Raw genomic sequence first — 127,299 nt, forward strand, 5'->3', positions numbered from 1 at the left:
AAATATTATGTTTTGTATTAAAATTATTAAATGCCTATTTCAGATATAAAAAAATTGATGTATCCTATGCATCGGTAGTAATTGCAGAGCAAGTCTGTCATCAAGCATCGAAAAAGAATCCATTTACAAACCATGAGATTTTGTTAAGCGAGAGTTCATTATTATTGTCTCCGCTTTCAGAATCTTGTGAAATGTTATGGAATAACCAACTGTGACTAATTTAATTGCTGTGTTTATTGAAGAAGGATCAATGTGCTTCTTTATATGATTGCAGAAGACATAAAACATTTATGTTTTTAACTACTTATATATATAAGTGTACTTGCTTGCATGTGTTTGCGTATACGCGAGCTGTAAAATAGTCAAAAGATTTATGTACAGAATGCAGTAATGTATCATCTGCATTGCGATATTACTTTAATTAATTTTACACTGATGTATATATTATGTACTATCTTACATATCCAGATATATCAGTAATTCCAATATAATTTAAATTTATATTATAATTTATATTAAAATTTATATTTACATTTACATTATGATTTATATTTATATTTTTTTAAATTATATGTTACAACTTGCGTAAAGCTGATTAATTATTGTTATATAAACTTTATTTAAACTGTCACAAATGTACATATACAAATAATTTATATATAATAGTGTTTTCGAGGACATTTACATATAAACGGTCTATTTCTCTAATATTCAATCCTATGTAGTACCACGTTACAATAAGATACTTTTTCTCGCAGTGTGCTTAATATTTGCGCAGAGATCGGCGATAATACTTAGCAGTGTCTCTTATTATAATATTGAGCTGTTCGATAATTCATCTCATTAGTCATATACAAGAAGAGTGAGTAAATAGAAAAAAGTAATCTAATATTAGAAAAATAGACCGTTTATATGTAAATGTCCTCGAAAACACTATTATATATAAATTATTTGTATATACATTTGCGAAGTCCTCGAAAGCAATAATTTGATAAGTAGACCGTTTATATATAAATGTCCTCGAACACACCATTATATATAAATTATTTGTATATACATTTGCGAAGTCCTCGAAAGCAATAATTTGTTGTACAATAGCTAAAAATCAAAGTAATGAAAAAACAAATTGTAATGTATACATCAGAAAGCGATGCTGCTTATACGTATGCAGAGAAATCGTTAGGTTTTTCAATGTCCTCAAAAACGTCAATTGACAAACATATATATATATTTATATATGTGTGTGTGTGTGTGTGTGTGTGTGTGTGTAAATTTTTTAAAATAATTTTTACAAATACTTATTTTAGCGATACATATTTATTCCTCTACAAAGTGTAAAAAACGCGTCTATTCACACGAGCACACGTCCCGGTAGCGCACCTCGTGCGCTATCGGGAAAAAAACGCGTCTTTTCTCTTTAGCACACGTCCATGTAGCGCACCTCGTGCGCTATCGGGAAATAAACACGTCTCTTCTCTTTAGCACACGTCCCATTAGCGCACCTCGTGCGCTATCGGGAAAAAAACGCGTCTTTTCTCTTTAGCACACGTCCATGTAGCGCACCTCGTGCGCTATCGAGAAATAAACGCGTCATTTCTCGTTAGCACACGTCCCAGTAGCGCACCTCGTGCGCTATCGGGAAAGAAACGTGCGTGCGCTATCGGGAAATAAACGTGTCATTTCTCTTTAGCACACGTCCCATTAGCGCACCTCGTGCGCTATCGGGAAAGAAACGTGCGTGCGCTATTGGGAAAAAAACGCGTCTTTTCTCTTTAGCACACGTCCATGTAGCGCACCTCGTGCGCTATCGGGAAAGAAACGTGCGTGCGCTATCGGGAAAAAAACGCGTCTTTTCTCGTTAGCACACGTCTCTTTAGCGCTCCTCGTGCGCTATCGGGAAAGAAACGTGCGTGCGTTATCGGGATAATGCTTCGAACATTTCGTGCGCTATCGGGACTATGTTTCATTTTCTTGTGTGCTATCGGGCAAATGTGCATATTAATTGGTGCGCTATCGGGATAGTGCGCCATTTATTTGGTGTGCTATCGGGACGTGTGCTAAAGGGATGTGGGCTATCGGGAATTATTTTAATTTCGACGTGTGCTATCGGGCTGTGCGCTATCGCACCGTGCGCTAACGGGACCCTCCCCATATTTTTATTGAGTTGAATAGAGAACTAGAATTTTGATAAATTTTCATATACAAACCATATATGTATATATGTTATTTTTACTGTATTACTGATATAATAATTACTCGAAATATAAAAATTCATGTGGATTCAATGTAAAATGCGTTTTTGTATAAACATCCGAAATCTAATAATTATAAAATAATTTTTTATTGGGATATCTCTACATTAAATTATCAATATATACAGGGTGTCCCAAAAGTCCCGGACCGATAAAATATTTCGAAAATAAAGCATTTTTGAGAAAAACGTTTCAAATAAAACTTGTAGGGTTTAAAAAGTTCTATTTATTAGCCTTATCTGTTTGACCATGGGTGGCGTCTTTCAAGGCCATTTCAGACTAACTTCTTTCGTGTCTAACTAATGTAAATTGACTTAATTTTTCAAAATATAATTGTCTGTGTTTGAAATAGTTGGATAAGGTATTGATATTTTATTTGGATTTACTAATATGGTTTTTTAACGTTTAATGAAGGAACACATTAAATTTAAAAACTTTTATCAATATAAAAATATTAAGAATTAATTTTTTTATTTTTAATTTTAGATACAGAAATAGAACAATCAACTTTACTGAATATTAATGAAAATTTTGTCGCAGAAGAAAGTAATATGTTATAACCGATAACTTTTAATCAATTATAATTATCGTTATTTTCGCGGAACTTCCTTCGGCACGATCTCTCGGAGTAGTCGGGCGCTCGAGCGTGCGGGTTAAATTATTGAATTCTATATAACCGGAATGGGCGCCAGGCACGGGGAGCCGTGCCGCTACTCACTGGGACTCCGCGACGCGGTAGCCGCGTCCGTCTCGAATCCGGCACGCCCGATCCAATACCCGCCAAGAGATCGCGACGATCAAAGGCGCGGCAACTCGGCCGACAGCAGGGGTTCGGTTTGCGACAGCGAAAGAAGGAGAATAACGGGGCGACTTTGATGGGTTTTCCTGAGTATATTTACGTAAGCAAAAGAAAGTAATAAATAAGAAAGCGTATTAAGGACATAAGTACGAGTAAAAACCAGAACAATATAAATTCAATACATGGTATAAAGACAGACGGACATTCGGTCGACAGAGGAGACCGTTGAATATAATTTGACAGAGTACTATTATCCGAGTCACATCGGAATATTCGCATACGGATGTCGTCGTATTAGAAATATGCGTAAGCCGCTCGCGCCGCCCGAAATTCGATACTATAAAACGTACGGTCGCGCGCCGGGACATCAACGTACACGCGCCGCGCACGTGATCCGCTCCTTCGTTCTTGCTACCCGCGTGAGTATCGAATCCGGGACTTCTCGCTCGCGCCGATTACAACCGAACGGAGGGTCAGGTCCTTTTCGTATACCGCCCTTCGTTCATTATAAGATAAACAAGTAACAAAATACCCGCGCTAAATACGACTTTACGAGCTCACCGATTTTACGAATTATACACGACAGTTAACGAGAAACATGTAATCGCGATACACAAAATGAATCGGACAAATTTTTCTATCGCAGAGCTCGGACTGTCGGCTCGCCGAAAAGAGAGATTTTCGCGAAATAAGGGGTTCGAGCGAGTCGTCACTCCGGTGGCCGTCACACAAGGCATCCCGAGAATCTATGACGTGGCGTCGGCCGCCATTTCGGCAACTATCTCGGCAACTACTTCGAATAGGCTCTATTTCGCCGGTGCGACTCGCTCGAACAATCTACCTTCTGAATGGGTCGGGGATGGCGACAACGTCTCACCAGCTTCGTCCTCCGCGACGTCACTCTCGCTTTGATCTCTATTTGCGCGTTTCTTTCTCGTCGACAGGACCTCTGCTCACTCGCGCGTCTTGCCCGACAGTGACGAGCGGAAGTCTCGCCGGAGACACGCTGGCGCCGTATCGCCGAACTAGGCCGCTCGGGGCGCTCCCGTAATCAGGGCCGTGAGGCGGCCCGGAGGATCCCCGCGGTCGTTGTGGCGGCTCTTCGCTTCCGCGCTCTTTTTCTTTCCGGGGTCGTTCCTCCATTCCCGTAGGATACGGGCGGGAAAATCTTGCGGCAGCTTACGGGGGCCCGATTCCGGCCGCCTCGGACACCGGATGTCGTCCGCCGCGAGTCCTCAATCGATCGTGGATCGCATCCGGGTCCGGGCGCCGGGCATGCCATCGGGTCCCTTGCCGTAACTCCGTGGCGGGGCTCCTGCGCACTTCTCGCGCGGAGTGGCCTTCCCCTTTTCCTCAGCTCTCGATCGCTAGGGAAGAGGAGATGGATATCAATTTTACGCGGCATCTACTGTCCCGAAAAGTATTTACGGTCATGATAGTTTAATAGCGGTCTCACCGAGCGTGTTCCGTAAGGCGTGGCCTCCCCTCGTCCTGTTTCTTTCCTTTTGCCGCTTTTCCTCCGGATGAGATGTCGTCGCTTCTCCCTCGACCTTCGCTACTTTCGCCAACAGCTGCCGCAGCAATCGCAACAGCTACGGCAGCACGCAATCGAAACGCGCAGCGGCGGAATCGCGTCCGATTCCGCGCTCGAATCGCTTTCTCTCTTTCTTATTTTAGAGAGAGCAGAGGTCCCAAAATCACCCCCCCGGTCGGGTCTCGCGACCCTTGTGACGGACAATTTCACCAAATGAAAACTGTCACGTCACAATGTATAATGAATGTATTACCACAACTGAGAGTGTTACAATATTAACAGGTATATTATAATATTTATTTTGTAAAAAATAGGATACTCATAACAATTAATAATATAATTTTGTCTAAATTTTGTATATCTTAAAATTTTTCCACTAATTGCTTATATGTACATCGTAATACTTCATAAAATATTTTATATAAATATATAGAATTATAATACAACTTATTTACATATAAATATCTTATCGCATAATACATTATGTATAAATAATATTTACTTCCATATAAGTAATTTTGTTTACATATTTATAGATAGATAGATAGATCTTTATTGTTTCTCCTCAGAGTTACAAAAATTTTACACTTATACCTCCTCTTCCTCTTCCTAGCGTCTATGCTTTACATATATATCGAAAACAAAAAAAATACAGTAAAATAAACATACAATAATCCTAACATACAAAAAGAAAAATAAAAAATTCAGTACTTAACAAAATTCGCCATCGCAAAAAATTACAAAAAAAAAAAAAATTATTAAAATTATACTTTGCGAGAGAGAAAGATATCGCTCGCTCGCTCGCTCGCTATTATCGTATACGCATACGCACGCTATTTCCCCCCTTCCCTTCCTGGACTCCCGTTTCCGTTCACAAACTTTCTCCTATCTCACATTCTCTCCCTCTTTCAATCTCTCCTTCACACTCTCCCTATTTATAAGCCTCTCCACTTCCCTCAACCAATCCTCTCCTTCCCCTTCCTCCCCCAAAATTTTCCCAACTTTTTCCTGCCATGTACATCCTACCTCCCACACCACACATTCCTCCCATAGATGTTCCCACGTCTCCGTTGCCCACTCACACACCCTACATTTCCTTTCTTCTTCTTCTTTCCAATATTCTCCCTCTCTTATCCCATCTCTTAGCCTAAACTTCGCTAGCCTCTGCCACCTACTTTCTCCCCACCCCTTTTTCAAATATCCTGGAACTCCTTCCTCTCCCTTAATCCACTGATACCATTTGTTACATTTCGACGCCTTTATCTTCCCCCATCTTTCTTCCCTTTGCATTCTTCTCTCCCTTTCCCATAATTCCTCTCCCTTTACACCTCCTTCTTCTCTTGCTTCCTCTACCTCCTTTATATTCCAACCTCCTTTTTCCCAATAACCTTTCCTTTCCTCTTCCCATTATAATCCTCCCTTCCTTCGCCCTTCTTTTTATCTCTTCCCAGCATGCCCTTGCTAATTCTCCTCCTTTTCCTTCCTCTAACCTCCTTTCATATCCCCATGCCCTTACACCGGCCCTTCCCCTCATCCTCTCTCTTTGCACTTCCTCTCTTACTAAATATCCTGCTGTACTTCTTCTCACCCCTAATATCCATCTTAAATATCTATCATGAATTCTCTCTATTTCTTCCCTTTCTTTCCATCCCCATATTTCCACTCCATAACTAATTACCGTCCACACTAATCTGTCAAATAACCAAATCCTCTTTCCCCAATCTTTTGCGAATTTCCTTTTCCCAATTCCCCACCTGTCCCATTATCGCCGCTCCTTTTTTCACTCTATCTCTTATTTGCGCTTCCTGCCTGCCGTTATATTTTATTACATATCCCAGATATTTAAACTCACCTACTTCTTCTATTTCCTTTCCTTTCCACCTCCATTGTACTCTCTTCCATCTTCCTCCCCCTTTCCTACATCTCATGACTTTCGTCTTTCCCACATTTAATTCCATCCCCTTCTCTTCTAAGTACCTCTCTAATTTTCCTATTATTCCCTTCATCCCCTCCTCATCCTCCGCCAATACTGCAATGTCATCCGCATATGCCAAGGTATATATCTTTCTCCTAACCTTACTCCTCCCCATCCCCCTTTTCATAGAAAATCGTCTATGTCTGCTAACAGCAACGTTTACATCTTTATAAATATTTTGATATTTTCTTATAGACGATGAAGAAATTTACAGAATACCAGAGGATGATTACTCCTTTTTGGATGAGAGTCTTACATCACCTGAAATAACATATCATAAAATAGATGATATACAAAAAATTATTGACGACAATAATGAGCCACGACCAGAAGGTAACTGCATTATATGCTTAAGTCAAAAAGCATTATATATATTTGTACCATGCGGACATTTATGTGCGTGTAGCACCTGCAGCAATAATTTAATACATAAAAGATGTCCAATGTGCAATCTACCCTATGATAACTGCATAAAAGCAATTTCATTTTAAAGAAAAGCAAGTAAAAAACATGAGACTTATATGCGCACATTTTAAAACAAACACCCCTAATTAGATTATCCAAATATAAATCCAATTCTACTTAATTAAGCAATTTGATTTATCAATTATTTCAAACGGCACTTACCTAGAGATATCTCGTATACAAGGTGCCCCACTTTAAATGCAACAGTAGAAAATTAATCTCGAAAACTAATCAATATCGAAAAAATCAACGTTTTAGGTTTCGGAGGTTTAGGAGAAGGAAGTACATATAATGGTGATATTAGTATGACCTTGAAAATGTAAAAAAGTTATAAAAATTCCACTGCAACTTGCAATTACAATCTAACTATATGCAAATATTAGTATTAACAATTGATTTTTCCCGCCAATCTATGTATAAAAGTATTATCGTAAAATGAATACTTTACAAGATATTTCACGCTGATATTTCATTTTAAGCCGAAAAGTATTAGAATAAACTAAAATAACTCGTAAAGTATTTATTTTACGATGATCACACCTCAACATTTTTATACGCAGAATGATGAGTGAAATTAATATATGTAATAAAAAATAGTTCTATTTAAAAAATTCTAGTTTACCTTATTAATTTGACTTTCAAAAGATTATCCAAGATCAAACCAATAGCACTATTTAATATCCTTCATAAAATCTTAGAACTTTTGTCTGAAACATTTTTATTAAGAACATGTAGTTTGTGAAATATTTAAGGTAGAGAAAATACCCTGTATAATAGGTTATGCAACTTTCTCTATATATTTATAATATTTTGTCTAACATTAAATAATAAAATTATTTTTGTTATTTCAGAAACATCTATATAACAGAATTCATAATTCTGTAAATACAAAAATTCTTTAAAAAAAGAGTTCCAAAACTACCAACAAAGCCAAAATTGTCGAAACCGAAGGACCTGCAGAAATAAGCGTAAATAATATAGTTAAATGTATATCTCCACTAAGCGTATGCATAGTGCAAAAAGAAAAAGGAAAAAAAGTAGAGCTTTGCGGCGCGATCCGAGTATATAATAACGCGTGATCGCGGAGAGAGAGATGTAAGGCGAAATATAATCTTTCGGGAAATATAAGCAGTCGGGATTTTGTTTCTGAAAAATGAGAGTTGGCTCGTCCAAGTTGAACGACCGTAGATGTACGATCGATTCCCGAAGATTGATTTGTAGCAAAATATATTTGGTATAGCATCAACGTGTAATTTTCAGTTCTCTTTTACGCTATTCATTTTTTTCGGTCTTATTTTATCTCTGTCTCCGACACATGGCTGTGCATTTGAGCATGTGATACTTATTCATATCTATAATATATCATATCAATATTAAAAATAATAGTTAAGACAATTTGTAATAAAAATGGAATGCTTTTTTATTGTAATTATAACTACCGAATGTATTTGTGACAGCGTTTCGACTCTGATTCGTTTTATAAGTAGCGACGTAGATTTTAGTTAACTCGACAGAAACAGTTTGGTTCTATTTAATTTCTTGCTTCATATTCTCGTTGTCTAAGGTATGAGCACAAGGGCGACGTAAAAGACATAAGTCAATATTACAATATTTCCGAAAAATGTTATTAAATTCCATAATAACTATATAGCATGTTAAACTTACGACATACGCCGAAGCTTATGCGCTGTTTACATCTACGATTTACGCTGTTACGTCGCCTTTGTGCTCACACTCTTATGCAAAAAAGTATTTTGTAGATTTCATAGGTGCAACAAAATTAGATGTTGTGTGTTAGGGCCACCGCACAAGCTTTTTTGTAACGCGTTATATTACATTAAGCACTGACCGTTAACTTAAACTCGTACGTAACTTCAGTCAACGCACAAAGAAAATCGTAACGTTGAAAGTAACGCGTTATAAAAAAAACTTGTGCGGTGGCCCTTAATATAAAGCGAGTGTAATGTAATAATTTTTTACGTGCAATAACTCCTGCAATAAATATATTACTATTTACGTGTAATAAATATACTATTCTTTAGGTCATTATCTTTTAATTGTTTAAAAAATTCCTCTTCATCATTGCTCTTTATTGTAAAAGATTAAAGAATAATTTATAAATAAAGAATAATTATCCAAAATAAAATTTTGCAACCTTAGGAAATACGTTATCTGTGCTTTAGAATAGAGAATTGTTTTAATTATATGCAATGAACGATATATAATTTCGCAGTCTTATATACAGCGTTTATGTTTTATTACGTTATTCTCTAAATCATTCTTCTTATAAAACACTCTTAATCATTATCTATTCATCAGATATATTAAAATACACTTTGTTCCGTTTTAACATTAAGGTTTTGCGAGAAATGAAGTTTACATATACATGCCAACGCGAAACAAATACAGACTTATCGTAGTGCAATTAAAGCGTTAAATTTGTATTTTTTTTAAGAGAGGGAAAAATACATAGAGAATACCTTCAATACGATTTACCAGCATGCAATACTACATTGTGCGCGCTCTTGAGAAAATTTGATCCATGTTTCAGCACCGTGTTAGGCCGCGCCGCGCAATCTGCAGGGCGAGCAAGTGAGAATACACAGAAATCTCTTGACGAGAAGATTCACAAACGTTAACGTCCCCGGTGCGCTTCGCAAAGGCTGACGATATCGTTGAAACCTGTCGTCGCACTCTTCGTCCTCTTCGTATTCATAATTGTAATTGTACGATGTTGAAAGATAACGCGGATAATAATAAAAGTAATATTGACGATGACGTTGATGACGCTGATGCTGTTGTTGATAAGGATGCTGGATACGATGCATGCACCTCCTAGTCTCCAAGTCGCTGCGTCCTGGCAGTGAAGGGCGTGCGAGTGTACGCGCCGACGCTGTATTATATTATATTAATTAAAATAGAGAAAAATTTCTGTCAAGTTTCAAACTTAATGATATTCACATATTTCAATGCTCACAAAATATGGTTAAATTAATCGTTTCAATAATATAGATGCAATGAGAGAGATGATTATACATATAATTAAATATCGCTGACACATTTCCTAACCTCGAAAGACCTATATCTTTCCTTATTTGCTACTAAGATTTAAGGTTCACAATCATATGCACAATCACTGCAATACATAAGATACAGCAAACCTAAAAAAGAAAAAATATCTCACGTACCACAGTAGACTGCGTCAACTAATTGGTTCACATAAGATAAAAAATTTTATTAATCGCAGCATTAAATAGATCACGTTCAATAAGATCAATTTCAACGCGTGTCGTGTGTGATGAATCGGGACCGTGATCAATATTAATGTGGTCAATCGGGACCGTGGTCAATTGTAACGTGGTCAATCGCAACGTGGTCAATCGCAACGTGGTCAATCGCAACGTGGTCAATCGCAACGTGGTCAATCGCAACGTCGTCAATCGCAACGTGGTCAATCGCAACGTGGTCAATCGCAACGTGGTCAATCGCAACGTGGTCAATCGCAACGTGGTCAATCGCAACGTGGTCAATCGTAACGTGGTCAATCGTAACGTGGTCAATCGGGACCGTGGTCAATCGGGACCGTGGTCAATATCAATGTGGTCAATCGGGAATGTGGTCAATATCAACGTGGTAAATCGAGACCGTGGTCAATATCAACGTGGTCAATTGCAATGTGGTTAATATCAACGTGGTCAATCGGGACCGTGGTCAATCAGGACAGTGGTCAATCGGGATCGTGGTCAATCGGAAGCGTGGCCTATCGGGACGGTAGTCAATCGGGACGGTGGTCAATCGGGACCGTGGTCAATCGGGACGGTGGTCAATCGGGATCGTGGTTAATCGCAACGTGGTCAATATTAACGTGGTCAATTTCAACGTGGTCAATCTCAACGTTGTCAATCGGGACTGTTGTCAATATTAACGTGGTCAAACGGGACGCTCCCATCTAAAATATTTTCCAATATCGACAAAGAACTTTTTATTATTTATTGTCAATTTTCAGATTGTTATGTATATAGGATACGTTGTAATTACACAGTTGGAAAATTTGTGTTTTCTTGTTAAAAACGGTACCCGTTAAAATTTTTGTGTTAAATATTTAACACATTCGTGTGCTAAATTAACATATTGCTGTTGTGTTAATTGAACTCAAATGTAAATTATTAAAATAACTGAAAAAAGTGTAAAAATAACACAATGTGTATTTAGTTTTAATTTTACACAATAAATATGTTCGATATTATTAGTGACAAGATTTATCTGTTAAAATTTACAGAAAAAAATGTTAATTTTACTTTATAATATAAGTAGGGATGATAAAATGTAAAATTAACAATTTTTTTAGTTAATTTTTACATTAAAACTATGTTAATTTAACACAAAATTTATTTTAAGTTTACTTGAAGTTTGCATTTATTTTATGTTAAAATATTAACACAATATTCGTGTTATCATTTAATATATCCGTATTATGTTAAATTAACACAAAAATTTCTGTGGACCGTTTGGGACGTGATATTTGTTAAATTTAACACAAATTTTTCAACTGTGTAGTTACGTTTGCACGTATGTATTGACCTTAATGGTAGAAATACCGTATATTTTATTCATGCGAATTTTTCTTCCATCTCGTGGAAAAGGCTAAGAAAAATATATATGGCGTGTAATTAGAATGTGCTTTTGAAGAACTTATTTCACATAAACCCTTTTGCGTAATTTATGCAATATTTACAGAGAGCTTAATGATTTTTATATTAATTTCTGCAGAATAATTAAAATAATAAAACAATGAATGTACATAATGTATGAATGAACATAGCTAGATGTATTAATAATTATTGTTATATATGTAAGTATTAAATAATTATATAATATACCATGTATTAATGTTTTAATAAACTGAAATTGTTTTTACAAATTTCCAGAACATTTCCATCAACATATCTATATTTTTTTCACACGATATGCGCAATTACAAAAAGAAAAATGTTAATAAAATAATTTAATATATGTAAGATTAAGATTTTCTTAAAAACTTCTTGATTGTATAAGATCGATCCGATTGTGTTACATAAAAGCATATAGCTAGCGTAATGTTAAACAATATTTTATCGCGTATGCCAGCCTTTGAATAAAGAGAAAGCTCTTAAATCAAGTTTTTGAAATTACTTCAAATTATGTATACCTATGCATCCTTGCGTGCTTCAATTTAAATTTCTGAAACAGTTTGCTAGTCTTCTTGTAGAAACGGAGGTAATTGGTTTGTGCTGAATAATTGTTTTAATAATGGAACTTTGTGGAAATGTATCTAAATCGAATATAAATCCTTTAATTTCTTGAAATTTATTTTTTGAGCACATTTAGTCAATGCTAAAAATGTGTTACATTATCTTTCTCAAATTTTTTGTTTTATAAATAGTATTTTAAATGTAAATTTCTACACACAAAAAAAGTTTTTAAACATTTATTTTATAAATAATTTAAATAAAAAATATATTTCTATTTTGAGAGTAAAAAAAAATTATTTCAGAAAACTAAAATTTAGAAACTTACATATTTAATACATATGCGATATATATATTGTTACGTCCTGTGGACTGCACGATTCTTTTCTCCTCCCCGATTTACGCAGATTCGCGTTCCGCGAACATATTAATTATAAGACCGAAATTAGTTATAAGAATTAAACGGAGAAAGACAGTGATTGTGAAACAACTCGACCGGTGAGATTACGAAACCTACACTTTGATCAATAAGTCATAAGTAATGTTGAAATATCACGATCGACACACGCTATCAGCGGACCAAAGATCAGAATTAGGAAAGAACCCTTCATACAAGAGAGCAATACGTTGCGCAAAAGGGATTAAACACCGAACGTATGACTATGAGTCACAAGAAAAGAAGACGCCCTTTGCTCTATAAGAAGGGCAGACGAATAGTATAAAAGCAGCGAATCTTCCAAGAACGCCCTCTCATTAATTCCACCTACGTCGTGGCAGTTACGCACTTCATACTGGATCCTCGCATTAAGCATATATTGTGACCATCGGGGCTCAACAACCAGCTACTAGTCAACCTACACCTTCGCCCACACCACTCGAAGGAACCATCGATCCTGAGGATCAACCTATAGCTGCCAGCCCGCTCACCAAATAATATACAGCCAACAGTGAGGACTCTCATTCTTCTACGATCACGGAAGTGAATAAATCCCCGGAATCGCGACTAAACCTAATAATCCGTAGTGGAAATCGCTGCCCGTCGAGCATTGAAACGCGCTCTCCGATTGTGCAGTTTAAGTGCGCGAATTGCGGGGTAGTGCGCGGACGCGAGTGCGAGAGAGACAGTACGAGAGAGACAGAACGAGAGAGACAGAATCGAACGACACAAAAGGATATTTGAAACGGCACTATATTTACAGTTAATGTACAGAGATTGATACACGGCGATTGCGAGAAGTGCAATCGTAGCGCGATGCTTATTTATCAGCCGGAAGTGCGATAAGACAAAAGAAACTTTGTGGCGAACTGCGATCTATCAGCGCGAACGACTGGAAGACGAGAGAGAGATCGGGCGCCGAACGAACGGTTTTATCCCGCCGACCTTCGAGAAGGTTCCGAAAGCAACATCACCGAATTTGTGATTTTGTTTCTAAATAAATGGAATCTTCTCGAGAGTCGGAGGACGAAACCGTTTGTTTTCGACAATTTGTTTGTCACGGGACGGTTGCCCGTGACCGTTCAAACGGCGGGATACGTTCCGCGCGAGACGCGCGCAGCGGGGCGAGGTAGCGGGAGTACGCGCGTACGATTGGCGCACGAGCGAATGGCGCGGATAATCGCGGGTTATCTCTATCTTTCTCAGATCCGCAACATCCCGCCCGCCTCGTCGAGGTACTAGCGACGAAAAGTCTAGTATTTAATAGCTAGTGACTTATTGCTCCCGCGAACCGGGGTGTCGCACGCTGTCGCGAAATTGACAGCTGAGGTTAGGAGCCTCATGTGCAGTGTGGTGAGAGCGAGTCGATACAACGAGAGACCGAGATTTCACGACAAACAGTAAGTACGAACAGTTAACTATATTTACAATATCGGACGGAATAATTATGTACTCTAATTATTGAATTAATTTTACAGCTTATTTACAAGTGCGCGCGGAATCGCGACACGTGGGTTACGCGAGTGGCTCCGAATCCGCGGCGGCTGCCGTCGGCAGTGGTACAAGTTTAACCACTGGCCGGGTCAGCTCGCCGACGGAGGTGCGGACGTCCACCACGCGTACTCGTCCGTCCTCTCCCGGGTGGAGGCGCGTGACGCGAGCGAGTGGCCACCGACACGGTGGTGTGTTCTCGCCCTTTATGAGGCACAGCTGGCCTTCGAGCAGGGCCCCGCGAGTGGCCCACCACTTTGGCCGCGGGGTGAGACCCTGCAGATATTCGCGGGTCCATCGCTGCCAAAGGTGGTCCCGCATCTGCTGGAGGAGACGCCACCGACTCAGCCGATTGGACGCGGCGTCCAAGAGTGACGGCTCCGGGATGGCGAGAAGAGGGCCCCCCACCAAGAAGTGCCCTGGTGTCAGAGCGTCGAGGTCGTCCGGGTCGTCAGACAAGGCCTCGAGCGGCCTTGAATTGAGGCAAGCCTCAACCTCAGCGAGGAACGTGGAGAGTTCCTCGAAGGTTAATTTGGCCTCGCCGATGGTGCGACGCAAGTGGTGCTTGACGGCCTTTACGCCCGCCTCCCACAAGCCGCCGAAGTGAGGAGCCGACGGTGGATTGAAGCTCCACCGAACTCCGTCGTCTGCGAGGCGCCCGATGATGGCGTTGACCTCGCGACCAGCTGCCCTGAAGAGGTCCCTGAGTTGCCGGTCAGCGCCCACGAAGTTCGTGCCGCAGTCGCTATAAACGACCGAGCACAGTCCTCGACGCGACACGAACCGGCGGAAGGCAGCTAGGAAGGCCTCGGCGGAGTAGTCACTGACGACTTCCAGGTGTATAGCGCGGGAGCTGAAACAGATGAAGACTACCAAAAAACCTTTGTAGGCTTTGTGTCCGCGCCCTTTCGTCGTCCTGAGCCAGACAGGGCCGGCGAGGTCCACGCCAGTGTGCAAGAATGGACGACTCGGGGTGACACGTGTCCTCGGTAGGTCACCCATCCTCGGCTGTGGAGTGGCCGCCCGCCATCGCACGCAGGGAAGACAGCGATGAATGTGGCCGCGAACCAACTGGCGGGCTCGCGGTATCCAAAAGCGCCGCCGGATGTCACCCAGGGTGGCCTGGACGCCTCCATGTAGTGTGCGCCTGTGGGCGGCGTCGATCACCAGGTGAGTGATATGAGATTCCGGCGGTAGAATCATTGGGTGTCGTTGATCAGCGTCCAAAACCGAATGTTTCAGCCGCCCGCCAACCCGCAGGATGTCCTCGTGGTCGAGCGTGGGAGCCAGCTTGCGGAGCGGACTTCTGGCAGCTAGTGGTCTCTCGGCACGGATATCCCGCAGCTCCGGATGGAAGCTCAAGGCCTGAGCCACCCGGATCCAGCGAGACAGTGCGGCTTCTAGCTCGTCAGGCCTCAGAAACGTGGACGCGGCCTCAACGTCGGCAGGGCGGAGCTGTCGAGCCCGCCAGCGCCAAATCCAGGCTGACACGCGGAGTAGGCGGCGAAGGCTGGAGAATCGGCAAAGCTCCTCCGGTTCCCGTGCCTCGGTGATCACATGGCATCGTGGTGGCCGCTGTTCTGGCATTTCGGTCGCTTCCGAGAGCCCGACGTCCTTCGGCCAGGTGTCTGCAGGGTTGACGAGGTAGCCAGGCCCAGACCACCACAACGGGTGATGCAGCATTTCCCTAGGCGACAATCCCCGGGAGGCGCAGTCTGCGGGGTTCTCCTTGCCAGGTACGTGTCGCCATCTTGCATCCGGATTTTCTCGGTGGATTTCAGCGACACGATTGGCTACGTAGGTTGTCCATTTTGCAGGGTGCCCTCGTATCCAGCCGAGCGTGACCGTGGAGTCCGTCCAAAGGTGCACGGCAGACGTTTCCAAGCCCAAGACGAGTCGGACGTGTTCGGCCAGTTTGGCCAAGAGGGCCGCCCCGCAGAGTTCCAGGCGCGGAAGCGAGACACGCTTCAATGGCGCGACCTTGCTCTTGGCGACCACCAGGTTCACGGTCGATTGGTCGTCAGCCTCAGCCCTGAGGTAGACCACTGCGGCGTAGGCGCGTTCGGAGGCGTCGGAGAATCCGTGGAGTTCCAAGGAGCTGGATGGAGCGTCGCAGTGCAACCAACGTGGCACCCGGATGTCCTCGAGCAGGGGTAGCTCATTTTCAAGGCTAGTCCATACTGCGGTATCCTCTCTGGTCAACGGTGCGTCCCAATCCAGCTGCTGCAGCCAGGCGGATTGGATCAGCAGCTTAGCACGCACGAGGATCGGCGCCAGCCAGCCCAGTGGATCGAAGAGGCGTGCCGTCTGGGAGAGGACTGACCTTTTCGTTGGTGGAGCCGTTGGGCTCAGTCGTACCGACAGGGAGAAGACATCATCCCTTGGGTTCCAGCGGAGACCCAGTACCGAGTGTTCATGCGACGGCAGCCTGGCGCCCGTCGTGGTGCCCAATCGGTGTTCGAGCGGGATCCTCTTCAGGAGATGAGTGTCGTTGGCGGCCCACTTCCTGAGCGGAAAGCCGCCCGCCCCGCAGAGCGAGACTACCTGGTCCAATAGACGGCATGCTGCGTCCAGGTTGACTGCCCCGGTGAGAATGTCGTCCATGTATATATTATGGTAAAGCACGTCGGCGCCTAGCGGGAAGCGGTCGGCTTCGTCGCTCGCGAGTTGTCGTAACACGCGGATGGCGAGGTACGGAGCGCTCGCAAGGCCGTACGTGACCGTGTTCAGCTGATACTCTCTAACTTGACCCCCTTCTTCCCACAGGACCCGTTGCAAGTCTCGGTCGTCTGGATGGAGCAGTATCTGCCGATACATCATCTGCACGTCGGCGACGAAGACGTATTGGTGCCGCCGCCATCGAGTCAAGGTGTCGGCGAGCGGCGGCAACAGATTGGGTCCGGTGTGCAGGACGCTGTTGAGTGACGCTCCGGAGGCCGTGCGTGTGGAGCCGTTGAAGACAACGCGGATCTTAGTCTCAGTACCCGAACTTCGCAGCACCCCGTGATGCGGCAGAAAGCTGGTTCGATCACTTAACGAGGACGGCGTGACCTTGAACGGCGACATGTGGCCGAGCGTAATGTACTCGCTCATGAAGGCCCGGTACAGCAACCCGAAGTCGCGATCGCGGTCGAAACGGCGTCTCATCACGTCGAGGAGACGAGACGCGGCGCGGCGCGTGGAGCTGAGATCCGGAGGCTCCGAGCGAAGCGGGAGTCGCACTTGATAGCGACCGTCGGCAAGTCTTTCGTGAGTGCGCACGAAATGATCTTCGCACTCTTGTTCTTCGGTGGTCAGCGGCAGAACGGCGCGGGGAGGCTCTTCAGTCTCCCAGAAGCGGCGTACGAGTTCAGCGAGGTCCTCCATTGTGGAACACTGAAGTGACGACACGGGAGTCGCGGCGTGTCCGGACCCGACTACTCCTAGCAGTACCCAGCCGAAGCGAGTTAGCTGGGCACCGGGTTCAAGCGGTCTACCTCGGCGAAGACCCTCTGGCATGGCGAGGTCTAGGTCGTCAGCCCCGAGCAATAACTCCACGGAATCCTGGCCGTGATATTCCGGATCCGCGAGATCGAGGCCGTCTAGATGAGGCCACGAGTGAGCTCCGCCCTCTGAAGGTCCACTATACACAGAGAGACGCGGTAACACGAGCGGCGAGGCGGCGAGCGCGAAGTGCCCGTCGCGCGAGAAGACGGTGACACCGATCCGACCGCGAGAGACGCCCGTCTGAATGCCACCCACTCCGAAGATGGCCACGGAAGAAGGTGTTCGCGGTAAACGGAGCCGCTGAGCCAGTGATTCCGCGACCAACGAGGTCTCCGAACCCGGATCGATCAGAGCGCGCACGGCGTGGCGAGTACCCGCGCGATCAGCCACTAGGACGCGAGCGGTCGCTAGAAGAGCGGGTCCGCACTCCACGGGCGGTCGTTTCGCGACGTGGACCGCCACTGATGAAGCTGGTCCGGCTGTCAAGGCCGCGACCGTGAAGGCGTCGTGCAGCGTCGTGTGATGCTTTCCCGAGCACGTGCCACATACCTTTGATGACTTGCACTCAGCGAGCAGGTGGCGACCCAGGCAGTTCCAGCACCGCTGGTGAGTATTGATGACCTCTCGTTTTTCATGTACCGTCTTTTTCTTATATTGATCGCAATAGGCTATAAAGTGGTCCTTTTTACACAGGGGACAGCTGCGACTCGGATCGGACCCCTTGCTCCCCACGTGGCTGGTGCGAGCGGTGCGGCTGGATTTGTCCGGAGACTTGCTCGACGACCCTCCGGATGACCCCGTCTTTACTGTCTGCAGGACCTCCCACGTCATAAGCTGCTCCTGCAGGAACTCTCGGAGTTTGTCGTAGGATGGCGGTTCAGAAGACTTTCCGAGGGAGCTCTCCCACTCACGACGAGTCTCGGCATCCAGGAGCTCGACGACCAAATGCACGAAGAGGTCGGTGCAGTCGGAGATCGGACGCCCAATGCCCTTCAAAGCTCCAACGGTCGAGAGCACGCCATGGAAAAGCCGGCGGAACCCGTCGGTTGAAGGAGTCTTCATCCTTGGCAACGAGGTGAAGGCCGTCAGGTAAGATCTGACTAGGAGACGCTTGTTCTCAAAGTAGGAAGTTAACATATCCCATGCTTGCTCCAGGTTGTCCTCCATGGAAGGCAGGTTCCGGATCAGCTGTTCAGCATCGCCCTTGACGCTCGTTTTGAGATAGTGGAGCTGCTCTATCTTCGTCAAGGATGAATCTCCGAGGACCATCGAGTGAAACAGGTCTCGGTAAGCTGGCCAGTCCTCGAATTTGCCGCTGAACTGAGGCAAATTGATCCGCGGTAAGGTTCTGCGCGACGGCGCGGTTTCGCGGGACCGGTCGCACAGTTCGGCTTCCGTCGGCTTGGTAAGCCTTCCTTCAAGCTCAGCAAGCTCGGAGCGCTGCGTGTAATATGCCGTTTCGACCTTGCTGAGGAGATCGTCGGTCGTGTAGTCATCTTTCTTGATCTCCTTCCAGAAGGTGGCGCGAATCTCCTCATGCTGTTCCATGAATTTCGCCCACTTGTCGTCCAAGAGGCGAATCGCGGCGTGGATGGTGTGGACGTTCAGCTTGGCCGTCCCGATCTTCTTCAGGTTGTCCACGCTGCGCAGTATGCGCGCGTGCAACTCATGCTGAGCGTCGATCATCTGATCCAGCTCCATTTTCTGGCACAGGTCACGGCACGCACTCGGACACGAAGAACACTCACCTCGACGGCGAAAACTCACAGCTGCCGGACGCGACGAAGACGCGAGTATCCGGCTCGAAGGACCAGAAAATGTGCAGTTTAAGTGCGCGAATTGCGGGGTAGTGCGCGGACGCGAGTGCGAGAGAGACAGTACGAGAGAGACAGAACGAGAGAGACAGAATCGAACGACACAAAAGGATATTTGAAACGGCACTATATTTACAGTTAATGTACAGAGATTGATACACGGCGATTGCGAGAAGTGCAATCGTAGCGCGATGCTTATTTATCAGCCGGAAGTGCGATAAGACAAAAGAAACTTTGTGGCGAACTGCGATCTATCAGCGCGAACGACTGGAAGACGAGAGAGAGATCGGGCGCCGAACGAACGGTTTTATCCCGCCGACCTTCGAGAAGGTTCCGAAAGCAACATCACCGAATTTGTGATTTTGTTTCTAAATAAATGGAATCTTCTCGAGAGTCGGAGGACGAAACCGTTTGTTTTCGACAATTTGTTTGTCACGGGACGGTTGCCCGTGACCGTTCAAACGGCGGGATACGTTCCGCGCGAGACGCGCGCAGCGGGGCGAGGTAGCGGGAGTACGCGCGTGCGATTGGCGCACGAGCGAATGGCGCGGATAATCGCGGGTTATCTCTATCTTTCTCAGATCCGCAACACCGATTGAAACGGGACGATCAAAAGCCAACGCGAATCCTCAACCGCCTCATAGCACAGCACTACGACCTGCACGATTCGCAGGAGTTCCGAGAGCGCTTTCTATCGTCAGGTCCTAAACGAAACCGCTCCTCCTTCTTCTCCTCTCCGTCCCGAGGTCATCGACCTCACTGACGAGTCGAATTTCATATCAACGTTACACACACACTCATATATAATTGTTTATACATGTCCACAAATTCAAATGTCTAATTCTCCGAATATTATTAAGATTTTATTTTTTGAATAAATGATAATTATTTACATTACGCGAATTTAAAGTCTTATTTAAACCCCTGTGTTCCTTCCTATATCCCCCGAGATCGCACAAGGTCCTATCCCGTGTAAAAGGGATTTAATTCCCTTACCGAAAAGGACCGACGAACGGATCCCTGAGATAAGCCAGGTAAAAGCGACTATCCAGTCGTTGACCTGCAAAGGGGCTAGACAGTCCGTTCGACCCGAAATCACTCCGATTTCGGGAAAACGCTGTTACGACCTTCGAGCGGCCTTTCCTTCGTGCAGGCCAGGACGTAACAATATATTCATGCTATTTATTAATATAGGTATACTTAATTTTGCAAAAAAATCAAATTTAAGCAGTAAAATATATATATATATGTATATACAGGGTGTCCCATTTTAATCTCCTCATGCAAATATCTCGAAATATTTGGAAGATATGGAAAAATGTGTCAGACAAAAGTTGTAGGACTTGAAGGGGGACAGATGATGAAAATATGGACTTGACCTTGAGTGACCTATTGAAGGTCAGGTCAAGGTCATCGATGGGGTGGACTTCCGAATATGACCCACGCCCGATTGCTATGAATTTTTGTAGAAACATTGTAGTTAAAATACTTTAATCTTAATTCTCGGATCTTTATGTAATTTTCAATTTATCATTTCATTTATTTTAACTTCTATTTCTGCGAAAGTCGTGCATCGGCTCGGCTTCCCGAGCGAATATGTTTACGTTTTTTCCGCATCTCGAGCGTCTTGCCGCGCGTCTCGCAGCACCTCGCAACTGTAAATCAGCAGTTCGGCATTATAACGTTCGCGTCCTTGACATACATATTTTTCGCCGAAATCCTGTTCAGTTCGCTATCGACAGCTGTCTAGCAAACATCTCGTTTACGATAACTTTTTGTGCTCTGTTTTTCTCGCGATTATTCATTGTAATCGATTCTATCTCAAATAAAAGATTTGTTGTCTATTACAAATAGTCGATCTCTTCATCTCAGTGCATTTCATCAACGATATCACCGATAATTTCGAACACGTAATAACATTTTTGGTCCTTCGAGCCGGATACTATTTCGATCTCTCGGACAATTCGTGGCGTTCGGCAATACTCTCGCTGGAGTCTCGCTTTCGCAAGACTCTTCCTCTCTTATTGTCAGTGCTCTACATCGCATTATCACGGTGAAGTGATATATCTCACAACTGCATTCGCGGTTCTCAAACTCATTCGATCTGTGTAACCGTTAAACTTTCAAGTTCAACAACAAGTGCTTGTGACCTTTCGTGAACTCACCTTCAAAATGGCAACATTCGGAGCAGTCATCGAGAAACAAAACCATTTCTACGGTCTAATCGCTCGTGCCTTTGAAAACACGAAAAAACTTGGAGCGGAGAAAATCAACCGATTTTCCCTTGAAACTCGATTGCAAACTCTCGAAGGAAATTGGGAGAAATTTCAAGGTAACCACGACAAACTCATAGGCAGCCTCACCGACGAAATGCGTAAGCATCCATATTTTGCTGACGACCTTTATGCGAAATGTGAGGACTCGTATTATGACTCAAAGTCCTGTCTATTACAAGCTCGTGAACCTTTTCTCGAAAAACCTAAAGACGCGAACGACTCTATTAAGTCTCACGACCCGCATTCCGGATCGTGTCGTTCATTGCCAAAAATCAGCCTACCAAAATTCTCCGGTGATTACCATGATTGGCCGTCGATTGGCGATTTATTTCACTCGATGATCGGGTCGAATCGAGATATATCGTGCGTCGAGAAGCTGCATTATCTGAAGGCTCAAACGAGCGGAGAAGCAGCTCGATATCTCGCTAACATACCGGTGACCGCAGAAAACTTTTCGCGCGCCTGGCAAGCGGTCACTTCGCGTTACGAAAATCGTCGCATCCTCGTCACTACCTATCTCGATCGTATCTTCGACTTAAAACCGCTGACTCAGAAATCAAGCTCAGATCTCAAGATCTTGCTATCAACCGTTAAAGAATCTCTTGGCGCCTTGCAAGCACTCGGTGCGCCTACGGAATATTGGGACATCCTTATCGTCTATGTCGTCACTCGGCGTCTCGATTCACACACCTTGGAAGCTTGGGAGCTCGAACACGGAACCTCCAACGAACTCGCTTCATTCGCAGAGCTCGAACTTTTCCTCGAAGGACGTATTCGAGCTTTGGAAACCGTGCAGTCGCTCCTCGAAATCAGTGAACGCCTCATCGAAGTCGAACACCAAGGTCAAATCTGCCGCTCGCACTCATGCCACCGCTGTCAATAATTCGAAGTGTTCGTTCTGTAGCGCTGCTCATTACATCGCTTCATGTTCAGATTTCGCGTCCAAACCTCTCAGTGACCGACAGGAATTCGTCAACCGCAAGAATCTGTGTTTTAACTGTCTTGGAGCTCATCGTCTCAGTGAATGCCGCACATTAAAACGATGTCGGCACTGCAAAGCACAACATCATACGCTGCTCCACCGCGAAGTCGTATCTTCACCCGTTGCAGCGACTTCTACGAGCACTTCAGGGACATCGAGCGCGTCAACAACGGTACCATCCAACGCTCCAGTGATTCAGTCGCATCACGCAGCAGTTTCGTTCGAGCGTCCGCAAGTATTACTTGCAACAGCAAGCATGACGCTAGTCGCTGCGCATGGCGAAAACGTCAAACGTTCGCGCACTGTTGGATCAAGGATCCGAAGTTTCACTAATCCGAGAGTCACTGGTTCAATTACTCCGACTTCCACGCGGTCGTGCCTCGGTGCCCATTATCAGCGTCGGCGCTCAGCACGTCGGCTCCACTCGAGGTGTCGTCTCGCTACGACTTCGATCGCACATTGATTCATCCATCGAAGTCAACGTCTCCGCGTTCATCCTGCCTCGTGTCACCGGACGAATTCCAGCACAGGCCGTGGTAACGACATCGTGGACTCATCTAGCCGACTTGCCGTTAGCCGATCCAGACTTTGCTGTACCCGGCTCAATCGACATCATCCTGGGCGCAGATGTCTATGGATCTCTGTTGTGCGGATCTATTAAGCGCGGACCTTCAACCGTCCCCGTCGCTCAAGAGACATTCGGATGGATCGTTTCCGGACCTGCAAACTCGTCTTCCTCTTCTTCTCGCCCGGTCTCGTTCTCCATTCAATCTACCACAGACATCGATCTCCACAACGAACTTCAGAGATTCTGGCTGCAAGAAGAAGTCGCGTCAACAGCCTCCACTCATTTGAGTCCAGACGAGCTCGAATGCGAGAAACACTTTCGCGAAACGCACTCTCGAGACAGCACCGGGAGATATATCGTTCGTCTGCCATTCCGCTCAACTCACAAGACCTTGGGAGAACCTCGATACGCAGCGAATCGTTTGCTCGAAAGGGTCCGCCATAGGATACAGCAAAATCCATCCTTCGGCAAGCTCTACGTTGACTTCATGACGGAATACGAAGACTTAAGACACATGCAGCTGACAGAAAATCATCAAGGTCATATTACTCCAGTTTATCTGCCTCATCATGGGGTTCTTCGCGAATCCAGTTCCACGACGAAGCTAAGAGTCGTCTTCAATGGCTCATCGCGCACTACCACCGGCGTGTCATTTAATGATTGCCTTCACGCAGGACCGAAGCTGCAACAAGATCTCGATGCCGTTCTTCTTCGCTGGCGAACTTACGCTTTCGTCTTCGCTGCCGATATTCAGAAGATGTATCGGCAGATTGTAATTCACCACGAGGATCGAGATCATCAACGAATACTCTGGAGTGAAGTCGGAGCTCCTCGAGATTATCAATTGTGTACCGTGACCTACGGCCTCACCTGTGCTCCGTACCTCGCGCTTCGAGTAATTCATCAGCTTGCCTCCGATGAAGAACACGATTATCCGCAAGCGGCCAAGATCTTACGCAGGGAAACTTATGTGGATGACATCCTTTCCGGTGCTGATTCTCCGCAAGAAGCTCAAGCCAAAGCCGCTCAACTAATCCGACTTCTCATGGCGGGCGGCTTCAGCTTGCAAAAATGGGCATCAAACGACGACGCCATTCTCTCGGACATCTCACCGTTCTCTGAGCTACCTTCCACTCGGGAACTCCCGACCGAAGCTCGCACTCTCGGGCTCGCTTGGCATCCTACGAACGACACCTTTAGATTTCACGTGAGTCAATCTGATCTTCCAGTTACACTCACAAAACGATCCGCATTGTCTCGAGTCGCGCAACTCTTCGACCCTCTTGGATGGATCGCTCCAATCACCATTGTAGGCAAGATATTTATTCAACGGCTCTGAAAATCGCAAGTCGGATGGGACCCATTGCCTGCCTCTCTAGCTCAAGAATGGTTCACCTTTGACGAGGGCTTGAAAGGCCTGGCAGAGCTTTCAATTCCTCGCTGGATCGGTACTTCTTCGTCTGTAAAAGGGATCGAACTCCATGGATTCTCCGACGCTTCCCAGGACGCACTCGGTGCTGCTCTATACATCCGAACGTTCCACGATTACGCAAACGCCAAGGTCGAACTCCTCGCAGCCAAGAGCAAAGTCGCTCCCGTCAAGCGACAAACTATTCCTAGATTGGAACTCTCAGCTGCTGTTTTGTTAGCTCGCCTACTTGCTCGAGTTCGAGATCTCCTCGAATATCAGCGGGTGTCTGTCCATCTCTGGACCGACTCCAGTGTCAGTCTCGCATGGATCAAAGGTCATCCGTCAAGGTGGAAGGAATTCGTTTCCAATAGAGTGGCCGCTATTCAGGAGCTAGCTCCCGATGCTCGCTGGCATCATGTCGCAGGAGTGGACAATCCCGCCGACTGCTTATCGCGAGGTCTCTCTCCGCATCAACTTCATCATCATCACCTTTGGTGGCACGGCCCATCGTGGCTTCAAGGTCCCTCGGTTGGATGGCCGGCCGGAACTCCTTCTATCGAGTCATCCATCGACCTTGAAGAGCGCCCGAAGAATTCGATCCACGTCTCAATGGTAAGAGCAACACCTGACTATTGGGACTTACTAGATCGATATTCGCAGCTCAACCGTCTACTTCGCATTACGGCATGGATCATGCGCGCGACGTCTCGCTTCAAGGGCCTCAAGCTCCCGTCCACCTTGGGATTGACAGCGGACGAACTCCTCAACGCCCGATCATTCTGGTTAAAGGAAACACAGAGGATGTACTTTGGCCAGGAATTGGACCTCTGCTCTCGGAAATCTGTTCTTTGTCGCTCCCATCCACTTCTCAAGCTAACGCCATTCGTCGACTCAGACGGCATTCTTCGCGTCGGCGGACGCCTCAAAAATTCATTATTGGATTTAGACAGCAAGCATCCAGCCATATTGCCTCGCGACTCTTCCTTCTCACGTCTTATAATTTCAGACATCCATCAGCAGACACTTCATGGCGGAGTGCAAGTCGTGCTGGCAACGTTGAGGCAACAATACTGGATCATCGGCGGTCGCATCCCCGTCAGCGCTTTCATTCGTCGATGCATCCGATGCACTCGACATCGCGCCGCCACCGCCAGAGAGATGATGGGATCGCTGCCAAAGTCTCGCGTGACACCAACGCGCCCATTTTTTCATTCCGGCGTGGATTATGCCGGTCCTTTCACTCTTCGCACCTGGACGCGCCTCTCGGAATTACAAGGGCTATCTGATCGTGTTCGTCTGCTTCGCCACATCATCAGTCCACCTCGAACTTGCTTCAGACTACTCAACTCAAGGATTCATCGCTGCTTACCGACGATTCATCAGCAGACGCGGCCGATGTAGTATAATCACGAGCGATTGCGGAACGAATCTTGTCGGCGCCGATGCGGAACTCCGACGGTTATTCCATTCCGCGTCTAAGGAGACTGCCGAACTATCTCATCTTCTAGCGGTCGACGGCACTACGTGGAAGTTCAATCCTCCCTCAGCTCCACACTTCGGTGGTAAATGGGAAGCAGCGGTGAAATCTACCAAGTTTCACCTTCGACGCGTCATTGGCGACTCCGTCCTCACGTACGAGGAATTCAGTACACTTCTTGTACAGATCGAGGCAGTTTTGAATTCGCGACCACTTTCCGCGCTTTCTGACGATCCAGCCGATGTCTCCGCGTTAACTCCCGCTCACTTTCTCGTGGGCGAATCTCTCATTGTCATTCCGGAACCATCATTAACCGAAACGCCGATCTCACGCTTATCACGGTGGCAACTACTCCGTCAGATGCTCGAACGATTTTGGATTCGCTGGTCGACCGAGTATCTTCAGCGTCTACAGACTCGAAATAAGTGGCAGCAGTCCTCTAATTCAATCGCGATCGGTTCTCTCGTCTTAATTCTCGATGAGCGATATCCACCGTCGAAGTGACCGTTAGCGCGAGTAACCGCTGTACATCCTGGTTCAGATGGTCGAATTCGCGTCGTCACCGTTCGTACTGCAACTTCGGAGTTTAAACGACCCGTCGTTAAATTGTGTCCGCTTCCGATCGACTCTCCAGCCGCATAAATGTAAATCTGTGTTTTTTTTAATATTCAATCTCTATCCGTAATTACCTTCTGTTACTCGCGTTGAGTTATTTTCGTAGGTTGCATCTACCGGTCTGTATGCTTAGTATTAATAGCGCTAACTGTCATCAATTTCTTTGAACTATTTCTTTCAGCCTTTATTTATTGTATCGTATCCTTTTTATTATTTGCTTCAGCGGCGTTTATCACGCCCCTGAGGCGGGCGGTAATGTTAAAATACTTTAATCTTAATTCTCGGATCTCTATGTAATTTTCAATTTATCATTTCATTAATTTTAACTTCCATTTCTGCGAAAGTCGTGCATCGGCTCGGCTTCTCGAGCGAATATGTTTACGTTTTTTCCGCGTCTCGAGCGTCTTGCCGCGCGTCTCGCAGCACCTCGCAACTGTAAATCAGCAGTTCGGCATTATAACGTTCGCGTCCTTGACATACATATTTTTCGCCGAAATCCTGTTCAGTTCGCTATCGACAGCTGTCTAGCAAACATCTCGTTTACGATAACTTTCTGTGCTCTGTTTTTCTCGCGATTATTCATTGTAATCGATTCTATCTCAAATAAAAGATTTGTTCTCTATTACAAATAGTCGATCTCTTCATCTCAGTGCATTTCATCAACGATATCACCGATAATTTCGAACACGTAATAACAATTGTAAATGATGTCAAATGAATGTCCTTAAGTGGATTTTCACCAATACAAACATTTAATGCTAAAAATATCCAAATAATGTTCTGTATAAATTATTGTCTATTTACGATTTACGAATTACGAAAGACAATATGGCTAATCATTTGTGTGAGTTTCTGTGGAGGCGAGATGTAAAAAAACATAAATTAGATCCATTTAAAAAATTAATTGAAGACATTAAAGATGTATATTCTGGCTAAAAAAAGAATAATATAAATTGTTTCTTGTTGATGTTTTCGTTCTGATATTCTATTTTTGTGTTTCTTAGGATTCTTTATATATGTATATTGTATATCTTAGGACGCTTTATATACCGGGTGTTCCATTTTAAAGGACCCACTCAAATATCTCAGAAACACTGCGTTAAATAAAAAAATGTTTCCTACAAAAGTTGTAGGGTTTCGAGGGGGACATAACATAGTAATATTAACATAGTAACATATGACCTTGGGCGGCGTCTCCAAGGTCAAGTGAAGGTGAGAATAAATTTTTTAAATGGAAACCTATATTTTTTATTATAACATCTTTTTCTACTAATTAATTTGAACAACTTTTATCTGAAGCATTTTTTTATTTTCTTCAAAATTCATTCTCACCTTCACTTAAGGTTAACCTTCACTAACCTTGGAGACGCCGCCCAAGGTCAAATGAATATTACTATGTTATGTCCCCCTCGAAACCCTACAACTTTTGTAGGAAACATTTTTCGATTTAACGCAGTGTTTCTGACAATGAGATATTTGAGTGGGTCTTTTAAAACGGGACACCTGGTATATTTGGTATTAAATGTGTTATGTTATTTGAATATATCTTTCTTGATTGTCTATTGGAATTCACTGTGTTTAGGCATATACTTTACAACGTGAAGCGAGGTCCACCCTGGCTACCGGCGGGGAGGGTGCGGGAGGGGAGCCGAAGGCCCCCTTGCACCTCCCCACTGTGTGTGTGTATCCATGTGAAAAGGCCCTATTCTATATAATTATCGACAATAATTTATATGGAAAGTTATTTTAATATTTTTAGCATTAAATGTTTGTATCGGTGAAAATCCGCTTAAGGACAATCATTTGACATCATTTACAGTGTGTCTACAAAAATTTATGGCAATCGGGCGTGGGTCGTATTCGTAAGTTTATCCCATCGATGTTTTCTTAAATGGAATCCCCTACTTTCTATTGCATATTCTTGTAGGCCTTGTCGAGACGTTTTCAAAACACTACCTATTGATGTCTCTTACGCAAGCCGTTCCCAAGATACGAAGCTTCAAAGTTGACATATTATCGGCATTCGCATTATCCAATGTACACCGCGGGGAGGTTGTTCAGTCAAATTTGTACATCAAGAGTGGCCCTAAAAAGGGCAGACTTTGTGTGTATGTGTGTGTGTGTGTGGGTGTGTGCTTCTTTAGTAAAACTTTTCTCTAATTATTTTTCTTCTGGTTATTTTAATGTAAGGGAAAGGATAAGAAAATGGTAGAGAAAGAGAAATAAAATTTTTATTAAAAAAGCACACACACAGACGCACGCACGCACGCACGCTCGCACGCACGCACACACACACACACACACACACACACACACACACACACACACACACACACAAAGTCTGCCTTTTTTATAGCCAATTGATATACAAATTAGATATACATAAAACCCAGTCTTACATGGTTACTAAGTACGCAGCGAAAAGAAACAGTCTAATGTTATGCGGTTGCTAAGCGCGGGGTGGAGCGATCTACAAAAGACAATAGCATGTATGAGCAGCGGATAACGCTGGACCCCCGAGTGGGCTGTCTCTTCTCGCCGCGTGCTTGTAGGCGCGCAAATTGGCCGATCTATTTTAATTAATTTCTTATTAATTATTACGAATTTCGCAAAATGGTACAGGCCTTTTCTACTTGGTTTAACCCACTCTACCTGCTCACGAGAGGTGAAACGCGACCACCAAACACCCTGTATTTATACATATAGTATAACAGCTCTGACCTTTCGAAAGTAGAGATTTCAAGCTTTGAAACCTTTTTTTAAAGTTTAAATTCTCATTTTTTGAAACAAAGTTACAGCTATTTAAAATTTGGCCATTTTTTAGACAATTTTTTTTCCTTAATTATTGTGTATGTTGCATTTTTTTCATATTTTTCTTTTTTTGCAATTTACCATGTTTACACTTTTTCATTTTCTTTGCACCATCCTGATCTTTTTTTTTTTTATTCTCATTTTTGTTACTGCCTGACTCATCATCATCGCTCTCTATCCAATTTTGATATTTTCAATTCCTTTTCTTTCTTACTTGGCCAAAAGTTAGAAGAATATAAATGATTCGTAAACATTTATTTTCTATGTTATTGATTGCTTTAATCGCAAGACATCAAATGTGTATGTATATATTGTGACGTGACGCCTTTTGAGCGCCGTCACAAGGGCAATAGCTCGACCGGGGAGGGAAGGGGAGAGCCGTCCTGGGGTTGCTTCTCACACCCTGAGAGATAGCGACCTTAAAGCGAAAAGATTATATTTTATTGTTATTTTTGTTTGTATAATATTTCCTGCGTTACCGTATTGAGCGAATGTGAGTTGAAATAACCGTGACACGACTAACTGAGTGGAGGATTCCTCAACGAAATGTGCAGCAAGATTCCGGAGATCCAAGGAGGAAACTACCGTAAATGGATACCGTGCCAAAGGTCATGTATCGAGTTCCCGTCGCTACCGCCATCCCGAGATATTATCTAAACTATAAACTGTTCTAGAGATCTGATGGAAGCGCTAAAGGATACCGAGAGGCCCCCTCATGCTGCAGAGTGAGGAGAGGGCCCTATATCAGCCCATAAACACCTGCGGGAAGGATTGGATGACGGCCCGGCCAGCCTGCCAATTCAAACCCCGGAAATCAAGAATTATGAGGTGATACCGCCACGATACCGGAAAGAGCGGGAAGCGAGTCTCCGAAAATCACGGGTACAAGGACGAGGGCGCCGAGGGATCGATGGGCGGATCCCGGCGGCCCCACGGCGACCGAATATCGATAGGATGCGCGGGAAATCGGCGCGGAGCTCGAGGGACCTAAGGACTCTCTCTCGGAGAGTCACTTCTGTCTGGCGTACGGAACAAGTGAGAGGGACTCCAGGACGACAATCGATCAGCCTTGCGAACCTATTGTAAGCCGCCACTCGGGTAGTTCGTGAGTAGAAATTGTTCCCGGTCCAGCTAGTGTCGTGTATTACCGTGCCGTGGGTTAAAGTCTGTCGAGTAAAATCGACAGCTTTATACTGAATTACCGTTTCCGTTTAGCGGAGCATAGTTGCTCCAGAAAATTGTTACCGCGATACTGGCTCATACCGGGTACCGCGAAAGTGTCTCTCTCAGGGAAGTTGCCGCCGACAGTCGTCATAAGTTAAGACTCGAGAATTATATTGTATTGTATCGTATCGTATCGTATCGTTGGTTTTGATGGAATTATAAGATCGCGTTAAATAACCTCGGAATTTGTGCGTGGTCGCTCTCTGCGAGTTACCGTTACCGTATCTATTGCGAGGAACTCGGCGAGAGTCGTACATATAGCGCGAAATTACCGTTTGTTTCATTTCGTAAAGATTCCGTAAATATCGTCTCGTCCCGTCTGTTCGAGTGACCTTCGTGGCAAATAACGTTATATATCCTCGTGGTGAGCCATTGGGGGACGCCTCGTTAATACCGTAATTACCGTAATTACCGTTCCTTAATATTCCGACATTTCGAGATATCGATTGTGAAGATTGTAGTCTCGCGCGCGTGAGGAATGCTGCGACCACATTCCGGAGTTTTTGTATACCGCGCTTACCTTCTCGCACCTATTGTTCGCTACCGGAGCTAGTTTCGATTCGAATACGTTTATATACCGCGTGTACCGATTACATCGAGCGTGAATTCCCACCGTAAGGTAATCGTTTCCTGTAATTTCGAGATTATTACTGTATCAATTGTATATGTGCTTCTAATGTTATGTGTTAAATATATTTGTTAATTAATTATTGAATATTGAGTGTCAAATAATTTCCCTCCTCTCCTCCAGAATCTCTCTCTAGCGTTACCAAAGAATCGCGCCCCTCTGCCATACACTGAGCTAGGCGCAGCCGGACCTTTATATCAAGTTTCTTAAGAGATTCGCGTTACCGTGGCGCGAGAAATCGCGCCTGGCGCCCATTTATTAGCATAGAGTTTATACTGTAAAGTACCGCATTACCGTTGACTACCTATCTCGTTACCGTATCACCTACCTACGTTTAGATAGATATCGCTCCCGATTTACATTGCACGTCGCTTTCTCGAGAGCGGCGTTCTCGAGAGAGGCAAAGACGTCGCAAATTTTGGCGCCCAACGTGGGGCCCGACGCCGTTGGAGACTTTACCGAAGTAGAAAATTTTTTTTGAATAATCAATTATATTGTAGCGAAAGATAGATCTGGAAAGGGAGTGTTGTCCGATTGTCAATTTTTTTTTTGTCCATCTAGTGACTACGTATAATCATTGTGTCTTTGTGTCGTATATTAATCCTTCAATTACAGTGAAAATTTTTTGGTGTTCTGTGAGTCCGGTAAAAGGTTAGAGTTGAGATACTGTATCAGTAAGTAAAGTATCTGTCCAATTTCAAAAACTTTGTGGTTTGAAAATTTATCGGGTAACCTTGGAATTTGTGTGCCACAAAAATTGGTTTGCCGTGCGTTGTGTTGACGCTTGCCGGATCGCTACGCGGTGTGTTCTTTTTCTTTTTTTTCTTTCTCTTTCGCGCACGCTGCCGACCTCGGCGCGATATAGAAACGTAGATAAATCTTTAATACCGCCGAAACGTTACCTTTAGACCAGCTATTCGAATGACCGCTATTATTTATATATTATTATACCTATTGTAGTCTTATATATTATCATTTTTTTTTGCGCTCTTTCGCTCTACCGATACCGTTTGGTCGTTTATCATTTCTGTTTGCTGTTCCATCAATAGACGCTTGACTTTCCTTTTGTTACGACTAATACCGATTATATTGAAAGTTTTCGTTCTTTTCTTTTTCAAGTTCACAGCCACTATTGTATTTTCGATCGCGTTTTTTTTCCGTGTCTTTCTATTATCCTCTCAAACTACCGGCAACCATTGTTTTCGAGTTAACATCAAGGTTGCTCAACATTTTGGTTAACGTGCCGGTCGGTTAGCTCAGGTTCACATTGTTTCGAATTTTGTTTTGATCTCGGGTTTGTTTGACCTCTTATATTTCGGGTTTGTATTTTCGTAAGTCATTGGGTCGTGTTATTATTTTTTTTTTGTGTCCTCTTTGCCTTTCTAACTTTAACTTGTCGACACCACATAACCGTTTTTTTTTCTTCTCTCAATATTTTGATACCGCTACCGAATTCGAATTTTTTTTTTCTTGATACCGTTACCGAATTCGCCCGTGTTCGTCGAGATACCGCTTGTACCGCCGAAGAAAGTTATTAACGGGTTATTGAACTACTCTTGGCAGAGATTGGTGGAGATTCGGAATACCTTGCCGTGACTTGATACCGAACGAATTTTTGTTCTCCCGGTCGGCTCTACCGTTCCAAATGAGAAAAGATACCGACATCCACCAGTGGATACACAGTCTAACTGTAGAACAGGCAAGACAACATTTGGAGGATCGGGGATTAAGCACCCAAGGAATCTTGCCGGTTTTACGCGCGCGGCTCCTACGACACGAGGAAGAGACCCACGGTAATTCTATCAACACCGCGGGCACGATGTCGACCGATGAGGGCGCCACCCCGAGTCAAACCACCCTCTTGGAGGGAGATACCTCGGCGGATCCAAGGTCCCCTATGTTTTTCTCATATGGGGAGGTAAAATTAGACGAACCCCGCGTGGAACGAGCCAGTCACCCGGGACCTACGCTACACTATCCTCCGTACCGGCCACCAGACCCTCGCCCTTCGCGCGCCTCTACCGCGGAAGCCTACAACCTAATGAGAAAATGGAACTTGCACTTTTCGGGGAAACGGGGCAGCGACGCGGAAGCTTTCTTGCTAAGAATTAAGGAAGCCCGAGCGATAGTACCGATATCAGATGCCGATCTTTTCAAGTGTTTACCGTTATTCCTATCGGATATGGCCTTGTATTGGGTCCGGTTAGAAAGCGAAAACTGGCGGAACTGGGGTGACTTTGAGGCGGCATGGAGGGGACGATTCGGGGACCCCGACTATCAGTACGCACTCCGCGACGAAATTTTTAGACGAACGCAGGGGGAGCACGAATCGGCAGCCGATTACCTTACATGCCTTCGCGCGTTGCTCAATCGCATGATACCCCGCTGGCCGATGGCGGAACAGTTAAATTTCGCGCATCGGAATATGCTACCGCGATTGCAGATAAGCATCCGACGTCAAGAGTTCGTCGACTTTGCTACCTTAGAGTATCTCGCCACGAGAGTCGAGAGATCCTTTCTTGCCGAAAAAAATTACCGACCCCCGCTACCGCCGGAACAATCCATTTTCCCGGATTTGGCGTACCATGCGCCGAAAGGCAAAGTGAAGAACCCCGCTACCGTTGCTACAGCTACCGCTACTAGAAAGGAAAAGAAAAAGCCCGCCAAAAACGCGAACGCGCATACCGAAAAGAACGAGACCGCGACAGTTACCGCTACGGCTACCGCTTCCGATACGACATCCCGTGATACCGTGAATCCTACCGTGACTACCATGCACTCCATAAAATGTTGGAACTGCGATAAAACCGGACATCGCGCGCGCGGGTGCACCGAACCGCGCAGAAAATATTGTTACCGCTGCGGTAAGCGTGATGTTACCGTACAAACTTGTCCCACGTGTGCGGGAAACGCCAGCCGGAGCCAGTAGAAAGGGTCCCTACGACTCCGAGCCATGAAGACGAGGCCCGCACAACCGTGACACATACCGGGGAGGAGGATACGTTACTACAGTCATATGTCACCTTAGAGTCAGATACCTTACCGTCTTTACGATACTTTTCCATTAAAATACGCGGATATCCTCTCGCGGCTCTCGTGGACTCGGGGTCGAACCGAACGCTGCTAGGTCGCGAAGGGATCAAGATTATCCGCGCATTAGGTATCCTCACTCATAGAAACAGGGGCATGCAAATCCGCACCGCGAATGGTCAACTCGCGGATATTAGCGAGGAAGCTCGAATACCCATAGAATTAAAAGACCGATGTCATGAAGTTACCGTAGCCTTATTACCGAACTTAGCCGTACCGTGCATCCTCGGAATTGATTTTCTAATGAAATTCGGCATAGGAGTAGATTTCGCTACGGGCGAATGGTACTTCGCAGAAACGCCACATCTTCGCTACCGTCTCGCTACCGAAGAAACCCCACGCGGAACCTCGTGCTACGGATTATCGGAATTAACCCCCGAACAGGAGAAGGAATTAGAATTTTTTTTACGAACGTTACCGGAACCCTCAGAAAACCCAGGCGTTACCGCATTAACCGAACATAAAATAGACGTAGGTTCGAATCCGCCAATACGACAGCGCTGCTACCTAGTATCACCGAAAGTGCAAGAAGCCATACGAGCCGAAACGGATAAGATGCTAGCGGCGGGGATAATAGAACCATCATTTAGTGAATGGTCGAATCCAATTGTCATGGTGAAGAAGCCCAATGGCAAATACCGTTTCTGCTTAGATTTCCGGAAAGTTAATGGCGTATCGAAAAAAGACGCATATCCGCTACCGAATATGAACGGGATTCTTGATAAACTACGTTCCGCCCGCTATATTTCGACAATTGACTTAAGTCAAGCCTACTTTCAGATACCGTTAGCTAAGGATAGCCGTGAGATTACCGCATTTAGTGTTCCCGGAAAAGGATTATACCATTTTACGCGAATGCCGTACGGTCTCACCGGGGCACCGGCAACCTTCCAAAGACTGTTAGATCGCCTGATAGGCCCAGAAATGGAACCACACGCGTTCGCGTATTTAGACGACATTGTTATAGTCACGCCAACTTTCGAAGAACACATGAGTTGGTTAGGAAAAGTTCTTGATAAAATTGTTACCGCCGGCCTTACCGTAAACCGGGATAAGTGCGAATTTTGTCGTTCTCAAGTGCGATACTTGGGATTTATAGTGCAACAAGAAGGGCTAACGGTAGATCCCGAAAAGACGCGACCGATCCTGGAATATCCCGCTCCGCGAAATATTAAACAATTGCGTCGATTTTTAGGAATGTCCTCTTGGTACCGTCGATTTATCCAACAGTTCGCGACCCTAAGCGAGCCTTTAACCCGGCTTTTGAAAAAAGGCAAGCGCTGGGAGTGGGGGGATGATCAGGTTCGCGCCTTTGAGCAGATAAGAGAGCAGTTGGTTACCGCACCGACGCTGGCATGCCCGAATTTTGAGATACCGTTCGTGTTACAGACCGATGCCAGTTCCGTAGGGTTAGGCGCAGTATTAACTCAAACTATCGACAACGAAGAAAGAGTAATAGCGTTTGCGAGTCGTGCACTATCAGATCCCGAAAAGAGATATTCCGTTACCGAACAAGAATGTTTAGCTGTCGTTTGGGCTATACAGAAATTTAGGCCATATCTCGAAGGATACCGATTTACAGTGATTACCGACCATAGTAGCTTACGCTGGCTACATAACCTAAAAAATCCGACGGGCAGACTCGCGAGGTGGGCACTAGAATTATTGGAATATGATTACGAGATCATCCACCGTAAGGGTGCTCTACACCACGTACCGGACGCTCTTTCCCGAATGTTTGAAACAGACGATACCGACGAAACACTGACCGCCGCGATAACCCCAATTCCAATAATCGCCGCCCTAGAGACCGTAGACTTAACAAACACTAACGATGAATGGTACCGTAAGAGATATAAAGACGTCGTATCAAATCCAAATAAATTCACGCAATGGAAGGTTATCGACGGGCGATTATACTTTTTAAGACCCAAACGCGTAATTTCCGAGATAGTAGAAGACCTAGATCGATGGAAGCTAGTGATACCGAAGGAATACCGTACAGAAGTTTTAAGAGAATCTCACGACATGCCACAGGCAGGCCATCTAGGCACAGAAAAAACGTATCAACGCGTCGCCGTTACGTACTTCTGGCCGAACTTATTCCGCGATGTTACCGAATACCTTAAAAGATGCGATCTCTGTCAGCGAACCAAGGTCGAGCAAGCGAGCCCCGCAGGCCTTATGGGACGTCGGATTGCAGACGGACCGTGGACCGCTATAGCTACCGATATAATAGGCCCGCTACCGCGCAGTAAAGCTGGATTCCAGTATATTTTAGTGGTGCAGGATCTGTTCACGAAATGGGTAGAATGTAGGGCCTTAAGAGCCGCCACCGGCAATAAAATTAGCGAAGCCCTAGGTGACTTGGTGATCTCTCGATGGGGCGCTCCGAGGTTCCTCTTAACCGACAACGGTACCGAATTCATAAATAAAGTGATTAAGACATTTACCGAAGATCATAATATCACACACACTACCGTGCCTCCATACCATCCTCAAGCCAACCCCGTCGAGCGCGTGAATCGAATACTGAAAACGATGATTATTGCCTTTATCGAGAAGGATCACCGCGAATGGGACGAACACCTTTCCGAGTTCCGCTTCGCCTATAATACCGCCTTACACTCATCTCTGGGAGCGTCTCCCGCATTCTTAAATCTCGGTCGAGAATTGGAGCCGATATATTCACTACATCGACGTAGTCAAGAAGTTACCGAAATTGAGACAGGAGATACCGCGAATTGGGCGACGCGTATGAAACAGCTACAATCATTACGCGAATGGGTTACCGAAAATTTAAATAAAGCTTACGAGAAACAGGCCTCCCACTATAATTTGCGTCGGCGCAATCGAACGTTTCGGGTAGGCGATCTGATATTAAAGCGTCAACACATATTATCGTCCGCTGCTCAGAATGTAGCCGCAAAATTGGCACACAAGTTCCAGGGACCTTTTAAGATAGCGCGAGTGATCTCTCCAGTGGTTTACGAATTGGCGCAACTGGACGGATCACCCGCAGGAAAAACCCACGTGCAGGATATAAAACCCTACACACCTCCTGACCTCGACGTGTAGATGCCGCGCACGCTTATGGACCACCGGGCGATTAGGAAGCTTTGGAGAGACTTCTGGTCCCGACACCGTCCGGTATGGGAATTCATTCATTTTAATGATGAAGGATTTTGGATGGATCTCGAGGAAGTAGCCGGAGAAGTCCGGGCCGCCCGATGGACCACCGAGGGAGCGGTAGTGCGGGAATACCCGCACACCCGGGACGTCCTCGTTCAGACCTCACCAGCGGAGGTTATTAACAGGGCTACCCAGACCGCAACCCCTGACCCCATCCAGGGGGCCAGGCAAACGCCTCGCTCTCCGGAACGGAGCACGCCAAGCCGGAATGGGACGGGAACCGGGCCTCACCGCCGAGTCCGGGAGCGCTCCCCCAGGAGTCCAGCGAGGAGAGGACGATATCCCGGCGGGTGTTGGAATTGCGGGTCCGACCAACACCCATACGCGGGGTGTCCCCTCCCACGCCTGGGGGACTTTTGTTACGGGTGCGGGCGGCGGGGGGTGACCCTCCGCGGTTGTGGGCGCTGCGGTACCACCTACCAAAACACGGCCCCATATACCGCTGGGAGAGGTCCCCGAGCACCCCGTTCCCCGGTGCCAGCCGAGCGGGACGATGATCCACTCCGGGACGGATGGCCCTGGCAGAGGGACGTCGACCGGGACCACTCGCGGGAGAGACGGCCACAGTAACACCGTCTCGGGATTTCTTCTTTTTGTTGTTTTTCGCCCCGACTTTTCTTTAGGTACCGCTCAGACAAAAGTTTTTTTTTGTACCGCTTATCCAAAATTTTATTTTGTTTTTTTTTTTGTTCAGCTCTTGTTTCTTTTTCCTTTTTCTTAGGTACCGCTATCATAGTAGTTTTGTTCTTTTTGTTTTTTTTGTTTTTTTTTGTTCTCTTTTTGTTTTTCCCGGTATATATATTTTTTTTCTTTTGGGGATTCCTTCAAAAATTTTAGGTACCGCCATAATCAGTTTTTTTTTCTCTCGGTCCCTCCTACCTTGCTATTTCTGTTATACCGGACAATAAACCATCGTAACCAACATGCTCTCGCCTGTTTTCTCACCTACCCTCTTAAAACTCCGAACTTTCCTTTTCGCGGTCGCGAGTGCGCGAGAGAGCGCACCCGATCGCTGAGCGGTCCACGCCGATACCGAACGGCGAATGAGGGGGGGGGATAATAGAAGGGAATTCGCGCTACATACTGTCGGATCAATAGAACTAGAGAGGAAACGCATAGATGAGTTGCGAGGTCCGGAAAGTGATACTCTGGAAGTGCTGCCGGAGTGGCGGATATCGGCTACCGAAGCTCCGAACCCCGGTTCTCCTCTAGGAAGGGGGAGTTGTGACGTGACGCCTTTTGAGCGCCGTCACAAGGGCAATAGCTCGACCGGGGAGGGAAGGGGAGAGCCGTCCTGGGGTTGCTTCTCACACCCTGAGAGATAGCGACCTTAAAGCGAAAAGATTATATTTTATTGTTATTTTTGTTTGTATAATATTTCCTGCGTTACCGTATTGAGCGAATGTGAGTTGAAATAACCGTGACACGACTAACTGAGTGGAGGATTCCTCAACGAAATGTGCAGCAAGATTCCGGAGATCCAAGGAGGAAACTACCGTAAATGGATACCGTGCCAAAGGTCATGTATCGAGTTCCCGTCGCTACCGCCATCCCGAGATATTATCTAAACTATAAACTGTTCTAGAGATCTGATGGAAGCGCTAAAGGATACCGAGAGGCCCCCTCATGCTGCAGAGTGAGGAGAGGGCCCTATATCAGCCCATAAACACCTGCGGGAAGGATTGGATGACGGCCCGGCCAGCCTGCCAATTCAAACCCCGGAAATCAAGAATTATGAGGTGATACCGCCACGATACCGGAAAGAGCGGGAAGCGAGTCTCCGAAAATCACGGGTACAAGGACGAGGGCGCCGAGGGATCGATGGGCGGATCCCGGCGGCCCCACGGCGACCGAATATCGATAGGATGCGCGGGAAATCGGCGCGGAGCTCGAGGGACCTAAGGACTCTCTCTCGGAGAGTCACTTCTGTCTGGCGTACGGAACAAGTGAGAGGGACTCCAGGACGACAATCGATCAGCCTTGCGAACCTATTGTAAGCCGCCACTCGGGTAGTTCGTGAGTAGAAATTGTTCCCGGTCCAGCTAGTGTCGTGTATTACCGTGCCGTGGGTTAAAGTCTGTCGAGTAAAATCGACAGCTTTATACTGAATTACCGTTTCCGTTTAGCGGAGCATAGTTGCTCCAGAAAATTGTTACCGCGATACTGGCTCATACCGGGTACCGCGAAAGTGTCTCTCTCAGGGAAGTTGCCGCCGACAGTCGTCATAAGTTAAGACTCGAGAATTATATTGTATTGTATCGTATCGTATCGTATCGTTGGTTTTGATGGAATTATAAGATCGCGTTAAATAACCTCGGAATTTGTGCGTGGTCGCTCTCTGCGAGTTACCGTTACCGTATCTATTGCGAGGAACTCGGCGAGAGTCGTACATATAGCGCGAAATTACCGTTTGTTTCATTTCGTAAAGATTCCGTAAATATCGTCTCGTCCCGTCTGTTCGAGTGACCTTCGTGGCAAATAACGTTATATATCCTCGTGGTGAGCCATTGGGGGACGCCTCGTTAATACCGTAATTACCGTAATTACCGTTCCTTAATATTCCGACATTTCGAGATATCGATTGTGAAGATTGTAGTCTCGCGCGCGTGAGGAATGCTGCGACCACATTCCGGAGTTTTTGTATACCGCGCTTACCTTCTCGCACCTATTGTTCGCTACCGGAGCTAGTTTCGATTCGAATACGTTTATATACCGCGTGTACCGATTACATCGAGCGTGAATTCCCACCGTAAGGTAATCGTTTCCTGTAATTTCGAGATTATTACTGTATCAATTGTATATGTGCTTCTAATGTTATGTGTTAAATATATTTGTTAATTAATTATTGAATATTGAGTGTCAAATAATTTCCCTCCTCTCCTCCAGAATCTCTCTCTAGCGTTACCAAAGAATCGCGCCCCTCTGCCATACACTGAGCTAGGCGCAGCCGGACCTTTATATCAAGTTTCTTAAGAGATTCGCGTTACCGTGGCGCGAGAAATCGCGCCTGGCGCCCATTTATTAGCATAGAGTTTATACTGTAAAGTACCGCATTACCGTTGACTACCTATCTCGTTACCGTATCACCTACCTACGTTTAGATAGATATCGCTCCCGATTTACATTGCACGTCGCTTTCTCGAGAGCGGCGTTCTCGAGAGAGGCAAAGACGTCGCAATATGTTTAATTAATTAAAATATTGATTTTATGTGTCACAGAATTTGTGTATGATAAGTTTTTCTGTTTTCACTGTTGATGCTTTATTTGTTATCAAATTTGTTATAAAATATCTTCAGTTAGAAGTTATATGCCTATTACAGAGAAATTGTTATATTCATTATTAATTTAAATTTATCTTCAAAGTTTATTATAATTTATCTTCAATGTTTACTTTGTGCAAGAAAAGCTGATTCTTGAAAAATAAAAAAAGTATATTATCTTGATATCTTAGTAGTAGTAGTAGTAGAGTAAAGTGAGTGGTTCCAATCGGCCCCCGACGGCACTCAGAACAAAAAGAGTTCTATTGTGTCTCCTCACTCTTTTTCAAACCGGGTGTTGGGATTTCAGCCCAGAATTTTCCACTAGGCTTATAAGTTCCGTCACCCTTGTTTCGCTTAAGTCTTGGGATTTAAGAAAACCTTGCCCCCAGGTCGTAAACCTCCTGCAAGCAAGAGCCGGGCATTGGCACAGTATATGTATGCTGTCCTCTTTCTCCTCCCCACATAGTCAACACTCCTTCCTATCTGCGAGTCTGTTGAATAGGTGAGCTTTAAGTATTGGGGAGTGTCCTGTAAGTAGTCCTATCTCCACCCTCAGTCTCTGCCTATTCAGTGCAAGTAATTCTTTGGTCCTGACACCACTGATATCCTTCATCAGGAACTTGGCCTGGCGGCAGGTTTCCAGCTTCTCCCACCTGGCCTTATGCAGTTTGCTTATGCTTTCCCTGATGAAGTTTTTGCACACCGTGAAAGGTAATCCTACCTCCTGACTAGTTGGTGCCTTACTGGCCCCTTCTCTAGCCAGAGAGTCTGCTATTTCGTTCCCTGGTATACCTTAGTGCCCAGGTACCCAGACTAGAGTTACCTTATTTGATCCGCTCAGCTCCTCCAGCGCTAGCATGCAGTCCCAAACCAAGTTTGATTCGGTGGTTGTCTTTGCCAACGCCAAAAGAGCTGCCCGGCTATCCGAGCAGATATATATTTTTCTGCGATTTGTACCTTTAGCTAGGATGTGTTCGGTGCACCTGAGGATGGCAAGCATCTCGGCCATAAAGACCGTGCAGTCGCCTCCCATAGGAATGCTTTCCCTATAGTTTTCCCTAGGTCCATATACTCCCGCTCCGAAGCAGTTGTTTATGCCTGATCCGTCCGTGAACCACAGGTCCACATTTGTGTTCGTGATTCCCCCCGGATTCAGCCATTCGTTTCTTTCTGGTATCCATAATTTAAAATGTTTTACCAGCTGGTATTTTCTTGTTATTCTGTCTTGTTTGCCCTCGACAGGTTTCTTTCGGAGTAGACCCAGCCTAGTGTGTCCTAGTCCAGTATCTCTCCATTCACCCTGACATTTTAAGCGGTATGCCGTGGTGTTGGCTGTTTTGACCACAGCCAAGTCTAGTGGCGTAACATTGAGGGCTATTTCAAGCGCCTCTGTGGGTGTGGTTCTCATGGCCCCTACTGCAGCCCTTAGGTAGTTACCTTGCAGGCTTCTCAGCAGTTTCTCTGCCTCCCTCTTGCTTGTTCTCGTCCACCAGACAACTGATGCATAGAGCAGTCGCGGCAGCAGAACCGCCCCATACAGCCACATTGCTGCACTAGCGCTGATGCCCCACGACTTGCTCATTGCTCTTCTGCACATCCACATAGATGCGTAGAACTTTTTCCTTCGTTCTGTTAAGTGTTTTTCCCAGCTAAGCTTGGGATCTAGTATTAATTGGGACCCAGGTATTTTACTGAGTCTGTAAAAGGTATTTCCTTCCCCCAGAGTTTTAACGGCTCTATAGGTTCCGGTTTATATTTTCTGGTGAAGACCATGATGTTTGTCTTGCTCGGATTTACCGATAGACCTCTGTTCTCACACCAATTTTGCACAATTCTTAAGGTATCCTTTGCTTGGTCCCTTAATGTATTTAGAAATGATCCTCTTACCACGATGGCCACGTCATCAGCATAACCAAAGGTCGAGAAACCTTTCCTCTGTAATTCCTTTAGTAGGTCGTCTATCACCAGGCACCACAGCAGCGGAGATAGGACTCCTCCCTGTGGGCAGCCTCTTGTTGGTTTTCCTCTGACGGAGATGTCTTGGCACTCAATCGACAGGCATCTGTCCGCTAGCATATCTTCTATCCAGTCCACCAGCGGTTCTTGAACTCCATGTCTGCTCAGTGCTTCCCTGATAACTGCATGTGAGGTGCTATCAAAAGCACCCTCAATGTCCAGGAAAATTCCGATAGCATAGCCTTTTACCTCTAGCTGTCCTTCAATTTTGCCTGTCAGGTGGTGTAGGGCGGTCTCGGTAGACCTGCCCTCCCTGTAAGCATATTGGGCGCTAGCTAGAGGATGGTGTATTAGAGAGTTGGACTTGAGGAATCTGTCCACCAATCTCTCTAAGGTCTTCAATACGAATGACATAAGGCTTATTGGTCTATAATCCTTGGCCCTGACATGACCATTCTTGCCAGGTTTTGGTAGAAAGACCACTTTAGTCTCTCTCCACTTTTGAGGGACGTGTCTAAGGGCAATGCTTGCCCTATAGATTTTCGTCAGTGGGCCTAGCAGGTTGCTGAGCCCTTTCTGCAGTAGGATTGGGTATATGCCGTCAGCTCCTGGAGCCTTTAAAGGCTCAAAGGAGCCGACAGCCCATTCCACTGCTTGCGGGTATACTACTTTGGCTGCCAGTCCCCATGCTCTCGGTTTATGAACGGTCATGGGTCTCTGCTTGTCATTAACTGTGGAGTCTCCCCGAAAGCCCGGGAAATGAATTTCCATAAGATGCTGTAGGGTTTCCTCTGCAGTTTCTGTATACTCTCCACTGGGAAGCTTAAGGCAGCCCCATTGTGATTGGTTTCCTTTACAGAGTATTTTGCTCAGTCTAGATGCTTCAGAAGCACTCTCGATACTTGAGCAAAAACTTCTCCATCCTTTCCTTTTAGCCTTTACTATCGCTTTTTTGTAAATTCTCTGAGATTTCCTGTACTCTTCCCAGGATCTCGGTGTATTTACATTTTTAGCCCTGTTAAAAAGTCTTCTCCCCTCAGCCCTGAGCTTAGCTAGCTCCTTGTTCCACCATGGTGTTCTGGCTGTAGGATCTTTCGCCTCTAATGGGCAGTTCATCTCATATGAGTATTTGATGGCATCATTCAGATAGTCCGCCGCCATTTCCAAATTTTCTTTGGTGTGGAATTTGGTGGGAGTATCCTTGAGTCGACTCTTAAGATCTTCCTCGAACCCCCTCCAATTCGTTTTCCTGGGATTTCTCTTCCATATCCCTTGGCTTTGTGTCCGCTCCATGGTGAAGCGGATCTGTCTGTGGTCTGATCCCGAGGGCTCATCAGAGACCCTCCATCCCCTCACCAGATCCAGTACTCCACCAGAGCATATGGTTATGTCTATCACTTCCTGTCTTCTAGAGTCCAGGAAGGTAGGTTCTGTTTCTCTGTTGAGGATGTGCAACTCTGTACCTACCACAAAGTTGAATAGGCTTTCTCCCCTGGGATTTATATCGGTGCTTCCCCACACCAGGTGGTGTGAGTTGGCATCGCAGCCCAGGAGTATCTCCAGCCCCTTCTGCTTCGCATAGATCGTGAGTTTGATTACATTTTCATGAGGGGGTAAGTTATTCAAATCATAGGGCATGTATACTGACCCTATTATCAGATCCCTGACCCCCCCCACTAGTCAGCTTTATCTTCAGTCTGATGGCGACTAGGTCACCATCGCTGAATTGTGGCAGTAGACAGGCCTCTAGTCCTTTCACTATGATGCAGGCTCTCGGTCGGTCCGTGTTACCCGCCCAGAATAATTTTCCACAGCTACCAAGTCCTCTGATATGTCCCTTGATAATCCATGGTTCCTGTATTAAGAATATATATCTACTTGTGTGCATCACAGCTGCGCACCTAGCTAGTACAGCCGAGGCGCTTTTGCTGTGATGCAAGTTAATCTGCGTAAAGTGTACACGGTCCGCCATATTTATTCTGACGGGCCCGGTGCTTTCTCCTTTGCGCTTTCCTTACCGCTGTCTCCAGCAGGCAACCTAACCGTCGCTTGCCCGAGTCCGCAGTAGGGTTTAAAATTGAGAGCTCTTAGCGCCCTCAACGCTCCATCCCCCACAAGGGCAGCGAAGTGGGTGCTCGTGGCGTCCCTACTCTCGCTCCCCTTCGCGATCACCCAGTCCGATGACTGGATGCCTTCGTTTTGCCTGTCAAGTAGCTCCAGCGCTTCCTTGACAGGTATCGTGGGATCCTCTACGTGCACTACGATTCGATGTCTCCTAGGGAGCTCATCGACTCGCAGTGCACGCAGTTCGATCCCATTTAACTTGACTTCTGAGGTTAGGCTTCTAAGCCACCTCTCAGTCTCTTTGTCGGTGCAGTTGAAGACAACTGCCCCGTCCCTATCCGAGGTGCCTCTGAAAGTAGGCGCTTTGGTACCCTTTGCTAGGCAAAGGATACGCTTTCTCACCATTTCTTTCAGAAGCGATGCCTCGTCTTTTTCCAGTCTTCTATCCGGGTATGCCATGGGAACCAAGGCAACCCTGATGAGACCAGAGGTCAGTTGGGCAAAAGTCCTTTGGTCAGTTACGACTTTCGGCCTTTTGCCCAACTGAGTGTTACTGGAAGGACTGGGTGTGCTATGCTCTGACCTGAGTCGTTTTACCGCCCCAGTAGTAGCTCGCTCCCCCGTCCTTGGAGTAACTGTTAAAGCAGGTGTCGGTTCTGGAGTAGGCCTTGCAGCCTCCCCCTTCGCCTCCATCTGCTTTTGTTTTTTATAGCGTCGCCTTGCCGCTCCGCTATACCGAACCCGAACGTTTGGTGGCTGGGCCTTAGTTGGCTCCGCCCCCGAACTGCCCAGGCATTCTCCTTCAGGTCGTTCGTCACCTAAGGTGGCCACGCCCTGTAGGACTTCCGAAAAGTTTGTTTTATTTTTCTCAATGTCCATTTTGTTCCCACGAGTAGTGCGGTCGCGCGGTTTCACCCGGGCAGAGCCGCGATGCCCAGGGCTTGGCTCGATACTCTCGGAGGTCGCCCGGTATCCGAGAGGCACCGTTAGCAACGTAACACCCCTTACGCCACGCAGCCCTCGGCACGGTTGCACACACCTTTGCTTGGGGGGTTCCTCTTTGTCCGGTGCACACGGTTGCCATCTCCTGAGCGAGCGGCCCCCGCGTGCCCCCTCAAGCCCCTGCACCCGTCCCTACGACTGGACGAGCGAGGGGGGCCCGAGGCTGCGGTCGGTCACACCCCTGAGCGGGTGATATCCTTCCACCTCGGACCCCCCCCCCCCCTCCATCAGTCGAGGGACTTCGTCAAGGTGGGAACCCATCGGGGGGTTGATATCTTAAATACAATCAATATTTCTTTATAAATGATATTTAATAATGTAAATGTAAAAAAAACATAATTTTATTTTAGTTATTTTTTATAATATTTGGCATATTACTTCATTAAAGATTAAAAAGTACGTAATATTATCAATTACTTAATAGAACAAATACTTAATAGACAAATACTTAATAGAAATTTTATATTATCAAAATATTAAAAATGAGTATTGACCATCTTTCCTGACATTTAGGGAAAAAATGGCCATAGTATTATAAAACAGTTGACCGCATACATATATATTTGATGTTAAAGTAATAAAAAAAACTTATAATTTTACATATTTACTTTTTTATTTTTATACATTGAACATATAAACTTTAATATATTTTTTAATATAAAATAAAACTTTTATAAAAAAAAATTAAATTTTAATAAAAATATAATCTTTTAGATAGTTTTTTTTAACAAAAAATAATCTTAAAACAGAACAGAAGTAAAATTTTATACGTAAATAAACAAAATACATAATAATTTGATAATGTATGTTTTAATAATAAAAATGAACCATCTTATCCAAATTAAAATAAAGATGACCAAAGTATTTATAAAAAAATAGTAAAAACGAAAATAAAAATTATGAATTACATTATAATTTATATATTATTGAATGATTTTATATATTTTACTGACGAATAGCAAGTGAGAAAACGATGCATGTCTTTTTTTATATTACTCGTAGAATCGTTATCGTGATATTCAGCAACAAAATATATATCATATACACTTTATTATGATAATACTAATATGCAAAGTCAAATCAAGCGTTAATGATTTCTTAATTCTTATTGATATTGAATTCGAATATCATAATGACAATCGTAATAGCAATATAAAAGAAATCATTCTTTACACAGTATGCTATCTGAATTAACGCATATTTATAATTATGCCTTCCAATTGTAGGATAGAAACATACTTATAGATAACGATTTAATTATATTGTTAACAGCTGAGAAAATGACTGATTTATTTCTTGTTTTTATATTGTTAGTACGTTATTATGATATATTGTTAGTACGTTATTATGATATATTGTTAGTACGTTATTATGATTCGAATTTGATTTAGGTAAGAATCAAGAAATGATGAGCACCTACTTTAAGTTCTATTTAGTATATTAATTAATATTCATAATAAAGTGTATATTATATGTATTCTGTTGTTTTAGCCTTAACATCTTTGTTAATTGAAAAGAAGCAAAAAGAAGAAAAAACAGATTTATTTTGTGTATGCTCTGTAAAAGAAAATCTGAAAAAATTATCAGAGATGAGAAATCAAGTTGCAGTAATATTATAATACACACTTATATTATTTAAAGGATTTTAGATTTCTACCTAAAGACGAGAAAATGCTTAAATTTCTGAAAATACTTTAATCTTAATCGTTTATCATGTAAAATTGTATTACAAAATCTTAGAAAGCATAGTTTAAAATAATTTATATATATCATAATTTTATTTTATTCTACAAATTTTTTCATATAACATTATGTAATTAATTGAGAATGTTATACTATATATATTAATATTGATTGATAACAATGTGGAATATTTTATATAAGAATATAATACACATTTTGTCTAATATATCCCCGTACATTGTATATCTTTATAATAAAAAACTCCGCTTCTCAATTTTGACTTTTAGGGGCCTAGCAGGAGTGAGTAGAACTTCACTCTTTAATTTAATCTTATTGATAGTAATACTTTTATCCACTTTAAATACAAATGTTCGTATCAAAGTAGCTAGTATAACTTTCATAGAAATCATCGCATACTTTATACCTGAAAGAATTTGTGATAGATGTAAAATAAATTTTATAATTCACATATAATAATTTATTGATTATACCTACCTATGCAATTTCTTGACCCGATACTAAAAGGTAAATAATTATCCGAACCGGAATTTCTTAATCTTTCTGGAAGAAATCTATCCGGATCAAACATTAATGGATTTGGCCAATATTTTTCATTTCGGTGCATCGTTGACAGTGATAGGACAACATCAGCACCTTTCGGCAAAATAATTTCTCCTATAAAACACAAATATCTTTATGCAATTAGGCGTTATTAATGTAATAATATAGAATAGCACAATAGAGTCCAGATTAATCTACAAAACAAACGTATGTGGTCTACAAAATGATATTTCTTGTCAGAAACTGTAATGACATTTTTATTAAATTCTCTTAATTCATTTTTTTTGCTATATCTTTAAATTATTTTTTATTTTGGTATTAAATAAATTGTTTTTTTTTTAAATACTCAAATAATAAATACTCAACTAATGTTTGTGCTAAATATCTCTTTAAAATTGGAAGTAAGATTCACACTATCTAGGTTTTGATTTGCTTGTAATTCACCATTAGGAAAAATTGATAAAAAAATGTAGTTCAGTTTACTAAATGCACCTGTTGTTTCTTTTTGTTTAATTATATTGATTTAATTACGAGAAAGTCGCGCCTTTTAGTAAATAATATATTGCAAATTATACACGAATTGTGTGCGTGTGCATGCGTTCGTGTGCGGGCGTGTGGGCGCGCGCGCGCGTGTGTGTGTGTTGTGTTTTTATGTGGGGGGGATGGCATACCAAATCACCGACATTTTACCCCAAAAATTTTTTATTTGTTTAATTTTTTTTCAATTTTTGTATGTATATAAAGTAGCTTCCATGAATTTTTTTAGATTTTCATATCTATCAATTTCCGAAAAAAAAAGTAAATTCCAAAATCATAAAAAATTTAAATTATTGGAATTTTTTATCTGACTTAAAACTTCGAAATGAGTGCCTATTAATTTTATAAATACTTGTTTTTTAAATCGGAACAGTATTAAAATATCAAATAACGTGCGATTTTAAAAGAAATTTACAAAAATAATCTTAACAAATCGAATATATTTAAATTCCTTTTTTGCCAATAATTAAAAAATTTAGTTTTAAGTCTAAAATATTATAAATTGTTATGAAAAAAACTGACGTTTATTGAAGAAAAACATAATTTCGTTTAAAATTGACTAACACATTATTAAATATTATTAAATTTTCTTTTCTTAATTTATTTAATATTTTTTTCGAAAAATACATTCAAAACAAAAAAATTACCACTTTTTTAATGACAATATTTTTATTTTTTTTCAAGTTATATGTACTTAGATTTTTTAAAATCAACTTTTTAAGAAAATTTATATAACACGTATATCGATAAAGATAAAAATCTGAAAAAAATTCATGGAAACTACTTTCAATAGATACAAAAACATAACAAAATTGAAGCTAATCAAAAATGGTCGGGAAAAAAATGTTGATTTGGTATAGAATGCCCCATATAGATATATATTTGTAAACAAACCCATTCTTAAATCTTCCGTTAGTTGTCGTGCGATTACAGGCACCGAAGGAAATAATCGTGTCGTTTCCTTAATAACGCAATCCAAAAATTCCATATGCTGTAGGTCCTCATATTTAATTGGTGCAGACCTGGGATTTTCCACGCCGTAAAGTCCCAACAATTCCTTATATGCCTTTTCCTTTTATGAAAATGAATGTTAATAAATAAACGCAATAAATAGGGGGTTCACAAAACAAAAACATGAAATTATATTTTTTAATTTGTGTGTGTGTGTGTGTGTGACAAGATTAAAAAATATTTCAAGTATAATTTATTTGAACAAATTAAATGAGCTATCATATATGATATAAGAATAATTGTATATCCAACATTTTTTTTTGTAAAAAATAATTTTGGTCATATATTTACGAATTTACTTTAATAAAAGACTAAAAAATGTTTGTTTACAACATTTTTCTGATTAAAATATTAAGATCCAAAATTACTGTACACTTTATACCAATAAGTGATATTATTATCAAAGTATAATTACATTATTTTTATATATGTTAATATAAATATTATTTAAAAATATAAATTTTATGTATGTGCATGTAAATGTATATAAATATATAATAATAATATACATACATATGTATATATATATATATATATATATATATATACATATATACACAGTATTAAAAATTGACGTTATATAAATATGATATAATATAGTGTTACGTCCTGTGGACTCTATGATTCTTTTCTTTCAAAGAACGCAAGGCGATGATTGAAAAATCACAGGCGTGGGAATAAGACTATGATCTGGCAGGCGAAGCAGCTGACCGGAGACGGTTAATCGTAAAAATAAAAAAAAGAGATATATACATACCAGATGTAACTCGCGGTGTCCGAAATTCTTGCTTTGACTAGTTGACAACTCGCGCTTGAAAAGCAATAAAAATTTTTCTTTTAAAGGAAAATTTTACTTAAAAAGTAATAAAACTTTTTAGAAGGAAATCTCCACTTGAAAATCAATAAAAATTTAGAAGAAAACTTCCACTTGAAAACGAATAAAATTTTACCAGACTAACAACGATAACCGAATCCAAACAAATGCCGCCTAACAGATCACCGAGATAATCTCGAGAGAGGATAATAAAAATATAAACCTCAACAAATTCTTCATTGGTCAAAACCTAGGGCCCTAAACAAAAACCCTGACCAATCCCGGTAAACTTTTAAAGTCAAGAGACGCCTCCGGGACTGAAAGGGCATTATTGAAAAATTCTCTATTCGTCAGGAAATATTAACAAACTAACGGGAAGGAGGAGCAAGAAGGTATATATACCCGCGACATCTCTCAGAAAATTTCACTCTTTTTCTCAAATCTACGCACGCGGATCATTCGCGAAAAGTTATACCACCATCCTTCGAGTCCGTAAATTGTTCGAATCTCGAACTTGTGAGCATTCGCAGTGACACTTGTGAGATCATTGTGTGCTCAGTGCTCACCGATTACGACAATTTTCGCGAGTGAACAACCGTGAGTGGGACACCATCCTCACGGAGGAGTCCTTAGCCAGATTCACACCTGGGATAATCAGAATAGCTAACACCTACCTACGCACTCAATAAGTAGTAAGTGACCCTCTTAAATTCCTAATTTTATTTTTTTTTTATTTCTTTATTTTAAAAGGAATAACTCTCGGATCTTTCAATTATTCATTTATCTAATTTTAAGCGCAATCATTTACTTCTCTGAAAATTATCTTAGAATCCCATTAACTCTCCTCTTTTTCCTTCCCAAAAATCACTCAGATTCTTTGCGTTAGCGAAGTAATCCGTGATTTTCTCTCCTTCCCCCATAAAAAATATATATTCAAAAATATATTCTAAAATATATTTTATACATATATAAATATATATTAATACATATATAAAATATATAAGTGCATATAAGAAATTAAATCATTTTTTGCCGCTTATAATATATTTATAATATATATGAAATATAAGTTTGCATATACAAAATTTAAGCATTTTTTGCCGTTTAGGGTTATATAACAAATATAAGTAAAGAATATAATATTTGTAATATATGCAAAAATATATACATAATATAAATATAATATATATATTTGTATATATATTATATATATATTATATATATATATATAATGTAAATATAATTATATTTATAAAGTTAATATATACCATACATATATGCAAGAATCCTATATTAATATATATATAACTATATAAAGATTATATGTGATATATATATATATATATATATATATATAGAAATATATACACATATATTACACACACACATATATATATATTTCTTTATACAGTTAAGTGATATCACACATATATGGAAAAATCCAATTATAATAATATATACAAATTATTATTCAAAATATATAGCATATATATATATATGCATATAATATTTATTTGTTATAGATTATATTCAAATTCAATATAATAAAACTATATTTTTACTTACATATATTTTTTAAATATATATATAAATTATATTATGCAAATATGTATTTATATTATACATATATTTCAAAATATATATAATATATTACATATATTTCTACATATATTTTTACATATATATTTTTCCATGGGGGTTTCCCAAAATCACTCAAGATTCTTTGTGTTAGCGAAGTAATCCGTGATTTTTCCCCTTTCTCAAAATTACTCAGGATTCTTTGCGTAGCGAAGTAATTCGTGATTTTTCCCCTTTCTCAAAATCACTCAGGATTCTTTGCGTAGCGAAGTAATCCGTGATTTTTCCCCTTTCTCAAAATCACTCAGGATTCTTTGCGTAGCGAAGTAATTCGTGATTTTTCCCCTTTCTCAAAATCACTCAGGATTCTTTGCTTTAGTAAAGTAATCCGTGAGTTCTTTTCCCCACCTCTCTTCTTTTCAACTTTATTTAATTTAAAGAACAGAGAAATAAATGAGGAAACATTTATATAAAAATATTTTACATTATCCCTTTATCTAAGAATTTCCAAGAAATATTCTTGATAAATCCCCCCTTGTTTCTCCGAACCACCGAGGTCCCCTTCCCCAGCTCCTTCCACTATCATCCTCGGGGATTCTCCTCCTCCCTCCCCTACTTCCTTCGAAGCTCAGGAAGAAACCAAAGAACTCACGGAAGAAGAGTTCCGAGACTGGTTACTTGACCAGTTACCAGAATTAGCAGATGTCCCCGAGGACTCTTTCGTAATCGGACCGGGCCCAGTAGAACATGAGGCCCTGCGTCTTGCTTTAATCGACGCACCTATAGATGGGATAATCCCTTGGTATTTTCCTGGGCTCAATCGTCCACTAGGTGTCCCCGTTCAGCTCCTATTAAGGTCCTATCCCCGCTCCACTATCGAATTCCTCTCGTAAAACCCGTGGAACACATATATACACACACACACACGCATATGTATACATAGATATCCATGTTAGATAAAAATAATTGTATCAGCCAATCGAGACCTTAGAATAGTCAACACAAAACACTTTCCCTCGTTGTCTCGATTGACGCCCTCCGTATTAATGTATCACCCGCGACCCATATACATACTCACACTTTCATTAGCAACTAAGTCCGTCGATTATATTATTATGTATATAATCTCTTTCGTCACTATATTAGGAATAAACTTATAAATTTCAACACAAATGATTTTCATTTATTAGCAAGCCCGTTCCCACTCATTCCCGTAAACCGAGATCGCACAATCCCATCCTGCGCAAAAGAGATTAAATTCTCTTGCCGAAAAGGGACCACCGAGCGAACGGCCCTTTAAATAGAGTAAGAGCGACCCTTGCGGTCGTTGACCTATTTGGGCCCAGACGTTCGTTCGGGTCGAACAGACGGATAGTCTGCCGTCGTTCGAAGATAAATTTAGTTACGTCCTTCCTTTCGACTCTTCCTTCCTTGAGTCTGGACGTAACAATAGTAACACAAAAAGTATATCGCGTAAGCTCTATTTGTTATTTATTTGAACAAGCCATTTACCTGAATTAATTGTGTGGAATTTTTTTTTATTATTACTTAAAATAAATCCTCAATATTTTAAAACTCTATCAGTTTGTAGAATACTTAATTTAAGCGAATAAATTATCTTTGAGTCAATTCATGGAATGTATATATGTATACATACCTGTATCTCCGGGTAATTCGCTAACATGAAGATCGCAAAATTCATCGTAATGGTGGTTGTGTCGCTGGCCTAAAAATAAATACAAATATTATTTATTTACTATAAATATAATCATATGTATAGAGACATCTTACATACCGCTAGTAGCATCGTAAACACGTTATCGTGAATATCCGCTTGCGTGAATGTTTCTTTGTTAGATTTTTCCAAGAGCATGTCGCAAATTGCCCTGCCTATATTTACAGAAAGAAACATAAAATAATATGTCAATTACTTTCTCATACAAAACGTATATATGTATGTTCTATTTTCTATTATTTTATTTTAAATATTAAAAACATTAATATTTAAAGTAAGTTTAAAAAAGAAATAAAATTATCAGTAAATAATGACTACTTTTAGCAGCGCGTATTATATAACTAATAGCTCTAGATAGAATTCATTTTACATGACAAAAGTACTAGATAAATAATTACAAATTCAAAAGGAGGCTATATGGAGCCACGCGTAGGGTGTAGGTACGCAAATATTAAAAACAAACTTGTTGGAATAACAAATTTATTGAATCTAAACGTTTCGGTCCTTTCTTTGGACCTTCTTCAGTAAATTTAATACAATAAATAATAATGGGGAATCTACATACTACCGCACGTAGCGCAAAAGCCGTGAGCCCCCCCTATCGATATGCCATTAGATAGACAAAGTGACATAATATGTCAGGTACTCAAAAGTGGACTCTAATGACGGGTACAGTGAGGAATTTCCGAAAGGGGGCTCACTCTTCCTTTCGACTCTTCCTTCCTTGAGTCTGGACGTAACAATAGTAACACAAAAAGTATATCGCGTAAGCTCCATTTGTTATTTATTTGAACAAGCCATTTACCTGAATTACACTCGTGCGTCGGGCGCGTCCGCGTACGGTCGTGTGAACGTGCGATGGGTGAGTGTGTGAATAAGAGTGAGCCCCCTTTCGGAAATTCCTCACTATACCCGTCATTAGAGTCCACTTTCGAGTACCTGACATATTATGTCACTTTGTCTATCTAATGGGATATCGATAGGAGGGGCTCACGGCTTTTGCGCTACGTGCGGTAGTATGTAGATTCCCCATTATTATTTATTGTATTAAATTTACTGAAGAAGGTCCAAAGAAAGGACCGAAACGTTTAGATTCAATAAATTTGTTATTCCAACAAGTTTGTTTATTTGCGTACCTACACCCTACGCGTGGCTCCATATAGCCTCCTTTTGAATTTGTAATTTATCAATGCAGGGAGCCTACATTGTTACTTATTAGATAAATAATATCATTATAATCACAAAGAGATTGAAGTAAGCAAAGAAAAAAACATTAACGAACTTACGAGTTATTTTATTCTGATCAGTCTCCGATTTATTTAATGTATATTGTCGCTGCTGTATTACCTGTGCATAACAATATTTATAGTTACAAAATGAAAATCTTATTCATATGTCATAGGGCCTATATGTAAATTAAAATATTAACAAATATATTCACAGAATACCTCATCCACGAAGGAATATATGAAATTTATGAGCTTTTGCTGTTCACGTCCGGCATCAGTGAGATTATATATAACATTAGGATACAAGAATATATTCTGTAATCTGCAGCCTAAATTTCTTTTGCCTCTGAAATATTTTTATTCTTTTAAACTTGAAAAGATATAAAAATGTGTACTAATTACGATAATTATGTTTTTCGAATATAAATTTTTCGAAGGAAAAGATCTTTTCTCTTTTTCTTTATGTAATGAAAAAGTATTTATTTATAATAAAAATTTAATTTAAGATACTAACAATAAGATTGATACAGATATTAAAGTTGAAACATATATATTTAAAATTATAATAATTATATAAGTTTTATATATAATTTAGTAATGTATAATAAATTAAAAATAGTTATATACATACGTATATTTATGCTCCTTTTGTTTTTCGTCCATGCGAAAATATGACTCACAAACGCAAAAATATATAAATTTAATAATATGTTTATAATTTATATAAGAGTATTTTTGTGTCGCCAGTGAAGAATAAAATTAAGCAATTATTGTAAATGACCCAACTGGCTTAATTGATCTTTATTAATTCGATATCATATATAAATATACAGACTACGTTTCGACCTTTGGTTCAGGTCCTTATCAAGTCTAAAATTAAAGGATAATACATATAGAAGGAATCCTTTTATAAAAGCATAGCGCAAACCAAGTTAAAAACAACAATTATTATAAAGTAAATGATTAAAACATACCTTACTTAAAATTTTTTCTTTTTTAACATGTTACAATTCTCTCTGTACTAAACGTTTCGTATAGATGGTAAAAAACGAACTAAGTTAGACATCCTTTATTATTCTATCATAAATAGGGTTTAAATTCTCTGTGTCTTTATGTAGGTTAATCGTGTTGTTAAATTTTTTTATATAAAACATTTCAGCTATCTCTCTTTTCCTAGTATGTGTTTCACGATGTAAAATATTAAAGGTTGTCCATTTAAAGTCATGTAAATATTCATTTCTATGTTTACTTATAACGCTTTGGTTACTAATATGTAATTTTATGTTATTCATATGTTCTTTTATTCGAGTATTTAGGTGTCTTTTAGTCTGTCCAATGTATGTGGCGTCACAATCAATGCAGTCGATCTTATATACCACCTCGGTCATATCCGCTTTAGGCAATTTGTCTTTTCCGCGTTTAATTACATTATCAAGTTTTTTCGGTATAGTGTAAATAACGCTTAAGCCTGTTTTCTTAATAGATCTCGCAATAGTATCACTTACGTTTTTAATGTACGGTATTAAAATACAAGAAGAAATATCAAATTCTTTATTTTTGTTAGCTACGTTAAGAGAACTTTTCAAAAAACATGTTCTCTTATACATATATCGCTCGATAATCGTCATAGGAAAGCAATTATTAGACAAGATTCCCTTAACAATATGTAAGTTCTTATTATGGAAACGGTCATCAGATAATAAAATAGCGTGATCAACTAAGTTGTTAATGGTGTTAACTTTGTGTTTGAACGGATGATTAGAATAATAATTTAAATATCTACCAGAGGAGGTGGGTTTCTGGTGCCAATTAGTCATAAGTTTCCCATCGTTTCTAATAACCGTTGTGTCTAGAAAGTTAATCTTGTTATTTGTTTCAATTTCATGCGTAAATTGTAGACGGTGATGATAACTATTGAATGTAGTCAAAATAGTGTCAATTTCAGTACGCGGTACTACAGCAAAAATATCATCAACATACCTATAATAAACTGAAATATCAAATTGTAATGAGCTTAAACACTGTGTTTCAAGATCGTCCATGACTAAATCTGCTAAAATAGGTGAAAGGGGGAACCCCATCGGAGTACCATGTATCTGTTCATAAAATTGATCATTAAAACAAAAACTTGTTGACTGTTTTGTAGGAAAATTTCAGCATCAATAAATTAATATCTACACTGTCTTTAGGTTCAATGTTTTGTATTTATTAATGTTCACTGTCTCACATAGAGTACTTGATATTGTCGACGTTGTGAAATACGGTACGTATGCACTCGCGTCATCGCCTGGGGGACACCGTCCCTGAGTCGTGGTGCAACGTCACTATTCACTGCGTATTTATCGATCCAACTAATGTGGATCGATCTATTATTGTTGTCTGTATATTGTTTATCGCCGACGCTTAGCAGGCGTTATCTCCGTATAGCGATATATACGTTCGGACACACTATCACGACAACGCCTGGGAGACTATATCTCTGAGTCGTGATAGAGAAATATTCGGACACATGTACGATTGTCGAAGGTCGAGAAAACAATAAGTCATGTCGTCTTGAGGAACGGTCTTATATACGCCTTTCGACAGCGTCTCCTGATTGGAGGTTTATAGATCACTCGTGCCGTCAATCGGCTGGCGCCCTTTGATATGAATAGCGGGCGGACATGAAAGAAAGGTCGGCGCGAAACAATGAGATTAAGTCGCTTCCTTTCGGTCTTTCACAGGATTCGGTAACGAGTAATAAGAACCGGTATTATATTATGAATTTGCGTGTGTGTCAGCGCATGTGTCCGTGTGTCCTAACGACGTGTTCGTTATTTTATGTCGTGCACGACTGCGTATAAATCTATATATATATATATATATATATATATATATATTTTTTCGTACGTCTAGACGCAACATTGACTCTAATAAAACTTCAATCCCATATAAAAATTGTGATAAACTAAAATTTGTGTTACATGAAATGTCCGTCCAACGTTTTTCAATGGATTTTAAAACTAAATCTTTCGGAATGTTTGTGAATAAAGAAGTGACATCCAGTGAAATCAACATTTCCTTATCGTCAATATTAAGGTTCTTGATTTTATTCGCGAAAGTCCAACCGTCTTTAATATGGGAAACAGGCTTCGTAACTGACCGTTCCAATAAATCATGGATAAAGCGCGCTGTATTATAAACCGGACTCCCAAGTGACGAAACGATAATTTTAAAATCCATTGAAAAACGTTGGACGGACATTTCATGTAACACACATTTTAGTTTATCACAATTTTTATATGGGATTGAAGTTTTATTAGAGTCAACAAGTTTTTGTTTTAATGATCAATTTTATGAACAGATACATGGTACTCCGATGGGGTCCCCCCTTTCACCTATTTTAGCAGATTTAGTCATGGACGATCTTGAAACACAGTGTTTAAGCTCATTACAATTTGATATTTCAGTTTATTATAGGTATGTTGATGATATTTTTGCTGTAGTACCGCGTACTGAAATTGACACTATTTTGACTACATTCAATAGTTATCATCACTGTCTACAATTTACGCATGAAATTGAAACAAATAACAAGATTAACTTTCTAGACACAACGGTTATTAGAAACGATGGGAAACTTATGACTAATTGGCACCAGAAACCCACCTCCTCTGGTAGATATTTAAATTATTATTCTAATCATCCGTTCAAACACAAAGTTAACACCATTAACAACTTAGTCGATCACGCTATTTTGTTATCTGATGACCGTTTCCATAATAAGAACTTACATATTGTTAAGGGAATCTTGTCTAATAATTGCTTTCCTATGACGATTATCGAGCGATATATGTATAAGAGAACATATTTTTTGAAAAGTTCTCTTAACGTAGCTAACAAAAATAAAGAATTTGATATTTCTTCTTGTATTTTAATACCGTACATTAAAAACGTAAGTGATACTATTGCGAGATCTATTAAGAAAACAGGCTTAAGCGTTATTTACACTATACCTAAAAAACTTGATAATGTAATTAAACGCGGAAAAGACAAATTGCCTAAAGCGGATATGACCGAGGTGGTATATAAGATCGACTGCATTGATTGTGACGCCACATACATTGGACAGACTAAAAGACACTTAAATACTCGAATAAAAGAACATATGAATAACATAAAATTACATATTAATAACCAAAGCGTTATAAGTAAACATAGAAATGAATATTTACATGACTTTAAATGGACAACCTTTAATATTTTACATCGTGAAACACATACTAGGAAAAGAGAGATAGCTGAAATGTTTTATATAAAAAAATTTAACAACACGATTAATGTTTGGAGGGTGTGTTCAAGTCTCCTCCTAAAGCGATAGTTGCTATTTTATTCGAATCTAAAAATGGACTGTATCGAGCAATTTTACACGCGAAGGGTATAAGACTTAGCGGCTCGCGAATAGAAAATCGAGAATGAATTTCGGTAATAATTTGCAAAAGCGACAAGCGACAAAAGCGCGGCACTGAATTAATCGATATCAAATCATTAGCGAACGATAGCGACTCACCGCACGGTGCATACCTGGGATCTCGCTGTTCGGTCCTCGTGGTTCCTCGAAACTTTAGATTCTCGTCCTTCTTAGCTTTGATTCCATGCAGCAAAGCTATCAGGCAAGGTAAGAGCTCATGCAAGCAAGCAAACAGAAATTCCATGCGTAATTGTCGTCGACAAAAGATCGGGCATCCACAATGCAAGAGCTCCGTGTCGCAAGTGAGTACGAGAGCGGTCCGTGCGAGAGTGAGTTCCAATCGTCTCCCTGCAAGCGTGTAGCAGACCCAGCAAAAAGCTCGCAAATTCTTCACGAGGTATCATCGGTGGATCGACGATGGCAGCACCGATAAGTGAGTCGAATTATTGATTACACAGCCGATCGCGATCCACCGACTTCTCGTGACAATCGATAACATATAGTAAATCTATATTAATTAACCTTACATCTAAATTATTTCTAATTACTTATTAATTAACTAAAGTGAGCGCCAAACAATTAACCTACATAAAGACAGAGAATTTAAACCCTATTTATGATAGATTAATAAAGGATGTCTAACTTAGTTCGTTTTTTACCATCTATACGAAACGTTTAGTACAGAGAGAATTGTAACATGTTAAAAAAGAAAAAATTTTAAGTAAGGTATGTTTTAATCATTTACTTTATAATAATTGTTGTTTTTAACTTGGTTTGCGCTATGCTTTTATAAAAGGATTCCTTCTATATGTATTATCCTTTAATTTTAGACTTGATAAGGACCTGAACCAAAGATCGAAACGTAGTCTGTGCTGTATTGGCGCGCGAGATTCGCGTAGATAGAGCGGTACACGAGCGAGATTGGAAAAGGTCGGAGGCAGAGAAACTTCAATAATCAAAGTGTCCGTATTGCAGTGTATTTTTCGTGTCCAGTATGACAAACAAGTGTTCTAAACAATACAAGTCGGCGGGTTCGGCAATTGCAAGTGCAACGTGCGCGTGAGCAGCTTATAGTTCGGCGACGGCGCGAAAAGAAAACTAATCGACAGCGATCTGCGAGCGCGAACGGTCTCGAGACGAGTGGGCAAACAGGAATGCGGAGTCAACGCAGGCGGCTGTATCCCTTCGACCTTCGAGAAGGTTCTCCAGTTAAGAGACCAATGATTTTTGGTCTTGTAACAATACATTAACGGATCGTCTCGAAAGTCGGGGGACAAAGCTGTTTATTGTTTTCCGCGCCTGTTTGCCCAGGCGAGCGAGTGTTTGAACGAGCGCGGTGACGTGAACGCGCACAGCTGATCGAAGCGCGCTGAAACGAGAGCGCGGGAGCGCGAGTGAGAGCGCGACCGGCGCGCGGGAGCGCGAGAGAGAGAACGACAAACGCGCGAAATCGCGGGAGAGAGTGACAGGCGCGCGGGACGGGCCGCGCGACACTCTCATTTATCACGCCGACTAATTCTCGCGAATGAATTCGCGACATAGTCTATATATTTATATATGATATCGAATTAATAAAGATCAATTAAGCCAGTTGGGCCGTTTACAATAATTGCTTAATTTTATAATTTATATATAATTATATATATTACTATATTAATATATAATTTTATAATTTAAAATATATGTATATAATTTTTATAAAGTATAAAAATTCTCTTAAAAATTTTTTTTTATTTTTTAAGAATATATATGTGAAAAAAAATATTTTTTTGAAAAAATCTATATGATATACGTATATATACGTCTATTGAATTCTAAAATTACAATTAGAAGTAAACTATATTTTTACCTTATTATTGTGTCACAAATCTGATTGATTTTGTCTGATCGTAAATCCCATTTGGCGCCAATTACAGTTTCTTCACAACACCGCATGAGAAAAACAGACTTGTTATTTCAAGTTTTAATTAATGACTGAGTAATAATTCTATTATACTTGTGCACTATATGTATATGTATGGTTAATTTATGTACATTTAATTTTATGTACAAATATATGAAGCATTCCACGTCAACTTAGCCATCTTTATTGCAAAACAGCGACCTTTTTTCATTTTTAATAGCTAAATTTTTAATAGCTGAATTTTCCGAACATTTCTATCTGATTCTCCTTATTTTATCTCGATGTGTCAAATATGTGCTTAGCCACATACGAAGGGTTTGGAATTTTGCACGCATAAATTGTATATAACTCAAATAGTTTTTGGTCGGAATCCGAGCTCAGGATGTTTAAAATTCAAAATGGCAGATCAATTTTGAGCAATTTTAGTTTCACCATATTGTTAAGCATACATTTGATATTGAGATAGAATAAGGTGTCATTTTTAAACCGTAAAAGATAACATTTTGTAACTCCTAGGTTTTAGTGTAGGAATGCTAAGAATAAAATTTAGCTGTTAAAAATGTAAAAAATTGCTTTTTTTGCAGTAATAAAAGTAGCCTACTTGACATGGAATACTCCATAAGTAGTGATACTATGCCAATTCTAACCCTGGTCCTCTGAGGGGGGCGCGGGGCGCGGGGGGTTCTCATGGCGAGGGGTATGACGTCACGCGGGGCGGGGGTATCTCGAGGGTGCGGGGGGCTAACGTCACGCGGGTGGAGGGGATGTTTCGACAAAGAAGGGGGGGTTTTCAGAGTGCAATATTTGTAGATGGTATCTTTACGACTTTTTTATGAGGGTTCTTAGACATTTTCCCAAAAAGGTATAGAACAAGCGCCGATGTCCGGCTGCTCAAACTTGTCAACGGAGCGTTCTAGAGTCCATTAAAATTATGTTTTTTTCATTTTATGTCCATAAAATCATTAGGATATTATGGAAAGGAATGATGATTTTAGGGCCGACGCTGCGACGAACATGTTGAAACGTGATTTAATTGGCCTCTACCTATTTGCGTTGACGTTCGGCAGCTTTGTACCCTCGCGGAAAATCTCCCATAAAACGGCAGCGAAACATCTTCCTTAATATTTTTTAAGGAAGAATGCAACGTATCGGCGCCAACGTTCGGCTGCTTGTAACAGGAGCACTCTAGAATCCTTAAAACTATATTTTTTCATTTTTATGGACAAAATGTCCATTAAATGTCCATAAAATCATTAGGATATTATGGAAAGAAATGAAGATTTTAGGGCCGACGCTGCGACGAACATGTCAAAACATTATTTATAGGTGCAAATGTAAAAGCGTTGACGTTCGGCAGCTTTGTACCCTCGCGGAAAATCGGTCGTAAACGAGAGCGAAACATCTTCCTTAATATTTTTTAAGGAAGAATGCAACGTATCGGCGCCAACGTTCGGCAGCTTGCGTCCTTACTCCTCTATCCATAAAACGGCAACGCGACAAGGAAACTACCTTTTGAGATACACCAAATGTTAAAAAGGAGACAGAATTAGGTGAAATATATAAGGAGGATGAGAGCGCGTCAAACCATAGTACGATTTGAAAACGCATAGATGCAGCGGTGAAAAAAGTTTAGTGGTAACTTTCTTGTGTCAGAAGTGTCAGTGGCATAATAGTGAATAAAAGAAATAATGGAAAACATTGAGCAGAACGAACATGACCTGTTGGAGCGGTCCCGCCAAGTCACCACCTTGGGTAAATATTTTGAATGGGCGCTGCGCTGCGAGGAATTGATCAAACAGCTTGAAGGACGCAGCCGTGTCAAGCGTCCGCGACTCTCGATTGGATATAGACAAACTTTGGTGGCTAGAATCGCGCAACTCGAGGGTGCAAAGACTCAATTACAGACACGGTTTATACCTAGTGGTGGTAATTATAGTGGTGACAATAACGTGGGAAGACTCGTTTGGCGAGAGATTGATACGGCGTTCGAGAGCCGCATCTTGACCGGTGCGGTAATAAACAATAATTACATCGAACCTTGTCAATTTCTCGAGGATGCCAAAGACATTGTGATCGAGCACGTGCAGAAAGTGATGCAAAAACACATTAATGTAAAAGTGAACACAAGTGTTTAATGGCGAGTTTGTGTCCGGTGATAAACGCGCCAACAAAAGTGTCAATACAAAAAACTATGAACTCTTTCGCACGTCCGATTTACACGAGTGGTACGAGCGCCGCGTTATCGAGCCCACGCTAGCATCGCTAGAAGAGTTTCAAGAACGCGATAGTGGTTGGGTGTTGTCACAAATAATTAACTTGACTATAAATATAAACAAGTATAATTCAATGCGCGCAGGGTGTTATCTAAACTTACCGCGAGAAATTGTGACGAAGAGAGCAGTGGTGAACGTGCAGTCTAAAGACAATGCGTGTTCCGCGTGGTCGGTGGTGGCCGCTTTGTACCCCGCTGAAAGACATATGGAACGGGAATTTTCATATCCGCACTATACGACGGTGCTGAATCTCCAAGATATTGAGTTTCCAGTGACCATAAATCAAATTAAAAAGTTTGAACTAGCAAATAATATCTCCATCAATGTATATAGTATTCAGAACGGCATCGTCCCGAGCAAAAGAAAGATAAACATGTCAACTTGCTGCTGTATGTGCAAGACAGCAACAGCGTCGGACATTTCGCGTGGATCAAGAATCTATCCCGCCTTGTGAACACGCAATTGAGCAAAAATGGTCACAAGAAATATATCTGCGATCGGTGTGTATATTTATTGCAAATTATATATTAAAATATAGTTGTAAATAAAATTGTAATTTTTTTTACAGATGCTTGCACTATTTCGGATCGGAGGACAAGTTGCAATCACATACAGTAGACTGCGGAAAGATAAACAACTGCGCTATCCGGTTACCAAGCGATAAAGACAAGTGGCTCGGCTTCGACAACTACAACAGAAAGGAGCGACTTCCGTTTGTAGTGTACGCCGACTTGGAATGCGTTTTGGCAAAGACCGAAGAGCGACAAATTATCAACATCACAAGGTATTCAGCATCGCTTATTATATACATTGTTCGTACGACAACTCGTTATCCGCGTATAATTCTCGCCGTAGCGTCGATTGCGTTTCATGGTTCGCCGAAGAACTTAAAAATTTAGCGTTACGTATAAAGACTATTTTAACGACAAATGTTCCCATGATAAATTTAACATCGGACGAGTGGAAAAAATTTCACAGCGCAACGCATTGTCATATGTGCGAAAAACCATTTGTACAAGACGATACACGCGTACGCGATCATTGCCATCTGACTGGACGATACAGAGGTCCCGCGCACTCAAATTGTAATCTAAATTATAAAGAATCTTTTTGTATTCCAATAGTTTTTCACAATTTATCCGGTTACGACGCGCATTTCATTATCGAGGATATAGCTACAGCGTTCGAAGGGGAAATCGAATTACTTCCGATAACGAAAGAAAAATATATTTCATTTACAAAAACTGTTAAATTGGCACAAGACAATTCGAAAAATCATATAAAATTACGTTTTATCGATTCATATAAATTTCTCGCTGCAAGTCTTGATAAATTAGCATCTTTTTTAAATAAAGAGAAACCAAAAATTTTACAATCAGAATTTCAAAATTTACCGATCGAAAATTTCAATTTATTAACACGGAAGGGTGTCTTTCCATACGAATATATAGACTGTGTCGACAAGTTGCAAGATACATGTTTACCGCCGCGCGAATCATTTTACAGTTCTTTGACCGGTGGCACAATATCGAGAGCGATTACGCGCACGCCGAGAACGTCTGGAACCGATTCTCCCTTCGAATGCTAGGCGAATATAGTGATCTATATTTAAAAATTGATGTCATGTTATTAGCAGATATTTTTGAAAACTTTCGCGATACTTGCATCGCAAGTTACGGACTCGACTCTGCGTATTATTATACTCTTCCCGGGTATACATGGGATACCATGTTAAAACATACAAATATAACATTCGAATTGCTTACCGATATCGACATGGTTATGTTTATCGAACGGGGTATACGCGGTGGTTTAAGTCAATGTTCCAATAGATACGCCCATGCTAATAACAAGAACATGCAATCGTATGATCCGTCGAAACCATCATCATATTTAATGTATTTAGATGTAAATAATTTGTATGGATGGGCAATGTGTCAACCGTTGCTTTACGCCGATTTTCGATGGGTCGACGACATATCTAATTTTGACATATCATCTACCACGCTCGATTCGCCTATAAGCTATATCCTCGAAGTAGATTTAGAATATCCGCAATATCTTCACGACATGCACACTGACCTACCATTTTGCCCGACACGTGACAAGCCGCCCGGCAAGCGGGAAAATAAGTTACTCGCAACGCTTTACGATAAAAAGCGTTACGTGATACACTACCGCAACCTGCAGCAATGTACGCGTCACGGCCTTCAAGTTACAAAAATACATCGCATATTACAATTCACTCAATCCACATGGCTTCGCGGTTACATTGAACTTAACACACAATTTAGAACGCAAGCGAAAAATGATTTCGAAAAAAATTTATACAAATTAATGAATGCGGTATTTGGCAAAACGATGGAAAATGTGCGTAATCGTGTCGATGTAAAATTATTGACAAAGTGGAACGGACGATACGGAGCAGAGGCAATGATAGCGAAACCAAATTTTCATAGTAGAAGCGTCTTTTCGGAAAATTTAATTGCTGTAGAATTACGTAAACTTGAGGTGAAATTTTATAAATCAATCTATGTCGGCATGTGCATACTCGATATCTCTAAAACGTGTTTGTATGAATTTCATCACGACTACATGTCACCGCTCTATCGTGACAGATGCCGGGTAATGTACACCGACACAGTTTAATATACCATATTAAATGCGAAGACGTGTATGTGTTTAGAGAATTTCGAAATGAGTGATTAAGCGGAGAATAATAGGAAGCGCGTGTTTGAATTAATTAGACTCGTTTAACAAATCGTATTTTATTTTAACGAAAATCACAGAAAGGAAGCGATCACAATTAAATCTCTCGCGACGAATGGAGAAAATAATTATACTCGAGAAAGCGACAGGCGTGTAAGCTTGAACGGTCTGTAGCGAACTGAACATATTTTCCCGAATATATGTGTGTCAAGGACTCGTCGCGAAACTGTTGTTATAACAGCTGATTCGACAGCTTCGAGGCCTGGCGAGACGCGCGGTAAGACGCGCGAGGCGCGAAAAAAGGTAAACAGAGTTCGTCGAGAAATTGAGCCAATGCATGGTTTTCTCGAGAAATCGATAATATCGAAATACAGACAATAATAGACGCAGACAAGATAACAGACTAATCGGTTTTAAATCGAATACATAATTAAAAGGAAAATGTTTTAACATTACCGCCCGCCACACGCCAGGGGCGTGACGAACGCCGCTGAAATAGAAAATAATGTTTTTGTAATTGCTATATACAGAGAAGATAGACATTAACCGAATGAATAACATATTTACAGCTGAGAGAATGATTGTAATGCATCGAAATAATACAAAGATGTACGAAGAACGAATGACGTAAATGGCAGAAGACGCGAACTAATTCCGTAGCAATTTGACAAAAACCGTGTTGCATGCTTTATGCCTCAATTGGGAGCGGGCATAGTTTGACGATCGGTCTTTTCAATTCTGAAGTAGCGGTTCGTACGGTAACGACGCGTATTCGACCGTCAGAACCGGGATGGATCGCAATTACTCGCGCTAACGGCCACTTTGACGGTGGAAATCGCTCGTCGGAAATCAATACGAGAGAACCGATTGAAATCGAGTGTGACGATTGTTGCCATTTGTTACGAGTTTGCAACCGCTGGAGATACTCGGTTGACCATCGATGCCAGAATCGTTCGAGCATGTTGCGAAGCAGTTGCCAACGTGACAATCGCGAAATCGGCGTGTCTGCTAAGGAGACGTCCGGAATTATGATTAAGGACTCGCCGACGAGAAAATGCGCGGGTGTTAACGCGTTGACGTCGGCGGGATCATCGGAGAGAGCGCAAAGCGGTCGCGAATTCAACACGGCCTCGATTTGTGCGAGCAAAGTACTGAACTCTTCGTAGGTGAGTGCGGACTCGCCGAGAACGCGTCGAATATGAAATTTTGCTGACTTCACGGCGGCCTCCCATTTACCACCGAAGTGTGGAGCGGAGGGAGGATTAAACCTCCACGTAGTGCCGTCGGCGGCGAGGAGATTAGCGAGCTCTGCGACTTCGTCGGACGCGGAATGGAACATGCGACGGAGTTCCGCATCGGCGCCAACAAAATTTGTGCCGCAATCGCTTGCGAGAGTGCTGCATCGGCCGCGTCGGCTGATAAATCGTCGGTATGCGGCGATGAATCCCTGCGTGGAGTAGTCCGTGGCGAGTTCCAGGTGGACCGCTGATGTGGCGAAGCACACGAAAACTACGAGGTAGCCTTTGTAGGTGCGGCCAGCACGTCCACGCCAAGTGCGGAGATTAAACGGACCGGCATAATCCACTCCGGAATTTAAGAAGGGGCGCGTTGGTGTCACGCGCGGAGTTGGAAGGGCGCCCATCATCTCGCTGGCGGTGACCGCTCGGTGTCGAACGCATCGGACGCAGCGACGGATGAAGGCACTGACTGGAGAGCGACCGCCGAGGATCCAGAACTGCTGCCTCAATGTCGCCAGGACGACCTGCACTCCTCCATGAAGCGTCTGTTGGTGTAGATCCGAAATTATGAGACGTGATAGAGGAGAGTCACGAGGCAAGATAGCAGGATGTTTACTGTCCGCATCCAACAATGAATTTTTGAGGCGTCCTCCGACGCGAAGAATGCCCTCGGAATCGGTGAATGGTGAGAGCTTTAGAAGTGGATGTGACCGAGGGAGACCAGCCTTCTTAGAGCAGAGTTCCAGTTCTCGACCGAAATAAGCCTCTTGCGTTGCTTTTACCCAGAACGTTCGGGCGTGGAGGATCTCGTCTGCGGTGAGCGTCGAAGAGGAAGGACACTCGATGCCCTTGAAGTGGGCAGCTGCTCGCATAATCCATGCCGTGGTCCGGAGGAGCGATTTTAGCTGCGAAAATCGATCTATGAGATCCCAGTAATCAGGTGGTGTGCTTACCAGCGAAATGTGTAAAGATTTCTGCGGACGCTCTTCAAGGTCGGCTGATTGGTCGACGGGAGGCACTCCTGACGGCCATCCAACAGAGGGACCTTGAAGCCACGACGGACCATGCCACCAGAGATGATGATGCTGCAGTTGATGAGGAGAGACTCCGCGAGACAGACAGTCCGCCGGGTTATCTACTCCAGCGACATGATGCCAGCGAGCATCGGGAACTAGCTCCTGGATAGCGGCCACTCGATTGGATACGTACTCCTTCCACTTCGACGGATGTCCTTTGATCCATGCAAGGCTGATGGTTGAGTCTGTCCACAGGTGGATAGGCACGTGGTGAAGTTCGAGATTATCTCGAATTCGAGCGAGAAGTCGAGTCAGCAAGACGGCAGCCGAGAGCTCCAGTCGAGGAATTGTTTGTCGCTTGATTGGAGCGACCTTGCTCTTAGCGGCGAGAAGCACAATCTTGGCATCGGCGTATTCGTGGAAGGTTCTGACGTAGATGACAGCTCCGAGTGCGTCTTGAGAAGCATCGGAGAATCCGTGGATTTCCACGCCTGATGCAGATTGAGAAGTGCCGATCCATCGCGGAATTGAGAAGTCGGAAACGCTCTTCAAGCTCTCGTCGAAGATGACCCACTCATGAGCGAGAGATGGAGGTAGTGGATCGTCCCATCCGATTTGCGATGTCCAGAGTCGTTGGATGAATATTTTTCCCACGATGGTGACCGGTGCGAGCCATCCGAGAGGGTCAAAAATTTGAGCGATGCGAGACAGCGTAGATCGTTTTGTGAGCGTACGAGGAGACTCTGACAGGCTCACGCGAAATGTGAAGGTGTCGTTCGCTGGAATCCACGTGAGGCCGAGAGTTCGAGCTTCTGTCGAAAGTTCTCGAGCGGATGACGGGTTGGAAGTCGTCGAAATACCTGAGAGGATAGAGTCCTCGTTGGCTGTCCACTTTTGTAGCTGAAAGCCGCCCGCCCTGAGGAGTTGACTTAACTGAAGAGCTTTATTAGTTGCTTCTTGCGGAGTGTCAGCACCTGAAAGGATGTCGTCGACATACGTTTCCTGCCGTAGGATCTTAGCCGCTTGCGGAAGAGTATGTTCTTCGTCGTCGGCGAGCTGTTGAATGACGCGAAGTGCGAGATACGGTGCGCAAGTGAGGCCGTAGGTCACCGTATTGAGCTGGAACTCTTGAGGCTCTCCGACGTCCGTCCATAAGATGCGTTGGAAATCTCGATCTTCCTCGTGAATCACGATCTGCCGATACATTTTTATTATGTCGGTGGCGAAGACAAAGGCGTGAGTGCGCCAGCGGAGAAGGACGGCATCAAGATCGTGCTGCAGCTTTGGTCCGGCGTGAAGACAGTCATTGAGTGAAGCGCCGGACGAGGTCTTTGAGGAGCCGTTAAACACGACTCGCAATTTTGTCGTGGAACTGGAGTCGCGAAGAACTCCATGATGCGGAAGGTAGACTGGAGAAATCCTGCTGGTCGTCGATGCTCGTCGCATGTGTCCCAAGGTCTCGTATTCCGTCATGAATTCGATGTACAGCTTTCCGAATGATGGATTGCGTTGAATTTTACGTTGAGCCGTCATGAGGAGACGAGATGCAGAAGCTCGGGACTCTCCTAGCTGCTGGTGCGTTGACCGAAATGGCAAGCGTACAATGTACCGTCCGGTGCTGTCGCGAGAGTGAGTCTTCGAGAAGTGATCTTCGCATTCAAGTTCGTCTGGAGTGAGATGTTTAGTTGTTGACGAAGTGACTTCTTCTTGAAGCCAGAATCGTTGCAACTGATCATGAAGATTGACGGTGTCGATGGTTTGGATGGAGAAAGATGTCGAGTGAGATGCAGATGCTGACGAGCCCACAGGTCCGGAAATGATCCATCCGACAGATGTTTCTTGAGCGACGGGAGCGTTCGATGGTCCTCGTTTAATGGATCCGCAAAGCAGTGATCCATAAACATCAGCGCCCAAAATGATGTCGATACCACCGGGTACAGCGAAATTCGGATCGGCCAATGGTAAATTGGCGAGATGAGTCCATGAGGTCGTCGCTACCTTTTGGATCGGAATGCGACCAGTGACCCGAGGCAGAACAAATGCCGAGACGTTGACTTCGATAAGTGGATTGATGCATGATCGAAGGCGAAGAGCTACAACCCCGCGAGTTGATCCAACTTTTTGGGAGCCGACGCTTATGATGGGCACGGATGCACGACCGCGTGGAAGACATAGTAGTTGAACCAACGATTCCTGAATAATAGAAACTTCTGAGCCTTGATCGAGGAGTGCTCTAATCTTGATGTCATCTCCATGCTCGGCAACTAGCGTCATGCAAGCGGTTGCAAGGAGAACTTGCGGATGCTCGCATAAAACGGCAGCGTGATGCGAATGCACAGCCGGGATGGTGGATGTACCCGATGATGAAGCGCAGGACGCCGTGGAGGAGTTCGTTGAAGTGGTTGCGATGGATGACGAAGAGGCATCTCGATGAAGCAACGTGTGATGCTGACCTTTGCAATGTCGACATCTCTTGACGGTGCGACACTCGACCAGACGATGAGATCCCAGACAATTGAAACACAAATTCTTACGGTGAACGAAATCCTGTCGTTCGTTGAGCGGCTTTGAAGCAAACTCCGAACACGACGCGATGTAATGTGCGGCGCTGCAGAAGGTGCACTTTGATCCACTCGTCACGATGGCATGAGACCGAGCTGCTGACTTTATTTTCGCGTTCGAGTTTGATGCTGTGAGCTGTGGTTTTGAAATGCGAGACTGGACCGTTTCTAGTGCCCGAATACGTCCCTCAAGAAATAGTTCGAGTTGATCGAAGGTAGCGAGTTCATTGGAGTTTCCTTGCTCGAGCTCCCAGCTTTCCAACGTATGTGCGTCGAGACGTCGAGTGACAATGTAGACAGTAAGAATATCCCAATAATCGGTAGGCGCACCGAGAGACTGCAAGGCACCAAGCGATTCCTTAACCGTCGAAAGTAGCTTCTTGAGATCTGAGCTTGATTTTTGAGTGAGTGGATTTAACTCGAAGATGCGATCTAAATATGTTGATACTAGAATGCGCCGATTCTCGTATCGAGAAGTCAGAGCTTGCCAAGCGCGCGAGAAATTCTCGGCTGTCACCGAAATGTTTGCGAGATACCGAGCTGCTTCTCCGGATGTTTGAGCCTTAAGGTAGTGAAGTTTTTCGACGCATGAAATATCCCGGTTTGAGCCAACCATCGAATGGAATAAATCGCGAAACGACGGCCAATCGTGATAATCACCGGAGAATTTAGGTAGAGTGATTTTTGGAAGCGCGCGACACGATCCAGAGTGCGAATTCTTACTCTGAATAGAATCATTCGGATCGTCGATTTTCTCAAGAAGCGGTTCACGAATCTGCATGAGGCTGGATTTAGAATCGTAATAAGCTTCTTCGCATTTAGCATATAAATCATCCGCGAAATAATCATGCTTACGCAACTCATCCGTGAGGCTTCCGACGAGTTTGTCGTGGTTGCCTTGAAATTTGTCCCAATTCGCATCGAGAGATTGAATCCGTGCGTCAAGGGTAAATCGGTTGATTTTATCCGATCCAAGCTTCTTAGTGTTATCGAAGGCTCGAGCGATGACACCGAAGAGATGACTTTGCTTTTCGATGACAGAGTTGATTGTTGACATCTTGAGGAATCTTCTAGAAAGGTCACGAACACCGTTTGAACCACTTAACTTTTAACGGTCACAAATTGATGATGCGTGTGAGCGATGCGAATGCAGTTGAGAGGCAGCGTTTCACTATGACACTGCGAGAGAGTACTGGCAATAATTGCACGAGCGAACGTTTGCGAATACAAACGAGAGCGAGAACGTTACCGAGTGTTGTAAACTGTCTGTAGATAATCCGGCTCGAAGGACCAAAAATGTTTAGAGAATTTCGAAATGAGTGATTAAGCGGAGAATAATAGGAAGCGCGTGTTTGAATTAATTAGACTCGTTTAACAAATCGTATTTTATTTTAACGAAAATCACAGAAAGGAAGCGATCACAATTAAATCTCTCGCGACGAATGGAGAAAATAATTATACTCGAGAAAGCGACAGGCGTGTAAGCTTGAACGGTCTGTAGCGAACTGAACATATTTTCCCGAATATATGTGTGTCAAGGACTCGTCGCGAAACTGTTGTTATAACAGCTGATTCGACAGCTTCGAGGCCTGGCGAGACGCGCGGTAAGACGCGCGAGGCGCGAAAAAAGGTAAACAGAGTTCGTCGAGAAATTGAGCCAATGCATGGTTTTCTCGAGAAATCGATAATATCGAAATACAGACAATAATAGACGCAGACAAGATAACAGACTAATCGGTTTTAAATCGAATACATAATTAAAAGGAAAATGTTTTAACAGTATGAAAATATGAAACGCGATATCGCTAGATTTGATACGAGCGATTATCCAATTGACAACGCGTACGGTATACCGCTTGTGAATAAAAAAGTACCGGGTCTAATGAAGGATGAAAATAATGGCGCGATAATGACCGAATTCGTCGGGCTTAGAGCAAAAATGTACGCTTTGCGAGTGAATGGTAAAAATGATACAAAAAAAGTAAAAGGTGTTAAGAATAACGTTGTCGCGAGAACGATAACATTTGACGATTATACGCGGTGCCTGAATGACAAGATTGAAATGACACGTCAGCAGTCATGTATTAGATCGAAATTGCATGAAGTATACACCATTCGCGAGACGAAAATTGCTCTGAGTCCATATGACGATAAGCGGTATATCATACCTGATTCGACCGACACATTACCATGGGGACATTACCAGATACCCTTATAAAATATAATGTAATATAATGTATGTGCGATATAATGTTATGTAACATGTATATGTATTTCATATATTGGAACGGAAAGGATGTATTAATAAAGATTTTGTATTTCACATATTTCATGTATATTGTAATATTTCAAATACTTTTATATGTTGTACACATTATAAATTTTTTAATTTTTGAGTAATTAATAAATACAGTTCGTATGAATTAAATTGTATTATCCTTATGTATCCAAGAGTTGTGCGAATTGTCAAATCCCAATCATTTCACGTAAACCTCGTCACCCCTTCTGCGCAGTACTTTCTCCACGCGATATACGTCCGGATAATTCGCGCTATGCAACTCGTGCTCGTAAAACGCTCCAGCGACAGATGTTTTGCGATAATCCTCGAGTAGATAGGTTACGGGATTAGTACGCTGCACTTTAACAATTTTAAACACTTCGGTTGTCCAATTTGGTGTGTAACCCTTCTCAAAAAGTTTCTTGTACTTGCTAACGCGTACCGGGTCACCTACTTTGAACTTTGCCGGAGCGGCAATCTTTATGTTACTATATACCGTTTTTAAAAGTTTATCAGCTATCGCGGGGGTGACGTCGGCGGGTCGCATGCCGATTGTTCGATGCTTGCGCGCGTTGTAATCCGATACGAGTTCCGACAACGCGTCGATCCACTTGTAAGTTCCGTTCAGCGTAAACATCTTCCACATGTCGTTCTTCAGCGTACGATTGAATCGCTCGACGACCGATGCCTTCAATACCGAATATGTAGAATAGTGATTGATGTTATGTTTCCGTATAAGCCGTTGCACGTCGGCGTTATAAAATTCTTTCCCCATATCGGTTTGCATGTTTCTCGGGCATCTCTTGCTATCTCGAATTATCTCGGCGATAGCGTCAGCCGTCTCGCTTCCACCTTTACTCTTGAGTGGAATGGCCCACGCATGCTTGCTCAACACATCGATGACGGTGAGTATGTAGTGGTAACCTCTGTTGAAACGTGAGTACGGACGCATCTCGACGATGTCAGCTTGCCACAGGTCATTGTATCCCCGCACTATGACGTGTCTTCGGGGAAAATTTTTCCTTGCCGGCGCGTGCAGTTCGTTCACCAACTGCCGTTTCTCCAAACTATGTTGTTTCTTCGCTTCGTCGGTTTTTCTCGATCGCCGTTTGTCGCTCGTTTTATGATTCATTTTCGTTTGTCGTTCTTCAATAGCCTTTCTTAAGCCGTTCCTGACCCGTTCGTAGCCGTTCTTGACCCGTTCTTGACCCGTTCGTAGCCGTTCCTGACCCGTTCTTGAGCCGTTCGTAGCCGTTCTTGAGCCGTTCATAGTCGTTCTTGACCCGTTTTTGAGCCGTTCGTAGCCGTTCTTGACCCGTTCTTGAGCTGTTCGTAGCCGTTCTTGACCCGTTCTTGAGCCGTTCATAGCCGTTCTTGCTTTGTTTACTTCCGTTCTTGACCCATTCGAAAATCGTTCTTGATTCGTTCGCTGCCTTGTTCACAGTCGTTTCTAACCCGTTCGTAGCCTTTCCTGACCCGTTCGCAGCTGTTACTGACCCGTTCGCAGCCCTGCTTGAATTGTTTGTAGCCTTGCATGTAGCCGTTAATGACTTATTCATAGTCTCGTTCGCAGCCCTGCTTGAGTTGTTGGGAGCCTCGTTCGCTGTTGCTAGGCCGTTCATAGCCTCGTTCGCAGCTGTTGCTAGGCCGTTCACTACCACTGCCACTCATTGTAGTTAGATAATAGTTCGATAATCCTTCGTAGCTGATCGATAATTGTTCGTAGCCGTTCGATAACACTTCGTAGATGTTCGATAACCGTTCGATAGCCGCTCCTAACCCGTTCACTGCTGCTCATTCAGGTTGATAGTCGTTTCTGAGTTAGCGTTAGCCGCGCGTTGAAGTTCGTTTATCACAATCTGTATTGCCCGCACATCCTTCTCGAACGAAGTCAGCTTCTCATCTGATTCTTTCTGTTGATTCATCAATCTTTTAACCCAGGATTCCACATACAGTTTGTTGACGGCATCGGTGTCAGCCTCAGGTTGCGCTACACGACAAATCTTCCGCGACCTTGCGTCATAGTCCGTAACGACGCGACACAGAGCGTTTTCGTGCACATAACTTTTCACCAATCTATCCCAAGAACCGCTTGTGCCGGTTGGATCATTTCTTGGTTCGAATAATCCAAATTTGTTGATAGGCATTTTTTTTCCCGATACGAGTGACGCTGATCAACTGATTAGATTTGTCGAGACACCATTCAATTTATAATAATGCCTGCTTCGCGAAGTTCCTCGATGATCGACAGGATCTCATTGTCGTGAGCGTTGTGGCCAGCTCGGCGCGAAGCGTCCAGCAATCGTACCCGATCCACTAGCTCGTTGGGGTCATCCCAATGTATGTAATCGATCTTATTGTCGGTTAGCGCCATCGCGTGAGGCATGAATACTCCCTTTCCAGATTTTTTCTTTTCAATCGACATCAATGGTGCGATTATATGTTTGTATTTGTATCCCCTGTTGCTTCGTAATTGGCCTTGTGTGTTATAATTGCGTTTATTCGTCGCCAATAATATGCTCTTGTATTTATGCATATCATCCTCCGTGTAAATGTCATCATCGGGAATTCTCTCGAAGATCAACTCGTATAATCCTGGTGTACCAATGTACCTCACTTTGTCTATAATTATAGAGTCATATTTGTCAATGTCGAATCGTTTGTTACCGAGACGCATTTCATCCTTGTCGAAATACACACCGTACACGTGATCGATTTTCCTTTCTTTGTCGCCACCGAGGAGAGTGCTCATGTACTCTTGTCCCAGTGGTCCCAAGTGCTTTCGCAACATTTCTTGACCTTCCAGCGTTTGTAATGTGTTTCGAACAAACGATGTTTCGAGCGTGCTGTCCGAGGTTTCAAAAACATTTTCGTTTGCGAGTGTTTCGGGTATCATAGGTTGTACGATTCTCGTTGTCGCGAACGGTGTAGAGGTTATCATCTGTTCATTAAGTAAAGCATCCGATGTACGCGGTGTCGATGAGCGATTCGGGTTTGACCGTTTCCCCTTTTTCGGTGTCGCATCATCCTTCTCCTCTTCCTCCTCCTCCTCCTCCTCCTTGTACCGCTTGATGGGTAAGATTTTAATCTTTGCGGTACTTTCCGGCTCATTTTTCACCACGATCGAGTTGTCGACAATCTTTTGTAGCGGCTCAATAATAGGTCTAAAATGGGTCTTGACCGCGATATCGTCATCGATCTTACAGGTCTTCAAAGCGCGATGTTTCTTGCGGATTGATTCACTCGTTTTCGCAATCTCCTTCGCTATCTTTTCACGCTCGCGAATATTATCGCTCTCAGCCATGTTGGCAGAGTGTCGAACGCTCGTGTTTCACCTCTCTCGACAGAACATCGGCAACGACTAATTGTTTTGCGGTATCGCGAACACGTTAAATCCGTTTCTGTATCGGCCGTTCGTAAGTGAGCTATCCTTACCTATCACTAGATATCCATACTTTTGCTGCCAACAAGTACGACATAATTCACTGAAATCCTCGTATGACATGTCGGTATTCACGTGATCATTGTACACGTGTTTCAAGTTGGTACCGTCCTGTTTAAACAAGATTAGCAGGTTTGCGTTGTCGCGTATAAAATGTTTCGGTATTCTTGCGTATGTCTGACAGAGATAGAAGCAGTCGACGTTCGAGTGGCGTCCCATTGAAAAGTATTCTCTTATCGTATTTTGTTTGTCGCACGCCACATCATCGAAAACGAAAATCGAGTTTGGATATGCTTCGCTCGGTGGAATAAAGTCACTGTTATTGGAGAATGTAAAATAGCCGATTTCATCGATCGACGTCAACAAATTCTCCAGATACCGATATTTTGGCTGTTGCAGCGACTTTGATTACACGTACACGTTTTCAAACCGGACGCCGTGCGGGCTTTCTATCAAACTAATCAACACGTTAGTTTTACCGCAATTCGAGGGGCCGCAAACGATCGCGCGTATAGTAGTCGGCAGTATCGTACCGTGTCTACGCATCTCCGCGTTGTCCCCCATCGATCATAATCTGACGTCGTAATTCGTCACGCGTATCGCGAAAGGTTGTCGCATAAAATTCATTTTCACACTCCTGACTGGATCGAACGTCTGCCTATTTATAGCTGCGCGGAACCGCGAATTGCTCAGTAACGAAAAAATGTTTGTCTTGCTATCAAGTCCTTACGATATTTGTAATTTGAGCGCCGAACAGCTACAATTTGTGTCGAAAACAGTTTTATTGCGAATGTGCGGTAATTATGTCCACTGCGTGTGGGACAAGCTTCCGGAACATATAAAGGCGGATTTGGAGGTTGAAACCTATCGCCGCTGTTTCGAACATTACAATCGACCGTGGCAGCGAACGCACATTGACGGTCCAGCGCCGATGATAAAAGATTGCAGCGAATGTCAACGAAAATAGGTAGAGGCTTAAATCTCGCGATAAACGCACTTCCGATCCAATTCCATATCCCCGGCTATCAGTTTTGCGGCCCGGGCACGCGACTACAAAAGCGATTAGCCAGAGGCGATCGAGGTATCAACCCATTGGACGCGGCGTGCCGTGAACACGATATAGCTTACTCTCGAAGCAACGATCTCATCGAGAGACACGCGGCAGATAGGATACTCACCAAGGAAGCGCAAACTCGCATCGTTGCGAGAGATTCGACTCTCGGTGAGAGAGCCGCCGCCACAGCTGTCTAGGCAGCGATGAAAGCTAAGACGAAGTTCGGTATGGGTCTGAAGATGACAAAGACGTAGACGAAGAAAAAGATGGCGAAGAAACGAATACTTCCGGTAGCGAAACGTGGGGGTGTATTGCCGATTCTACCAATGTTGAGCGCGCTCGGATCTCTGGTCGGTGGAGCGGCTGGTGTAGCAGGGGCGTACCAACATACAATTGCTACAACTGGCAAAACGTATGCACATTCCGTATTTTAGAGGTGTTTTCATGCGTGATTCATTACCGATCGGTGGTATATATCGAAACGAGAGCGGCATCCTAAATTTGGATAACGCTAAAGGATCGGGTACTCATTGGGTAGCGTATGCAAAGAGGGAGGATCGCGCTATATATTTTGACAGTTTCGGCAATCTTCGACCGCCGAATGAATTGGTGCGATATTTAAATGTGACAAAGATACAATACAATTACACACCTGTTCAAACTTACAATCAAAGCATCTGTGGACAATTGTGCTTACAGTTTCTCCGAGCGGTCAATGCACGTGAATTTAAAGACTGACATTGCGCTATTTAACTCAGTATTCGTTTAACAATTTTGTCAACATGTCTATGACATTCACATTGACCGGGAAGAGTAGTGTTCTCGCGATAAACTACTTTCCCGCCGTAGATTTGAGCGACGATGAATACGAGTTAGGTCTAGCGGATTTTGAGACTTATCATACGATATCGAACGTGAATTCCTCGAATAATAAATTTTACTTTGGCAAAGATGACGCGGAAATTACGATTCTCGAGGGATCGTACGAGCTGCAAGCGATACATGAGTTTTTGAAACATGCAATTCTACGAAAACGTCCGCGACACGCTGTTCGTGACGATGATAAAAAACACGCTGACACCACGCATATTCGGACGAATGACGACGGTGACTTTGAAGATGGAGAATATCCGATAGTGCTCCGCGCTAATTATAATACGATGAGGAGCGAAATCAAATGCGCCTACAGAATGAATTTTAGCAAGCCTAACAACATTGGATCGCTGCTGGGATTCTCGAACCGTATACTGCAGCCGCGAAAATGGTACCAGTCAGACATGCCGATTAATATTATCAACGTGAACATTATCCGCGTAGAATGTAATGTGACCGCGGGCGCGTACAGCAACGACAAACTCGTTCATACGATACATGAATTTTCACCGAGGGTACCACCAGGATATAAGATATCGGAAACACCGGCGTACATCATTTACCTACCGATCATCGTGCGGAGCATTACGGATTTAACGTTACGCGTTGTCGACCAGGACAGATGATTGCTGATTTTCGAGAAGAGATTACCATTAGATTGCATGTACGACGACGACAGCGATAACGTACGTGTGCGGCGTATGAGATGCTCGTGTTGAACGGATCGAAAGACACGAGAGATAACACAATCTTTATGGAGCCAACGACAACAACAACGTCGACATTCGCTAATATCTAATCACCTGGTTGCACTAAGAAAAAGAAACTGAACGCATCAAACGTTGCGTTTTTGCAATCTTTAGGATTCGCGGTGCGAAACATCTGAACAATGACCGACATCCTCAACATCGGAGACGAGCCAATCTTCGACGATCGCATCGTCAAGATCGAGACTCACACGTACAACCCGTTCGCTAACACAACATTCGGACACAGTGATGAGATAAGAATACCCATACAACAACAGGATCTGTATACGTTGTCGTATGAGAGTTTCCTATACATCGAGGGAGAACTAAAGATAAATAAACCAACCGAAGTATCTGCTGTGATACTGGGAAATAATTGTGTCGCATTCATGTTCGATGAGATTCGATACGAACTCGATGGCGTGGAGATTGATCGCAACGTGGGAATAACAAGTTTGCTCAAAAACTATGTAACGATATCATCCGATAGAACCGTGATTATGAGAAACGCCGGCTGGACTGATCCGACTACTGCGAATGGAAACTTCAATTTTTGCGTACCGCTCTACATGTTATTGGGATTTTGCGAGGATTACAGACGAGTGGTGATGAACGCTCGTCATGAGTTAATCTTAATACGATCGCGCAACGACAACAATTGTCTGGTTGGAGAGTCGACGCTGGAGCCTGTGATCAACATATTCAAAATACAATGGCGAATGCCACATGTGTTATTGAGCGAGATTAACAAACTGTCGATGCTGCGCGCTCTGGAAAGCGGACATTACCTCAGCATGGGTTTTCGCTCGTGGGATCTGTATGAGTATCCGCTATTGCAGCGTACAACCAAGCATTCATGAGCCATTAAGACAGCGACTCAGCTGGAGAAGCCACGATATGTTATCTTCGCTCTGCAGACAGGTCGGAAAAACATCATGTCTGAGGATATGAGTCGATTCGACGATTGCAAGATGACCAATGTGAAACTCTATCTGAACTCGGAATGTTATCCGTACGACGATATGAATCTGGATTTTGATAAAAACAGATGGTCGATTCTGTACGATACGTATGCGCGTTTCTGTAAGAACTATTATGGATACGAGTATCTCGAGCCGAGTCTCACCGTCTCAATGTTTCTACGTAACGGTCCGTTCGTGATCATCGATTCTTCTCGACAAAACGAATCGGTCAAGAGCGCAATCGTGGATGTGAGATTGGAATTCGAGTGTAAGGAGAATGTGCCGATGAATACCACTGCGTACTGTCTCATCATACACGATCGCGTGATCCAGTACAACCCGTTGACCAACGTTGTGCGCAAAATCACCTAAATGCACCAACAATTTAGAAAGAGGGGGAAGCATAGCAGAATATAAATCAAAGTGTTATGAGATGGTTGTCATTCTTCTTTTTAACTGATGCATCGAAGAGAGAGAGAGAGAGAGAGAGAGAGAGAGAGAGAGAGAGAGATCTCGTCATGTCCGTACCAACGTTTGTGGATCTACAGGGGTTTATCCTCAATAAACAATTCATTGTAAAGGAAGCGGCAATCCTAAGAAGAGGATTTATTTTATCACATTATTTTTTCGCATGTCTTGTACCATGGGGTGTGCTCATAAAATCGGAGAGACACCAACCCTCATGGTTGACTCAAAATCATCATGGATTACAATGGAAAGATGGAAACGTTCCATATAGCATGGCTCAGCGTTTGATTACAACAGCTATCGTTGGTGGACCACATGAAGAAGAAGAAGAAGAAGAATCTTTTCTCGTATATGTAAAAGGACTTGAAAAGCGAGAATGGTTAGCCGATATATTGGATGATACGGGAAACGGTTTCATTATTGAGACCTTGGATGCTGATTACGACGATATCGAGTCTCAAAATAATCTAGATGTTAAAAACACTATGCGGTGTGGAAAACATGTTAAGAATTGCGCATTACAAAATGTATTCAAAATATTTAACTGGTGGTCGCAACGCCAGAAAGAATTGCAAGATTTGGAAAAATAAAATATTTAAACATTAATGTTTTATTTCTTATTCCCCCTCCTCATTCCTTCCCTCGCGAGTCGTTTAGGAATTCTTTTTATCCGAGCACCGTCTCTCCCTTCTCCTAAATTTCAGAGCGCCAATAGTATTCTAGAATCTCCCACCACATTTATCCCACTACTTTGAAAAATAAGTGTCACGTATATTCTTAATTTTATACGATCAATGTTGCGTTAACCGTTCGTGCTGGTGGTTCACTTTTAAAATCTGGAAATATGTACTACGCTGAAAGAAGCAGTGGCTCCGGCAGACGTGTGAATAATTACGTACCGAGTCGTGATGACACTCCATCGTTTGAGAATAAATGTGACGAGTAAGTTTTATTTAACTTCTTTCTATGTTTATATTTTTTTTTTACAAATTGTATTATTTTTAAACTAATTTCGTTTTTACAGCATTTTGTTGGAGCGTCGTGCTGTTCGTATACTAGGCAGGCGATACGCATTGACAGCTACCGAGTTCAAATTCCTCGCAATTGGTATCAACGTGGGTCCACCGAGTTACGTGGAGATCGTTATAGGAGATCATCGAGGAAAGGAACTGATACTATCTCTCGAAGCGTGGAAGGGTCTCTACGAGCAACGTCACAATATCCAAAATTTTCTTCGGAGCGACTCGAAAGATGTCCACAGTTTTATAAGCGTTGGATCACTAACAGTGAGATTTCATACGATTAACAACGTCAAGTTAATAAGTCTTGAATCTTCAAATGTACGCATGATGATGATCGAATCGACATTACACCATATGTTCGATCTCGATCCATGCATTGATGTAACTTTTGACCGATTGGTTAAAATTACGATACAATCGATATCAAGTTTACACAATTTTCAAATATCGCGTCCAATGTAACGAATCCTAAAGAAGTATCAAATGTAATACGCGCTAGCGACGCCTTCAACAAGCATCAGCTCATCGATTGCGAGCTGGCAGCTTTAGTTTTTAGTCCATAATATGTAAGAAAAAAAAATATTTAAAAGAAGAATAAAGAGTTTTTAAGTCTAAATTATGATGTAATTTCTTTGCATGCATTTCCAATCCGCACTCTTTCCCACCCGTAAACAGTTCCCTAGCTCTTATACGTATCGCGGAGTTGAGGGTCAGGGGCCTCGACGTGGCCTCCACCTCCAAGGATGTCTCCCTGGCAATCGCCGCGGAGACGGGATGTTCAGAGGAGCTCATCCGAGTGGGGGAGATCCGGCGCAGCGCCGACATTGGCCCAGGCTCAGCCTGGGTCAGCTGCCCGATATCGGTGGCCAGCAAGCTGGCCAGAGTGGGGAAGCTGCAGGTCGGGTGGAGCAGGGTCAGGGTTGAGACCCTGAAGCCTCGGCCCGTCTTTTGCTACCGGTGTCTCGGACATGGTCATGTCCGGGCCCGGTGCAAAGCAGCCGTTGACCGCAGCACCGCCTGCTACCGGTGCGGAGAGCTGGGTCACAGCGCTAAGAGGTGTTCGGCGCAACCCAAGTGTCTGGCTTGCGCTGACTTGGGCTTGCCAGCTGGACACCGACTGGGTGGTAGAGGGTGCAAACCCAAGCCACCCTCGAGGAGGAGAGAGGACGTGCCACTTGCGGAGAGGATAGCCACGGCTTCCTCCAAGCAAGTGATTACGAAGGCGAAACAGCCCGGTACACTCGCGGCGAAGCGAGTCCCTGCCGGGCCATTAGCATCGTCCTCTGGCCTGAAGAAGATACTGGCCAGTGTGAGGGAAGTGACGGAGGCTATGGAGACTGACACATAGTCAGCCTCATAGACCACCATCCTTAAGTCTGAGGATGGAGTAAACCTCCCAGTTAAGGGGGGTTTACGGGGACTGCAGAGCCACAAGTCGGGGGACTTGTGGGTCATTGCACGCAGTCCCCCGTGAGGAGGAGAGTGTGGCGCGACACCCACCTCTCCTCACGAGGAGTGAGACAACTCATGTCTCCCTCCTCGCGAGAAGGGCGCGAAACAACCGCGCAGCCTGAGTCGTTCTCGGAGGTTATGCAATAGCGGTTCCCGAGATCGACTCGTCAGGCCGAGTGTCGCCGTCTGGTTTTTAGTGGGTCGGGGGTCGCTTTTACCCCCCAGCCCCACATAACCCACCTTGCCTCCCCCGAGGCGGGTGGGTATGCGGTTGCGCATTTTTCCAGACGCTAAAAAAAAAAAAAAAAAAAAAAAAAAAAAAAAAAAAAGCTCTTATACGTATAGCTCCCCAATAATTGCTTGGTCCTTGCGGGGATGACGTCATGCGGGGAATGGGACCGCGAGGCTAGAGACCGAGAGGCTAGGGACTGAGAGGCTAGGGACTGAGAGGCTAGGGACCGAGAGGCTAGGGACCATGAGAGAGGTAGCGCGAGAGAGATAGCGCGAGAGAGAGATGACGCGAGGCGCAGCGAGGAGAGAGAGAGAGAGAGAGAGAGAGAGAGAGAGAGGCGAACGCGAGAGACAGAGATAGCGAGAGGCGCACGCGAGAGATGATGCAGCGAAGGAGAGCGCGAGGTGTTCGCAAGAAAGAGAATTTTTTTTTTTAAATAATGTTTTTTTTCCAATATTAATAATAATAATTCTTTTATAATAATATTCTTAATATAAATAGGAGGAAAGAGAGGAATTATTCTAACGTAAGATATTAAGGATTCTATCATGAAGATTCACTAATTTATGGATTCTAGAGTGCTCCGGTTACAAGCAGCCGAACGTTGGCGCCGATGCGTTGCATTCTTCCTTAAAAAATATTAAGGAAGATGTTTCGCTGCCGTTTTATGGGAGATTTTCCGCGAGGGTACAAAGCTGCCGAACGTCAACGCAAATAGGTAGAGGCCTAAATCACGTTTCAACATGTTCGTCGCAGCGTCGGCCCTAAAATCATCATTCCTTTCCATAATATCCTAATGATTTTATGGACATAAAATGAAAAAAACATAGTTTTAATGGACTCTAGAACGCTCCGTTGACAAGTTTGAGCAGCCGGACATCGGCGCTTGTTCTATACCTTTTTGGGAAAATGTCTGAGAACCCTCATAAAAAAGTCGTAAAGATACCATCTACAAATATTGCACTCTGAAAACTCCCCCTTCTTTGTCGAAACATCCCCTCCACCCGCGTGACGTCAGCCCTCCGCACCATCGAGATACCCCCGCCCCGCGTGACGTCATACCCCTCGCCGTGAGAACCTCCTTCGCCCCGCGCCCCCCTCAGAGGACCATGGTTAGAATTGGCATAGTATCACTACTTCCATATTATATATATATGTTTATATTTGATTATATTTATGAAGTTTTTTTCCCAAATTACATTAACATCTAAATTTGTTAAGCATTAACATCTAAAGTTGTAACTAAAAATGATCTAAATAATAAAAAATAAAATGATATAAATATATAAAAAAAATTAAGTTATATTGTATATCAATAACTAATATGAAATTATATTAATAATTGTAGATATCAATATTACAAACAAAACCTTGCACAAACATTATATCAATATATTACTGAAAAATATTTTTTAATTTACTGAATGCATATTAGATTCTAAATTTATACTTTAAGTTAAGTTTGAAAAACTTCGTTATATATACAATATATGTATATACATATATATACATATATATACATATATGTATACGTATAAAATATCTACTATAAATATAAATGTATACACACATATATTCTTTGCAATATGTAAATTTCATTATTAAACTCATTAAAGCTTATTTTAGATCTAGATAATCTCTAATTTGCGACATATTTTTGATACAGAATTTTATTATATTTATGAGATTTTACATATTGTGTAATATTGCAAACATTTAAACTAGTATATACAAAATATATATTCAAATATACATATGTATATATGAATTAAAAACAAACATGTTTATGTTGTAAGAAATCATAATCTATACTTAAGATCTAATACTAATCTATATTCATGATACTTAAGATAAAATTCTATCTAAAATTTCATGCGTCACATCTTAATGTATATGTGTATTCTGATTAGAATATTATAATATCACGGTCTTACATACAGGTGTGGAAACGATGGTGGTGGGGGATGCTCCTCTTAGTGTGAAGTTGTTTATAATTCACTTCATAAACACGAAATTCGCAACAATGTAGGAAAATACAATTGGTTAGAAAAAAAACCATAAGATGTTAGAGAAAGACATTAACTACACTCAACAAAATTAACGCATATGTATTTTAAGTCAAAATTTCGCATAATTTCAAATAAGCATAACTCCGCTAAAAATGATCGTATTTGAAAATTTTTTTTTTACTGTCAAGCTTGAAGTATCTACTTTAAAAACCATTTGTCAGATTTTTAATTTATCCTCCCCCCCCCCGTACGCCACTGCTTCAAAAGTAAGGACGTGTTTTGTCTCTAAAAAATTGCGTACTTTGACGCGCACTCCACGCGGTGAAATAATTTTTTTTCGCAAATCTTATCATAACTATCGTAAAATGTGGACTTTTTACTACAAATTTAAAAAAAAAGCAAAGTTCGTACGATTTTTTTTCGCGGAGTTATTACATATGAAAGTTACCCATACATTTTTTCCATTTACCGCCAGCATTAGTATTACCCGACACGCACACGAGGTTGCTGGTTGAATTTGGCGCATAGTGTGTGTGTATGCGTCCACGCGTGCGTGCTTGCGTGTAAATTTGGGCTCAAATTCCTCAAACAACAATTAGAGCATGCATTAATATGCGTGAACGTATAGAAGAAGTAATCTGAAGACGAGGCGGGAACACACAATTTTGAATGAGAACATTCCTACATTTCCCTCCCCTAACCATACACACGCACGCATACACACGCACACACGCACACATACACACACACACACACAGCAGAGAGGGTTTGAAGTCATTTAATGGAAAAAATATATGGGTAACTTTCATATGTAATAACTCCGCGAAAAAAAATCGTACGAACTTTGCTTTTTTTAAAAATTTGTAGTAAAAAGTCCACATTTTACGATAGTTATGATAAGATTTGCAAAAAAAAATTATTCCATCCCGTGGAGTGCGTCAAAGTACGCAATTTTTTAGAGACAAAACACGTCCTTACTTTTGAAGCAGTGGCGTACGGGGGAGGAGGATAAATTTAAAATCTGACAAGTGGTTTTTAAAGTAGAGACTTCAAGCTTGACAGTGAAAAAAAAATTTTTCAAATCCGATCATTTTTAGCGGAGTTATGCTTATTTGAAATTATGCGAAATTTTGACTTAAAATACATATGCGTTAATTTTATTGACGAGTGTATAAAAAAAGATCGAAAGTTTATTTCTGTCTCTTTCCCAATCGTACTTCCCTAAATCGCGACTTTAGCGACCATGAAGTGAATTAAAAATTACATCATTAAGAAGACCACACCTCCCACCCAATAAAGTTTGAGCTCGTTTCCAGACATGTATACATATAAGACCGTGTCTGATATAGATTTTATATATGTTGTAAATTTTCATAGTTCTTTTCCTATATTATACACATAAAATAAAATTCTGGATTTTGGATTTTGCGGTTGCAAATTATAAATCATTTAAAATAAATTTGAGCTTTGTGCGAATTTTCAATTACAATCAACAAATTTAATAGATATGATATTACGATAAATTATTGCACATTTATATATATATTTGTTCAAAATATTAATTTTTAATTAATTCTTCAAGTTGGTAACATTATTTAATCATTAACATATGTGTATATTGCATCTTTCGTTTTCTTTTGTAAAACTTCTAATTTTTTTTTACTTTATTATAATATCCAATATTTTCTGTAAGATCTTGTCTCTTATAATAACAAAAAATCACCCATTGCAAACCCATGTAGAATCCTATAAAAAATTACCCATTGCAAACCCATGTAGAATCCTATAAAAATTACCCACTGCAAACTCATGTAGAATCGTACTAGAAAAAATAATGATATCAAAAAAATTGCGTTATGTTAAGATAGAAACTTATACTATTGAAAAAAAAATTGAAGTTGCAAACTCATATAGTAATTACCCTTCACGTTGAAAGTTGCAAACCCATATAGAATCGTATATATATAATTATTCACGCTGGAAGTTGCAAACCCATGTAGAATCGTATAATTATAGACCTCTCTTCACGTTGGAAGTTGCAAACCCATATAGAATCGTATACATGCTAATATGCGTAATATGCTAGTTAATTTTTAAATTAAACAATATGCTAGTTCATTGTAATTGTAAAATTTAGCAGCATTAAGTTTTTTAATTAAAATTTTTTAATTTTTTTTGTATCAACTTTTAATTTTTTTATTACTTTATTGTTTTTAATTTTTTTTATTAATTTTTTAATTTCATTTTTTTTTGTATTTTTAGTAATATATATTATGATTTTACATGGGTTTGCAACTTCTAGCGTGAAGGGATGTTTATAATTGTATACGATTCTATATGGGTTTGCAACTTCCAACGTGAAGAGAGGTCTATAATTATACGATTCTACATGGGTTTGCAACTTCCAGCGTGAATAATTATATATATACGATTCTATATGGGTTTGCAACTTTCAACGTGAAGGGTAATTACTATATGAGTTTGCAACTTCAATTTTTTTTCAATAGTATAAGTTTCTATCTTAACATAACGTAATTTTTTTGATATCATTATTTTTTCTAGTACAATTCTACATGGGTTTGCAGTGGGTAATTTTTTATAGGATTCTACATGGGTTTGCAATGGGTAATTTTTTATAGGATTCTACATGGGTTTACAATGGGTAATTTTTTATAGGATTCTACATGGGTTTGCAATGGGTAATTTTTTATAGAATTCTACATGGGTTTGCAATGGGTAATTTTTTATAGGATTCTACATGGGTTTGCAATGGGTAATTTTTTGTTACTGACGTGCCCATACTTAACGCCATTTTTTACCTTTTTTTAAAAGGTAGGTTTTTATAGGGATATCATTCATTTTTGTATATGATAAAGAAAAGATTTTACGTGGGTTTGCAATAAATAATTTATCATAGGATTCGACATGGGTTTGCAATGGTAATACTTATACGTACAGATTAATTTTAATGTTATTAAATTTTAGTTTAAAAAATTTAGATTTTGATTTAGTATGTAACATTTTGATATACAGGGTGTATCAGACCACCCGTCCACCCCTTTTATTTTGGAAACGGCTCAAAATTATGAAAAACGATGAAATACATGTTTGATTATTTCGAGAGACTAGTTTTTTAAGGGGGTTTCAATGGTTGTCCCCCCAAGAGAGTGCCCCAGGAAAATCCCAACTTAAAAATTTTTAATGGAACCATCCATATTGTAGTATATCGTTTAAAAGAGCATAAAAAAAGAAAATTTCTGGCGCAAACCGGAGATTGATACGTTGACCCGTTCAGAAGTTATTTAGAATGAAAATTCGAAAAAGGCCAATTTCAAAAAATCATAACTATTATTTAGAAAACCATAAAAAATTTAGATTTGACCTTGATGTTATTTTCAGTTCAAAAAAGAAATTTAAGCAACTTATTAAATTCACGTCTTGTTTGAATTTCTTTCTCAAACTTAAAAAGACAAACACTTTTACACCTCAAACGTTTTTTTAGAATTTTTCAAATGGTAGTAATGATTTTTTTTAATTGGCCTTTGTTAAACTTTGATCCTAAATAACTTCTGAACAGGTCAACGTATCAACCTCCGGTTGGGCCAAAAATTTACTTTATTTATGCCCTTTCAAACAATATACTACAATATGGGTGATTCCATTTAAAATTTTTGAGTTGGGGTCTCCCTGGGGTACCTTTTTAGGGGAACAACTATCAAAACCCCCTTAAAAGAGTAGTCCCTCGAAATAATCAAACACGTATTTTTCATAATTTTGAACCATTTCCAAAATAAAAGGGGTGGACGGGTGGTCTGATACACCCTGTATAGTATATAAAATTGTTTTTTTATTGAGTATGTAAGATTTTGATATAAATAGATAATCCCAGCAAACATAGAACATTATAGCAATATTACCGTAATGGTCTGTGTTTGCTGAGAAGGGATAACTGTGATAAGTAATTCGATAATTGATTACTTAACCCTAACAGCACACATGTTCGAAAAACGTTCAAAGTACATCCAGAGGACATCCAGAAGATGTAAAATCTGTGTGTCCTTTGGATGTCTTCTGAATGTCTTTCGGACATGTGTGCTAAAATTATTTGAATTTATTGCACAATATTTATAGATATTGTGTGTGATTACATAAAGTTATTTTTTTTCTTCATTTTAACATAAAAGAGAGAGAGTTTTAAAGTTTATTATTTAAATGTATATTTATTTGTGGATGCTAGATAAAAAAGTACTTATTTAAACGACTAATTTTGAATATAAAATTTCTAATTATTATTTATGTTCTCATCGTCATACTTGTATTGTATATTTATATTTATATGACTTCTCTGTAATCTATGATACAAATGTAATAATAAACAAATTATCAATCACAATAACAAATTCTTGGCATTAGTTGCATGAAAATCTATTTGTAAGTTAATATTTTAACATTCTTTGACAATATCTTATATTTGTTGTGTATTAGTTTGAATACTTCGTCATTCATATGTATATATTCTCGAAATTTTCTATTTTGAAAGATTAAAACTATTTTTTTTAATAGAATAATAATTATTGGTATTTATTTATATTGAGGAAAGATTTTTTTTTCGTACTCACTACTCGTCTCACTTTCTTATTTTGCTTTTTTTATACTATTAGAAATATAATTAAACTTATAGATTGTATATTATAAATGTATTATAAATAACCTATATGAGATATTATGATGGATCACATGATCACAGTAATCACGAAGCGCCACGAGCGCAATCTTGTGTCGAACGCTCCAAGCATACACTATTTAACGCACGCGATTGGATACTTGCGTGAATGATGACGACAATAATAATAATGACGTGGACGTTTCTTAATGAAAAATTTTCACTTTGAGACTTTGCATAATGATATCTTTATTTATAAAGCACATAGGGCAAAAATAAAGACAGTTTCATTATATAATGTAAACCCAAGCTATCGATTAAGACTAATAAAAACTCAGTCCGTTCAGCCGTTATTGAAAACTAATAATCTGAGGTCTCAACAACAGGCCCACTCGCGTATAGATACACGAGGTGCCTCGCTGTTGGTGTGGTCGGCTGCGCCCAAACTTAACGCGAGACACTGCCGTGTCTCTTGATATGCAATAATAATTAAAAAAAAAAAAGATTAAAAATTACATTTGGACTTACCACATGCAATGGCCATAGTGCACTGGAATATAGATTCAAATAATTCAATCTCATTTCCATTTAATCCGATCTTTTTCAATTTGTCCGTAAGTATTATAGAGTGTTCGGCAAATATATCAAAAAAGCTTCGTAACATATTTGAATTGAAGCCTGAGACTAATATTTTTCGATGCTTTTTCCATATAGATGCTAAAATAAATATTGCAAAAGAATTATAAAAAGAAGTAATAAAAATATAACATACTATATTAAAGGAAAAAAAATATGTTAGTAAGTGTGTTTTATTTTCTATATTTTTGAAAAGTTGCAGCGTTGCTGTCACAATGTAAATAAACCCTCGTGAAAAAATTTCATATATATTATCAAATATAAAGATATATAATTATATACATTAAACATATTTATATACGTTTTTATATTTCCTTCTTCTTGTATAATCTTTGTCTATTACATACAAAAAATTTTTTTAAAGTAGTTGAACAATAATGAGAAGAATAATTCTTGAATTTTTTTAGAAAAAAGCACAATTCGAAGAAATGAGAAAAACTTGCTCATATATAATTATATATTTTATATATTATATTATCATAAATTTTCTTAATTCTTCAAATTTTACTTTTTCGAAAAAAAAACGATGCAAAAATTCGTTTTATTACTTTTTCTATATATGTAGACAGAGAATGTATAAGAGAAAGAAAACATGTATGGACATATTATATTACATATATACATATAACTATATAAATTTTTATTTGATTGTATTTTTCGATCTTTTTCCTCAAAAATGTTTATAGTTTTAATTAAGACTAAAGTAAATTACACTAAAATAAATAAGAACCGCATACCCTAAACATTTTTTTGACCAACCGAGTTACGATATTGAAACTAAACTTATTATATATTTTTCAGAACGAGAAATATATATATATATATATATATATAGAGAGAGAGAGAGAGAGAGAGAGAGAGAGATGATGATGATGATGATGATGAAGCGTTATTTATTAGGCGCTCCGGGGTAGAATCCCCTAAAGCGCTTAGCAAATTACAATTAAGCTGTTGTCATACATAGTACCAGCGTTTTACGAGATAACATTTGACATAAAATAAAATTAAAAAATAAAGAAATAACATAATACAATAAAATTAAAATAATAAGAAATAACAAAATACAAAATATCAGAAAAGCAAAAAGAATAGAACAAAAAATAATCAGTATGAAGAACAAAGTAATATACCAGCAATATAAGAGAAATATAAAAAATATAAAAATATAATTACAATACATAGCATAAATTCGGAACATATGTTGAGTTTGTCATGCACGTCAGAGAGCAAAATACCTGTAAACAAACAGACACGCAGTCGGAGAAGTCTAAGTGCACTTCACAGAAGGAGTGCTTATTAGACATGCACTGAGCATTGCTCAGCCTGAATTTCGTAGCAGGAAGTCTAATCGCACGTGAGTCCGTAGCCAAACGAATCGCAACTGGTATACCATTCCAAGTCTCAGCCGCGAAACTTCTGAAAGACTTTTTGAATAGCTCCGTGCGACATAGAGGAAGGACAAGGCGATCCTCATCCTCATGGGCCCTAGTGCTACGCGCCATGACGTCTTCACGTGTTCTAAATTCACTATAAAGGTCATCAGGTCTTCTGGTGCGCAGGATGTTGAAAACTAGGCAATCCACAAAGTACTTCTTTCTAGTACTTATTCTGAGCCAACCAAGCCTGCCCAGGTAAGGTGTAATGCGCTCATCCCTTCTAGCACCAAAGACAAACCTGACACAGGCATTGCAGGCTCGTTGGAGCCTCTGATTCTGCTCTCCAGTTATGTCCGTTAAGACAGTACAGCAGTAGTCAAGCAACGGAAATATCAAGGCAGTCACAAGTTGCCTGCGTAGTGGTTGAGGCAGAAAGTGACTGCACAACTTCAGTTGGTAGAGCGCAGCATTGACCTTGGATACTGTTTTCGTAATATGAATGTTCCAGGAAAGCGTTCTCGATATTGTTACGCCGAGATACACTACCGACTCCTTGTACGGGATCATTTCGTTGTTAACCACGATCCGTGGCAGATTCTCGATTCCAATGCTGTTTATGTATCTGGTAGTGCCCAGAATCATCGCAGTAGTTTTGCTTGCGTTCAGCGTGAGTTGATTATCCATAGCCCAGTTTGCAATCCTGCTAATGTCCTCGTTCATCCTGAGGATGTTACTGTCAAGCTCCCTAGGCTCAGCATGCAGATAGACCAGAAGGTCATCGGCATAGAAGCAATACTTACTGTGACCTAAAACATCCCTGAAGTCACATAGGTACAGTGCAAATAATAACGGCCAGAACCGAGCCCTGTGGCACTCCCTTGGTTATGGTCTTCATGGCAGAAATATTACCCGAGATAGAATCCCGAACTGCCTGCTTACGTTGGCTGAGGTAGGCGCATAACCACCTTAACGATGCACATGAGAAACGCAGATGTCTAAGCTTGCAGATGAGCAGTTCATGATTAACATTATCGAAGGCCTTGGTGAAATCAAAGAATACTGCAACAGTTACCCTTCTTCGATCTGCAGCGCATCTCACATCGTCAATAAATCTGATTAAGGCAGTCTGTGTGGAGTTGTCCCTCTTGTACGCAGTTTGATGTGGATCGAGTAGGTCTCCAGCTTCAAGATGCTCCTTTATTTGCTCCGATGCAATGCGTTCAAGTGCCTTGGAAATAGTACACAAGATGGAGATCGGTCTGTAATGCTGCAGTTTTGAAGGGCACTTGATCTTGGGTATAGGACATACAAGCGCAGACTTCCAGGTGTCTGGATATACTCCATATGAGAGACAAAAATTAAAAATGTGCGCTATGTATGGCAGAATGCACGGTAGAGCAAGGGAAATCATCCCAGAAGTGAGTCTGTCCATTCCCGCCGCATTGGACTTAATTCGCGATAATCCCTTGACAATCATACGCGGTTCGATGTTCTGCCAGTAAAATTTTGTCCCATCGTAGATCTGGTCACCAAGGTATACATGGTGAAGATCCTCAATCTGACTCTCATCGCTCTCCGTGCGCGTGAAGTGTTCATTCAGCTCGTCAACGGAGAAGAGGAGCCTCGCTTCCGAAGCTCTAGGCTTGATGAGTCCAAGATGTCGCAGACTTTTCCAGACACTGTTTGGATCATGCCTGTCATTGAAAGCCCTATGATAGTGATTCCGTTTGGCAGAGCGGACCCTTACCTGCACTCGATTTCTCAGTGCCTTGTAAGCCTCATAATTTCTGGAAATCCTCCTTCTCCTCCTCCTCTTCTAACCCTGTCTCTGTCTCTCATCAGATCCTTGATTTCACCATTGAGCCATGGAGCCGGTAGGTGGTTAGGCTTGATATCTCTGTAGGGAGCATGAACATTAAAGCACCTCTGCATAAAGTTATTTAAAACGGTTATTTTGTCATCCACAACTGGAGCATCAAACAAGGAGCCCCAATCACACAACGAGAGTTCATCCCGAAAATCGCAGATGTTAAACGTGCGGAAATCCCTCACCCTAACTGATCTCCTCACACAGCGCTCAATCCTGATTTTATACCTAATGTGTATAAGATCATGACTAGAGAGAAAACACGCATCATGCTGGCCAAAGGTTACGAGTTTTTCCTCATCATCAATTATGCAGAGATCGAGCGTCATAGATGAGCTCCTCGTATGATGGGTGGGTCCAAAAGGAACCAGATATAAGCTGGAGGCCTCAACGAAAGATTTTATCTGCTCCGCGTCAAAGGTTGTCACACCAAGGTCGGCGTTGAAATCGCCCATAACAATAGCATGTCTGTATGAAGTCGCCAGCTCCATGTATGTATTAAAGAATTCTGCCATATGGCCACAGTGAGGAGGCCGATAGACCACAGCTAATAGTAATCCGGAGCAGCCTCCAGCAGAGATCCCGGCGATCAGATACTCCGGCTTCGCACAATATTCACCCTCAGACTGCCTCAAAATTTTCGCAAGAAGTGCGTTCTTCAAATAAAATGCTACACCGCCTCCATTTTTGCCCGTCCTATCACACCTAAAGATTTTATAATCTCGAAGTGCAACAAAGTAATCAGATACTAGCGGCTTGAGCCACGTCTCCGATAAGCAAATGATGTGGTAATGAGAGGAAGCGAAGAAAGCTCGAAATTCGTCTAAGTGAGCGGTCAGGGATTGACAATTCACATGACACACGCGTAGATGTTCGAAAGAGGAGCTACCCATAATTGATGCGATTTATTTTGTCCGCTAATTTACGCTTCAGAACAGGACATTTATCCCCGTCAAAGGCAGAGTGAGTGCATCCAACATTTGAGGACCATCTCTTACAGTTTCCGCAGGCGACAGCAGCTGCCCTATTTGTGCAGCCCTTCAGCTCATGATTCCCCGCGCAGTGTCCACAAAGCGCAGAGGACTTACAGGCCGCCGCAAGGTGTCCAAAGGTGAGGCACCTGAAGCACTGCAGCACTCTTACATGATCAGTGAAGCTGCACGCCGAGTAATCAATATATATATGTTTCTCTCTCAGCAGATGACACCTTACTTCCGGAGAGACCTCTATGACGCAGCTGGTAGTCTGCCTATTGGCTCTCACAGGATACATGTATACGACCTTGATTTTTGCCTTGTCCTGATTCTTCAGATTCAGAGCCATAATTTCCGCCTCTACACCCTCAGTCGTCAGTCCGCTCGGAACTCCTCGTATAAGTAACTTTGGGTTGATTTTTCCTTTTCGATCCTAAGTCCAGCCTTGACAAGTTCAGCAGATTCCTCCATCTTGGATAGGTTAACTGAATGAGCCTCTATGCGTATCCCGTTGTTGCGCGCTGCCGATATCCTTCCTACCTTCAGATCGTAATCTGAAGGTTTAATCGCTTTTTTGAGCGCTTCTTTAGTGTCCCTCGACGATAAAAATCTCTCGGCTCCATCCTCTCTAGGTACCACCAATAAATTGGTTGTCTTGGGTACCACCAGGGAGGGACCCCGCGACACCCTAACTCTAGCACCGCTTGTTTTCACGGCAGAGGCAAAAGAACAGGGAGCCCCAGGTACCCCCCCCCTCAACCGTCCCAGCCATATCGGAGACAGGTTGGGGGAGGGCAGATCTAAATTCCGACAGCGCACCCACAATGACATCCCTCATTTCAATTAGAGAAGAAGACCACGGCGCGCCACTCTCAAGCTTGCAGAGACAGGCAGATGAGAGCTCAAAGAACGCCTCCTTACAGGCGCGAAAAGCTGACTCGATCTGCTGCCTCTTGTCTGCAGTCTCCTTATTCGCAAGGAGCGCCCTAACTACATTATCGTTATGCCTAGTGATAGAATTCCTTAGTGCATTAATCCTAGAGACATTTAGGATATTACCGGCATTACTTACTGCCTCGTCTGACGCGCATGACAAATTTGTACGTGAAATCCGTTTAGTCATTTCCCGACCACTCGCGCCGGCGTTCACATTGTCCCCAGGAACGTCGGTGTGTTTAGGCTCGGCGTCTCGCTTTGACATCTCTTGTTATTGTCGTCCTTCCAAAACAAAGAGCTCCACGCCGCTCATGCGCACCACTCACCCGTCTCCAACTGTCACCTCGACTTCCCACAGTGCAGGAAAAATGCAGATAAGCACACCGCACGGCAGTCTAACCACTCGGCAGAAAGCACGTTGGGCATGCAGTAAGGCTCATGCAATGCTGTGTAAAAAATCACAGCCCCGCGGAGCAGAGAAGCGGCAGAAAAGGTTCCCGAAAGCGGAGCGATAAGAAGCACGTCTATGTATACTCACGATTCACCGAGAGAGAGAGAGGGGGGGAGGGAGAGAGAGGGGGAGAGAGAGGAGGAGAGAGAGGGAGGAAGAGAGGGAGGGTGAAAGGGAGGGAGGGAGAGAGGTAGGGAGAGAGAGGGTGGGAGGGAGGGAGGGTGAGAGGGAGGGAGGGTGAGAGAGAGAGAGAGAGAGGGAGGGAGAGAGAGGGTGGGAGGGAGGGAGGGTGAGAGGGAGGGAGGGTGAGAGAGAGAGAGAGAGAGAGAGAGAGAGAGAGAGAGAGAGAGAGAGAGAGAGAGAGAGAGAGAGAGAGAGAGAGAGAGAGAGAGAGAGAAAGAGAGCGTTAAATTTGAAGTTGCAAAATGCTTTTTCGATTTTTTCTCTACGATAATTTTTCGCTAAGTTTCTGCGATTTCAAAATAGCACAATTTTTAGAGTATAAAAAGTATTATCCTTTTCTTTTTTTAATAGTGTACGATTTTTAAATCTTACATATATATAAATTGTTTATAAACAACTGTAAGTTAAATTATCACAAATAACTCGACTTAAGCTTGATTTTTAAAAATATATCTTACCAGGAGTCGTCACCAATGATGCTTTACCAAGTGCTGGTTCAATAAGCAGTTCATATAGTACACTCTTATCCAAGCAACTGTTATTTAGTAAGATGGCCTATAATGTTTCATACAAATTTATTAATTTTTCTCTATTACTTATTTATTTGGATATTATTTTAACATATAGATTTCAAAAAATTGTTTAAGTTAAATTAAAGAAAAATCGCATTAATTGTAAAATTATCATATATAATACAGATATTTTTTTTATTGAACGTGTATGAAAGCTATTGCTCTACCTTTATTTGATCCGGCTCGTATATTCCAATAAACAATTTATTGCCCAGCCAAACTTGAAACGGGGACGGATAATCTCTCGCAAACTCAAATGTAGGACCCAAAATTTTTACGAAAAAGAAATGTATTTTGAAACTTAGAAAAATATATTTGCCCATATGTATACTTCATTATATCAAACTAAATGCAATATTAATTAATTTTGTATTCCAAAGTATCGAAATTTTAAGAGATTTTTAAGATGCCGATTCTTTTATTATTTTATTTACTTCCTCATAGAGGAAGCTTCATTTTTGTAAAAAATATTTTTCTTTAGATTTCTATGCCGGTGTATTCAAAATGTTCCAAAACATTACATGAAAAAATCATATTTTTATTTTAAATGTATGAGTGGGTGTGTATGTATGTATGTGCCCACTCACATTTCTCAAAATTCCAACGTTTCAAGAACTGTTTGAGCTCAATATGACATACAAGTAAAGTAGTACAATCCTTTTATTTATTGTCATTTTTATAAAAATTCAGACAGTGTTTTAAATTTTAATGCAACTTTTATTTTTCATAAAATGTCTGTGGTTGCTCAAACTTCCATAAATTGTGATATATCGAGATAAATTCTTTTACACGAATAGAGTATCATTAAAGGATTTTTGGTATTGAATTTGGCGAGGATCGGTGAAGGGGTTCATTTTTTATGAAATTTTTATGAAATTTTTTAAAAGAAATATTTGTGATCGCTCTAACTTCCGTAAGTTTTAAAATATCGGACTAAATTTTTTTACATGCATAGAGTGTCATTAGAAGATTTTTGATATTGAATTTGGCGAGTATCGGTGAAAGGGTTTATTTTTTATGGAGTTTTGAATTTTTCAAAAAATGTAAATTTTTGAATTTTACGAAAGAAACATACATATGTAAGTACATACATATTATACATACACACATACATATACGTGACAAAAAATGTTATTTTATGTGAAGAAAGTGTGAAAAATTGGAAACTTGCACATATTGCTTCCTTGCCATTCTATTTCACTCATTAAGTTTCCTTTATGAGAAAGCCAAAATTGAAAATTCAACTTGCTTTTCCAATTTGTACACTTTTTAATATTTTTTTTTTTTTACAATATAAACGTATTATTATTGTCTCTAGTTACCTCGAGGATTTTTCCGTACGAAATATAAGGCACTTCCGACAAGCGGCAAAGCCTTTGGACCGGGCACGTTTTTCACCATTTTGATGGAAACCAATCGGCGAATATTACAGTAGAGATAAATTATGGCAATACATGCAAAAGTCGTAAACAGAATACTTTCGAATGCCATTATATACGTACTGGACAGTGACAATAAACAAGTATCGATACCTTAATTTGCGATTAATGTCACTAACTCGTGTGCAAGCACCATCGAGCGATATTGTCGCTTTTTTCTTAGTCTTTCCCAATCTGTGGAATATAATATTTACTCAATGATCAAATATTGGTCAATTGTCAGTAGATATACTATGAGAGTTCTAACCCAGGTCCTCTGAGCGGGGCGCGGGGGGTTCTCCGCGGCGAGGGGTATGACGTCACGCGGGGCGGGGGTATCTCGGTGGCGCGGGGGCTGACGTCACGCGGGTGGAGGGGGATGTTTCGACAAAGGAGGGGGGGTCTAAGCATGTTCGGCAACTGATTATCTTTGTGATTTATGGCTACCCGAAGCCATAAAACTATGTTTTTCATTTTATGGACATTTTATCATTAGGAAAGGAATGAAGATTTTAGGGCCGACGCTGCGACGAACATGTCAAACGTTATTTATAGGGGTGCAAATGTAAAAGCGTTGACGTTCGGCAGCTTTGTACCCTCGCGGAAAATCGGTCGTAAACGAGAGCGAAACATTTTCCTAAATATCTTTTAAGGAAGAATTGCGATAATTTTGAGAGGGATGGGGGTTGAAGCTTATGGAGAGAGTCTGTCTCCACATCAAAAAGTCTCGAACAGTCGCCGAGCGAAGTGAGTGTAAAAAAATAGTGAAAAAATGACTGGAGGTTTTCTGCGCCGTACGCTCCCCGAAATAGTAAGTTGTACAATTTATTTAAAACTATTGTACAGAATATTGCAATATGTTTAGATATATATTAAATATTCATATTTTTCAGATGATCGATAGCATTGTGCAAAATTTACGACCGCAACACATGGTGGAGCAAGGCTTAACTGAACGAGAGTGGATGAGAATGGTAAGGTGGGAACATCGGCGAATGTTTGCAGAAATGTGGTGTGAAACTGCGGAGGCGCGGGAAATGGATACCGTTTACAATGGGCTATGGGAAAACATGTACGCTCTTCGGGAGCTGTTTGGCCTAGAGCCATATCCATCTGAACCTGTGGTGGAAAATTGGAACTAGTAAGTATTTCTTTTTAATTATAAATTATTAAAATAATTAATAAAAATTTTCTGTTATGCAGGAGTCCCCGCCCAGCCGTCGCCTCCGCTTCTCACAGCACCTAGCATTCGGCCGCCTCACCGCCTCGCATCCACAATCGTCGGCTTTACCATAGCCACCTCCACCACCGACAATTTTTATATATTATGATATTCATTTATATTTTCATCTTTATATTTTCATCTTTATATTTTCATCTTTATATTCTTATCTTTATATTCATTTATATATATTTTTAAAAATTTTATATCCATTTTATATTCACATTTATATATTCTCATTTATATACATTTATATACATTTATATCCATTTATATTCTTTTAAACACACACACACAAACACACACAAATGTATAATACACATTTATTCATAATTAATATTAAATTAATATATTCATTTTAAAAATTCCTCTTCTTTTCCTTCACTGCGTCATCTCTCGCATGCGCCTCTCGCTATCTCTGTCTCTCGCGTTCACCTCGCGCTCTCTCTTTCTCTCCTAAGCGCTATCTCTCTAGCAGTCCCTAACCTCGCGTCATCTCTCTCTCTCTCTCTCTCTCTCTCTCTCTCTCTCTCTCTCTCTCTCTCTCTCTCTCTCTCTCTCTCTCTCTCTCTCTCTCTCTCTCTCTCTCTCTCTCTCTCTCTCTCTCTCTCCTCGCCGCAACATCTCTCTCCTTCACGTTCGCCTCACACCCTCTCTTTCTCTCGCGTTCACCTCGCGCTCTCTCTTTCTCTCCTAAGCGCTACCTCTCTCGCAGTCCCTAGCCTCTCGGTCCCTAGCCTCGCGATCCCTAGCCTCTCGGTCCCTAGCCTCGCGATCCCTAGCCTCTCAGTCCCTAGTCTCGCGATCCCTAGCCTCTCAGTCTCTAGCGTCACGTTCCCCCTTCTCCGCATGACGTCATCCCCGCAAGGACCTTACAACGAGCTACGTATGAGAGCTGAGACTGCTTACGGGTGGGAGAAAGATGGAGAATGGAAATGCATGCAAAGAAATTACATCATAATTTAGACTTAAAAACTCTTTATTCTTCTTTTAAATATTTTTTTTTCTTACATATTATGGACTAAAAACTAAAGCTGCCAGCTCGCAATCGATGAGCTGATGCTTATTGAAGGCGTCGCTAGCGCGTATTACATTTGATACTTCTTTAGGATTCGTTACATTGGACGCGATATTTGAAAATTGCGTAAACTTAATATCGACTGTATTGGTAATTTTAACCAATCGGTCAAAAGTTACATCAATGCATGGATCGAGATCGAACATACGGTGTAACGTCGATTCGATCATCATCATACATATATTTGAAGATTCGAGACTTATTAACTTGGCGTCGTTGATCGTACGAACTCGCACTGTTAACGGTCCAACGCTTATAAAACTGTAGGCATCTTTAGAGTCGTTTCGAAGCAGATTTTGAATATTGTGACGTTGCTCGTAGAGTCCCTTCCACGCTTCGAGAGATAGTATCAGTTCCTTTTCTCGATGATCTCCTATGGCGATTTCCACGTAACTCGGTGGATCCACTTTGATACCAATTTCGAGGAATTTAAATTCCGTAGCTGTCAATGCATATCGTCTACCTAGTATACGAACTGCATGAGGCTCCAACGAAATGCTGTAAAAATGAAATTAGTTCGAAAAATAATACAATTTGTAAAAATATAAAGACATAAAAATAGAAAAATAGAAAAAGTTAAACTTACTTGTCGCATTTGTTCTCAAACGATGGAGTGTCATCACGACTCGGTACATAATTATTCACACGTCTGCCGGAGCCACTGCTTCTTTCAGCGTAGTACATATTTCCCAGATTTTAAAAGTGAACCACCAGCACGAACGGTTAACGCTACACTGATCGTATAAAATTAAGAATATACATGACGCTTATTTTTAAAAGTAGTGGGGTAAATGTGGTGGGAGATTCTAGAATACTATTGGCGCTCTGAAATTTAGGAGAAGGGGAAACGGCACTCGAATAAGAAGAATTCTTAGAAACGATTCGTGAGGAAAGGATTGGGGAAGGGGAATAAGAGATAAAACACATTAATGTTTAAATATTTTATTTTTCCAAATCTTGCAATTCTTTCTGGCGTTGCGACCACCAGTTAAATATTTTGAATACATTTTGTAATGCGCAATTCTTAACATGTTTTCCACATCGCATAGTGTTTTTAACATCTAGATTATTTAGAGACTCGATATCGTCGTAATCAGCATCCAAGGTCTCAATAATGAAACCGTTTCCCGCTTCATCCAATATATCGGCTAACCATTCTCGCTTTTCAAGTCCTTTTACATATACGAGAATGGATTCTTCTTCTTCTTCATGTGGTCCACCAACGATAGCTGTTGTAATCAAACGCTGAGCCATGCTGTATGGAACGTTTCCATCTATCCATTGTAATCCATGATGATTTCGAGTCAACCATGAGGCTTGGTGTCTCTCAGATTTTATGAGCACACCCCATGGTACAGGACATGCGAAAAAATAATGTGACAAAATAAATCCTCTTCTCAGGATTGCCGCTTCCTTTACAATGAATTGTTTATTGAGGATAAACCCCTGTAGATCCACAAACGTTGGTACGGACATGACGAGATCTCTCTCTTCGATGTATCAGTGAAAAGAAGAATGGCAACTATCTCATAACACTTTGATTTATATTCTGCTATGCTTCCCCCTCTCTCTCTAAATTGTTGGTGTGTTTAGGTGATTTTGCGCACAACGTTGGTCAACGGGTTGTACTGGATCACGCGATCATGTATGATGAGACAGTACGCAGTGGTATTCATCGGCACATTCTCCTTACACTCGAATTCCAATCTCACATCCACGGTTGCGCTCTTGACCGATTCGTTTTGTCGAGAACAATCGATGATCACGAACGGACCGTTACGTAGAAACATTGAGACGGTGAGATACGGCTCGAGATACTCGTATCCATAATAGTTCTTGCAGAAACGCGCATACGTATCGTACAGAATAGGCTATCTGTTTTTATCGAAATCCAGATTCATATCGTCGTACGGATAACATTCCGAGTTCAGATAGAGTTTCACATTGGTCATCTTGCAATCGTCGAATCGACTCATATCCTCAGACATGATGTTTTTCCGACCTGTCTGCAGAGCGAAGATAACATATCGTGGCTTCTCCAGCTGAGTCGCTGTCTTAATGGCCCATGAATGCTTGGTTGTACGCTGCAATAGCGGATACTCATACAGATCCCACGAGCGAAAACCCATGCTGAGGTAATGTCCGCTTTCCAGAGCGCGCAGCATCGACAGCTTCTTAATCTCGCTCAACAACACATGCGGCATTCGCCGTTGTATCTTGAATATGTTGATCACAGGCTCCAGCGTCGAATCTCCAATCAGACAATTGTTGTCGTTGCGCGATCGTATTAAGATTAACTCATGACGAGCGTTCATCACCACTCGTCTGTAATCCTCGCAAAATCCCAATAACATGTAGAGCGGTACGCAAAAATTGAAGTTTCCATTCGCAGTAGTCGGATCAGTCCAGCCGGCGTTTCTCATAATCACGCTTCTATCGGATGATATCGTTACATAGTTTTTGAACAAACTTGTTATTCCCACGTTTCTATTGCGATCAATCTCCACGCCATCGAGTTCGTATCGAATCTCATCGAACATGAATGCGACACAATTATTTCCCAGTATCACAGCAGATCCTTCGGCTGGATTATTTATCTTTAGTTCTCCCTCGATGTATAGGAAACTTTCATATGGCAACGTATACAGATCCTGTTGTTGTATGGGTATTCTTATCTCATCACTGTGTCCGAATGTTGTGTTAGCGAACGGGTTGTACGTACTCGATCTTGACGATGCGATCGTCGAAGATTGGCTCGTCTCCAATGTTGAGGATGTCGGTCATTGTTCAGATGTTTCGCACTGCGAATCCCAAAGATTGTAAAAACGCAACGTTTGATGCGTTCAGTTTCTTTTTCTTACTGCAACCGGATGATTAGATATTAGCGAATGTCGACGTTGTTGTTGTCGTTGGCTCCATAAAGATTGTGTTATCTCTCGTGTCTTTCGATCCGTTCAACACGAGCATCTCATACGCCGCGCACGTACGTTATCGCTGTCGTCGTCGTGCGTGCAATCTAATGGTAATCTCTTCTCGAAAATCAGCAATCATCTGTCCTGGTCGACAACGCGTAACGTTAAATCCGTAATGCTCCGCACGATGATCGGCAGGTAAATGATGTGCGCCGGTGTTTTCGAACTTATATCCTGGTGGTACCCTCGGTGAAAATTCATGTATCGTATGAACGAGTTTGCCGTTGCTGTACGCGCCCGCGGTCACATTACATTCTACGCGGATAATGTTCACGTTGATAATATTAATCGGCATGTCCGACTTATACCATTTTCGCGGCTGCAGTATACGGTTCGAGAATCCCAGCAGCGATCCAATGTTGTTAGGCTTGCTAAAATTCATTCTGTAGGCGCATTTGATCTCGCTCCTCATCGTATTATAATTAGCGCGGAGCACTATCGGATATTCTCCATCTTCAAAGTCACTGTCGTCATTCGTCCGAATATGCGTGGTGTCAGCGTGTTTTTTATCATCGTCATGAACAGCGTGTCGCGGACGTTTTCGTAAAATTGCATGTTTCAAAAACTCATGTATCGCTTGCAGCTCGTACGATCCCTCGGGAATCGTAATTTCCGCGTCATCTTTGCCAAAGTAAAATTTATTATTCGAGGAATTCACGTTCGATATCGTGTGATAAGTCTCAAAATCCGCTAGACCTAGCTCGTATTCATCGTCGCTCAAATCTACGGCGGGAAAGTAGTTTGTCGCGAGAACACTACTCTTCCCGGTCAGTGTGAATGTCATAGACATATTGGCAAAACTGTTTAACGAATACTGAGTTAAATAGCGCAATGTCAGTCTTTAAATTCACATGCATCGACCGCTCGGAGAAACTGTAAACACAATTGTCCACAGATGCTTTGATTGTAAGTTTGAACAGGTGTGTAATTGTATTGTATCTTTGTCACATTTAAATATCGCACCAATTCATTCGGCGGTCGAAGATTGCCGAAACTGTCAAAATATATAGCGCGAGCCCCCCTCTTTGCATACGCTACCCAATGAGTACCCGATCCTTTAGCGTTATCCAAATTTACGATGCCGCTCTCGTTTCGATATATACCACCGATCGGTAATGAATCACGCATGAAAACACCTCTAAAATACGGAATGTGCATACGTTTTGCCAGTTGTAGCAATTGTATGTTGGTAGTTACATCCTGTGGCATTTTTAGCGTCTCTTTGACGTTTTTTTTTCCCCCTTTTTTCTCGTTGAAACTCCTCGTCCGTGTTTGTATGGAGCGAGATACAATCCGTGACCTTCCATGGCGCGATTGTGACGTAGCATCTCTTGCAACTGACGTTGTGCGGCTTTTCCGTCGTTCACCATCTTTGCTACACCAGCCGCTCCACCGACCAGAGATCCGAGCGCGCCCAACATTGGTAGAATCGGCAATACACCCCCGCGTTTCGCTAGTATTCGCTTCTTCGCCATCTTTTTCTTCGTCTTCGTCTTTGTCGTCTTCAGGCTCATACCGAACTTCGTCTTGGCTTTCATCGCTGCCCAGACAGCTGTGGCGGCGGCTCTCTCACCGAGAGTCGAATCTCTCGCAACGATGCGAGTTTGCGCTTCCTTGGCGAGTATCCTATCTGCCGCGTATCTCTCGATGAGATCGTTGCTTTGAGAGTACGCTATATCGTGTTCACGGCACGCTGCGTCCAATGGGTTGATACCTCGATCGTCTCTGGCTAATCGCTTTTGTAGTCGCGTGCCCGGACCGCAAAACTGATAGCCGGGGATATGGAATTCGATCGGAAGTGCGTTTATCGCCTGATTTAATAGGCCTCTACCTATTTTTTTCGCTGACATTCGCTGCAATCCTTTATCATCGGCGCTGGACCGTCGATGTGCGTTTGCTGCCACGGTCGATTGTAATGTTCGAAACAGCGGCGTCAGGCCTGAACCTCCAAATCAGCCTTTATATGTTCCGGAAGCTTGTCCCACACGTAGTGGATGTGATTTTCACATTGCAGTAAAACTGCTTTTGGCACAAATTGCAGCTGTTCGGCGCTTAAACCGTGAATATCGGAAGCACTTGTTAGCAGAACAAACATTTTTTCGTTACTGAGCGATTCGTGGTTCCGCGCAGCTATAAATAGGCAAGCGTTCGATTCAATCGGGGAGTGGGAAAATGAGATTCGTGCGACAACCTTTCGCGATACGCGTGACGAATTACGACGCCAGATTACGATCGATGGGGGACAACGCGGAGATGCGTAGACACGGTACGATACTGCCGACTACTATACGCGCGATCGTTTGCGGCCCCTCGAATTGTGGTAAAACTAACGTGTTGATTAGTTTGACAGAAAGCCCGCACGGCGTCCGCTTTGAAAACGTGTACGTGTACTCAAAGTCACTGCAACAGCCAAAATATCAGTATCTGGAGAATTTGTTGACGTCGATCGATGAAATCGGCTATTTTACATTCTCCAATAACAGTGACGTCATTCCACCGAGCGAAGCATGTCCAAACTCGATTTTCGTTTTCGATGATGTGGCGTGCGACAAACAAAATACGATAAGAGAATACTTTTCAATGGGACGCCACTCGAACGTCGACTGCTTCTATCTCTGTCAAACATACGCAAGAATACCGAAACATCTTATACGCGACAACGCAAACCTGCTAATCTTGTTTAAACAGGATGGTACCAACTTGAAACATGTGTACAATGATCACGTGAATACTGACATGTCATACGAGGATTTCAGTGAATTATGTCGTACTTGTTGGCAGCAAAAGTATGGATTTCTAGTGATAGATAAGGATAGCTCGCTTACGAACGGTCGATACAGAAACGGATTTAACGTGTTCGCGATACCGCAAAACAATTAGTCGTTGCCGATGTTCTGTCGAGAGAGGTGAAACACGAGCGTTCGACACTCTACCGACATGGCTGAGAACGATAATATTCGCGAGCGTGAAAAGATAGCGAAGGAGATTGCGAAAACTAGTGAATCAATCCGCAAGAAACATCGCGCTTTGAAGACCGGTAAGATCGATGACGATATCGCGATCAAGACCCATTTTAGACCTATTATTGAGCCGCTACAAAAGATTGTCGACAACTCGATCGCGGTGAAAAACGAGCCGGAAAGTACCGCGAAGATTAAAATCTTACCTATCAAGCGGTACAAGGAGGAAGAGGAGGAGGAGGAAGAGGAAGAGGAGAAGGATGATGCGACACCGAAAAAGAGGAAACGGTCAAACCCGAATCGCTCATCGACACTGCGTACATCGGATGCTTTACTGGATGAACCGATGATAACCTCTACACCGTTCGCTACAACGAGAATCGTACAACCTATACCCGAAACACTCGTAAACGAAAATGTTTTCGAAACCTCGGGCAGCACGCTCGAAACATCGTTTGTTCGAAACACATTACAAACGCTGGAAGGTCAAGAAATGTTGCGAAAGCACTTGGGACCACTGGGACAAGAGTACATGAGCACTCTCCTCGGTGGCGACAAAGAAAGGAAAATCGATCACGTGTATGGTGTCTATTTCGACAAGGATGAAATGCGTCTCGGTAACAAACGATTCGACATTGACAAATATGACTCTATAATTATAGACAAAGTGAGGTACATTGGTACACCAGGATTATACGAATTAATCTTCAAGAGAATTCCCGATGATGACATTTACACGGAGGATGATGCGTAAATACAAGAGTATATTATTGGCGACGAACGCGCATAAACGCAATTATGACACACAAGGCCAATTACGAAGCAACAGGGGATACAAGTACAAACATATAATCGCACCACTGATATCGATTGAAAAGAAAAAATCTGGAAAGGGAGTATTCATGCCTCACGCGATGGCGCTAACCGACAATAAGATCGATTACATACACTGGGATGACCCCAACGAGCTAGTGGATCGGGTACGATTGCTGGACGCTTCGCGCCGAGCTGGCCACAACGCTCACGTCAATGAGATCCTGTCGATCATCGAGGAACTTCGCGAAGCAGGCATTATTATAAATTGAATGGTGTCTCGACAAATCTAATCAGTCGATCAGCGTCACTCATCGGGGGAAAAAAAAATGCCTATCAACAAATTTGGATTATTCGAACCAAGAAATGATGCAACCGGCACAAGCGGTTCTTGGGATAGATTGGTGAAAAGTTATGTGCACGAAAACGCTCTGTGTCGCGTCGTTACGGACTATGACGCAAGGTCGAGGAAGATTCGTCGTGTAGCGCAACCTGAGGCTGACACCGATGCCGTCAACAAACTGTATGTGGAATCCTGCGTTAAAAGATTGATGAATCAACAGAAAGAATCAGATGAGAAGCTGACTTCGTTCGAGAAGGATGTGCGGGCAATACAGATTGTGATAAACGAACTTCAACGCGCGGCTAACGCTAACTCAGAAACGGCTATCAACCTGAATGAGCAGCAGTGAACGGGTTAGGAGCGGCTATCGAACGGTTATCGAATATCTACGAAGGGTTATCGAACGGCTACGAACAATTATCGAACAGCTACGAAGGATTATCGAACTACTATCTAACTACAATGAGTGGTAGTGAACGGCCTAGCAACAGCTGCGAACGAGGCTATGAACGGCCTAGCAACAGCGAACGAGGCTACCAACAACTCAAGCAGGGCTGCGAACGAGGCTACGAACAAGTCTTTAAAGGCTACATGCAAGGCTACAAACAACTCAAGCAGGGCTGCGAACGGGTCAGTAACGGCTGCGAACGGGTCAGGAAAGGCTACGAACGGGTTAGAAACGACTGTGAACAAGGCAGCGAACGAATCAAGAACGATTTTCGAATGGGTCAACAACGGAAGTAAACAACGCAGAACGGCTCAAGAACGGCTCAGGAACGGCTACGAACGGGTCAGGAACGGCTCAAGAACGGGTCAGGAACGGCTACGAACGGGTCAGGAACGGCTACTAACGGGTCAGGAACGGCTCAAGAACGGGTCAGGAACGGCTCAAGAACGGGTCAGGAACGGCTACGAACGGGTCAGGATCGGTTACGAACGGGTCAGGAACGGCTCAAGTACGGGTCAGGAACGGCTACGAACGGTTCAGGAACGGCTCAAGAACGGATCAGGAACGGCTACGAACGGCTCAAGAACGGGTCAGGAACGGCTATTGAAGAAAGACAAACGAAAATGAATCATAAAACGAGCGACAAACGGCGATCGAGAAAAACCGACGAAGTGATGAAACAACATAGTTTGGAGAAACGGCAGTTGGTGAACGAACTGCACGCGCCGGCAAGGAAAAATTTTCCCCGAAGACACGTCATAGTACGGGGATACGATGACCTGTGGCAAGCTGACATCGTCGAGATGCGTCCGTACTCTCGTTTCAACAGAGGTTACCACTACATACTCACCGTCATCGATGTGTTGAGCAAGTACGCGTGGGCCATACCACTCAAGAGTAAAGGTGGAAGCGAGACGGCTGACGCTATCGCCGAGATAATTCGAGATAGCAAGAGATGCCCGAGAAACATGCAAACCGATATGTAGAAAGAATTTTATAACGCCGACGTGCAACGGAAACATAACATCAATCACTATTCTACATATTCGGTATTGAAGGCATCGGTTGTGGAGCGATTCAATCGCACGCTGAAGAACGACATGTGGAAGATGTTTACGCTGAACGGAACTTACAAGTGGATCGACGCGTTGGCGGAACTCGTATCGGATTACAACGCGCGCAAGTATCAAACGATCGGCATGCGACCCGCCGACGTCACCCCTGCGATCGCTGATAAACTTTTAAAAACAGTATATAGTAACATAAAGATTGCCGCTCCGGCAAAGTTCAAAGTAGGTGACCCGGTACGCGTTAGCAAGTACAAGAAACTTTTTGAGAAGGGTTACACACCAAATTGGACAACCGAAGTATTTAAAATTGTTAAAGTGCAGCGTACTAATCCCGTAACCTATCTACTCGAGGACTATCGCAAAATATCTGTCGCTGGAGCGTTTTACGAGCACGAGTTGCATAGCGCGAATTATCCGGACGTATATCTCGTGGAGAAAGTACTGCGCAGGAAGGGTGACGAGGTTTACGTAAAATGGCTGGGATTTAACAATTCGCACAACTCTTGGATACATAAGGACAATGCAATTTAATTCATACAAATTGTATTTATTAATTACTCAAAAATTAAAAAATATATAATGTGTACAACATATAAAAGTATTTGAAATATTACAATATACATGAAATATGTGAAATACAAAATCTTTATTAATACATCCTTTCCGTTCCAATATATGAAATACATACACATATGTTACATAACATTATATTACATTATATTTTATAAGGGTATCTGGTAATGTCCCCATGGTAATGTGTCGGTCGAATCAGGTATGATATACCGCTTATCGTCGTACGGACTTAGAGCAATTTTTGTCTCGCAGATGGTATACACTTCATGCAATTTCGATCTTATACATGACTGCTGACGTGTCATTTCAATCTCGTCACTCAAACACCGCGTATAATCGTCGAATGTTATCGTTCTCGCGACAACGTTACTTTTGACACCTTTTGCTTTTTTAGTGTCCTTTTTGCCATCCACTCGCAAAGCGTACATTTTTGCTCTGAGCCCGACGAATTCGGTCATTATCGCGCCGTTATTCTCGTCTTTCATCAAGCCTGACACCTTTTTGTTTGCATGCGCTATACCGTACGCGTTGTCAATTGGATAATCGCTCGTATCGAATCTAGCGATATCGCGTTTCATATTTTCATACACGTCTTCTTATTTAATATGGTATATTAAACTGTCGGTGTCAGTGTACATTATCCGGCATCTTTCACGATAGAGCGGTGACATGTACTCGTAGTGAAATTCGTACAGACACACTTTCGATATGTCGAGTATACACATACCAACATAGATTGGTTTGTTAAATTTTACTTCGAGTTTACGTAATTCTACGGCAATTAAATTTTCCGAAAAGATGCTTCTACTGTGAAAATTTGGTTTAGCAATCATCGCCTCTGCACCGTATCGTCCGTCCCACTTTGTCAATAATTTTACATCTACATGATTTCGAACGTTTTCCATCGTTTTGCCAAATACTGCATTATTCATCAATTTGTACAAATTTTTCTCAAAATCATTTTTCGCTTGTGTTCTAAATTTTGTATTTAGTTCAATGTAATCGCGGAGCCATGCGGATTGAGTAAATTGTAATACGCGATGTATCTTTACGATACGAAGACCGTGACGCGTGCACTGTTGCAGGTTGCGGTAGTGTATGACATAACGCTTCTTGTCATATAGCGTTGCGAGAAGCTTATCTTCCCGCTTGCCGGGCGGCTTGTCGCGCGTCGGGCAAAACGGTAGGTCAGTGTGCATGTCGTGAAGATGTTGCGGATATTCTAAATCTACTTCGAGGATATAGCCTGTAGGTGAATCGAGCGCTATTGACGAGATGTCAAAATTAGATACATCGTCGACCCATCGAAAATCGGCATATGGCAACGGTTGACACATTGCCCATCCGTACAAATTATTTACATCGAAATACATAAGGTACGACGATGGTTTCGACGGATCATACCATTGCATGTACTTGTTATTAGCATGGGCGTATCTTCCTGAACATTGACTTAGACCACCGCGTATACCCCGTTCAATAAACATAACCATATCGATATCGGTAAGCAGTTCGAAATTTACGCGTGTATGTTTTAGCATCGCGTCCCATGTATACCCAGGAAGAGTATAATAATACGCAGGATCGAGTCCATAACTCGCGATGCAAGTGTCGCGAAAGTTTTCAAATATATCTGCCAACAACAAGACATCAGTTTTTAAGTACAGATCGCTGTATTCACCCAAGGTTTGAATGGAGAACTGCTGCCACACGTTGACGGCGTGTGCGTAGTCGCTCTCGGATACAGTGTCACCGGTTAAAGAACTGTAAAACGATTCGCGTGGTGGTAAACGCGTGTCCTGCAGCTTGTCCACGCAGTCAATGTACTCGTACGGAAAGACACCTTTTCGCGTTAATAATTCAAAATTGTTAGCGGATAATGCGGAAAAATTGGAACGCAAAATTTTTAACTTACCCTTATCGAGGAAGGATGCCAATTTGTCAAGACTAGCACTGAGAAATTTGTATGAATCGATGAATCGTAATTTCACGAAAGTTTTCCAATCTTTGTCGTCGTCGGTACTATTGACAGTCTTCGTAAATGAAATATATTTTTCTTTTGTTATTGGAAGCACGTCTACGCGTCCTTTATACGCGGTAGCTATTTCTTTTATGATGAAATGTGCGTCATAGCCGGATAGATTATGGAAAACTACAGGAATGACATAAGATTCTTTGTAATTTATATTACAGTTTGAGTGCGCGGGACCTCTGTATCGCCCAGTCAGATGACAATGATCGCGTACGCGTGTATCGTCTTGTACGAACAGTTTCTCGCATATATGACAATGCGTGGCGCTATGAAATTTTTCCCATTCATCTTGCGTTAATTTTGTCATGGGGACATTATCAGACAAAATACCCTTTACGCGATGCGCTAAATTTTTAAGTTCTTCGGCGAACCATGAAACGCAATCGATACTACGGCGAGAATTATACGCGGATAGCGAGTTATCGTACGAACATTGCACGTAATACCCAACGCTGAATACCTCGTGATGTTGGGAGTATGACGTATGTTCCGGCGTCTTCTTCAGCACACACTCCAAGTCGGCGTACACCACGAAGGGAAGTCGCTCCTTTCTGTTGTAGTTGTCGAAGTCGAGCCACTTGTCTTTATCGCTTGGTAATCGGATAGCGCAGTCGTTCATTTCTCGACAGTCCGCAATGTGAGCCTCCAATTTTTCGCTCAAATTAAAGAAGTGCAAGCATCTGTGAAAGAAAAAAAATTACAATTTTATTTACAATTTTATTTACAATTATTATATAGTTTGCAATAAATATACATACCGATCGCAGATATATTTTTGACCATTGTGTTTGCTCAGTTGCGTGCTGACAAGCCGGGATAGATTTTTTATATACGTGAAATGCCCAACGCTGTCGTCCTCCTCCACATACAGCATATTTACATGTTTTTCTCTCTTCCGATCAGTGAGCTGTATCGGAAGAATTGATAGTTCCTTCTTCCTATCAATGCCGTAGACGTTGATTGAGATGTTATTTGCCAGTTCAAACTTTTTAATTTGGTTTAACGTCATCGGAAACTCAATGTCCTGAAGATTTAACACTGTCGTGTAATGGGGATATGAAAATTCTCGTTCCACATGTCTTTCTGCGGGGTACAGAGCGGCCACCGCTGACCATGCGAAACATGCATTTTCCGTTGATCGCACGTTCACCACTGCTCTCTTCGTCATAATTTCTCGCGGTAAGTTTAGATAACACCCCGCGCGCATAGGATTGCACTTGTTGACGTTGACCGTAAGATCAAGGATTCGTGACAATGTCCATCCGCTATCACGTTCCTGAAACTCTTCGAGAGACGCCAAAGTGGATTCGATGACATGCCGCTCATACCACTCGCGTAAATCAGATGTGTGAAAGAGTTCATAATTTCGCGTGTTAATGCTTTTGTTGGCACGCTTATCACCTGTCACAAACTCACCGTTGAACACGGTATTTACTTTTGCACAGTTGTGTATTTTTATAACATCTTGCACTTGCTCAAGTACTACACTACTAGCGTCTTTCAAAAATTGTCGCGGTTCAATATAGTCTGCGTTAATCACCACACCTGTCAGTATCCGATTTTCGAACGCGATATCGATCTCTCGCCAAACGAGTCTTCCCGTGTTATTATCGCCACTGTAATTACCGCCACTATAATTATCACCACTGGGTATAAACTGTCTCTGCAATCGAGTCTTTGCACCCTCGAGTCGCGCGATTCTAGCAACCAAAGATTGTCTATATCCAATGGAGAGTCGCGGACGTTTGACACGACTGCGTTCTTGGAGCAGTTTGATAAAGTCCTCGCAGCGCAGCGCCCATTCAAAATATTCGCCCAAGGTGGTAATTTGATGGGACCGCTCCAACAGGTCGCGTTCGTTCTGCTCGATGTTTTCCATTATTTCTTTTATTCACTATTATACTACTAACACTTCTAATACAAGAAAGTAACCACTAAACTTTTTTCACCGCTGCATCTATGCGCTTTCAAATCGTACTATGGTTTGACGCGCTCTCATCCTCCTTATATATATTTCACCTAATTCTATCTTCTTTTCTAACATTTGGCGTATCTCAAAAGATAGTTTCCCGAGATATCGGTTTTATGGATAGAGGAGTAAGGACACAAGCTGCCGAACATTGGCGCCGATACGTTGCATTTTTCCTTAAAAAATATTAAGAAAAATGTTTCGCTCTCGTTTTTATGGGAGATTTTCCGCGAGGGTACAAAGCTGCCGAACGTCAACGCAAATAGGTAGAGGCCTATTAAATCACATTTAGACATGTTCGTCGCAGCGTCGGCCCTAAAATCTTCATTCCTTTCCTAATGATAAAATGTCCATAAAATGAAAAACATAGTTTTAATGAACTCTAGAACGCTCCGTTGACAAGTTCGAGCAGCCGGACATCGGCGCTTCCATAATAAAATTATATTAACGAGGGTACAAAATGTTAATCATCGGCGCTTGTTCTATACCTTTTTGGGGAAAATGTCTAAGAACCCTCATAAAAAAGTCGTAAAGATACCATCTACAAATATTGCACTCAGAAAACTCCCTCTCTTTTGTCGAAACATCCCCCTCCACTCGCGTGACGTCAGCCCCCGCGCCATCGAGATACCCCCGCCCCGCGTGACGTCATACCCCTCGCCGCGGAGAACCCCCCGCGCCCCGCACCCCCCTCAAAGGACCTGGGTTAGAACTCTCATAGTATATCTACTATTGTCAGATATATAAACAGCGAAAATAGTGGTGATTATGTATTGTATTTATTAGATTGGGACATGTTTAACTAATTTAACTAGTTTGGATAGCTTTTAAATTTTTAACGTTACACGGAAAAAACAGTATAAGTTTACATAAATCTGATTTACTATGATATCTGGTTGGCACGATCAGATTTATGTGTGAACCTAACGTATTGTCTTTACCGTATAGTTTTACTTCACTTTTACGATGGAAATTTTGATACTTCGACTCTGAAACTTCGACACAGATAATAAAAATATATATATATATTATTGTATATACAATACAATATAATACAAATGGGGTGTTTCACTTTAATCTTAACAGGAAAATATCTCGAAATGACGGTATTTTAGAATAAAAAAATATAGTAGGCAAATCTGGCAAATGTTGTTTCGAATGGGGACCTATAATTCGTGAATATCGTGATCTAGAATTGCCTTTGATATTTTTCAAGATTATTTCGAGATTAATTTAGGTTTGTTTAAATGGAAGCACCCTAATTTTTTTACATAAATCAATTTCTCGCAATAATCTGCATAAAATTTTATCAGGATAGAATGGTCAAAAAATGAATGTTTTACGAGAGATATCTTATATTTTTTAATTTGATATAATTTTACATAAAACCATGAAATATATCTCCTAAAATATTCATTTTGCGATAATCTCTTCAATATTTTTAAGCACAAAATGATCAGAAAGAATCAATTGGTGTAAAAAGTTTATAAATATTAACTAGCAGCTACATATTTCCCTTTCTAAAAAAGGCATGTTAAGTCGATTCTCGTAAGTATTGTTGATTTTTTTCCACGATACTGATTGGCTATTGGCTGTCTCGATTCGCGTTATGCGTTATATTCGTAGCATCGAGACTGTCATCGCAAGGGTTAGTAGTTTGACAGTGTGTTAATAATAAAATTTCGTAGCATCGAACAATTGTTATTGCGAAAGTTAGAAGTTTGAAAGTTTGTTCAAAATAAAATTAAATAAAATAATAAGTTTTAAATAATATGTTATAATTCTTTAAACCCGATTAATATTTTTGACAGTTATCAGCTGATTTCTGTCAAAAAATATTATTCGTGGGATAAGGTATAATATAACATATTACTTACAAACATATTTTACTATTTTAACATATTATTTTAAAATTTAGTTAACGAATTAATTCTTTATTGATGTATTTTTTTACAGAAATCAGCAGATTAAGGCTTTAATTTGCTAATTAAATTTTAGGGTAAACTCGAGTAAAAGGGCCATAATTTTTTAAATTGCAAAATCCGTAATTTATTTTTAATTTTTTAATATATTTGGCACATTACTTCATTGAAATTAGACAATAAATATTTAATAAAAATTTTATATTATCAAAATATTAAAAGATGAGCATTGGCCATTATTCCTGACTTTTAGAGAAAAGATGGTCATAGTATTTAGGATTATAGGACGGTTAATCATACATATATTTCACGTTAAAATAATAAAAAAAACTTGTGATTGTACATATTTAACTTTTATAATTTTATACATTGAACATATAAACATTAATAAATTTTTTAAATATAAAATTGAAACTTTTATTTAAAAAAATTTGCACATTGCTTCCTCACCATTTTATTTCGCTAATTAAGATGGTTTTTCAATTATGGCTTCCTCATAGAGGAAGCTTAACTTGCACATTGCTTCTTCACCATTTTATTTTGCTCATTAAGATAGTTTTTCAATTATGGCAATGTGCAAGTTAAGCTTCCTCTATGAGGAAGCCATAATTGAAAAATCATCTTAATTAGCGAAATAAAATGATGAGGAAACAATGTGCAAATGGAAATTTGCACAATTTTTTCCAATACCAGCAAACCCTATACATATATAATTAAAAAATATTTTCTTAAAAAATTTTTTTTTAAGATTTCTTAAGATCAAAATAAATTGACCAATTCTCAACAAATTTAATATCAATTATGCTTTAATGATATTTTATTCAGAACTTTCAAGAAATTATTTAAATTTGAAAATAATTAAAAATTTTATAAAAAATGAAACACTGTATGAATTTTTATAAAAATGACAGTAAATAAAAGTGTTGTTCTACTTTATTTGTATGCCAAATTGGAGCGCTGTAAGTCAAATAATTTTTGAGATATTTAAATTAAAAAAAACATAAGTGGGCACATACATACATACACACACACATACGGACATTTTTTAAAAATGTTATTTTTCGATGTTTTGGAACATTCTAAACACATTGGCACAGAAATCTGAAAAAAAATTTTTTTCACGAGCTTCCTCTATGAGGAAGCAAAATTTAATTTGAATTTTAATCTTTTAGATTAATTCTTTTTAACTAAAAATAATCTTTGAAACAATTTTTAAAACAGAACAGAAGTAAAATTTTACACATGAATAAACAAAGTACATATTATTTTAATAATAAATATTTTAATAATGAAAGTTGGCCATCTTACCCAAATTATAAAGAAAAGATTTATAAAAAATTCAGATTTGGTCTTGAGGCTTTTTTCAGTTGGAAAATAAAATCCAAGCAACTTGTTAAATTCATGTCTTGCTTGAATTTCATTTTTGAACTGAGAAAAACATCAAGGTTAAGTAATAGTTTTTTGGTTTCGACGGCTTAGGATTGAAATTCCCTGATGGTATGAATATGATATTAACAAAACGAGAATTATAGAGAATTTCAAAATTAACGTTAGCATATTGTTTAATTTAGCAGTGCCTAGTTTTTTTAATTAAAATTTTTTTATTTTTTTTCATTTCTATTAATTTTAATAATTTTTTAATTTTTATACTATTCTATACATGGGTTTGCAACTTAAATTTTCCACTGGTACAAAAATTTCTACTTTCACTTGGCGCGCAATTTTTTTTTATATCATTACTTTTGTAGTACGATTCTACATGGGTTTGCAATGGATAATTTTTCATATGATTCTACATGGGTTTGCAATAGGTAATTTTTTATACTACAATTCTACATGGGTTTGCAATGAGTAATTTTTCATACGATTCTACACATGGGTTTGCAATGGGTAATTTTTCACTACTGGCGTGCCCATACTAGGCGCCTTTTTTTACCTTTTTTTTTAAGGTAAGTTTTTATAGGGATATCATTCATTTTTGTATATGATTTAGATTTACTAGAGTTGCTCAAATAATGCCATTTTTTCAGAAACTATTTATTAAACAGGTTTGAAATGTTTTTAAACATACATGAATATTTCTTCTTTTTAAATATATATTATTTTTTAATATAATCTCAATCAACTTCTATAACCTTATACCAGCACGATACAAGTATATGTATGCCTTTACTGTATCAACTCTTGTTTTTTCTACGTAACCATGTCATCACAGCTTCAATCATCCCCTCATCATCTTCCCAATCTTGTTTCGCAGAGATCTTTAAATTATATGTTTAATACAGTTTAGCGATAGCTTCCAATATTTAACTTTTTGAACCACTTAATTAAATGCACTTCGCGAAATACGGTTTGGAAGATGAAGAGGGCGTGATTCAAATGTGAAAACATGGGTTACGTGGAAAGGACAAAAGTTGATACAGTAAAGGCAAGTAAATACATATAATGTATCGTACTGGCATAAAGCAATAGAAGTTGATTGAGATTACCACGTATATTGTGTATAAATTGTTGAATAAATATTCTGAAAAAATAATGTAGGGCATTACTTTTTGAGCAACTCTAGTACTATTTCAAAAGATTACAATGTCCTCATTCTGTATCTGTAATGTAAAACATATTTAAATCATTAGAATACGGACATATATGCAAAATATACTGTTTCTTTATTTTATATTAACAATTATATACTTATGAAAGAAATAGTAGCATAGGATGGCAGCGTAACAAGAAAGTAGTTATTATTTTGAAAGAAATATAGAACATCACATATAAGTAGTATTGCATATCACATGTATGTAGTATACATTGCAAAATGTAGATCCTTCTATTTCTTTCTTGAATACATATTTATATAATGATATTTGCAACTACTTTCTTGTTACGTTACCATTTTACTATTTCTTTCATAATAATAACTACTTTCATGCTACGCTACCATCCTACTATTTCTTTCATAAGTATATAATGCGACGCCTTTACCCGTCTCGGGAACGCCGAACGCGAAGGGGGGGGGGCGTGCAATATCAACAGTTCAACATGAATTATTAGTTATTCGTTAACGGTATAAATTTCGGTATCCGGAGCGTCCGTTAAATAGGCGAACCTTCGGTAACCGGGTGCTCGGTAATATACTGCAATTCGGTAACCCGATATGTTCGTGAAATAATTTTGGGCGCGATTTCTCGCGCCACGGTAACGAGAATATCTTAGAGTAGCGGAATAGCGGTCCGGCTGCGCCTAGCCCAGTATATGGCAGAGGGGCGCGATTCTTGAGTAACACAATAGATAGATTCTGGAGAGGAGGGGGAAAAGCATTCGATATACACTTTTCAATAATTAACAAGCAAGTATATTTAACATATATTACATTATAAGGACATTTACAATTAACAAGATAATAATAACAGAGTTACAACAAGATTAATATACGATCGGAACAAAGCTCGTTATATGAAATACACGCGATATACCAACTTATTCGGATCGAACACGGTTACGGTAGCGAACAATCGGTGCGAGCCGATAAACACGGCATACAAAAACTCAGGAATTCGGTCGCGGCATTCCTCACGTGCGCGAGACTCCGGTCTTCACAATCGAGATATCGAAAGGTCGGAATATCAGAGAACGGTACTTACGGTATGTTTGCGAAGCCTCAAATGGCTCACGGAAAAATTATAGAACGCTAATATATAATGCGGTATTCACGGAATCTTCACGACATTTAACCAACGGTAATTTCGCGCTATAGGTACGACTCTCGCAGAGTCAAAGGCATTATCGATACGGTAACTCCACTCGCCGAGAGCGACCACGCACAAATCCCGATGATCGTTAACGCGACCTTATAATTCCAACAAAAGAGATGACCCGATACGATATGATAAGATATAATTTTACGGACCTCAATTTATGACGACTGTCGACGGCAACTTCCCCGAGAGGGGCACTTTCGCGCAATCCGGTATAGCTAGTATCGCGGTAACAATTATCTGGAGCGATTATGCTCTGAAGAACGGAAACGGTAATTCGATATTAAGCCGCCGATTTTACTCGGCAGAACTTAACCCACGACACGGTAATACACGACACTAGCTCAACCGGGAACAATTACTACTCACGAACTACCCGAGTGGCGGCTTACAGTATCTCGCAGTGATGATCGGCTGTCGTCCCGAAGTTGCTGCTCACTCTAACTCTCGCCGGACAGAAGTGACTCTTCGAGAGAGAGTCCTTAGGTCTCTCGAGTTTCGCGCCGATTTCCCGCGCATCCTGTCGATTTTTGGTCGCCGTGGGGCGACCTGGATCCGCCCGTCGTTCCCCCAGCGCCCTCGGCGTTATATCGATGATTTTCGGGGACTCGTCTCCCGCTCTTTCCGGTATCGTGGCGGTATCTCTCCATAATTCGTGATTTCCGGGGTTTGAATTGGCAGGCTGGCCGGGCCGTCATCCAATCCTTTCCGCGGGTGTTTATGGGCTGACACGGGGCCCACCACTCATTCTGCAGCATGAGGGATCTCTCGGTGTCCTTTAGGGTGTCCAGCAGATCTCTAAAACAATTTATATTTTAGACGGTATATCGGGATGGCGGTAGCGACGGGAGCTCGATACATGACCTTCGGTGCGGTATCCTTTCTACGGTAGCTTCGTCCTCTGATCTCCGGCGTCTTGCTTCACATTTTGCTGAGGGGTCCTCCACTCAGGTAGTCGTTTCGCGATTATTTCAAATCACGTTCGCTCAATACGGTAACGCAGGAAATAGAATACAAACAAAATAAAATAAAATATAATTTTATCGCGTTAAGGTCGCTCCCTCTCAGAGTGTGAGGGGCAACCCCAGGACGGCTCTCCCCCCTCATCGGTCGAGCTTTCACCCTTGTGACGGCGCTCAAAAGGCGCGTCACGTCACAATAATTATTGATATAAAATAACCCAGCAAGCACAGAATGTAAACGCTATATAACGTCGGAGTAACACGCAATATAACAAATGTTATATTTTATATACAATAATGTAATATAATTTTTTTATAGTTACAATATAACTATGTTTTATAATAGTTATATTATTTAGTAATTTTCTAGTTATCTTAAAATAACTGCGACGTAACATAAATATTACATCACATACATCGCAGAACATTTAAATTACATTACAGCAATGTTATAATCTTACAAGTTCCAATGTAATATTGTAGAGACATTTTAAGAACATATAACTGTAATATATTATGAAAAATGTTACAGCAATATTCCAAAAATATAAAAAAATAACGATATTTAGTAGTCATTAGTTCTTTATCATTTACCGCTATGCGACGCGCGATGATTTATCTATCTCATATTTAAGTTTCAGTCATGAGAATTATATAAAGCTTACAAAAAATGACTATTAAGATTAAAAAGATGCAATAATTATTTTCTGATATATCCCAACAGAGAATTCAGATATTGAACTGATCGAAAACTTAGAAAGTGGATAAATAAATGTCCGAATGAGAGGAAATCGCTCATTATATTATAATATTTAGGCTATAAAGTCTGCTATTTTTATAAATAAAATTTTTAATTTTAATAAATTAAATGATTGAATTAAAGTAAAAAACAATCGTTACGGCTCTGCTAAAATTTAATAACTAATTAGAGTCTCAAAATGAGTTGGCGATGAGAGCCCGGGCGCAGTTAATAAGGCGCACATTTATTTCAATGAGTAAACTGTAATATAAAGATAGTTTACATAGATAATGATACATAGCGATGATAGCGTACGTTTCGGCTCTTTCTTTGAGCCTTCTTCAGCGCATACAATTAAAAGATTAACTGTCTATTAGACGAAATTTAGTTTGTGATGTTCAAGACGTGAAAGACTGCTACCTTCCATATTATATTCAGCTAATCTCGACGTTATTTCTTCACTGGGTAGATAAGCTAAGGAAGTCGATAATGAGAAATATATTCATTTATTCAGTAAAATCTGTAGGTGAAAATTCACTTTTTTATGGAAGGAAGCTTATTGTAAATGTTAAATTTTTTTTTTTATGTTTTATATAGCAAAAAAGAACGGATCAAAATAACTTACAAATTTGTAGATCTTATTATTGTACAGGATCGAAAATTGTAACGGAAGTGTGGAGTTGTCTAAAGTGTAGCAGAACGATCGCATTAACATACTAAATGTTTAATATTCTTAGAGACCAAGTTTTTTTCTGTTACTGATATCACTCATCGTGAGGAGAGTGGTTAAATTAAATCTAGGATAAACATGACAAACCAGTACGTTATGTAAAAGTCAAAGGAGTCAGCTAACGAATCGCATTAACATACTAAATGTTTAATATTCTTAGAGACCAAGTTTTTTTCTGTTACTGATATCACTCATCGTGAGGAGAGTGGTTAAATTAAATCTAGGATAAACATGACAAACCGGTACGTTATGTAAAAGTCAAAGGAGTCAGCTAACGAATCGCATTAACATACTAAATGTTTAATATTCTTAGAGACCAAGTTTTTTTCTGTTACTGATATCACTCATCGTGAGGAGAGTGGTTAAATTAAATCTAGGATAAACATGACAAACCGGTACGTTATGTAAAAGTCAAAGGAGTCAGCTAACGAATAATAGTCAAATAAAAGTTAAGTGTATAAACAATAAATAAACGTTTTGATTAAAAACTGAAAGTCACGAGAAAAAGAATATTACTATGTTGATAATATTACTATGTTATGTCCCCCTCGAAACCCTACAACTTTTGTAGGAAACATTTTTTGATTTAATGCAGTGTTTCTGAGATATTTGAGTGGGTCCTTTAAAATGGGACACCTGGTATATATTGTATATATGTACATATATATATATATATGTATATACTATATATATATATATATATATATATATATATATATATACATACTGTTATAGCCCGAACTATAACCAGTAGTTATTAGAAATTAGAATTTACTGAATATCTTTATAGAATACTGTAAAACATTTTTGCTTATAAAAGAACGCTCTCGACAAACGCTCGTCGCGTGAAAACGCTAACGCAGCGAGACACGCGCGAAGCACCGGAAACCGCGAGATGCAAGCGAAGACCTGCGACTTCAACCTGCTTCGCTTGCAGTTAGAACAAAAACGCGTGAATATTACTAACCAATCAGAGACCTGTTTCCAAGGACCTTTCCCGAAAGAAATCCAAGAAACAAAGAGGATATAGGACGGAGAGCCCGCCCGCGAAGGCAGTCTCGAATAAAACTCCTAAACATCAAGACGGTGGTCGCTAATAAGAATCCGGAACATCAGGACGAGACTCACTAATAAAAAATCTGAATCATTAAGAGAATTACTAATAAACGCTCGTTAGCCAAACATCGAATGTTACGCGACTATAAATATATATATATTTAAAGAAAGGTCGAGAAATAAAGTGAAACCAAATTTAATCAGAAATAAGAGTCGATTTAATCAAAAGAAGAGAATAATCCTCCTATCTTCCTACGACGTCCCGGTCGACCCGAGGATCCTCATCCTTAATTCGGCGCAACCCCAGTGCCTTGTTCGAGGCACACAACAATACATAATCACATGCTTGCAATCAAGAGACACGGTAGTGTCTCGCGCCTAGTTTGGGCGAAGCCGACTCTCAGAAGCGAGGCACCGTGTATCTTTACGCGAATCGGACAGTTCGAGATAGTCATAGATTCGGATGCTCAATAACGGCTGAAGCGATCGAGTTTTTACTAGGTTTAATCGATAGATTGAGGTCGAATTATATAATGAAAGTGTCTTTATTTTTGCTCTACGTGCTTTGTAAGCGGAAATATAATAATGCAAAGTCTAAATATGAAAAATTTCATTTAAGAAACGTCCACGTCATCATCGTTCACGCATACATAGTGGTATCTATCATGCTACACGCATTATTAATCACACGTATACAACACATGCATACACGTATATCACACGTAAACAACACATGCAATAGATGCATGTAGTGGTAATCTTGTACTGTTCTCACGTTTCACAACAGACGGCGTTAGTGGCGCTTCGCGATATTAGCAGCGTGCGGGGTTATGTATTAGATCTTTTGACATATGATAGGTTAAGTGTGCGGTTATCCAGGATCATAATTGATTGATAGAAGAAGAAGAAGAGATTTATAAGAATCAAGTAATTATTTCATATTTTTTATAACAATATTAACAATTATATTCTTATTCATATTTTTTATAACAATATTAACAATTATAGTCTTATAAAAAAATAATAGGATGGTTACGTAACAAGAAAATAGTTATTATTATATTATTATGAAAAAATATAGTATATCACATATAAGTAGTATTGCATATCACATGTATGTAGTATATTGCATATCACATGTATCGTTACCATTTTATTTTACTATTTCTTTCATAATAATAACTACTTTCATGCTACGCTACCATCCTACTATTTCTTTTATAAGTACATAATTATTGATGTAAAATAAGGAAGCGAATAAAAGCTAATAATAATAAATAATGTAAAGATAATAGTGCTATAAATGATATGAGCTATAATAAAGAATTTATATACATTTTTATAGCACATAGCATTCATAACATTATTATCTTTACATTATTTATTATTATTAGCTTTTATTTGCTTCCTTATTTTACATCAATAATTATATACTTATGAAAGAAATAATAAGATGGTAGCGTAGCATGAAAGTAGTTATTATTATGAAAGAAATAGTAAAATGGTAACGATACATGTGATATGCAATATACTACATACATGTGATATGCAAAATACTACTTATATGTGAGATGTATTATATTTCTTTCATAATAATTACTTTCTTGTTACGCTGCCATCCTACTATTTCTTTCATAAGTATATAATTGTTAATATAAAATAAAGAAACAGTATATTTTGTATATGTGTACGTACTCTAATGATTTAAATATGTTTTACATTACAGGTACAGAATGAGGACATTGTAATCTTTTGAAATAGTACTAGAGTTGCTCAAAAAGTAATGCCCTACATTATTTTTTCAGAGATATTTATTCAACAATTTATACACAATATACATGGTAATCTCAATCAACTTCTATTTCTTTATGCCAGTACGATACATTATATGTATTTACTTGCCTTTACTGTACCAACTTTTGTCCTTTCCACGTAACCATGTTTTCACATTTGAATCACGCCCTCTTCATCTTCCAAACCTTATTTCGCGAAGTGCATTTAATTAAGTGGTTCAAAAAGTTAAATATTGGAAGCTATCGCTAAACTGTGTTAAACATATAATTTAAAGATCTCTGCGAAACAAGATTGGGAAGATGATGAGGGGATGATTGAAGCTGTGATGACATGGTTACGTAGAAAAAACAAGAGTTGATACAGTAAAGGCATACATATACTTGTATCGTGCTGGTATAAGGTTATAGAAGTTGATTGAGATTATATTAAAAAATAATATATATTTAAAAAGAAGAAATATCCATGTATGTTTAAAAACATTTCAAACCTGTTTAATAAATAGTTTCTGAAAAAAATGGCATTATTTGAGCAACCCTAGTAAATCTAAATCATATACAAAAATAAATGATATCCCTATAAAAACTTACCTTTAAAAAAAAGGTAAAAAAAGGCGCCTAGTATGGGCACGCCAGTAGTGAAAAATTACCCATTGCAAACCCATGTAGAATTGTAGTATAAAAAATTACCTATTGCAAACCCATGTAGAATCATATGAAAAATTATCCATTGCAAACCCATGTAGAATCGTACTACAAAAATAATGATATAAAAAAAATTGCGCGCCAAGTAAAAATAGAAACTTTTGTACCAGTGGAAAATTTAAGTTGCAAACCTATAGAGTCGTATAATGAACCAGTGAAAAATTCAAGTTGCAAACCCATGTAGAATAGTATAAAAATTAAAAAATTATTAAAATTAATACAAATAAAAAAAAATAAAAAAATTTTAATTAAAAAATCTAGGCACTGCTAAATTAAACAATATGCTAAAGTTAATTTTGAAATTTAGCAGTGCATAGTATTTTTAATTAAATTTTTTTTATTTTTTTTTATTTGTATTAATTTTAATAATTTTTTAATTTTTATACTATTCTACATGGGTTTGCAACTTGAATTTTTTCACTAGTTCATTATACGACTCTATAGGTTTGCAACTTAAATTTTCCACTGGTACAAAAGTTTCTATTTTTACTTGGCGCGCAATTTTTTTTATATCATTATTTTTGTAGTACGATTCTACATGGGTTTGCAATGGATAATTTTTCATATGATTCTACATGGGTTTGCAATAGGTAATTTTTTATACTACAATTCTACATGGGTTTGCAATGGGTAATTTTTCACTACTGGCGTGCCCATACTAGGCGCCTTTTTTTTACCTTTTTTTTAAAAGTATGGTATCACGCAAATATATATGTATATATATATTATATATATATATATATATATATATATATATACTTTCTTTTCGTGAGAATTAAACAATTTTTGCGATCAGGTCATATATTCACACCACAATAAGTAAAAGAATAAAGTAATTTTATAAAAAACATAATTATAATTAATAATAGTAAAATATAACAATAATTCATCCAAATACACCATCAGTTTCTAATATATATGTATATATTTCAAGATATTATTAAAATATATTAAAAACATATATTTATAATATAATATAATATATATCCAACTTTTAATTAAAGTGTGAGCAAATGATACTGATAATCGTATGAAATCACACACAGCTACAAGGTTCTCCCTCTCGTCGTATTATAAAACGCACTTGCCTTGAATCAAATCGTTTAAGTAAGCTCGAGAGAGCAAATAATTATTAGCTGTCTTTCACTCATTGGTGTCACGTTAAGAGTTGCATACGCGCATAAGTACTCTGCGTTGATACCACTGCTT

At 41.1% G+C, this 127,299-nt stretch overlaps 5 protein-coding genes across 7 annotated transcripts; 2 read left to right on the plus strand and 3 right to left on the minus strand.

Moving 5' to 3' along the window:
• Window positions 1-14,204: 14,204 nt before the first annotated feature.
• Window positions 14,205-19,367, minus strand: LOC145940260 (uncharacterized). Its single transcript, XM_083045174.1, has one exon. The coding sequence runs from the start codon at window positions 19,365-19,367 to the stop codon at window positions 14,205-14,207; it is 5,163 nt and encodes a 1,720-aa protein (XP_082901300.1).
• Window positions 19,368-21,652: 2,285 nt separating this feature from the next.
• LOC145940261 (uncharacterized) lies at window positions 21,653-22,639 on the plus strand. The gene has a single exon (XM_083045175.1). It carries the CDS (start codon window positions 21,653-21,655, stop codon window positions 22,637-22,639), a length of 987 nt encoding a protein of 328 aa, XP_082901301.1.
• Window positions 22,640-23,013: 374 nt separating this feature from the next.
• LOC145940262 (uncharacterized) lies at window positions 23,014-26,698 on the plus strand. The gene is made up of 3 exons (XM_083045176.1): window positions 23,014-24,619; window positions 24,686-25,948; window positions 26,055-26,698. The coding sequence occupies exons 1-3, from the start codon at window positions 23,014-23,016 to the stop codon at window positions 26,696-26,698; spliced, it is 3,513 nt and encodes a 1,170-aa protein (XP_082901302.1).
• Window positions 26,699-41,480: 14,782 nt separating this feature from the next.
• Window positions 41,481-42,596, minus strand: LOC145940263 (uncharacterized). The gene is made up of 2 exons (XM_083045177.1): window positions 41,972-42,596; window positions 41,481-41,806 (listed from the first exon to the last, which is right to left on the minus strand). Exons 1-2 carry the CDS (start codon window positions 42,594-42,596, stop codon window positions 41,481-41,483), a joined length of 951 nt encoding a protein of 316 aa, XP_082901303.1.
• A 5,255-nt stretch (window positions 42,597-47,851) lies between these two features.
• LOC145940449 (cytochrome P450 4C1-like) lies at window positions 47,852-120,954 on the minus strand. 3 transcript variants are annotated; one of them, XM_083045618.1, is made up of 12 exons: window positions 120,501-120,633; window positions 98,856-99,146; window positions 97,701-97,807; window positions 97,420-97,516; window positions 61,484-61,553; window positions 55,404-55,530; window positions 55,242-55,302; window positions 54,016-54,110; window positions 53,878-53,946; window positions 49,712-49,889; window positions 48,215-48,394; window positions 47,859-48,143 (listed from the first exon to the last, which is right to left on the minus strand). In XM_083045618.1, the coding sequence occupies exons 2-12, from the start codon at window positions 99,022-99,024 to the stop codon at window positions 47,968-47,970; spliced, it is 1,329 nt and encodes a 442-aa protein (XP_082901744.1). In that variant the 5' UTR covers window positions 99,025-99,146; window positions 120,501-120,633; the 3' UTR covers window positions 47,859-47,967. The 3 variants fall into 3 exon arrangements, with proteins under 3 accessions (XP_082901745.1, XP_082901744.1, XP_082901746.1); XM_083045620.1 differs by lacking the exons at window positions 98,856-99,146; window positions 120,501-120,633 and adding an exon at window positions 120,478-120,494; XM_083045619.1 differs by lacking the exons at window positions 97,420-97,516; window positions 97,701-97,807 and having other exon boundaries at window positions 47,852-48,143; window positions 120,501-120,954.
• Window positions 120,955-127,299: the final 6,345 nt, after the last annotated feature.

The sequence above is a fragment of the Prenolepis imparis genome, unplaced genomic scaffold, assembly GCF_030444845.1.
Source record: "Prenolepis imparis isolate NDT839.2.m4 unplaced genomic scaffold, iyPreImpa1.0 SCAF_9, whole genome shotgun sequence".
Taxonomy (NCBI): Eukaryota; Metazoa; Arthropoda; class Insecta; order Hymenoptera; family Formicidae; genus Prenolepis; species Prenolepis imparis.

Excerpts from the sequence above, each read along its gene's own strand:
- LOC145940260 (XM_083045174.1), bottom strand. The coding sequence starts at position 19,367 with ATGGAGCTGGATCAGATGATCGACGCTCAGCATGAGTTGCACGCGCGC.
- LOC145940261 (XM_083045175.1), top strand. The coding sequence starts at position 21,653 with ATGGCAACATTCGGAGCAGTCATCGAGAAACAAAACCATTTCTACGGT.
- LOC145940262 (XM_083045176.1), top strand. The coding sequence starts at position 23,014 with ATGGCGAAAACGTCAAACGTTCGCGCACTGTTGGATCAAGGATCCGAA. Across the intron at positions 24,620-24,685 it reads CGCTCCAATCACCATTGTAG|CTCAAGAATGGTTCACCTTT; the intron begins GCAAGATATTTA and ends CTGCCTCTCTAG. Across the intron at positions 25,949-26,054 it reads TTCCGGCGTGGATTATGCCG|ACTACTCAACTCAAGGATTC; the intron begins GTCCTTTCACTC and ends AACTTGCTTCAG.
- LOC145940263 (XM_083045177.1), bottom strand. The coding sequence starts at position 42,596 with ATGAGCAAGTCGTGGGGCATCAGCGCTAGTGCAGCAATGTGGCTGTAT. Across the intron at positions 41,807-41,971 it reads CGAACACATCCTAGCTAAAG|GTATACCAGGGAACGAAATA; the intron begins GTACAAATCGCA and ends CTGGGCACTAAG.
- LOC145940449 (XM_083045618.1), bottom strand. The coding sequence starts at position 99,024 with ATGGCATTCGAAAGTATTCTGTTTACGACTTTTGCATGTATTGCCATA. Across the intron at positions 97,517-97,700 it reads ACGAGCCGGATCAAATAAAG|GCCATCTTACTAAATAACAG; the intron begins GTAGAGCAATAG and ends GAAACATTATAG. Across the intron at positions 49,890-53,877 it reads CGAATTACCCGGAGATACAG|GAAAAGGCATATAAGGAATT; the intron begins GTATGTATACAT and ends TTTTCATAAAAG.